Raw genomic sequence first — 144,179 nt, 5'->3', positions numbered from 1 at the left:
CTATTTTGGAATTGGAAAAAAGAGTGCTTGGATCTGCTTGGACTTTCTTGCTAGGGGCAGATTAAGAAAATAGTCTAGATACGGCCTATCTAATCAATTATAGAAACTAGAAAGAGTTTAGGTTGATACTCCCCTAGTTTAATCCAAAAACCAAACATTCCTTTACAGATCCACCTCAGAAGCCTCGACCTTATCTTCATCTAACAATATCAAATTCTTGTTTTATCCCAACACACCAATTTAATAACTACTACTCGTCTACCAGTGCTGGAATGAAATCTGTTCTTGCTATTTAGATAAGGATGTATCCTGCATATAGAATCATCCGCCTCAGTTTGCCCAGATATTTGACGCAGATCTGAACCTGAGAATCTAGGTAGTGAACTGGTAATCTGCCTTGAGCCATAAACTTGCCGGAACTAGAAAGTAACAGCAAGAAATCACAGAAACTGGACTGTTGGAACAGTTATGATTTAACAAAATGGGAAATACACACAGTAGACCAAGTTAAAATAACCACTTATATCACACTGTTACATTGAAAAACCCATCACCCCAACCTCAAGGAGAAAATGAAGACCAGAAAGACAGAAATAAAAGAATGAAGAAAAGTCTTCCTACACCACCTAGCTAAAACATCAACAAGGAGTTGATCACAAGAACCCCCAGTTCATCGAATCGGGGCCGTCAGGAAATCTCCGACGGAGCATCTGAGGAGTACCCGCTCTGGGGTTCAGCTGGAATTTGGGGTCCATCTTCTCTCTGCTTGCGAGTGAACCCAGCCACCAGAGAAGCAACTGATTTGAAGATCTTGATCTTGATTTGCCCTCTTCTTGGAGGAGGGAGGCGCCTGGCGCTGAGGTTGGAGTTGAATTCCTGGTTCTCCATCTTGAAGCGGTTAGTGAGTCGGCAGATGAAGTAGGCGGTGACTCCGGTGAGAATGAGAGTATCAGAGAGAGAGAGAGAGAGAGAGAGAGAGAGTGAGTTGGTGTGAGAGAGGACCCTCGTCCTTGGTTTTTATAGACATTGATTCTAATTAATCGAAAAACAATTATGCAAAATTGTTTTGCTTGGTCTCCACGCCAAAATATGTTGATAGTGAGTGCAAACTAAATCTGTCGTACTCTAGTGAGTAGGAGTGGGCATATATAAGTTCGGTTCTATTTTTGGCCTAAATCGAAATCAAACCATCTTAATTGGTTTTATATAAATTTAAACTATTTACTGAATTAAATTAGTGTGAACTGAAATAATCAGTTTAATCGAAATTCGGTTCGGTTTCGGTTCACAATCCCATATACAATATTTTTTAATTTTTTAAGAGGTGAGACTAGAACTTCTACCTAAATGATGTCACACATCACTACATTACACACTTCTTAGTAATAACTATATAAAGATTATATTTATTCCCATTTTGATAGATATTTTCAATAAAACATCAAAATGTCAATGTTGGGATTCAAACTCTTGACCTTGAATATAACAATCATGCATTATACTAACTGCGCTAGACAACCTTATATGTTATGTTTTGTTATTTTTTGTACTAATATCCATTGTTTCTTATTTTTTTAATCATTAAATGAAATTCGGTCGGTTCGGTTTTAAATCGGTTAGTTTGATCACGTAAACCATTTTCTAACTGTTTAAACCGGTTTCAGTTCGGTTTTTTTCATTTTTCAAACTACATCTCTTCGGTTCGGTTATCCGGACCATATTTTCAGTTTCGTTCGGTCGTTTTTTTGTTTAATTCGGTTTATACCCACCCCTACTAGTGAGAGTAGCCACCAAAGTCAGATATGGAATATTTGCACTATATTTATCACATCATGTAAAACAAATAATGAAGATAATTTAAATCTCCATTACTATAAAGGGAACACTTAAAAAATTTACAAAATTATGAACTGTCAAATTTACTCATTATAAAGTTGTGAATAATATAGTAAAAATACAAATATTTCACCAATGTATTTTAACAAAATCATTATTATGAAAAAAATTACATAAAATAATGTTTTAATAATACAATTCAAATTTAAAGCCTTCATTGTTTGGCTCTTGTTGTTAATGCCAGTCGAACTGGGACCTGAATCACCTGATGGTCAGGACAAACCCAATAAGACCACCAACGACGAACATATGATTAGGTCTAGTCGTCTTTAGACTCGGATCAACCTACACACCTAGTCATGCTTTCAAGTCCAGGCAAATGACAAGAACCTAATCAACCTATACCGTTTAAGCACTTGATGAATTTATCTATTATTAGAGAAAAGTTAAATGCATAACGTTTGACAAATTCGTCAAGTTCTAGAATCTCTTTCGGAATTATCCAACGCGGTCTATGTCTCTTTATCAAAAAAAAAACGCGGTCTATGTTAAAGTATATCCAATAGAATATCTGCTAAGGTCGTTGTTCCCATAATTAATCACTAATTTGGCATCCATCGGTTAGATAATTAATTACTATAATTCCATCAGAAAATGAAATATGCATGATGGTTGTATAAAGAACAAATAGTCATTCATGGATCATATTTCATTATGAATTGCTTCGGTGATATAAGATTGATGGCTATAGAGTATATGACGAATCAAAATGACCCAACGAGACATATATAACAAATCAGCCAATGTCGTCACTTAGTTGATTTCTTTTTAATTCTTAATTACGTATTCAGAGTAAAATGGTGGAGAACAGGTTTGTTACATTCATATAACGAATCTTCATTATGACGACATTGAAGCGTGGAGAAGGTGCCACAAAACTAAGTAGAGTAAGTAGTTTATGTACGCTTTTTAAAAGTTAAAGAGACTAGAGAGCCTCTATTTAATTTGATTTAAAATTCGTCAGTAGCATCACGGGTTGTGAGCTAGCTAGGCTTCGATCAGTTGAAATTTATAAATTTTTATGCTTATTTTACTTCGATTCTTTACTAAGAACTTCTTAACCAAATCAAAGTATGACTGTATAGAAGATCGATGATGATGATAATAACACAAAAGATGCTTTTGTCTTTGTTCATTTTGTTGAATTGGTGTTCGGGGACCTCAATAAGGTGATGTTCTGCATTACGTCGGGAAACATCAGCTGTCACGTATAAGAAGTGGTGACTTACTACTAATAGTACCCCAGTCAAGCAAATAGATCCAAAACATGCATGATTAAGGCTAGGAAGATATCAATCATATTTCCCTAAAATAAAAAACATGCATACATGCTGCTCTGAACGTTTATTAGTAGAAGAACAACCGAACAAGTACGTAAATCCGATCGGACAAAACCAAATTGCTATAACAGCAACAAAGAAGGGCCCGGAGAAGCCGAAAAGCGCAAGAGAAACCCTAGATAATTAGGTTTTTCAGTTGTCCGCTAATCAAATTTGCCAACATAGACATTCCCGATGCTTTTTTCATATTTCACGTTAAACTATCAAGTATCAACAATACGCCTTAACTTATGAATGGAAAATGAACAACATAATGACTTGACAAGTGATTGAGTCTTAAAAACTCTTAATTAATTGATTCGATCTAATCGACTCTAGTCTTTAATTCTTGTGTTTATACAAATGAACTACTGAGATGGATTGAATTCATTTTTAAATGATCCAGCAGTAGGTGTTAATTTTAAGCTGCCGTATAACGTGGGTTATGTGGAAAATTTGAGATAGTAGAATTATACTCTGTACGCGGAGTTGGGAGTTAGTAAAGGAACATCCATTTTCTTCAATTACTATCACACTAATTGATCAACGTTTTAATTGGAAGTGACCAACTCAGTAGCACGTTCAGATTCTTGGCACCAACATTAGGGCAACTCCAACAATGGTGTCAAACTTTGATTTTTGTCCTAAAATAGAACTTTTCATCTCTTCAGCATGTTTTAGGGGGGGGTTTGGTCTTGGTTTTATAGAACTTGAACCTAAATTGAGTCTTATATTTAGTAATTTTCCAAGTCCAAGACTTCAACTGTGCATTAAGTCTGCATCAATTCAAATAGGCCATAACACCCCCATATAGCACTCAAAATCATATTTTATCTAATAATAACGTAAATGCACCCTCATATAGCACCTAATTATTAGAGATGGAGAAATGAGTCATTCAATAGTGTAATAAGCGGTGCTAAAATGGAGATAACACTCCTAAATAGAACTTATGGTTGGATTTACCCTTAGAATTATCAGACAATGATATATAACAAGGTTTGTTTACACGTTATTATTTAAGGAAATCCGACACCAAACTGAATACGTAACCTATATATAATGTACAAAAAGTAGATTGATTCATATATATGTGAGCCAATTATTGACGATGAAATGGTTAGTTCCAATAATTAGCCGGATCACCAATTCGTGTATGTACCATTCGTACTAACAGCTAGTTTGGTATTATTGCGACTTAAAAAAATATGTTTCTACTATACTGTAAAAAAACAACTTTGAATTAAAACAGGTTTATGTTTGATAAATCTTACTTTTACAAGTGTTGTCGATAAATAAATTGTTTGGTAAATTCTTAACAAAACTACTGTAGATATGGTCAACGACAAAAAAAAGACAGAATTTTGTTTTAACATATTGAGAAAGATTATAGATAAGGGTATAATTTGAGAATTCACATAAAATATAAACATTTATTGAGCTTTGAGTAAAATCACTTTTTTAAAAGCAACATTCGGGTTACTTCTAAAAGCCATTGTGAGTGACCTATAAATTCTATAAAAAACTGGTTTTTCTGAAGTTACTAAATACTAAAAATTTTAAAAGTCGACCTCGAAGCTGACTTTGTTTAAAGTGAAGCTATACCAAACTAGGCTTATATTTTCTCTATTGATTAATTAGATGAGTTGTGCTTATGAAAATTTAGTATATACTAGGGTACAAATAGTTAATTTTTTTAGAGTCTACAAATAGTTAATTAGATTATTGATATATCTCTACTACTATAAAACGACACCCAAAAGTTTCACAAAATTATGAAATGTCAAATCTACCTCTATAATTTTATCCTCACATATCGATAGAAAGACAATTATGTGAAAATGCGAATGTTTCACTAATGTGTTATAACAAATCTATCATTCGTCAGAAACATAATTACATAAAATGATTATTTTTCAAAAATATACTACAAATTAATAATATTTTGCAAACTCGTACAATAGTTATAATCAAAACACGTGCATCGCACATGTACGAAACTAGTATAAATTATTGTACGTACCGATTGGTTGTGTGGTACTTCATTAGTAATGCTGATACTGTTAATTACTAATTCCGATTTATTTGAATCGAGTTGTTCCTAATTTGCTATGCATATACATCAAGCCGACAAAACTGAAGTGGCTGGCTGGCTGCTCAACATCCAAAGATCAATAGGTAGACGACGATAGCCTCTTCGTGCATAGTTGGAGATACCGCGAGCTAGCACTAAAAACCGGTCACTAGGCGACGAACTTTCATTAGGCGGATCAGCGCTCGTCTATGAAGTAGCCCTAGGAGATGACAAAAATAGCCGGTATACGTACGGCGGTACTTATACGGTTATACCCTGTTTAATTGCAAATGCCAATAGTTACTTAAAAAAAGAAGAAGGGCTAATTATTAGCACAGGCTTTCTCTGCTGGTTACTTGCTTAGTATTTCCTTGGATTCTTCTAAATAACATGCACTTAAACTCAGTGATTAAACAAAAAGAACACAAAAAAATATATGTGCTTTTTGAATGATCAAATACTCAAAACTAGATTAACATTCTTTTAATTTGGTTATTAGGACACAATGATCATAAAGTCTCAGTAGAGACTAATCAAACCAGATAAATAAAGAACCATTGTCGTTGCTCGATCAGTTGCTGTCAAACACAGTCACATTGCACTCATTTTCGATATGTAACTTGCAGAAAAAGGCACCGACTATCTATATACAAATTCTTGTCAACCCCCTGCATTTATAGATCCAAGCATAAACATCGGCCGATGTGAGAAACCTGAAGAACTAAAATGGGATCAGCTAGCTAGAGAGGAGACCTGAAGAAACTCCACACTTTTATATCATTTCGATCCAAATATATTTCCAGCGTTGAAAAACAAGCCATCCTTGACATTGCCTGGTTTCGTAAAAGACGTTCACTTTAAACTTTTGTATATATATATATATAGGTGCCATAGCGGGATAGTCTTGATGCACAAATCATTCAAATAAAGAACTTTGCGCGCTGTCTTTCTCTCTGTTTTTTCTTTGGAGGGAATTATAATATTGTGCTGAGGATATATGGATAACGAATCAATTACAAGTAAAGGAAGAGGTCATAGTGATCAACTATAACATCATAGGCATACGTACTGTACATTAAACGCTTATATATATATATATATATATATATATATATATCTCCTATATCATATTAGGTTAATGAATTATGTGCCGAATGACTTTAAGAAAGGAAAATGATGTTGAACATCTTCTTTGATCGATAGAAAATAAGCCATGCAATTTAAAGCAATGCTATCGACCCCTAAAATTGATCGATCGAAAAGAAGGAACCCTCATGAAAGTATGAAACAACCACATGTACAACGTACCCTCATGGTAAGCCAGGCTTGCATGCATGATCCATGCCACCCTATCCAAAATACGACACTGATCGATGTAGTTTTGAGGATCAGCCAGGCATACACCCTACCCTCCCTGCTTCAGTAGTTTCGACTCTTACTTCTTGCTTCTTCTTTTTTACAAATGAGATTCATTTATATGATACTTTACTCTTTTTTTATTTTATTTTTGATTGATGATACTCTACTCTTTATAGTGCTTGTGCAAAATTATATATAATAATATACCTGCTTTACTGCTTAATCTTAGTTCAACTGGTCTTGGGTGGGGTTAATGATTTGAGGTTGGGATCTCGGGGAGCAGGATGCTCATTATGCAACCGACCATTGGAACTTCTGACTAGTCCGGCAATTGCCAGTGGAAAGCAACATGAATCCAAAGACCCAGTCTGGAGGCTTGACCATTTGCCTTCCTATTCTTCTTCTTCTTTTTTGAGAACAATAGTGTGTATATATATATATATATATATATACTAGTCAAAATGCAGCTGCAAAGAGTAACCCATCTATTTTTTAAGTAGCACTTTCCTCTTTACTTTTTATATAATTTATCATATAGTTCCGGATACTTGAAACACTAGAGGACGGCAGAGAAAAGGCAGCTACCCAGATATTACTATACGATTTCCTGGAAGTTGATTATGCTCTATTTGTCAAAAACATGTGTTTACAACTTTACCGTATACGAAGCTGTTTCCAGGCTGGTGGTGGTAGATAAACGAAGCTCCTATACTACATGGCCTTCGTTCTCATAATCAAAATTAGTAAAACAACCATAGTTCCAACTTTCAAGGTTCAAAGATACATTCTAAAAAAAAAAGAACAGTGGATGAAGTGGAGCAGAAGACTAGCAGCATGCGCAGAGACCATAAGAAGGATATTAGGTCAGCAGTGAGGTGTATGTTATTGGCATATGGTTTTTGGTGGTGGAGTCAAGCCCCTAGTTTGTTGTTGTTGAAAGCAGTCTTTACGTGCTATAAGCCTATTGGCCTTGTGTTAACATGAAGGTTTTTTATAAGTAAAATGCTAGCTGGAAGCCTGAAATGGCCAATCTGGGAAAAAAGAACTCAAGAAAGTGACTCAGCTATGATAAGATACTTTTTTTTTTTTGACAACTGCTATGATAAGATACTTGAACATCAAGCGAAAGTAAATATTCTAAATTCTCCAAGCATCGAGAACTCAAACAACCGTACTCAATAATTTGTCAATTTAACACAATAAACCGCTTGAATGAGGACAAACCCCAAACTGTATGAAATTATTCAACGCGGAATGTCATAATGTCAGTGAAAATAGATGAACAACAGTCCCCATTTTTAAAATTTCATTCGTATATATATTTCATTATTTTTCGTAGAATCTATGTGCTACAAACATATAATATCTGTTTCAGATTTATGTTTACCTGAAATATAATCATTGAGTTTAAACATATACTGTCATCTTTTCATATATAAATAAAATAAAGAGACCCGAAAAATAATACACTTAATTTAGAGAGACTGGCCTACCCCCCTCTCCACAAAAAAAAAAACCTAAGTTATTACTTTCTCTTCTCATCGGTCTCAACCTTATCTTACATAAATAAATATGCAAAACCCAAAGCATTTATCCTCTTTGAGCTAAATTTTGACAACAAAATAATGAAAAAGAGAATATTATTGTTCGTCTATATATATAAAGCTGCACCATGCTACCATCCTCACCTTCATTCTCTTTGCTTTTTTTGTTTCTTCTTCTTCTTCTTCACTTAGTTCCGAGTTTCCCTTTTCATACCCCCTTGTTGATGATCAACTTCACCTAGATTCTCTCATACTTCTCATTGCAATTTTCTTCTGCTTCTCATCCCTCTCCGGCTCTCCTCATCTTTTACGATCTAGAGTTTCCAAAACCCTCTCATACTCTGTTTCACTCCCTGTCTTCTTCTCTCACCTACCATGGCCGCTGCTCGTCCAAAACCCCAGAAGAACAAACCCACTGGCTTTCCAATGAACAAAACCGCTCGCCTTCCACCACCAAAGAGGGGCAAAATCAAGGCCCGAATCTTCGGAAACTTAGTCAAAGCTGTGGTCTCCATGGTCAAAGCTGGAGATCAGGGAAAGAAGATGGCCACTGAAGCTGGTGGCTCCAACTCCTCCGGCAGCCCCAGTGTTTGATAAGCATGGCTCACTACCGTGATATCAAAGATTGCAAGCCCGTTTCACTGAAATGGGTTTTGCAGCATATCCTGCTACTTTATACATATCGAAGCTCTTGAATTCTGCCATTTTGAGCCAGATCTTCAACTTCAGCTGTGTTTTTCAATAGGTGTCAGTGTGTTATTTGGTTTTTAGGTGTAAAAATCATATATGGGTGTTGATTATGTTCCTGCAAAACTCATTTTTTGGGTCGTTTTGCAGAGCAGTAGTCCAATGTAAGCTCATCCGATGTGTCAGTGTGTTATAGATATGTTTTCTTTCTCTTTTTTACGATTACAGTGTTATAGATATATGTTGGTCTTCCTATTATTCTCAGTTTATTCCAACAAAAAAAGGAACAAAAGAATCCTCTTCCATCGTTGTTCCTGGAGTTTTAGAGAGGAAACACATTTGGAAGAGGCAGTTTGTGTAAGAGTTTTATGGTTTATGGGTCTTGTATGGTTCGTTCACTTCCTTGTTTCATCATTTCATGTCTATCAGTGTAATATGAATATGATAAGCAGTGAGTATTTATTTATGATCGTCTCGTTTTACCTTTAATCTATGCTAATTTTTATTTATTGTTGTGGTTGTATGAAATATTGAGCACAAAGTTGGGATTTTATTAAATTTATATGGAATCCATTCACACTAGTATGAATAAATTTGCAACTTTTAGCATACTCTTTTGGCTTATGTCTAGAGTAAGACAGCTTCAAGAACAACCAAAAATTGCTTTCAGCCCTTTGACAATCTATACTGGTCATTATCTATCTTGCACTTTTTATCCGAAGGCTCTTCCCTCCGCCTAGTTAAGGATTAACTGACAGACTTGATCGGGTAAAAAAAACGGCAATAAATATTATATTTTTTTCCCAGTAATAATAACAGATTTGATTCAATCCCGACAAAATCAGTTTCGTCAATTCTAAAAAAAAAAAAACAAATACCTTTTCCCTCCCAGATTCAGATCCCTTCCCTTTCTCCTCTCTCAATTCATGATTCCAATTTCCAACTCCATATTTCTCTCTTGCGAGGTCGACGCCTTCCTTTTGCCGCCACCACCCTAGTTCTCATAACTCTCCTAGCTTCATCCTCAGCTTCCACTTCGGCCCCATCCCCGACCTCTCTTCACCCTCCAACCTCAGTTCTCTCTTCCTCTCCCTCACATTCGCCTTTGTAAAGCTATTGGGTGCTGGATTAAAATTCAGCAGAGACGTTGTCCATGTGAATTACGTGTAAGTTATATGTAGAGTTGAATCAAATTTTGTGGAGATTTGTATTTGAATATCTTTAATTATAGTTATGTGTGATTAATATTTTTGATGGGTGCATTGCATATTGTTGCGTGCTTTCAATTTGTATTGGGTCATGATACAAATAATAATTAAATCATGAAAGGATATGCCATAGTAATTGGATTGCCTTTTACTCCCTTGTTTCACGTTTATAAAAAAAATAGATTTATTGATCTTGAATGTATGGAGCATAAGAATTGTTGTAACTGTGAAAGATTTATTAGGAAAACAATGAAGATGCAGCTGAAGCGTAAACAGAGAATAGTTAAAGGCAGTGGTGAGCTTAAATCATTAATTTGGAAGATGACTTATACAATTGATTGTATGGAGTCCAAGTTGGAGAGAATAGGTGAATAATTGTGCCGTATTGAACAATCGTTGTCCCGAGTTTTGAATAAGGTAGCCATTGAAGAAATTATTTTAGAGGTTGTTCAAGTTGTGCAAGTGTCAGACAACACGGAAAGAAAACTCACAAGGAAAACTAAATGGGAATGCAGCCAACATTGCGGGTCACTTGTCATAGGGAGGGGGCAATCCAGAAGCACACAGAGTTGAGGAGGTATGTAAAAATGCACAACTTGGTGGATTGTTTATATATAATTCTTAATATTTTGATAAAGGTGGTTGTGTTTGATAATTTGAAAACATTTGTAAAACTAACAAGGTGTATGGCACTACAGCGTGTTAAATGTGTGGTGGCTGATATGGAGGTGAAGTAGTCAAAGAATAAAGGTTGTAAATCAGGGCAGTCAAAGAATTATAGTGGTTCACCAGGGCCTTCAATAAAGAAATTTGTTCTGTAAATCAACGATTGATTTCACCAACCAAATTAAATATAATTTCATCGCCATCAATTTTCTTATGATTGAAAGCAAATTATAAAGAGGATGTTGTAGGATGAAATAATTGTGTATTATTGAATGATATGGGGGCCTATATATAGGCATTACAAAACCACAATAAAGTAGGAATCAGAGTCCTAATCTATTACAGAGATGATAATCTATCTCCTAACAGGAAACCTATTAGGCTAAGACACACATAAGGGTAGAATAGTAATTCTCCCGGAACACTCCCCCTTGTGTCGCATGCCTAGGTTGCATGGTGCACACATCGTTGCCTCGGTAAAAACCTTGTCAAGCAAAATAAAAACCTCTTGGGTAAAAACAAAAGCTTGATCGAAGGGAAAAAGAGCACAACGCACCGTCTACATTTGATAGCATCATGTGAGCTAGACTCCCCCTGAAGTCTACGAAACAACTTCCCCTGATTAGTGTCATAATCATGGAGTACAAAGAACAACGTACACAACGTTCATTACATGCTTCTCAAACGTAGTCTTGGGCTAATGATTAATCATTAATCTAGCCACACATCCTTAGATCATCCATGTTATACTTAGCCAAACTTAGATCTTAGGAAACAAGATTGCGTAACAACTCAAAACAAGAGTTTGCAATGAAAATCAGATTCTTGGATAGAATGACTTTCACTCACTTAAATGGCCATAACTTCTTCGTCAAAATAGGTATCAGCGAACCGTAAAATGTTCTGAAAAGTAGACACCCGTGGCTTTCCAGTGAAATAAGGTTCACAACCTCATCCGATCGGAGCAGTTCACAATGCTCTATCAAAGTTGACTGACTTGCAAATTTCCGGACAGAACTGTCATACTTTGCTAAAACGGCCATAACTCACTCAATATGATAGCTATGAACGAAAGGTTGATGTCCCTGGAAAGTAGACACATAGACCTTTCCAACGGTACCAATTTCACCATATTTCATCAAGCGATCTGTCCTGTAGGTCTCGTTGAAGTTGACCTACGAAACTGGACAGATTCTGATTTGTCACATTTAATGTGTCTTTCACAAATGAATGGGGGAATGGACCAATGAAGGACTGATTTTGGTCCAAGACGGAACCGTACGCATCATCTACGCTACTAGTGTCGACTGCTACACCAAGACGTACGTTGATGTTGCTGGAGCTGCTGGCGGCATTGGTGTGGATAAGATTTGTATTGGTTCACTAAGTGTAGAACTAAACCCATGTCAAAGAAGCAATGCAAGTCCAATGACAATGCATAGGCGCATAGTTAATCACGTCATAATGAAATCAATAGTGTCCCAACAACACTAACATGTATGAATGTATAGCTCATTGAATCTCTTCATCATCTATACTTAGACGGAATAGAGAATCAAGAATTAGCTTCATATGAACACATATGGGTATGAGTTCTTGCAACCGATTGTACTACGTTCTCTCGAACGTCGCAATCTGATTACATAAGCTCTCCGTGGTCTGGAGGCATTTAAAGTCCCTCGGACACTCTCATATCTGCGTCAAGATCCCTTTACAGATATTCTATGACCACTATTATATGCTGCAAATCAGTTTTCATGGACACTACTACTGATCAAGTAGCGGAAATCAATTATGTCCATAACGAGAGAATATAACTCATCGTAGTCAATACTAGGATAATGAGACAATCTTTGCGCCATAAGTCCTGAATATATCGCATGACTTCATCTTTCTCATTACACTTATGAACAACGACCAACATAACAAGTCTAGTTCAGCCTGTATTGATTCTTTCCACTTTGGTCAAGTTGCTCATCGTTGATACTTTACAATGGAATAAGGGCATAAGCGAATACATCATCAATCATGGGAAATCAATCCATTAAACACACGCGCGCGCTGTATACGATCAATTCGTGAGATTTCTATTCTTCTCTAACATCAACAAAATGAGTCTGTAGCGTCCCACCGAACTTAGTTGATACACATGTTTAGAGAATATCTCTTGATGATGGGCGAAATACTTGTGCCTACGCACTTTGCTTCTTTCTGGTTTTGATTCCAGAGAATAATGGTCTCCCCCTCATCTAGGCAGGAGCCAAGACCGAAGCTATGACCCTTACTAGTCCATCTTTGCGTTTACCGCCCTTGTTTTGTGGTACAATACCACGGGCGCCGACAACACCACAGCGTACGATGGTGCCATCGCCAGCTTCCTTCCCACTATCAGGGATGGTGCCAACGGTGCTAGGACCAGGTCATATGAAATTCTCCCATATTCTGAGAGTTCCAACCTTACCGGCACATCACAGCATTTATGTGCGATCTCGTCACTTTCGCAATATCGGTAAAGTCATTGAGCATCGAATCTTTGACTTTCTGGAGGTCGATAATGCGTTGCACATTTACTCACTTTGAGTAGTGCGGGATCTTAATGAGACATAGTGCCACACCACGTCAATTCCTGGCGTTAAAACCAGAATGGGAGCATTCCATATCTCCCCCTAACAACGGGAAGTATGTCTCATCAAAGTGACCGTCTGCTAATATCGCAAAATAGAGATCAACGGTTGTAGATTGGAAATAGCGGACAAGTGTTGGTGATTCATAAATCATAACCAATCAGAATACGTAATCGTTTCAAGTAGACCCATTGAGGTAACTACAATAGAGGCACATAAATAACTTTAACCAAATAGGCGTTAGTAAAAGAACGTTGGGACCGTATCCAGTGACCATCTGGTACGCACTAAACGCTTGGCAAGTTATGGGTCTAAAATGAATAAGTGTCGCTGCATGCAACATCATTACATATCCCCAGGCAAAAATCGGCAGGTTAGTATCCATAACCAAGTCCGAGCTCTACTAGATCGTGCAGTGAATGAACATGAGGAATAATATGTTCAACGACGATCCGAGTAGACATGTAAAATGAAATCATCAAAGTCGTGGAGGTGAACTCTCCAACGGTATCCATTCAAATAGATTTGAGAGGATAGGAAGGGTGGTGGGCCCTTAGGATTATGATCATAGCTAAAAACTTTAGCGAATGCAGCGTTTTTTGTGGAAAGCAAAGCGACGTGTGACCAACGCGTCGATGCTCTTAACCTATACCATAAAAATACCGAAAAATGTCCGCATTCGGTTGGATATGGTCCACTAATGTCACCTTAAATACTTTGTAAGAATGAAATGTTCTCGGTTGGAGCCTTAGCAAATAAGGACACCCTTGAAATCTAGCAAAAGAACAAGCTTTGCAAAATGAGCGATGGGCATCAGAGATTACCATGGAGGCATTAGAAAACACGGGAGGCATCACAAGCTCCTGTGAAGGAAAAGATGCTGCCACCGACGGCCTTAATGCCATGGAGTCGCCGAAATAGGCAGGCTCGGCCTCACCGTGTAGAGCATGGGTGACGTGGTCTTCCAATCGCTTCGTGAACATGAAAAATAGATGATAATGTGAATTTCAAAGAACTCGAATCATCATATCTTGTTCAAAATGACCAACAAACGATCATGTCAAAACCGAGAAGACAGTAAAACCGAACCCATGATTCAAAGAATCTTGAGTTACATAAAGCTACTGCTGCAGGCAAGCAAAACGATGTCTGCAGGCTAACAAAGCTACTGTCGAAGCTTGAAAAAGATACTGTCAATGAAATTTGACAGATTTATTCCTCTCCATTCTTAATACAAATATCAAGATGAAAATCCATCATTGGCATGTATGGCCTTTAAAACTTAGCAAGGCACGAAGATATACAACACAATCTCCGCATGAGATCCGTAAAACAACTACCTGCGCCGTAGGACAGTGTGGGTGGTTACGCAATTAGCAAGACACTCGATTTCACGGCGGGACATTCTCAAAATGAAGATTAAGAGAGTCAACGATGCGGTAAACTTCTCTACACAATACGCCGTAAGATATTGTAAGAGAGGGGATTGAAACAAATGGCAATCCCATCGAATGTATCACATGGCAATAGAACTACATTCTTCAACTCAAGAGTTGGAAAAACATGGTATTGGAGTAGTTGAATACCAAACAATTTGGGTGGTAAAAAATATCCAATTGGTGCTGGTGGTCACCAATAATAAAATCATTTGAGCTATAAAACGACTTGGAGAAAACAGGAAAATTAACCGGAAAACCATGTCAAATTAACTCAAAACTGGGTGAAATTTGGACTAGGAAAACATGGCAGCATTAACTGCTGAGATATGCCGGAAAAATGACGAGAAACGACAAAAAAAACGTCGGAAAAACTCGTCGGAAACCGGCGGCACCGATTGCCGGAAATCCGGCCGGCGGTGGCCGGACCTGGCCGGTATGGAGGCCGTAACTTCAGGTCCGACAAGGAACGCCGTCCGGAACCGGATGGCGGTGCCGGAAATGCCGGAAAATGGCCGGAAGGCGGCAAATACGCCGGTAAAACGCCAAAAAAACGTTCCGGAAACGCCGAAACAGTAACCGGGAAAAATGACGTCAATTTTGACGTTCCGAGGTCCGTTGTCCAAATTTCAAAGTCCAAAATCACAATGTAGTGCTATTGGGGTCCAAAATCACAAGCGGCCAATTTAAAAACCACGTGAGTTGCAAACGTTGACCATGCATGCTAAGCCAAGGCAAATAAAATTCTCACGAGTCTAAGAAAGACGAGAAATTTTATAGAATATGCCAATATTTAATACAACACAAACAAGCTTCCAATTCCAATAGACGACTTAGGATAAAGTCGAGCAATAATCATGGCAATGCCAACGTCATACTTGAAAAATAGTAAGCAGAAGACATAGTCAAAATAGAGTGACTAATCAAAAGTCCGTAGCAACAAAATCTTGCATATCGGATTGGGCGGAGCCTTAGCCTGAGGCTCAAAAATGTGCTTATTTGAGAATGGAAGAATGTTACGTTTTCATCTCTAAAATGCCCTCAAGAAATAGATACAGGTGCCAAGAATGACATGTGTTTCTCGGATGTGGAGCATGTTTCAAGGTCAACTCTGGTAATACGTCATAGACGTTTATTGAATCACTTTAAGTGTGTCCCATAGAATGTGTTATTTTTGGGATATTTTGTCAACTAATAGTGCTGCATCAGAGTAATGAATCAACTCAAATAAATGAGTACGTAGACCTTGGGATTATCGTTTATGAGTTTAAGAAAACTCAAACATTCAAACAACAGTCGCGATGGCGACACATCCATAAGAAACGAGGGTTATATAGGTTTCGAATAATCGAAACTATTCAAGTATGTAACCGGAATTAGAAGGGTTGTGATGTATATGGTCACAAAATAATCGATGCATATCGGCGATACTCATGATCGCACCCAAAACAGCGGTGCACTCAGGCGACCACACAAAATCGATATCTTCCTTTTTAAATAATAACGTGACTCCACCAGGACTGTCACACGAAAAACGTCGACAAAGAGGTGAATCATATCCCTCTTTGGTCTCATCGGCGTTATAAGAAAGGCCGGAAAAGAAGACATGAAAAAAGGCTAATAGCGCCCGATAATTTATATATATATATCTTCAAAAGCTGCAACTTTAAGAAAAACATACTTGTTGGTCTGCCAAATAGACCGCATATAAGTAAATTGCTCTGCAAATCGATCGTCATGCATGAAGTTGCTTGTTGAATTCCTTTTCGATCTTCGTCCGATGACATAAAAATCTTGGGAGGATACGATCAAAATCATATGTATATGACAAAATTATCGTCCATCTCGGCATGAATGTCATCACCATAGTACGACGAGTGATCACTTTTCCTATGGAAGCACATGAAACATAGTTAGAAAACGAAAACGTGCAAATAAACAATTTAATAAGCAATAGGAAAAGAAAAAGGGAAAAAAGAGAAATAGTTTAAAGACCTAAAAGGGTAGAGAAGACGGGAGTAGCTTCTTTTCAGCGAATAGTTTGCTTGTGCAGTTCGCGCTCCTTGCGTATATATGCGGGAGGAGCAATTTTGAATCCTCTGATGCGGGGTCTTGCGGGGCAAAAAGATGTTTTTGCGGAGCGAATGCGGAGGAGACCCTGCGGGCCTGCGGGGGCTGCAGGACAGCGGGCCAGGATGCAAGGGTCGCGAGCGGGGGCTGCGTGCGTGCAGGGGGGTCGCAGGGGCTGCAGGGCAGGATCTGCATGCGGGGCTGCATGGGGGTCGCAGGGGCTGCGTGCGGGGCTGCAGGGCTGTTTGTAGGCATGGCTGCGCGCGGGGCTGCAGGGGCAGCATGCAGGGGCTGTGACAACGGCGAGTAAGGGCTGCGCCGACGAGGAGATGCCGGAGGCCGGAGACGACGGCGGCCGGCGGTGGAGAAGAGAAAAAAAATTTTCTATGGCTCTAAAAATTCAGGGTTTTAGAGCAACGTGCTGATAACGTGTTGTATGATGAAATAATTGTGTATTATTGAATGATATGGGGGCCTATATATAGGCATTACAAAACCACAATCCCATAGGATTCAGAGTCCTAATCTATTACGGAGATGCTAATCTATCTCCTAACAGGAAACGTATTAGGCTAAGACACACATAAGGGTAGAATAGTAATTCTCCCGGAACAGAGGATTCTTTTTATGGGATAAATTTTGCTATCACTTTTAGGATTGTTCATGTACGCATATATGTCCCTAATTTCACACCGGTTTTGTGACAATTAACTTCTCACCTCATAATCTGTGATTCAACTTTTTACGATCACTAGTAAGAAATATGTCTTATTTCATTTAAAAACTCATTGACTCTCACTTTGAATTTTATTCATTTGGTACACCAAAAGTATTAAACTTTTTTTTTCTGTTATTGTATCATTTGGAGAACAAATGAGTGAGATATGAGAATAAACTAAATATATATAACCTTATAGTAACATATAAAGATGAGATAAAAAGGGAAAAATATTTCATTCACATGGTGAACTTTCACCTTGCCTCACATGGCACAATTAGAGCCACATCTCATTTAAACACCGTAATGTTTGTTAGTCTGTTAACTTCTTTTTTTTACCTTCCACTTGTATTCAAAAAAGTTAACAGACTAACAAACGTGTTTTCATGAGATGTGGCTCTAATTGTGCCATGTGAGACAAGGTGAAAGTTCACCATGTGAATGGAATAATTTTCCCTTTTTATCTCATCTTTATATGTTACTATAAGGTTATATATATTTAGTTTATTCTCATATCTCACTCATTTGTTCTCCAAATGATACAATAACAGAAAAAAAAGTTTAATACTTTTGGTGTACCAAATGAATAATTTTCAAAGTGAGACTCAATGAGTTTTTAAATGAAATAAGACATATTTCTTACTAGTGATTGTAAAAAGTTGAATCACAGATTATGAGGCGAGAAGTTAATTGTCACAAAACCGCTGTGAAATTAGAGACATATATGCGTACACGCACAATCCTAAAGTGATAGCAAAATTTATCCCATAAAAAGAATCCTCTTTATAATTTGCTTTCAATCATAAGAAAATTGATGGCGATGAAATTATATCACGAGTCAAGTCAAGTCAATGCCTTAAGCTTTAGGAGCAAATGGATAGATGGAGCAAAGCACCGACTATTGACGATTCATAGTTTCATACGAATAAATTCATTTTCTAAAGCCGCGTGCAGCCACAAAGTGATAAACTAATTCTAATTTTTTCATTCATACCATGATAAGAGAAAGCTCGACCGCATCTAACCCAAATCATCAATCAGGTTAATCCGTTAATGTGAGCCACCTTGAGTAAAATGATGTGAAGACGTGCGCAGAATGCTTAACCAAATAAAATGACCTCAGTAATGACCTCAGTTATATGGATTTGGCTTACATGAGCAAGCATAATGAATCAAATACATTGTATTAACTTATTGCTAAAGTCTTGCACTCCCACATCAATATATGGCTTCATATTTGTAATCTGGTGCGAGGAAAAAGTGACTCAGAAATGATTACAACTCATAATCTACTTCCACATGTTTCGTTCTTGCAGGGAAGAAGACCGGATTTGAAGCAACGACAATAGCAGAGAGATTTGGCTAATTCTTAGATTTTCTTGTTTATTGAGGTTTGCAGCCATGTTTTTTTTCATCCTCCTAGTTATAATAAGGGAAGCTCACCCTCGTTCACTTTTTTCCTTCGGTAATCAATTTTTTTAACAAGGTTTGTGCTCATATGGTTAGTTTTTTTAAAACTATTTATAAACGTTCTTAAAGAAATTTACTATATATTAATTTGGTTTTTTCCTATGTAAAGCAGGAAAATAGTTCTACTATTACATGTTCAGTTGAGGTAGCCTTTATTAGCTGATTAAATTTGTGTTTATATTATGTAAATATATGAGTAAAACTAAACGATCAAGCCTTGTAGTATTATATCTAAATGTTCTAATTATGCAAACACTCATGTTTTTGTATAACTTTGTTGTGATTAATACCGACACAACAGTAGCACCAATTAATGTAAAATCAAACATGGATTTTCAATTGCAATAATTTGACTCTCAATTTTTTATATTAATCAGTTTTTTTTGCTTTTACTTCCTCTTTCTCTTTATTTTTTTTATATTAAGTACTCTGATGCATAATATGACATCTTCATAAGCTATTGAAAACTAATTGGTGTTAAAGCCAGGGGAGTGGGATCGATCTAGGCATAGTTAGGGATATATAGCAGGACTATTGTTTCTTTTTGTATATTGCTTCTATGGCAGATTCACTTCTATATACTAAAATACATGAATGACTGTGCAACAATTAGAAGTAGACATGTTGATATGTAATTGAAATTCCTGTCAAGATTTAGCATTTGTGATTTTTACTCATCACAATTCACAAGTTCACAACAACCTAATTACTGAACACAACTACAACTAACTTAATCAATCAGAAAAACCCGCAGCAATGCGCGGATGCATTACCTAGTGCAAAGAAGATGACATACCCTCCCTTCAAAAAAAAAAAAGATGACATACCCACTGTACAAATAATAAGTCTTGTAATTGACACCCGTCCTCTTATTTTTCCTTTGACTTAACTTACCAAATGTATCAAAGAGCCTTTGCCTTAACATGGTTGAAGAATTGGTGCAGTTAAGTTCTTCATTAGCATCGTTTTAGTTGAGAGAGAGAGAGAGAGAGAGAGAGCGCTTATTTAAGAGGATTTGGTTAACTAATTTTTGTTTTGTTTTTCCACCTGGGTGCGTTCTCTAAAAAGATGAAAATTGTGTCGGCGTCTTGTGGGTTTTAGAGCAACAACCCTATTTAGAATTTCTTTAGATATCTAGATTAAATTAATCTCTATGTACTATTATAAATTATAATTTTTGGATTTGCCCCTCTATCACAATCTCTCACAAAAAAAAAATCAAGGTTATGATGGTAAAAAAAATAAAAATATAAAAAGAAATTGTATTATGTAAATGCAGAGAAAAATAAGAAAAGCACAAATTCACTAACTCAATAACCACTCACTTTCTCACTCTCACACTCATAGGAAGTGTGCAGTTTGTAATATAATAAAGAAGAAATTATTGAAAATGGTTGTTTCAAGATCAAAATGTTAATTAAAGACCTTAATTTATGAGTTATTAAAAATAGCCCTATTAAAGAGTATGAATGATAAAAAAATTATTTTTTTTCTTTTACCAAATAATAAAAGGGGGATTTTTCTATTTTCACTATGACCTTTATACCATGTCCTTCTTCTTTTTACCTAATTTTACTCTAACATATCTGATATTCTCCTTCTCTCTCTCAATCGAAGCTCTCTCTCTCTCAATTGAAGCTCTCTCTCTCTCTCTCATCGAAACTCTCTCTCTCTCTCTCTCCTTCCCTCTCTCTCTTAATTCTCCGAGCACCAAAATCTGACGTCGCTTCCTTCACCCGGTGACATGGCCGGAGGCTTCTCGACCGCCGCAGCCGGCGACCGTGAGTTCACGGTGAAGATCACTCCCATCGTCATCATCTAATGTTGTGTTTGTTGTTTAGATAGGTTTTTAGCGTTGTTAGATTACATTTTGCCCTCTGATTTCGTACATTGCTTGAAATCCTACAGTTTTTTAATGTTTTTTTCGTTTTGTCTCACAGTTATGTTATTAGTTACTTTGTCAGTTACTTGAGCTTTATGTGATTTTAGCTAGTTTGTCAACTTTGATAGTTGCATCTGTCGTTTTCCAAGTTGATGAAGTTACACACAAGGTGTTCGACGAAATGCCCTAGAAGAAGGTGAGATGAGGTGTTGAAGGTTTTCTTGAGAATTGGAGGGGGAGTGTTGCTGGATTGGTTTTTGTTCCCAAAAGTGTTGCCGACATGTGAAAATGTGGCCATTGAGGCTGGAAAGATTGTGCTATTTCATGTATATATTTTGCGCATTATAAGTCTTACATTGACATTTAGTTACTCGCACAGTTACTTAATACCAATATGAATACAAGATAGTTACCAACACAGTTAACGGGACAGTTACTCAATATTGATACAGTTACAGACACATATCATTGTAACTATCATGTTCATTATTTGAGTATCATTGTAACTATTTGGTTGTGTAACTATCAAATTTGACTTTTCTCTTGCTTAGTTAGCTTTTAGTTTTATGTTTCATCTCATCAGTTCACTCATTTGATAGTGTATATTTAGTTGCAATAAAAAAACCAACTTTTAGTTACTTGAGTAGTTACATGTTTCTTAAGCAGCTACATTGCTAGTTACTTGAATAGTTTTCAGCTTTATGATCAGTTACTTTAGTAGTTACATCATAAATTTTTAGAAGATGCACGCAAGGTGTTCGACAAAATGCGCAATACAGTTACTGAGAAAGTTACATGGTATCAATGAAGTTACTAATACAGTTACATAAATAGTTACCAAGATAGTTACTCAAGCTAATATAATGAATGCGACGGTACCTAAAAAAGTATATTAAACTACTCAAACAAGAGGTTATGAAGAAGATGGAGAATTGTGGGATCACAACCAATATGAATAAATGAGAGATTTATACATGTGGTCGATCGATCAAGATATGAGCGTGGCGTGTATGAAAGGCTAGAGGTGAGAGCAAGTGGTAGCGGTTTTTGTGATAAATTGATAATGTGAGAGGGACAAGTTGTTACTGGATCGGTTTATATATGTTCATGAACGTGCTGTAGGTGTGTGAGAACTGTGAGTTACCGAGACAATTACTCAAAACCAAAGCAGTTATTTGATAATTACCCACACAGTTACCAAGAAAGTTACCCATTTTCAATACAGTTATTAAGACAGATATGTAGTACCAACAAAGTTACTAATTCAATTACTAATATGGTCACATAAACAGTTACCAAGACAGTTACTTAATGTCAATATAGTTATTCAGAAAGTTGCTGAAGAAACTATATTAAACTGTTCAAATAGAGGTTATGAAGAAGATGGAGAACTATGGCATCACAACCAATGTGTATACTAGATGCATGCTAGTTAATGGTGAGTTGAGCAAGTCAATTGAAGAGAAAAACCACTATAACTTCGATTTTTTTGCCATTTGGGCTGTAAATTGTTGCGCTAAATAGAGGTTATGAAGAAGATGGAGAATTATGGCATCACAACCAATGTGTACACTAGATGCATGCTAGTTAATGGTGAGTTGAGCAAGTCAATTGAAGAGAAAAACCACTATAACTTCGATTTTTTTGCCATTTGGGCTGTAAATTGTTGCCCTCGTTCATCTAGATTTTTTGTACTTTGTAATTTTACAAAGATAGTTAGTTACCAAGACAGTTACAAATACTAACTCGGGTACATTAAGATTTTTACATCAACAATCTTGGAGATACTTACATCAACAATCTCACAATCATTGTAACTATCATATTTCATTATGTGATCATCATTAATTTGTAGCTATGCCTATACAATTACCGAGACAATTCCATCAAAAATTACTTTGAATGTTATATTAACAGTTACTAAGACATTTACTAAACACCAGAAAAGTTACTCACACACTTATCAAACATTTACTTAATAGAACAAAGTTACCAATACAATTACGGAGACAATTTCTCAATGTCAATACAATCACTCAGATAGTTATCAAGGTACTACCACGTATCTACTCAGGTAACTGGTTATGTAACTACTCAAAACTATCTTTTAACTACCATTAATACTCTCATCATCTTAGGCTTATACTTCATAGTCGCTTCAACCATTCATTAACCGGCGATGTCCTCCAATTCACCTCATCACCTCCATTATCTTGTCCATGTTTATCCTGACATTACTAGACAATTAACAACATAGTTACCGAGACAGTTACTCAATTCCAACAAAGTTACTAATATAGTTACCAATACAGTTACTCATTTCCGTCAGATTTACTAATAGTTACTCAATTCCAATATAGTTACTAATATATATAGTTACCACGATAATTATCAATATAGTTACCCAGACAGTTACACAATATCAATACAGTTACTCAATATTATCAGTATGTATCTGCTCATGTATAACTATTTAAGTCAGTTACTCAATTCCAACTGAGTTACCAATATAATTACTTAGACAGTTACACAATATCTAAATAGTTACTCAATATTATCAGTATATGTTCATGTAACTATTTAAGTAACTGATCATGTAACTAATTGTTTGGATAAACAATCAAACAACATTAACACATTGTTATACATATTGTCGCTTGCAATGTCAATATAGTTTACAGGACATATAGTCATTACTAACATAGTTACTAACACGGTTATCAAATAGTTACTAATACAGTCACATAGAGAGTTGCAATACAGTTATGCGGCTAGTTACATGATTAGTTAATTAAATAGTTACATGATAATAACAAATATGTAACACAGTTACATCAAGTTACTTTACTACTTCCAATTGAATGAGTATAAATAAAGGACCCATGGATAAAGATAAAAAGTTTATTTCTAATCGTAACTAAATCTTCAATATTCATACATACATATCCAGTTACTCACACAGTTACATATCCAGCTCGAGGTGTATGAGCCTTCGGTTGAGGTTTCATCGCGTGAGCCATCAGAGCTTTTCACCAATTACATCCATCAACTGTCACAAGTAACTATATAAATTCATAGTTAGCCATATGATCATATACTCAATCGATTGAATATATATAAATGAAAACATTCTCGTTATATATTCACCTCATCACCTCTATTATCATGTCTCTGCTTTATTCTGACTTTACTAGATAGTTACCAACATAGTTACCAACATAGTTACCAAGGCAATTACTCAATTCCAACAAAGTTACCAATATAATTACCAAGATAATTTCTCAATTCAAACAGATTTACTAATAGTTACTCAATTTCAGTTGAGTTATTACTATAGTTATCAAGATAGTTACACCATGTCAATATAGTTACTCGTTATATATTCACCTCATCACATTCATTATCTTATCTATGCTTTATCCTTACATTACTAGACAATTAGCAACATAGTTACTGAGACATTTATTCAGTTCCAATAAAGTTACCAATATAGTTACCAAGACAGTTACTCAATTCCAACAGATTTACTAATAGTTACTCAATTCCAATAGAGTTACTAATATAATTACCAAAACAGTTACACAATTCCAACAGAGTTACTAATAGTTAATCAATTTTAATTGAGTTACTAATATAGTTACCAAGACAGTTACCAATATAGTAACACCATGTCAATATAATTACTCGTTATATATTCACCTCATCACCTCCATTATACTGTCTCTTTTTTATTTTGACATCACTAGACAATTAACAATATAGTTACCGAGACAGTTACTCAATTCTAACAAAGTTACCAATATAGTTACCAAGACAGTTACTCAATTCCAACAGATTTACTAATAGTTACTTAATTCCAATATAGTTACCAATATAGTTATCAAGACGCTCAATTCCAACGGAGTTACTAATAGTTACTCAATTTCAATAGAGTTACTAATATAGTTATCAAGACAGTTACCAATATAGTTACACCATGTCAATATGGTTACTCAATATTATTAGTATATGTTCATGTAAGACCATATTTCCTTTCATAGTTACATACACAATTACTTTACACTCACACAATTACCTATCTTGTTACTCACATAGTTACTTATCCAGCTCGAGGCGTGTGAGCCTTTAGTGGAGGTTTCACCGAGTGAGCCATTAAAACTTTTCGCCATTTTTGGATTCTTACTACACAAAGCAAGGTCATAGTCATATCACAGTTCCCGACACAGTTACTTACATAGTTACGTGTATGAACAATCATGAAATCAAATAATATTGTATAGTACATAATTTTAGTTTCTGAAACAGTTACTTACGTAGTTACAAAAGTGGTTACAAACATAGTTACTCAATACTTTGAGTTTGAAAAGCCCAAATTAAAAACACAAACAACTTTAACTCATAGGATTTCTAACCAAATAACTATTGAAAGTTCATGCTCCATATAGATACATGCCTGCAGATCTCTCAACCTTAATAACCTAGCACTTGACTAGAAGGCAAACACAACCAACCTACATGAATGAAATCCATAAATTGGATTCAGAACTCTAGAAATTGATATGTCCAATCTTAAATCTCATAGATCTTAGCTTACATAACAAAATCAATTTGAAATTTTACATGTAGAGTGAGAGTCCTTTTCAGGCTAGATTTTATGAATGAGTTGATGTTGTCAGGGTCGTGCACGACTGCAGAGGATGACGACGACGACGAGTTTGCAGAGTACACTAGGGGTGGGCATAAAAAACGGAAATCCCGATCCCGTCCCGAAATTCAAAGGGACGGGACGGGACGGAGGTCTAAAAATATTCGTCCCGTCCCGATCCCGTCCCGTTTCATAATAGTGGTACGGGACGTGGGACGAATAATTTTTATCTCACTTCGTCTCGTCCCGTCCCACCTTTAATAAAAACTTTAAAATTCTTATATATTTGTATTAAAATGAAACTAATTTATGTTCTTAATAACTCCAAAATTATATCAACTCAAATAGTAATGGTAAATTATAATTTTTTGAACATAATATGTATTTTTTTGGTTAAAATTTCATTATTAAATGTTACTTTGTTAATGAAAAAGTAAAAATATAGGTTTTTATTTAATTTCATAGGAATGTGGGATTTGTCCCGACCCGTCCCGATCTCGTCCCGTCCCAACTGGGATTAATCCCGAGTGGGATGCATTATTAAAAACCCTCGTCCCGTCCTGATTCAAAATAGTGTGATGGGACGTGAGATATGCCCCATCACGTCTCATCTCGTCCCGTACCCACCCCTAGAGGACACAATAAGGGTGACGTTGGGTGAGAGAGAGAGAGAGAGAGAGTTGGAAAAAGATGTAAAATTTATGAGAGATAAGTTAGCTAGAGTTAGTAGCACACTCGTAATAACTTAAAATTTAAAGGGTACAGATTTTACTCATGTTCTTATTTATCAAAAGCTCAATCTAAGGGCTTTAATTAACATTTTGGGTCTTTCAATCCCCTTAATTATCAAAACTCCTATAAAAAAATCTCATGATTTAGTTCAATTAGGATATACGAGTTCAATTAGGATTTGTAAACCAAGTTCAAATGTAACACACATTTATGTTGTATCCATATTAATACCATGCGCGCAAGTAAAGTCATCCAATGTACTTAAATAAGAGCTAGCATCAGACATGGCTGAAGATCATGCCTCCTGTCATGGCATGTCCAATCTCTCTTCAATCTCCAGCGCCTCAACTCATGCCAATCCAACTTAGCGAGAATAATTACATACTCTGGAGCGAAGTCCTTGTTCATCCCAGTTTTGAAGGCCTATGTTGAATAATGCCGAAGGAAGAGAGCAGTGCCCGCCACAATTCCTGACTACCGATGAAGAAGAGAAAGAAAACAATCGCGAAAACCCTGCATATACTAGTTGGATACAGAGGGACCAAGTCTTCCTGACTTGGATCAATGCAAACTTATCTCCCTAGCTACTCCAATACACTAGAGGATGCAAAAGTGGACTAGCTCTGTGGGTGCACTTGGAAGACGTTCTGGCCAAATCTGCAGAAGCTCATGTGATGAAGCTCAAGGCTCGCCTCTAAAACCTCGAGTATTTTAGTTCGGAAGACTACCGCAGAAAGGCTCGAGAAATAGCTGATGAACTTGAAGCAGCAGGGTCTCCTATCAACAATGATGAGGTAACTTCTCGCATTCTATTAAGAATCAAAAACCTCAACCTGTAGCTCCACAACAAGTACTGCAACCAAAATTGCAAATAGGCGGAAGGGTGAGAAATCGCTTGCCATATATAATCGGGTTGGTCATCATGTTGGTTGTTATTACTGGCTTGGCCATTTGGTTTTCTATTAGGTGTTTAATCAGATACTCTAGATATTAGATAGTTTGTCATCGATCTGATGCGAAAAAAAGTGGCTCAGGAATGATTAAAAGACTAGGAAAGCTTATATCTACACAAAAAAAGGCATATCGACAACAAACTAACACCGTGTCCATGATGTTCATCACATTGATGGTTTGTTCATTGAATATGAGTTTGCATCCTAATAATCTTTGGTGATGTGATGTGTAATCTAATCCTAAACAAGCAAACGTTCTGATTTCGTCTTCTTAGAGCATCTGCACTGGGAAGCAGAACACCCCGCGGTGCTCAAGCGGAGGTAGGACCGCTAGGTTTGCTCGAGCAAACCCAGATTTGAGCTTGCACCGGCGACAATGGTGCTTACCCAGTCAACCCAGGAGGTTTGCTCGCGCGATCGCTCGAGCAAACTTTGCTCCGGCGTTTGTTTGCCTGGCTAGCGGAGCCCACAGAACGTGGGTGACGTAAGGCACGTTCTTTTTTTCTTCTGTTAGGCGCGTGCTATCCAAGCGTGAATAAAAGAGTTTTAAAAAAGAAAAAGGACCAATCAATGGGTGACACGTGACTTAACGGCTGGGCAATTAAACTCCAACGGTTTAATAAATTGGGGCCTTCAATTTTAAATCAGAAATTCGATCAAATAATCAGGATTCATAGGCAACGGTTACTATGTGATCAGAACGGAAATAAACTAATGAAATAGTAAAAGAATCCAAAAAATTTCTCATCTCTCCAAAAAAATTGCCTAAAAATACTACTTTAATTTTGAGAAAAATCCTCAAATGGTACCTGAATTATGCCTCAATGCACATTTTGGTACCTGAACTTTTAAAACTACCTAAATGGTACCTAAACTAATGCTCTGTTAGCCATTATAGTACTTCCGTCTGATTTACCGTTAAAAATGAGGGTAAAATTGTCAAACATACTTTTTTAATTGATTTAATCTATAAAGCCTTTTTTTTAATTTCTTTAATTAAAAAATGAAAATTTAGATAACAATAACCTTTTTGGATTTTTGGCGAAGGCTCAATTACTGTTGTTTATACTTTTTGAGGAACTAACGATGATGCATTATTATTATTTCAAGCATAAAAAAATTATGTTTGACGAATAAAGTCTTTTTAAAAAAAAATTCTTAAATAAAAAAAAAGAAAAATTAGAAAACAACAACCTTTTTGGGTTTTTGGCGAATACTCAATTACTGTTATTTATACTCTCTGAGGAACTAGTGATGGTGCATTATTATTATTTCAAGCATAAAAAAATTATATTTGACGAATAAAGCTTTATTTTTCAAAACTTTCTTAAATAAAAAAAATGAAAAATTAGAAAACAACAACCTTTTTGGGTTTTTGGTGAAGACTCAATTACTGTTGTTTATACTATCTGAGAAACTAGCGATGATACATTATTATTATTTCAAGCACAAAAAATTTATGTATGACGAATAAAGCCTTATTTTTTTAAAAAAAATAAATTAAAAAATAAAAAATTAGAGAACAACAACTTTTTTGGGTTTTTGGCGAAAGCTCAATTACTGTTGTTTATACTCTATGAGGAACTAGCGATGATGTATTATTATTATTATTATTATTATTATTATTTCAAGCATAAAACAAATATATTTGACGATTTTACCCCTATTTTAACGGTAAATCTGACGGAGGTACTATAATGGCTAACAAAGCATTAGTTTAGGTACCATTTGGGTAGTTTTGAAAGTTCAGGTACCAAAATGTGCATTGAGTCATAATTCAGGTACCATTTGAGGATTTTTCCCCTTTAATTTTTGATCAACTCACACCAATTTGTGCACAACAAATTTCACATCTTCCTCCATCTCCTCTCTCATTTCATTTAGCATTTCTTTTCCAAAACATAGGCTCCCATTGGCTTCTTTCCGATGATTTACAAATGTGCATCTCTTTTGTTTGTCATAGCGTTGATGAATATGACGGTAATAAACAAAAGAGGGACAAATTGTGGGAGACAATTCATGTCGATTATATGCAAAATTAGGTGCTAGGACTGTGTGAGAAACCTCTGAAGGAACCGAGGACCCAAATCAAGCTTGCTTCTCACTAAAACAAGTTCAATCTACTCTTGCAAAAATGAGGCGATTGTTTGGTGGTGGCACAGTAACGTGTAGCTAGCGGCACTTCGTTAATGGACGAAGTAAGTTTACATTGTTTTATCATATATTATAATTTTTATTCGATTATATATCTAATTAAATTGTGTAATTTATATATCTAATTTGTTTAAATATGTAACATTGTTTACATTATTTATTTTAATATATATAATTTGGTTACATTATTTGTTTTATCCAATTTGTCTAAATTATGTAATTAAATATGTACCTAATATAAGTTTTTCATTAGGAACGACAAGCTCAATCATGTTACTGTAATGCCAAGAAGAAAAAGTTTATACACTTTGAATGTTGGGAAGTGGTTAAGGATCATCTAACTTTTGTTGTGGTGCTACCTACTACTTCATCTCCATATGCAAGTAGTTACCATGTTACTCCTTCCGCAACTGAATCATCTCCAACCATCAATTTGGATGACGACTAAGTGAATGAGACATCTCAAAACAACACGGCAGCTTCCTCGAGTCCGCCTAGACCAATGGGAACCAAGGTAGAAAAGGAAGCTAGGCGCCAAAAAAAACATGGTAAGACTCTTATTGAGCAACGAGTTAAGGTTTTGCATACCATTGTAAGTGACCAAGTATCATGACACGCCAAGAGGTTAGCACAAAATGAAAGTGAGCTTAAAAATTACGGGGAGTAATAGCAATCCTTAATGATGGATGAGCTAGTTAAAATCAACCTAGCGATGAAATAATTCGGATTGTTATCACCCAAGTGCCCCAAGTCGTGTGCTATTTCCATGATAGTATTGTACTAAATTTTAATTTTATACAATTTACATTTTATGTAATTTAACTTTTCAAGAAATAAAAATGTAATTTATTTATTAAGATGAAATTGAAATACACATTAAATTAAAATACATACTTAAATTAAACACAAGCTTAATAATTAAACACAAACGCAAATGTGCTTCACCAAATATGTCTGGAGCTCTCTATGGATGTAAACGGATTCGAGATCGGCAACACGGTCGTGAAACCGTTGTATATTGGCTTCATCTCTATTGATTGGCTCAAAATGAATTTGATTCCCTCGTACATCCACCGACCCATCATAAACCTGGAAAGTCCTCAATGAGTTTTGCAAGTCTTTTGTTCTTCATATTCTTCCGGATCCTCCTCATCCTCTACGTACTCTTCCCCAACAATCATGTTATGCAATATAATGCAAGCTACCATGATGGTAGTCATTACCGATTTGTGGTGCATTGTACAACTGTGTCGTATAATTTCCTATCGAGATTGCAAGATGCCAAAGGCCCTTTCCATATCTTTCCGGTATATCTCTTATTTCTTTGCAAAGAGCTTATCTTGTGGTGTATGGGGATTGAAAATTGTTTTGACAAATGTAGAGTACCTTGGATATATTCTGTCAGCTAGATAATAAGCTATCGAGTACCTCTGTCTGTGGACTTCGTAGATGGCAGTTGGACCGGTAAGGATCTCTGAGAACACATTTGATAGGTAGAGCATGTTAATGTCAATTTTAGCTCTAGGACACCCAAAGAAACTGTGTCATATCCACGTATCATAGGAGGCCACGGCCTCCAGGTTAACTGTTAGGCGACTCTTTCGACCTGAATATGCCCCTTGATACGCGGTTTGGCAGTTCTTCCACTCCCAGTGTATGCAGTCGATGCTTCAAATCAAACCTAGAAAACCTCAGCATTCACCTTTAGCTAGTAGCGTGAGGTCTGTCGGTGTTGGATTATGGAGGTATCTTGGACCATATAGGTGAACCACTTGCCTGCAAAACTCCTTCATACAATGGAGGGTAGTCGATTCCTCCATCCTTGTAATTTTAGTACATTGATTTGCAGTTCACCTGTACGCCAACATTCGTAGAGTCTAGGTTATATTTTGTTAGGGAAGTAGCCCTAGCAAACCAGTGGCGTCTTCTCTTTGGTGCCAAGATTGGTGTGGTTGTAGAGGTTTGTCATGATAATGTTGAATCGGTCTCTGCTCATCCTGTACCTCCGGCGAAAGTCTTGCGCGTCGAAGATTGAACGTTCGATGAAGTAATTTTCCATTTGATTGTGTCCCATAGATAGCCTCTGACCTGGCTTATTTGGTTTTTGGCCGTGTTAGTTCATCGTCGTGTTGTGCTTCCGCCATGATCACCTGATTAACGAATAATTACTCCATATGGTCATCATCTTCTTGTTGAAATTGTCTCTGCCTGAAAAAATTGTGGAAGCTGAAATGATTTATTGGTGCATGAACAAGGAAATGTTGCTAAATATTTAAATAGAAAGATCATAAATCTGTTATGATTCTTCACAATAGTGTGAGTATATAATGAGTGATATTAGACCATATATAGTCAATTGGTCGAAAATCTCACAAGAAATCTGGTCCAATTATTTTACCGACAATGACCCGTGACTGTGACACGTGTCAATTATTTATTAGTCGAAAATATATCGGAAATCTTGTATAATATCGAGTCAATAACGACACGTGATACATTATTATTGGTTGTAAATATATCTGGTAAATTTTTTTAATCATTTCACAACAAGACAAAATTGAATTGCTTAAGCAAATTATGAATAAGTGTGTTGAAAAATCGATTTACTTAAGTAAATTTTGAAATCGATAAGTAAATCCGGACCCACTATTTACTTGAGCAAACTCATTTTATGAGTGCGGCTGGTCTTATGCTCAATCAGTCTCCCTAGCTCATTCTCAATTTCGATATCCTCAAAATACTAACTTTTACCTAATGATGCAATTATAATTCATCCAAAAGAACACATTCAATTCTCTGTTCGAGAATCATAATAGTGTACCAATTACTACTGACCGCATCTTTCTGAGCGGTACTTACTTATACCTGCACAATATTGGTGCAACGATATAGGTGTACACCATTGGACTCATTAATAAATACTTTTTATCTCGTCCCATTCAGAAATTTTTGATCCCATCATAGGTCTCACCGAATCGCCAATTATTGGACACAATGTTATCAAACTCTACCATCTTCCCATCACTAGTGGTAACTAGGAACGACAAGCTTCGGCCTTGTAACTCGTTTGCGATCTGCCACGTTTGGCCTTGAATTCTTGTCATCTGAAGCCAACCGGAACTATCAGAACCCTTGATATTGACATCAGAAACATCACCGGCACCGGCGACATTGTACAGTAACACACACATCATACTAGAATCGCCCTTCACCAGTTGGAACTTTACTCCTCCAGCTTTAGCACACGGGACTCTGCGATACATAACTGGTACCATCGGAGTTTTTCTGTCTGCGATTTTGGTGTACATCGGTAGTGACAATCTGAAGTGTTTCGATGGTGGGTTGCACCAGTTGTTGGTGCCCTCTGGAGGCTTACTATAATTTGAGAGGCAAAAATTGGTTGCTGTAACTAAGACAGCACCAGCATTGGGTAAGCACCCTTTTGGATCATCGACACACATTAGCGCGTAACAACCGCCACAAGCAAGGCCGTCGTTAAAGAGTGCTGCGCTGAGAGCTGTAGTCTTTAAGCCATAGCCTTGTTTCTTCAGATCACCGTAGCCACAGGTCCCATCTATCAAATCATAATGACATGTACTTCAATTTACCAGGTTATAATTTGGAGTTTCTAATCTGCTAAATAGAATGAAATTAACCAAGTGCAGTACGTACGGTTGGTTCCTCTGCCACGCATGTCGCCGTAAAACGACGCAGTCGCACCAGTAAACCAAGTAGTCATGTTATCACCGGCCACGCCGTGAACCAAAAGAGAGATGAACACCGAAGCTGCTGCAAGCAAACACTTCAACATAGCCATAGTCTGTTTGATAATGAGAGAAACTGAAATGGTGTTTTTCTCTTACAGATGCTTGTTTTTATAGGCATAATTGAAATCATATAAGGAAAATGAGTCAATGAGGCAAGTACTGCAATTATTCTCAACTGGAAACATGAAGACATAAAAAAGGTTAGCGGTCCAGAAACGTTATCCACTTTTAGCTAGTTTCTTATCACATTTTTGATGCGAGAGTAGTGTTTCTACCTCATACGCATGTTCTACAAGTGTTTGAGTTAGAGGCCATTGCCATTAATGGTGTATGGAAACTCGATCACATGTTTGTTCATTGTTGAGAGCAATTAAATTTTTGTCACTATAATTATGGCATGTATATTTGTAGGTTTTAGTAGAAGTACATGCTGATCGAGTTCTAAATGAGGGTCAATATGTCATAAATTGTGATGTGTTCTCGCGTCTTTGTTGTGAGAAGCTATGCAGAGTTTTGTAGGCCCGATCAGTAAATAAGTACGTTGTGTTATCAAGGTAGTGAACGATAGGTTTCCTACATCAAGCTGCTTAGGCACTAAATTAAGGGTGATTCATGCTATTAACACACCATTTTTTTGCTATCACAACTTTCCTTCACATAGCTTTTGTACTTAAATTCATTCCATTCTCTTTCATGGGTGTGCTAATAGCAAAAAATGGTGTAACCTAATCTACCCTTTCTTTAAAACAAAGAAAAAAGAGTGCAACTTAATCTACTTATACCCTTTCTTTAAAAAAAAAAAGAAAAAAAAAGAGAATCTGATTATTTTAATAGTTTGTCTTAATACATTGTGTTACAGGAAAGAGTGAGCCTCAAGCAACTATTTATATATTTCACGTTCTCAACCCTAAAGTACTGTAGTGATCAGTGTTTTAAAACGCTAAGGCGTACCTCAAGGCGTTTTTCCGAGAGTATAGAGTCTTAAGGCGTAAAGCGTAAAAGGCGTAAGCCTTGCAACATAAAAAAAATAAATAAACTTATTTAAGTGTAACTATTATTCTTATACATATTACTTGAAGAATAGCTTATAAAACACAACAATTGTCATGCATACATATATTAAGTAAAGTAGCAAAAGTCTAGAACCATACAATTCAAAAAGTTTACCAGCATAACTTGATCTACTGTAAGCCCCGAAATTATTGACGAGCTAAGTTGAGATCGTATGGTGATTATTTTATAATCTCGGTGATTAATTCAGTAAATGCTTGAAAATATTATTTGTGAGTTTCGATTAAGTGAATCTGTTGATCGAAGAGCTTGATATTAAAGTATACCTTACGACGAGAACGTAGAAATTTTTGGAGAATTTTATAGGTTCCAGAGTTAATATATTAAAGTTTGGAAATATAAGGAATGTATTTGGAAAATGGGAATTAGTTACGGTGCGATCTTAGCCGTAGAAATTGATCAATTAAATCCTAGCCATTGGATCAGTAAATTGGCTATGATTAATATTGGAAAGAAAAACAAGAAGCTTCATTTTATCCCAAAAACAGATTGAGCTCCCGAGTCCCGACCTTATTCCTTTGCAACCCAACGACCGCGCGACTTCCCGACATGATTCCGCCGCCGTCAGGCCATCTCCGGCCAGCGCACCAGTCCGTTGTGACCTCGTCCTCTCTGTCGTCCTCCCCATGTCATGCCTCGACCTACCGCCGCCGGAGAAGGGAGAATCGAATAGGGGAAGCACCGACTGTTCTGGGTTTTCTTCCGGCAAATTTGCAGCGTTTTCCGACGTCTCTGACCACCGATTGGGTTGTTCATGGTAAAGATTCTCATCTCCACTTCGTGATCTACGTGTTTGTGTTCTTAGTTTATTGAATTGATGAAGTTTTGATCTCTTTGGGTTTTGTGATGCGGCTCCTCTCCTGTTTTTTGCGCATTGGTGCGCGTTTTTTGCGCTTTCTGTGCCTTAGTGGAATGCTTTTTGCGCATGTACACCTTTTTCAGAAAGGCGAGGCGTTTTCGACTAAGTGTTGAGCTTTTTAAGCCTCAGGCGAGCCTTGAGGCGAGTTTTTTAAAACATTGGTAGTGATCGACGGTCTGTTGAAAATTAGAAACTGCTGTTTGAGTGATCGATCGCAGAAGTAGAAGGGTTTAAGGTTTTCATTCAGGCCACCAGTTTTTGACGGTTGTGAGAAAGCTTGAGGGGACGGAAGTCGAGCCCTAGGTCTACAGCGTACGTACGTGAAAGATGATGATGTCCACGACGACTAAGCGTTCTGAAAATGGATCATGTTGCTGAGGACGTCGAACAGTTTCTTTGCTCCATGTTCGGAAACGAGTCGGAGATAAGTTTGGGTGTGATTAAAGAAGTCCTTGGTCGGTGTGGGTACGAGGTTGAAAAGGCCTTGGATGCGTTGCTCGATCTATCTTCTTCCTCAAGGAAGAAACAGTGCGCTTCAGAACATTCCCGCAAGAACTATGCCGAGGTTCTTGTTGGTCCTCCTAAAGCTCACAGTGAAAATCTTTCCCAGATGGTGATGGCATCTTTGTTTAACAACTCCAAGAGAAATCATCAAGATCAAAAACCAAGAACTATGGATTCTTGCAAGCACAGTGTCAAGAAATCGCAAGAATCTTTGGTGCCCAAGTTTGGTGTTGCTAAGGGAGCTGAATATGATGCATGTAGAAGTACTGCAAAGCAGCACTGGGATTCAGCGAAGTCCTACAATGAGAAAGCTGCCACGGGGTATTCAAATGGATCTCGGGCATACGTAAGTTATCTATCGGAGCAGGCCAAGGCAAAAATGGCAACAGAAGCGGACGAAAAAGCAAGCTAGGAGATCTTTAAAAACAGGGATAAGGGTATAAAAGATGGTGTGATGACAGTTGACCTGCATGGGCAACATGTCAACCAAGCCATGAAACTTTTAAAGATGCACATTCAGTACGGAACAGAGACACAATCGGTTCGATTCATAAGGGTTATTACAGGACATGGTGCAGGGAAGTCACTCAAGCCAGTTGTGAAGCAATCTGTCATCAAATATTTCCAGAGAGAAGGTATTAAATGGAGTGAAGAGAATCCAGGAGCTATGTTAATCAAGCTTAGTTCACAAAGAGACTACTTCAGATTTATGGACAGCAATGTACGACGTTTTACATGTTCTGTCAGTTGAATGAAGGAAAACAAGTATGATCTTAATAATTAGGGTTGTAAAGCTTTTGCTGAATTCAGTTTGACAGTATATATGGAAACTGGAATTTCTTCTAGGTTCATCATGCCTATGCGTAACACTGGCCACGCACAAAGTTGGGTTATCTGCACTTTTATAAGTATACAAACCCTAGATTTGAGAAGGTTCAGTTTAATTTAGCTCTACCATCTCTATTTTGTGAGGCTCGCAGTGTTTTGTACATACATACTACATACTGTAGCTAGCTAGCCAGTTAATTACTTGTTTATTTGTTTCTCACTTGACTGACCATAATACATTATAAAATTTAGTTCTTCAGTTGAGTTATCATGTAGATCAAGGGTGTATTTCTCTACATGTTTCTATGTACTAGTAGTGCTATACCTAATATAACTTCTACAAATTTCATAAGTTTTCACTTCTACAACCACTGGTTACTGATCTTTCCATCTTTGGCTCCAGTTCACCCAATGTTAATTCGGGGTGATTGAGAAGTCCATATCCAATGTATCCCAGAGATCCAGATTACCAAGTCAACCTCCATAACTATGCTTATCTTCGACTTCGTTGACAGAGCTATTCGAAAGGAGAACCTGAGTCCGAGACCTATGACGCCGCGGCTTAGCCTAGCCGAAGTTGGCCTTGAGGAGAGTGAAATGGAGAAAGCTTGGGTGTGGAGAGGCCATGGACTTGGGTAAGTCGAGTTGGGTAGGGAAGTTGAGATCACTTTTGCGTCTAATTTGAACAAGGATCCTATTGTTCTACTTATCCATTTCAGCTCGAATCTTGTTCCGAACACATGAAAATAGATCACTAAATCAAATATGACCCTAATTTAATCTTATTAATATCCTAAATAATAGCTATCTTGAATGACAAACGTGGCCTAAGACCTGTTCTCTTATCGAACTTTGATACAACGGGCAGTACATTCCTGATTTGAGATCGTGCTTCAACTTCCAGATCATTACGATTCCTTTATACAAAACCTTGGTGGAAGGGCACAAGAATTGAATTAACACATTTTTCTGGCAACAAGCCTGAGATAATCAATATAAACTGAGATAAGTAATGCAAATTTTAACACTACAACGAACGTCATGAGACCTCAATTTGTCCTTCAATCAAAATATCAACAAAAAAGCATCAACCCCTTCCCATTTCTTTGCTGACAAATTTACAACAATATTGGAGTCAAGTACAAGCCTCCTCGCACTACTCTGAAGTCGCAAGAGCTGAATGCAACACATCTTCGAGATACTTCTCAGCAGCAGCATACTGTCTTTTCTTCTCCTCAATTGCTAAAGCAGCCAAAGCTTTATCCTGCAGATACACGTACCTTACAATTTGCAATCTTTCTGGAACAAAATAAAATTTGACCATATAATAAAGTTAGAAAAGTACCGGGGGCAAGTCTTGGTAGCTTCGCAAAGTATCAAGAACAGGTTTTGTCTTCTTTTCTAATTCCTTACGGTGCTCAGCTAATTCAACCAACAGCCCATGGCTAATCTCGGGGGTATAGCCCACACGAGTAAGAGTAGTCTGTCCAAGCAGTTCAAATCACACTTATTCAAAACTGATAAACAAGGATTTACTTACAAATTGACAGATCAAGATTCAACAATCATTAATAAACTTTAACATCTACCAGAATTTCTCTGATATATGACAAACGTGTGGATTTCTATCACCTAGTTTGATAGCAAACGAACAATGATAACCCCGTAAAACTAAGATACTCTAGCAGACAAGGTTTCCAAACAATAATACTGATCAAGGACCAAAGACATTTTTGATGCGCACATGTTTCAGTTTCACTTTTATTTTCCTTATTTCCTCCAATAGATAGGAATGCCCAGTTAAACTGTGACATTGATACCCCTAGTTTCCAAACATCAAACATCACCATTCACAACAATCCAATGTAGATAATGAATGTCAAGTTCCCATAATGTCCTTGAAATCTTTGGCCATAGACAGAAATATCAGTGATTAATTATTCCACTACCCACACTACTGAAGATCAAGGCCTTGCAAATGCAATTGCCCTCCAGAACTTCTCAATGGGGTTGCAATCCTATGACAATCAATCTAATTTTTTTTTCTCTAGCTTCATAAGATAATATCTCAGAAAATTTACCAAAAGATTCAAGAATATTTTTCAGCTGTCAATAGTGATAACTCAAGATAACAGAAGCATACTATGATACATGTAGTGAAAAACTGTAGTTCATACAGTACCTATATTTTGTTTAAATGTGTGAACCTTAGTTGCATAGTGGAGCTACATAGAGTACACATATTTCTTCCTTGAGCTAAGCACTTATTCAGACCAAAAAAAGAAAAAAAAAGCTAAGCACTTAACACACTAATGCCTAGCTGGCAACCAACAGGGCATGGCAAAGCCACACATGATGATTTTCAAAACAGAAAACATGTTTGTTGTCAACCACGGAGCCAAACCATCACGCCCAGGTTGCCCTAATATAGAAGCTAATCCTCTGTTTTGAACATTTGTAATATATTCCCACTTAAATTTATGATAAGCCACAGATGCCAACAGCCATCCTATGTTCTTGTCTTCATATCAATATATGTAATGATATATCTTTATGGACATTTTACATACTATATATGCAAACCTACTATTTAATATATATACTTCGGAAGTTTTAAAAACTTGGGACGCTAATAAACATGATTGATTAAGAGCACAGTCAGTGAATATGAGTTCAGAGAAATACATAAGAACACAAGCCATGAACCAGATGACTAAACCAACTAGAAACCTCACCATAACCAGAATCCTATCAAATTCACTACAAAATCTGCTGCCCGCCAGCCAATTCAACAAGATAAAATTCCATAATTTCCCAAAACAGTCCTCCAAGAAAATCCATCTCCTTGCCTTCTACAACATCAAAGACCCTTCTACTATAGATTTTGCACTTTACCCATAAATCGACATCAACCAACATCTCCTTAAATCTACTCCACGTTTATGTCCTTCAGGAAATGTATACACAAATACAAATTGCGGCAAAATGGCCATTATGATGCCCATGCATAGTAAAATATAACATGTATATGCTAACTTCTTAAACCGACGTTCACATATCAGTTCTTCATTGTTATTTTTTAGAACACTGGGTCTGCTACCTGTTTCAAACTAAACTTCTGGCTTACAAGTTGCCCTTATGACTGCATCAATGCTTATGAAATAATATTCTTATTAAATGTTGATCAGACCAAATATAGGATCACTCTATACAGTACCTGATTCATAAAATTAGATGGTTCTAAGGTTTTTTTCCTTCATATCAATTAGTTTTGTACTCATAAGTGCTGATGCCCAAAGAATCAACCGACATGTTCGTATACAAGGCAAGGGGAACAGACAGACTTCAAAGATTCGGTTGGGTTTGGTGTGATCAGTCTGGTTGTATGATTCATAACATACTCCTATTGATTACCCCCATGGTTACATGACTGCAGTAACTCTACCATGTGGCCTTTTAGCATGCAATATTCTAGTTATCTGTTACTTCCACACATATAAACTTGATTTACAAGCAATAGTAACATTAAGAGCCAACACATAAACTAAGTTACTAACACTTGTTTGTAGATTTCAACTTCAGGTTTAATCCATTAGATGTTGCTTATTCATTCATATCATATATCCTTTTTCAAAACATGATATTAACAACAGCAGTAACATGAACAAAAGTTAAGTACCTTATAGTTGGCAGTTTGTAGATTGTATTGTTTCTCTTTACCCACCATCACCCCCAAATTGGTCTTCCAATAATCGATATGCGCTTCACATTGACCTACATCATCCTCTAGTTGGACAAGTGCTCTGCAACCATTGTTAAAACTGAATACATTGAGCGAAAACACTATATTCAAATTCACTCCAACAATTTAACATTCAGTGGCTGCAACATTACCTTTTCAAATACGTCAACCTGGCAATAGCCTTTCGAGTATAATCAAGAAGAATTTTGGACTCTTTTTGCGCCTTAGTCCTCTTCTCCTCCACACCAGTCTTCCTCAAGGATATATCCCCCATAGCCACAAGAAAACTAGAACCCAAAGAAGAAAATCTCCATTCAGCCAAGTATTCAATCAACACATTAGAATTATCTAGAATGATGCAAAGAAAAAGTAAAAGCAGACCTGCTAATCTCAGTGTCTCTTATATTCAATAGATTAGCAACATTGGCTAAAACCTGGGCAGAAGAAACAACATTGGAGGGCAAGCCCTCCTGTGCTAACCCCACACTCTCCAAAATCTCCCGAATCCTCGCAGCTGAAACCAATAATTTCACATTATTATTATTATTATTACATGAAGAAAAGATGAGAATGGTTTGAGAGGGGAGGGGGACCTTGGGACCGGTACTCAGAGGCTTTAAGGCGGAAATCAGAGGCGAGGATCTTGGAGGCTTGAGTCTGGGACTGGGAAAGAGTGGCAAGGTTGCGTAAAACTGCTACGGAGCGAGGGGTGTATTCGAAATCGGGTACTTCCCTTCCGGCTTGGGAGAATTCCTGAGCCAGCCATTGCTTTACATCTCCAATTCGAGACGCATCCGTCCCCTTCGACGATGCCGTTTCGCTTACCGGTGATTCACTCATCCCCCTGAGTCTTGTAATTTGATCAAAACTACAAAAGAGATAAGTGAGATCTGCTCTCCATTAAGGCATTTGAAAATATCTACAGAGCAGCAACCTATCTTGACTTGATATCAAAAACCACATAGAAGAATCAGAAACCCAACTCTAATGTACATTGAAATTATACGATGATGTTGAGAAATGGATTTGTAATACCTGCAAATTTGGAGTGGATGGTCTCTCTTTAGCTGCTTGGTGTCTTGAGTGGCTCTATTGGCTTCCTCAACGCCCAGGACACCTTAAATCTCCACGCTTCAGTCCTGCTTATAAGATTAATCATTTAGCATCAAATTCATACTAAGTAAAGAACCCAAACGTTTCTGCGTGGCAAAAGATTATAATAGTTTTCATTATTTCCTTAAAATAGGTTAGTTGAGTATGGCTTGGTCAATAGAAATTATCTAGCTATGCTGAGGAAAAAAATGAAACATACAAGTGAAATTGACGGAACCAAAATTGAAACACAGGAATGAAGTTTAGAGCAAACAAATTGGGGTTCATGGAGCCTAACCCCTGACGTAAGTGTAGTTAACGAAAGGCAAGGGAGCAATAGCAGAAGGGAGGGCACAGCCCTTACATATACAAAACCCATGGAAAACAAGAAGAAATAAAAAGACATGAATCGTGTATCTACAGTACCCACCGACCACTGTATATGCTAAATTTGTGTTCAACTATTTTATAAGCCAATGCTGAAGACAAAGTAAAGTGCAGCCCAATGCTTACGCATTGCATTACTATGTATGTGTGCCAATCTCAATGACGGTGTGGCGGTTTCTGTAATCTCACCTTTCCCATATTTCAATCAAATATGTACTCACTATTAATTGTTCAGAAAACAAACACTGATATTGACATGGTTTTTCATAGGTAGTGGGTCAGAGACAACCACATAATCTATGACTACTGCAAAGACACGAAACCATTCTACACAAACACCCCGACTGAATGTTCCAAACACAACTCTATTCCCAAGCCACCAAAAATCCAATCTCGACAAAGTTAAGGATCCTTCACAGTTTCCAATCTCAAAAAACAAACAAATATTCTTGTGTTCTCAAATTCTCATATGTTTCAAGTCTCAATCTTTCAAAAAAATTCCATTCATTTCCCATTTCTCTAATTTCTATAATTTCAATCTAATCAAAACAACATAATCTCCCTTTCGTTTCTGAGAGCCAAAGCTAGTACATTAATAGACGATGCAAAAGAAAAACCAACCCATTAGCAGCAGAAACCCTACAGATCCCAAATAGACTACAAATCTGAGTAACAGAAACCAACTCACAAATTCTTTAATCCAACCAAAATTTGACCAAAACCCAAATCAGAAACAGCGTGAAAACCCTGAAACTTACAGATAGAATTCACTCTTGGTTTCGAAGATAATACCTGAAAATCTGGACTGTGTAATTTCAATTTCAAAAAACACCGAGATCAATACAAGCACCTCCTTTTAAAGCTATTTCAAAGTTCAAACTGGGCCCCTTGTCTAAATTGGGATGTATTATTATAAAGGCTAAAATTCTTTGGGCCTGCATCAGTGACCGAATACCCGACCCGACCCGACCGAGCATAGGGGAGGTCACCTACCGAGTCGGCTCAAAGGGCTAGACCAGGCTTTGCGTGGTGGTATCCCATTTGGGGTTCTCACTGAGCTCGTTGGCCCTGCTGGGATTGGCAAAACACAGGTGCATTTCCTTCACCAATGTTATGAGGGTTGATTTTTTTTTTTGTCGAAATTAAGCATGTGCGTTTGTTAATGCATCGTTTGGTATCCGACTGAATTATGATCTTGAATTCTTGATTGTAGTTTTGCCTGAAGCTTGCGTTGTTGGCTTCATTGCCGGCATCTTGTGGAGGTTTTAGGTGGGAGTGTTATGTATATAGATGTAGGATCCAAATTCAGTTCAACAAGGTAATATTGTCTACTGCTTTGTGGCAAAGTTTCTTGTTTCCTGCTATGTTGTCAAAGCATAGGGAAAATTTTAGCGTTGTTTTCTCTTTCTTCCTAGGATGATAGAGATTTGAGCAAAGAGTTTCCCAGAAATATTTAACAACAAAAGACTAGCGCAAGAGGTGTGCTGATTGGAATAAGTCACTTGTCTTTTGAATAGAGTATATGTGCTTGGTTAAACGGAAGATATTCTCTAATCCCTAGAAGTTAACAGATCCTTCTATTTCCATTGCAGATGGCTGGTAGGCTCCTTGTTATGCGGCCAACATCACTTACTGAATTCACTGAGAGGTATGGTGACTATTGTCCACGTTATAATTTATTTTTCCTAGCTATTAAGTAAAGTAGTGTTGATTTGGAGGTTCATGAGCAATTTCGAAGGTGTTACTAAATGCTAATAATTCCCCAGGGAACGTGTGCTAGGATCCACTAGGCAACATTTATTGGGTTGGCATATCTCCTTCATTAAGTGAGATTCCTATATTAGTGGAACTTCTTTGGTGTTGGTGAATGTGCCTCTGCTCAAGATAAATTTCATTTTACTTGCTTATTGCATCTAGGTCACTTGCTGAATTTTCACGAATCCCTGTTGTTGTTACAAACCAAGTGAGATCTCAAAGTCATGATGAAGTCTGCCAGTATTCGTTTCAAGGTATGGAAGTACGATTTAGTTGTTACTTTCAACATGTGAGTTCTGAATGCGCTATATTTAATTTGTGGCAGCACATAGCAGGGAAAAGACTGGATGATCGTACTGGACATGACTTCCATCTTGTTCCTGCTTTGGGAATTCACTGGGCTCGTGCTGTCACCATACGCCTTGTGCTTGTTGCTAAATCTGGTTTGTACAATAGACATTTGACTTGAAAAGATTACGCTGTCATGAGGAAAACTCTTGCTCCTTGGTTATTTTAAAGTTTTGGTTCTTGGTTACTCTTTTCCTTTTGGTCAATTTCTCTTATGAAGTTTGGAAACAACAATCTTATACTTCATTTTGATTGTTTCATTGTAGCAATATATATGTAGCCTCTTTTAATCCAGGAATCTTCTGTTAAATGGACAATCTTCATAACAGTTCATGGCCTAGACATATAGAGGAAAAGAAAACTTGCTCAAAGACATCCTATTTGTATATATTGACCTTCTCATGAGATGATGATACTAGAACACCAGCCCCATCCCCCTATTTGTGGAATCAATTTTTCTGTTTTCTCTTGTAGGAAAGAGGTTCATCAAGCTGGACAAATCTCCAATATCACCACCTCTTGCCTTCCCTTTCAACATAACATCATCCGGAGTTTCATTGCTGACTGATGATGGAATAGAACTAACTGGACCAGAGATAAACACGATTCATTGTCAAGGTTTGTTTCTGTGAACTCTCAAGAGACCCTATTGAGTCAAATTATATATATTGTACAGAGAAACTTGATGAGTAATTCTATCATTCTATAACTTTTGCTCTGGAAATACCCCATTGAAAAAATTGTTTAACTACTATTAGAGAAACAGTAATTGACTTGCCCCTTAATCATAGAAATGCTCTCCTTGGACACTCGCAATTCCTTAACGCTCAAGCTTGCTCAGGGGTTTGCTTTCTTTCTCGGGTTAATATTCTCCTGTTATAATGACAAATTGGCAATTTCCAGGTCACAGTGGCATAATTAATTTCCAGGCAGAAAGATTTTAGTTTAAAGCTGCATAGTGTGCAGGCATGCTGCAAACAATAGGACTTTGTGGCCTTTTGACAATCCCTCCGTGATTGTACATGTCTGTCTATCTGTAGAAAATGGATGTTCGTCAAAGCTAACTGACATTGGATATCAACCCAGGTTATGAATTGTTGAAAGATGCTTTTGACTTTGCAGAATAAAGGTTTGTAGATGCTTTTCAGTTTGACAAGTTTGTAGTTCTGTTATCTAGTGTTTATGTACATCATAGTGGTTTGAATCTGAGAGTGATATTTAAACAACACTGATGCATGAGAATCATATACAGTTATGCTTTCCCAAATCTCTGCTTGCTCAAACTAGCATTGGCAATCAGGCTTATTGTGACTTTCAAAAACAACACATTCAGCAGTTGCTGCAGTTCTCGACATCTTTTATGTATCAAGGAGTCCATGTGATGCTGTATGGCTGGGTTTATTTGTAATATTGCCTAGAAGGCTATGTTTCTGGAATTGATAATAACAGCTTCATACATTCTACTCGGAAAAATGTGTTTAGTTTTTTTTTTCCGTTAATACTTGGTGGAGAAGGAATTAGATGGACCCTAATTGCTTCATGTGCATGTGTTTGAGACAAAGCTATTCATTCACACTATCGCTGTGAACGGTGAAACCTATTCGATGTGAGAAATTGCTTGCATACAACAGACATGTGCAACAAAACTGTTTGGTTTCTGCCATATAAGAGAAATGAGAAGGATGAGAGGATATAATCATCATAGGTTTTTGGTTGGATCATCAATTTTAGGAATTGTGTAGAGAAATATGATATACATGTATAATATCTTGATATGAGGTAATGAGGTATTGGACAAAACTGATAAATCTGAATAAAAACACTTTGACATGTAGTACTAAAACATACAATCGAGGGCATCAAGTTTCTATTAGGTTACATTTAGTAAATTATTTCCATTAATACAAGAAACTACTAATGGATTAGCAAATTCGTTGTTGCAAGTAATCAAATATTGGATCACATAAACTTGAAGATAATATCTACAACTAGCTGTGCTTTAGATTACATCAACTTAGAAATTTTCAGCAAACTGAACAATACTAGCAGCTTTTGTAAGATATAAGCAGTGTTAAGGGCTTGATTTGATATGTGCAGACTGCAGACTATATATTGTTGCCTCTATCACTACCAATATATATTTTTTATTTTGCTAGATAGTTTAGCTATTTTCACATAAAATAAAATTATTTGTGATGTTAAACACAAATAATCTGTTGAAAGTTTGATTCAACTATTGAATCCCAGCATTGGAGGGATCTGGGTGATCCATGACAAGTTGCAACAGTAATTCAATAAGAAATGATAGATCAGATGTTTTAACAAGAATTTCTTAGCATCTACTCCACCAAGAATCAAGTTGGAGACAATTTTTACTCTTCTTTTATTCTCCCTAGGAACCAAGGAACGGGTGCTTTCATAGTTTCATTTTATAATGAATACATACATGGAGCCATAAATTTGTATCCTTCTTAGTTCTGACCTGAAAGGACACAAGCTAGGTATTCCAAGTCTTCTGTATTATGTGACAATATAATACTGCAATGAAGCCTACCTTGGACTGGGGTTTAAGGTTTCTATTTTCATTGCTTGCTTAGCTATTATATGTCTCTATGTACACATTGGGTAAGTTTCTCGTCTCTACTATAATCTATGCACAACTTGTTTGTAATTGTATGCATTGTTAATATACAGCTGTTTATTTTAGGTAAATTTAGGAACTCTGTATAATCCATTGAACCAGATTTGGACCTGAATAGGTTGATATTACATTGAAACACAGCACAGATACAAGAAAACCTCATTAAAACAAATAAATCTGGATCATATTCTGATGCAGCTCTGAATAGGCATGATTTCTTGTTCCCTACATAAATTTATAGTTTCGGCATCTTAATCTCCTCGAAATTTTTTATACTCTATGTTTGCCCCAATTGGGCATACTATATCAGTTAGTGCATTGTATCTGATGTCCATATTTAATTCTACTAATCTGATTTTGTCGATGATTTTAAGCACTTGTTTAGTGCAACTTTTCTGTAGCTGCAAGTGGAAATCTGGGTACGCATCAAAAGTTGATGAATATAAATTCATATGATTGGCTGTGTTGCTCCACCATTGCTTGCATTTCAAGAGACCAACTAGTCTCTATTCCAGTATAATATTGGGAAACACTTGATTTTTAGGCTTCCTGTGATTGCCATTACTTTAATCCTCAATAGTACAATTCTAGTGTATTCTGTACTTGATGATAATTCTTTTTCTTGTTCTTGGTAATTCATACGTCTGTTTCTGGGGAAAGGGTACATGTAACTATTCATAATCAAAGAAAAAAAGCAGATATATTGTACACTTGATTCAGTTCTGAGTAGTATACATCAGTCTGAGTGCATAGTACATTTTCTGCATTAAAGCAATTTGACAAAATATATATATATATATATATATATATATATATATATATCAAATCTGTATTCCATTTTGCTCTTTCAAATGATCAAATCGACCATATGCATCTTGAGGGAATCCTCATTCAGTCATTTTGTTTGCCTTTGAAAATTATTCTGAGTTTTAAAACTACCTCTTCTCCAATGATCATTTTTTCCCTTTCTTTTATATCTGGGGCAAAGAAGTTCTGGAAAAGTATGATTTATAGTAATTTTCTTGATGCTCCATGTCTGGTGTGATTCATCATTCATGTTTGATGCCTTTTAATTTTATGAGAGCAGTTACTGTATAAACAATCCGAGACAAATTATTTATAAAATTTATGTGATGATTCGAGTTGCTGACTAAATGACAAATGCCCCTGTAAATATAGTATCGCTTAGTATATGAAATTCAATCTTGTTCTAACTATATGATGAAGTTATATAATTGTGGTTCGTCGGAATGAATGATATCTGATTTTATAACAAGTGACACCTCATGGGAAGAACTGATCGAAGAAGAGGATCAGTCGATCACATACTCATTCACTTACACGTCAAATAGAGATCTAGACCGGTATATTAGATTTGGTCCTTGAAACCCTGAAATTTATTATCGAATCGTTTCTAATGCTTAGTATTTATCACAGGTTCTCTACTTGCAGAATTTTGTCATTGTGGAACAACGAAGCAACAGACTCATCAACTCTAGAGCTATTCATTGTAACATACAATGGATTTTTTTTTAAAACTCTGTTCTTTTCAATTTGCGGTGTCTTATGAGTTATGACGATTAGATTTATATAAATAGTATTCTGTCATTTCTTAACGCATAAACTACTTAAAAAATTAAAAATTAATAGGCCATTTATGTACTTAAATATCTTTGTTCCGGGAGAATTACTATTCTACCCTTCTATGTGTCTTAGCCTAATAGGTTTCCTGTTAGGAGATAGATTAGCATCTCCGTAATAAATTAGGACTTCGAATCCTACGGGATTGTGGTTTTGTAATGCCTATATATAGGCCCCCATATCATTCAATAATACACAATTATTTCATCCTGAAACACGTTATCAGCACGTTGCTCTAAAACCCTGAACTTTTAGAGCCCTAGAAATTTTTTCTCTTCTCCACCGCCGGCCACCGTCGTCTCTGGCCTCCGACATCTTCCCGTCGACGTTCCTCGTCGGCGCAGCCCCTGCTCGCCGTCGCTGCAGCCCCCCCCCCCCCCCCCCCCCGCTGCTACCCCTACAGCCCCGTGCGCAGCCCCTGCATGCTGCCCCTGCAGCCCCACGCGCAGCCCCTGCATGCTAGCCCCGCAGCACCGCACGCAGCCATGCACGCACGCACGCAGCCCCGCACGCAGCCCCTGCACGCAGCCCCCGCACGCAGATTCTGCCCTGCAGCCCCTGCGACCCCCCCTGCTGCCCCTGCATGCAGCCCCTGCACGTAGCCTCTGCAGCCCCGCAGCCCCGCAGGGTCTCTTCCGCATTCGCTCCGCAAAAACATCTTTTTGCCCCGCAAGACCCCGCATCAGAGGATTCAAAATTGCTCCTCCCGCATATCTACGCAAGAAACGCGTACTGCACAAGCAAACTCTTCGCCTAAGAGAAGCTACTCCCGTCTTCTCTACCCTTTTGGGCCTATGCCCTGCCGAGCACAATAGCCATTTGGGCTTCATACTATATTTTCTTTTCCTTTTCCTTTTTCCTATTTCATTATTTAAATGTTCATTGGCACGTTTTTTTTATTTCTAACGATATTTCACGTGCTCGTATAGGAAAAATCATTGCTCGTCGTACTATGGTGATGACATTCATGCCGCGATGGACGATACTTTTTCCATCTACATACGATTTCGATCGTATCCTCCCAAGATTTTTATGTCATCGGACGAAGATCGAAAAAGGAATTCAACAAGCAACTTCATGCATGACGATCGATTTGCAGAGCAATTTACTTATATGCGGTCTATTTGGCAGACCAACAAGTATGTTTTTCTTAAAGTTGCTGCTTTTGAAGATATATATATATAAATTATCGGGCGCTATTAGCCTTTTTCATGTCTTCTTTTCCGGCCTTTCTTATAACGCCGATGAGACCAAAGAGGGATATGATTCCCCTCTTGGTCAACGTTTTTCGTGTGACGGTCCTGGGGGAGTCACGTTATTATTTAAAAAGGAAGATATCGATTTCGTGTGGTCGCCTGAGTGCACCGCTGTTTTGGGTGCGATCATGAGAATCGCCGATATGCATCGATTATTTTGTGACCATATACATCACAACCCTTCTAATTCCGGTTACATACTTGAATATTTCGATTATTCGAAACCAATACAACCCTTGTTTATTATGGATGCGTCGTCATCGCGACTGTTATTTGAATGTTTGAGTTTTCTTAAACTCATGTCTATAAACGATAATCCCAAGGTCTACATACTCATTTATTTGAGTTGATTCATTACTCTGATGCAGCACTATTTGTTGCCAAAAGATCCCAAAAATAAAGAATTCTATGGGACACACTTAAAGTGATTTAATGAACGTCTATGACGTTGTATTATCAGAGTTGACCTTGATGCATACTCCACATCCAAGAAACGCATGCCATTTTTGGCACCTGTATCTATTTCTCGAGGGAATTTTGGAGATGGAAACGTAACATTCTTCCATTCTCAAGTAAGCACATTTTTGAGCCTCGGGCTAAGGCTCCGCCCAATCCGATATGTAAGATTTTGTTGCTACGGACTTTTGATTAGTCACTCTATTTTGACTATGTCTTCTGCTTACTATTTTTCAAGTACGACGTTGGCATTGCCATGATTATTGCTCGACTTTATCCTAAGTCGTCTATTGGAATTAGAAGCTTGTTTGTGTTGTATTAAATATTGGCATATTCTATAAAATTTCTCGTCTTTCTTGGACTCGTGAGAATTTTATTTGTCTTGGCTTAGCATGCATGGTCAACGTTTACAACTCACGTGGTTTTTAAATTGGCCGCTTTTGGGTTACATGGGACCCCAATAGCACTACATTGTGATTTTGGACTTTGAAATTTGGAAAACGGACCTCGGAACGTCAAAATTGACGTCGTTTTTTCCGGTTACTGTTCCGGCGTTTCCGGAACGTTTTCCGGCGTTTTACCGGCGTATTCGCCGCCTTCCGGCCATTTACCGGCGTTTCCGGCACCGCCATCCGGTTCCGGACGGCGTTCCCTGTCGGACCTGAAGTTACGACCTCCATACCGGCCAGGTCCGGCCACCGCCGGCCGGATTTCCGGCAATCGGTGCCGCCGGCTTCCGACGTTTTTTTTCGTCGTTTCTCGTCATTTTTCCGGCATATCTCAGCAGTTCTTGCTGCCATGTTTTCCTAGTCCAAAATTCACCCGGTTTTGAGTTAATTTGACATGGTTTTCCGGTCAATTTTCCGGTTTTCTCCAAGTCGTTTCATAGCTCAAATGATTTTATTATTATTGGTGACCACCCGCACCAATTGGATGGTTTTTACCACCCAAATTGTTTGGTATTCAACTGCTCCAATACCATGTTTTTCCAACTCTTGAGTTGAAGAATGTAGTTCTATTGCCATGTGATACATTCGATGGGATTGCCATTTGTTTCAATCCCCTCTCTTACAATATCCTACGACGTATTGTGTAGAGAAGTTCACCGCGTCGTTGACTCTCTTAATCTTCATTTTGAGAATGTCCCGCCGTGAAATCGAGTGTCTTGCTAATTGCGTAACCACCCACACTGTCCTACGGCGCAGGTAGTTGTTTTACGGATCTCGTGCGGAGATTGTGTTCTATATCTTCGTGCCTTGCTAAGTTTTAAAGGCCATACATGTCAATGATGGATTTTCATCTTGATATTTGTGTTAAGAATGGAGAGGAATAAATCTGTCAGATGTCATTGAGAGTATCTTTTTCAAGCTTCGACAGTAGCTTTGTTAGCATGCAGACATCGTTTTGCTTGCCTGCAACAGTAGCTTTATGTAACTCAAGATTCTTTGAATCATGGGTTCGGTTTTACTGTCTTCTCGGTTTTGACATGATCATTTTTGGTCATTTTGAACAAGATATGATGATTCGAGTTCTTTGAAATTCACATTATCATCTATTTTTCATGTTCACGAAGCGATTGGAGGACCACCTCACCCATGCTCCACACGGTGAGGCCGAGCCTTCCTATTTCGGCGGCTCCATGACATTAAGGCCATCGGTGGCGGCATCCCCTCCTTCACAGGAGCTTGTGATGCCTCATGTGTCTTCTAATGCCTCCATGACAATCTCTGATGTCAATTGCTCATTTTGCAAAGCTTGTTCTTTTGCTAGATATCAAGGAAGTCCTTATTTGCTAAGGCTCCAACCGAGAACATTCCATTCTTACAAAGTATTTAAGGTGACATTAGTGGACCATATCCAACCGAATACGGACATTTTTGGGTTTTTTTATGGTATAGGTTAAGAGCATCGACGCGTTGGTCACACGTCGCTTTGCTTTCCACAAGAAACGCTGCATTCGCTAAAGTTTTTAGCTATGATCATCATCCTAAGGGCTCACCACCCTTCCTATCCTCTCAAATCTATTTGAATGGATACCGTTGGAAAGTTCACCCCCACGACTTTGATGATTTCGTTTTGCATGTCTACTGGGATCGTCGTTGAACATATTATTCCTCATGTTCATTCACTGCACGATCTCGCACAGCTCAGACTTGGTTATGGGTACTAACCTGCCGATTTTTGCATGAGGATATGTAATGATGTTGCATGCAGCGACACTTATTCGTTTCAGACCCACAACTTGCCAAGAGTTTAGTGCGTACCAGATGGTCACTGGATACGGTCCCAACGTTCTTTTCACTAACGCCTATTTGGTTAAAGTTGTTTATGGTGCCTCTATTGTAGTTATCTCAATGGGTCTACTTCAAACGATTAAGTATTCTGGTTGGTTATGATTTATTAATCACCAACACTTGTCCGCTATTTTCCAATCTACAACCGTTGATCTCTATCCTGCGATATTAGCAGACGGTCACTTTGATGAGACATACTTCCCGTCGTTAGGGGGAGATATGGAATGCTCCCATTCTGGTTTTAACGCCAGGAATTGACGTAGTGTGGCACTATGTCTCATTAACATCCCGCACTACTCAAAGTGAGTAAATGTGCAACGCATTATCGACCTCCAGAAAGTCAAAAATTCGATGCTCAATGACTTTACCGATATTGCGAAAGTGACGAGATCGCACATAAATGCTGTGATGTGCCGGTAAGGTTGGGACTCTCAGAATATGAGAGAATTTCATATGACCTGGTCCTAGCACCGTTGGCACCATCCCTGACAGTGGGAAGGAAGCCGGCGATGGCACCATCGTACGCTGTGGTGTTGTCGGCGCCCGTGGTATTGTACCACAAAACAAGGGCGGCAAACGCAAAGATGGACTAGTAAGGGTCATAGCTTCGGTCTTGGCTCCTGCCTAGATGAGGGGGAGACCATTATTCTCTGGTATCAAAACCAGAAAGAAGCGAAGTGCGTAGGCACAAGTATTTCGCCCATCATCAAGAGATATTCTCTAAACATGTGTATCAACTAAGTTTCTGTGGGACGCTACAGCTCCTTTTGTTGATGTTAGAGAAGAATAGAAATCCCACAAATTGATCGTATACAGCGCGCGCGCGTGTTTAATGGATTGATCTCCCATGATTGATGATGTATTCGCTTATGCTCTTATTCCGTTGTAAAGCATCAACGATGAGCAACTTGACCGAAGTGGAAAGAATCAATACAGGTTGAACTAGACTTGTTATGTTGGTCGTTGTTCGTAAGTGTAATGAGAAAGATGAAGTCATGCGATATATGCAAGACTTATGGCGCAAAGATTGTCTCATTATCCTAGTATTGACTACGATGAGTTATATTCTCTCGTTATGGACATAATTGCTTTCCGCTACTTGATCAGTCGTAGTGTCCATGAAAACTGATTTGCAGCATATGATAGTGGTCATAGAACATCTGTAAAGGGATCTTGACGCATATATGAGAGTGCCTGAGGGACTTTAAATGCCTCTAGACCACAGAGAGCTTATGTAATCAGATTGCGACGTTCGAGAGAACGTAGTACAATCGGTTGCAAGAACTCATACCCATATGTGTTCATATGAAGCTAATTCTTGATTCTCTATTCCGTCTAATTATAGATGATGAAGAGATTCAATGAGCTATACATTCATACATGTTAGTGTTGTTGGGACACTATTGCTTTCATTATGACGTGATTAACTATGCGCCTATGCATTGTCATTGGACTTGCATTGCTTCTTTGACATGGGTTTAGTTCTACACTTAGTGAACCAACACAAATCCTATCCACACCAACGCCGCCAGCAGCTCCAGCAACATCAACGTACGCCTTGGTGTAGCAGTCGACACTGGTAGCGTAGAGGATGCGTACGGTTCCGTCTTGGACCAAAATCAGTCCTTCATTGGTCTATTCCCCCATTCTATTCGCGAAAAACACATTAAATGTGACAAATCAGAATCTGTCCAGTTTCGTAGGTCAACTTCAACGAGACCTACAGGACAGCTCGCTCAATGAAATATGGTGAAATTGGTACCGTTGGAAAGGTCTATGTGTCAAATTTCCAGGGACACCAACCATTCGTTCATAGCTATTATATTGAGTGAGTTATGGCCGTTTTAGCAAAGTAGGACAGTCCTGTCCGGAAATTTGCAAGTCAGTCAACTTCGACAGAGCATTGTGAACTGCTCCGATCGGATGAGGTTGTGAACCTTATGTCACTGGAAAGACACGGGTGTCTACTTTTCAAAACATTTTACGGTTCGCTGATACCTATTTTGGCGAAGAAGTTATGACCGTTTAAGTGAGTGAAGGTCATTCTACCCGAGAATCTGATTTTCATTGCAAACTCTTGTTTTGAGTTGTTATGCAATCTTGTTTCCTAAGATCTAAGTTTGGCTAAGTATAGCATTGATGATCTAAGGATGTGTGGCTAGATTAATGGTTAATCATTAGCCCAAGACTACGTTTGAGAAGCATGTAATGAACGTTGTGTACGTTGTTCTTTGTACTCCATGATTATGGCACTAATCAGGGGGAGTTGTTTCGTAGACTTCAGGGGGAGTCTAGCTCACATGATGCTATCAAATGTAGACGGTGCGTTGTGCTCTTTTTCCCTTCGATCAAGCTTTTGTTTTTACCCAAGAGGTTTTTATTTTGCTTGACAAGGTTTTTACCGAGGCAACGATGTGTGCACCATGCAACCTAGGCATGCGACACAAGGGGGAGTGTTCCGGTAGAATTACTATTCTACCCTTGTATGTGTCTTAGCCTAATAGGTTTCCTGTTAGGAGATAGATTAGCATCTCCGTAATAAATTAGGACTCCGAATCCTACGAGATTGTAGTTTTGTAATGCCTATATATAGGCCCCCATATCATTCAATAATACACAATTATTTCATCCTGAAACAATCTTTGATATTTTCCAAATTTTTTATTTATTAGGTATGGTCTTCCCCATCACCTCCAACGCTCAAAACTAAACAATTTTTTCGACTAAAACAATAATGGAGGTTGAAAACAGTGAGAAAATAATACTAGAAAATTGAGTAAAATTTTGATTTTAGGAATGTGGGGGCTACTTTGTATGAATGGAGAAGGAAAGTCTACTCATAAAGTTAAATGAGCCGAGATTGAACTCAATATTAAACTCGACCTTAAAAATGAGCCGAGCTTGAACAACAAGTATTCTGCTCGTTAGACTCGTTTAGTTTGCGAGCTAGTTCGTCTCGTTTATTAATTAAGTTTGACTTATTAAATTTTATAGTATTTTTCTCATATAATTTTTATATTAGAAATAATATTAAAGTTAGAATAATTAGTGAAAGATTTTAAGTTCAATAACGAGTTTGATTTGTTATTTTTAGTTTATTACAAATAAAAAGGATTTTGTGTGATACTATGACATCAGATTTTAAATTTTCTTCTAAATTTCTTCATTTAAAAAATTTAATCTCATATGATCAAGCCGGCTCGATTCGAGTTCGAGTTTGTCTAATAAAATGAGCTGACCCGAGCCCAGCTCGAACTTGAACATAAAAGACAAAAATCATATTTTAGCCCGACTTGAGTTCGATCGAATGAAAACGAGTCAAACATGGGCAACCAAATATTCAGCTCAGCTTGACTCAGCTCGGCTCATTTACACCCCTACGTCCACGTCTCCCAAACCGGAAAAACAAATACCTCGTATCCTCCTTTGCCATTTCCATTTGCAAACGCTTCGGCCACCAAAAAGGAAATCACAAAATCCCCTAATTTGTACGCTGCTCAATATATCAGATTCTCTCCAATATATTGACTGAAGGCTTGTATTGCCGGGAAAAAAATCGAAGTCCCTCTTCAAGGAAAAACTACGTAATTTTTATAATTGAGGACCAAGAAAAAAAACTATATAATTTTCTCAATGTTAGAACGCGAAATGTTAGAAGTCTGATGCTACTTGTGATAAGTTTACAAGCTGCATGTATGGTAGCTAGTTTACATCAAACATGGAAAATGTGTGTATATGAATGTCGGCCCTTTCGTTAAGTGGCTAATTTCATGAAGGAATAGCTACCACAGAAACAACAGCGGGCTCCCACATACACATTTTTGAGGAGGGGTGGCCATCTCTAGTCACAATCTCATATCTCCAATAATTTCGATTACACTTTCTAATTAACATGCGTACTTACGAATTTAGTCTTCTTCTTTTTTTCTTTCATCAAATACTAGTGTTAAGAATTTAGTGGAAACAAGCAATTGACGCTTGTTATTAGCATAGGTTAGTTTTAGGTAAATAACTATAGATTACGTAAGTAATAACACGGCCTGCGGCACTGAGGATTGCAACTTGAGGTAATTTTTCTTCCAATCACTATCCAGGTAATTTTTGTGATGTCTGATCCATAGTACAGCTTCATTCTGTACTACAAATGTTTCCCCCTCTATCAAACAAAATGAATAAAGTACTCGAGAATATATAAAGATCAGATCATTCGCGAAAAATATCCCATGTTTCAGACCAACACCAGCCGTCAGATATGCACCAAACTTAGTGGACGGTAATGGAGGCAGCCACATAGAGCAACACGCGGCAGATGGTGAGTGGTGAAACGACTGCTCTAGGGAACCGGCTATGTCCGGTGGGAGTCACAAGTGGTGGTTGAAGTTCGTTAGCATAAGTGGAAAATAAGTTATCCGAAGTTTTTTTACAATTTAAGGTAAAGAGAATTCCCTCAATGGGAAGGTACTAGTTTGAGATGACTCTTTTTCTTCTTTCTCTTCAAGTAATATTAATTGCTATTACATTCATCATTTTCCACTGTCGCGTTTTTGTTTGGTTTCATTGCTTTTCTTGTTAATTATAACCCAATCTAATGTAGACAAACTTTACCTTTTTTTGTTTTAATTCTTTAATGAAACATTCATTTTACGGTGGAATTCTTCACTGTTTTAATAATTAATTGAAAAAAAAAGATGAAAGTTTTCCGGTTATTATCTAACTGAATAATGACACGATAGGTGAATTTTACCATTCTTAGTGAGATGATTCTAGAAAAGGGCCGGTCTGTGACATCTTACTAGTCATGAGATGGTACGGTCATCTCCTACGTTTTCGATTAAATACAATCATATAGACATTCAATAAAACCTGAATAGAATGAACAAAGTCACAAGTAGGCAAAACTAACGCCCAAAACTTGAACTTGGTTGAAGGGAAAGAAACCAAGTCAAGTCCTACATCTCTAAACACTAACTAGCAGACGGCATGCATCTCAACCCGGACCAGAGTGTCAACCATCAGTAAATATGAGGTACATTTTTAGTGACGGTCGTATCGAAACAAATTAACTTAAAATCTTGGTCATCTTCAAGACTTCAACACGCAGTTACGAGAGATGCTTTTGTCATAATTAGTGATGTTCATCTATGCGGTGGCCATGTCAATCAAAATTCACACTTATAATCAAAATAACTTCTTACAATATATGCAACCTAACATAATTCATCGGCCCCATGATTATTAAAGCTCTATGGAGTGGCATGGAAAACATGTTACTGGAAAATAAAGAATGCCCGACGAGATTTGTTGGTTGAAGTTAATTAGTCAGCTACCTGAAAATGTTCACATCTACTTAGAATCTTGATTTTGTTAACGTATAAATCAGTGGATCATATATAGTCTGATATTATAAATTGAATCAAATCAATGAGCACAGACAAGTTTGAAATTTCCTAGATATCTTGTTTCCTAGGTTAACAGCTATGGCAGCCATTTCTATTAAGTTCTACAATTTGAAGATCAATATAGTCAATTTTTGCGACGACTTATACCATATCCTAAGCAAAAGTGGTTATTCCCTGTCCTAGGAAACTTTGCAATTTTTTATGATCTCTTCGATTTATATATTGAACACTAGCATCCATTCTTTGCGATGTCGGTAACGCATGAATCACATCGAGGTAGGATCTTCAACTTCACATTTCACAAGATGAATAATTCATATATATACACATACACACACGCTAAGTACTAAAATTGTTGAATTTAATTTTCGTTTTACTATAGATAAATACATTTGATAATTCATCTTTTTTTCTAGAAGACACGACAACCAATTTATTAAAACATATCAAGTACAAGATAATAGTTACTTATAAGAAATTGAATTAAAAATAAACTCCTATCTAATAACCAAATAAACTATCTCCCAAACATTTCTATAAAAAAAAATTATCTCCAAAACCCATGAGTATATAACACAAACAATGAAAAATTGATCAGGGCCATACTAAGAAGCTTCAAGCCACATTGACTCATTGTTATAAACTTATAATTGCATACAAAAGCTTAAAAATAAAGAAGAGCAAATCTAAACTCAACCGACCAAACTGAGTCCCACCTAAACACATCAACAGAGCCAAAGAGGAAAAAACCTATGCAGGACGCTAAACAAAACAAAAGAAAAACAACCAGGCTCCAGCTATAAGCAACAAAACAGCAATAGAGCCCAATAACCTGCTAATAACCAATTAACCCAGAATTTGCTAATTTACCCTTGCATCAAATATATGCAACGCTACAAAAGTGAGCTCTTTGATTTGAAACAGAGGCTGCATCATAAGGGATTAAGGGGGAATTAGATATAGGCTATTCTTATAAATATATATATATATATATAATTCACTATAATACAGGTTAAGATCGATCACTGGATGATTTGAAAAACGTTGGGTGAGCTGGCATGCAAATGCTGCAGCTTCTTCCTGTACTTAATTAAGCGAGTTATTTAATGTCAAGTTTACCATCTTCCTAATAATTGGACACTTGCTCATCTGGGATGTCAAGTCAATGGCTCACTCATGTCTTAATGTCCCCAAATGACCTAGAAGAGGTTTATTTTTACATTTTGTAGTCTTTTAAACTTTAAATAAAATTACAAGAAAATCCTACAGGTGTCGTATACCTTTACTTAATAACCCTTAAACAGCTAAACGAAGTAAGTACCATGCATGGCATCTGTTTTAGAGACTTATTTTTTGGTTAAGAGAAATGTCCAACTTAGATGAAATTGGACTCAAATTTCAGCTCATGATCGAGCTGCTTAAGAAAACATGAACGAAACAGAATTAGAGATTAGGAACCATGGCCGAGTTGGTGAAATGGTCATTTTCCCCATCATAATGGTTTAGGTACAAACTTGATCCCTCCTAAAAAAAAGGGAAATATAAAACTTAAAAACTGCCTAAAGTACTATTAGGATCCCCGGCCTACCAGTTGATGCCTTGATGGACCATTTCACAAAAGCTCTAATAGCTTGGTTATCTGTAACCTCCAACTCTGCTAGTTAAATAAATTAATAATACCCAACTTCTACCGACTTGTCAAAATACCAAACGACCGTATATACATAACACGTGATTTTTAAGGGTAAATTCCTCATATGGTACCTGATGTTTGGCTGTTTGGACAATTTGGTACCTGATGTATGAAAACGGACAATTTGATACCTAATGTTCTCAAATTTAGGTCATTTTGATACTTATGTTAATTTTGGCCATATTTTCAGGGTTATTTCTGTCATCTTATCTTTACTTTACTTCATTTTTTCATACTACCTCGAAATTGCCTATAAATTATCACTAAAAATTTGATAACTCATCCACTTAGTTTATTGTGATATTTACGTATATAAGTTTTCATAATGTAACTATCAACTAAATTAATTTTAATTATAAGTAATTAAAAAAATATTTTAATAAAAAATTACAATTGCATAAAGACAATTTATTTCCTTTACATAAAATAATTAGGATACAATAAGTATATTAAGAAAAAAAATTATTTTTGATATATGCGAAGTAGATGCTAAGTGGAGTAGATATATCAATTTAATTATCTCCAAAGAGAGGCAATTATAGGAAGAAATCCAAAATGGCTTACAAATGAGAACTTCATGTACCAAATTGTCTGTTTTCATCCACATGTACCAAATTGTCCAAGTAGCCATACTTTAGGTACCATAAGAGGAATTAACCCGATTTTTAAATGGTAGAGTCGTAGAGAATGATAATCTTACGAGGGATGGTTTTGCAGGTTGGAAATGATGTGGAGAAAAATCTCATTTCTAGAGAAAATATACAAGAAATATAAAGAAGACAAGACAGACTATAAATTAGTTTGAAATGATGCGTGAATTATTTTGAGATAAAACCTCAATATATATAATCTTTTGCCTTAGAGCAAAAGGAAAAAAAAATAGTATTATGCGATACCATTACTCCATCTGTACGTGTTAGGCTGCACATGAACTCAGTCACAGACTCGCACAATTGGTATCAAAACCGAGTTTCGCTAGTATGGCTCGTTGTACGTCAAGTTAAATTAATAAACCTAGTTTCAACAATGACTAAACGATCCAAAAAAAACAAAATTCAATGGAATGAAACACCATCAGGAGTGTCCTTAGTGATTCCCAGCTTTTCCACTCCAACTTTTTTTGTGTAAAATGTTGATATGAATTAGGAAAAAGGAAATAACACAATAAGAAAGAATTTAGTTTCTGAGATTCATTACTTATCAAAGGTAAGTGTGAAAAATGGTAAAACATTAAATGAGAGTTTTAACTGTTAAAACTTCAACTTTTGGCAATGGGTGGGTCAGAGAAGTACTGTTCCCATCTATGAGACCGGCAAAGAAAGAAAGTAAAAAACTCATTCTTTGGACAAACAACCGGAAACCGGGTCGGCCGGTGGAAAAAGAAAGAGAAAATGTAGCCAAGAAAATAATATTCCATGCGCTTAAAAAAATGTTCCCTCACACGTCCTGTCATCACTTCTCTCCTTCTTCTTCTTCTTCTTCTTCTCTCTGTCTCTCCCTGTGACTCCACGACTCGAATCGCACAAAGCTATTAATACTCGCCGGCCATTTTACTCCGTCTAACCCAATCGCATCACTAAATGTGAGCCAACTCCTCGCCTTAATTCAGCTCCCTCTTTCCTCTTTTGTTATTTCTCCGGCGATCGCCAAAACGCCACCGTTTTCGTGTTTCGTGCTGTTGTTTGTTTTTTCTTCGTGGATTGTGATTTGAGCTCGTCGGTTGTTTTTACCGTTAGTAGTGTGTGATCGTGGCCGAATACCGGCGAGATAGGTGCAAATTGAGCTTATCATCTGAGTCATGCTGGATCTTAATCTCACCGCGGCGGGGTCGTCGGAGCAAGACTTCGTCGTCGGAGCGTTGTTCACGGAAGCCTCCGGCAGCGCCACGCAGATGGACGAGTCCGGGACCTCGAACTCGTCCGTCGTCAATGCCGACGCCTCCAGCACCAACGACGACTCGTGCGGAGCCATGACGACGCTGAACTTCGATATTCTCAAGGTGGGCGGCGGAGGAGAGGAGGAGGACGACGGCGTTTTTGTGACCAAGGAGCTTTTTCCGGTGAACAGTTGGCCGGTGGCGGGGCAGGGGCAGCAGTGCTCGCCGGCGAGGCAGAGCTTGATCGAGCTTGGTTTCGAACACGGTGGGCTGAAACAGCCACAACCACAACCGCCGCCGCCGCTGCAACAGCCGCAGGTGAAGAAGAGCAGGAGAGGGCCGAGGTCTAGGAGTTCACAGTATAGAGGGGTCACTTTTTATAGAAGAACAGGGAGATGGGAATCGCATATTTGGTTAGTCAGATTTTCTTTACTCCAATTGGTTCAAATTCAAGGTTTGATTTTTCATCTTCAATGCAAATCGTTAATCCCAAATAATTTAATTTATATGGGTACAGGGATTGTGGCAAGCAAGTGTATTTGGGTATGGACATTTTTGACCTTGTCTATATGATTGACTTGTATTAGTGAGTCTGATGACTATGCCTAAATGCTTTTTCTGTTTTGGGAAATTTTGATTGAAATATATGATTTTTGGTACAGGTGGATTTGACACTGCTCATGCTGCTGCTAGGTAATTGTTTTCATACTCTGTTGATTATTATGGGCACCATTTGTTTTGTTGGAGAGGAGTAATCTACTCATTTTGATTTGGATTTGCTGGATTTAGAGCCTACGATCGAGCTGCTATTAAGTTCAGGGGAGTTGATGCTGATATCAATTACAATCTGAGTGATTATGAGGAGGATATGAAACAGGTAGGATGATTCACATGTCTCTTGATGAAACCAATATCTGGTTAATTTCAATAGAAATGAGGCTTTTATGTATATGTTAAAAAATACGCAGATGAAAGATTTGAGTAAGGAAGAATTTGTGCACATACTTCGTCGGCAGAGCACTGGTTTCTCTCGGGGGAGCTCAAGGTATAGAGGGGTTACACTGCACAAATGTGGTCGTTGGGAAGCTCGAATGGGACAATTCCTTGGCAAAAAGTGAGGACTCTCTTATAAGATTGTACTTGTTTTTAATAATAATTGTTTTGATATAAGGTGTTGGTGTGAACTGTGAATTTATTACTGTAAGTTCTCAATATTGGTCTGAGTGCCTATTTCAAAGAAAAAGAATTGTGGGCATGGTGGTTTATCGTGGAGGTAACAATGCTTGCATGCAGGTATATATATCTTGGACTATTCGACAGTGAAGTAGAAGCTGCAAGGTCCTAATGATCATGAATTACACTCTATCTGAATTTATTACCTTAAATTCTCAACCTCATTGGGTTCCATCCAACACTTCTCTCCCTTTTAATTTTCTGGAATTAGGGCTTATGACAAGGCAGCTATCAAATGTAATGGAAGGGAAGCTGTCACCAACTTTGAGGCAAGTACTTATCAAGGGGAGATGCTATCAGACGCTGGAAAAGAAGGTATAATAGATATGTTTTGGTACAAGTATATTGCACATATGCTGCTGTTTTTTAAACATGTTGTCATAGTTATGTTGAGTTATTTGTCCTTAATCCTGATAGATGTGCTTGGTTTTTTTAATGCAGATGGAAACCACAATCTTGATCTCAATTTGGGAATATCTCCCCCTTCATTTGGTAATGGCCAAAAGCAAGTCGAGGGGCAGCTTCAGTTCCATTCTGGCGCTTATGTGGGGCAAAATGGAAAGAATATGAGGGTAACTTAATTTTATTATATACGTACTGTATATCACTTCTGTTATGTTCGTATAGAGAACTATCTTTTCATTGTTTTTTTTCTTTTTTTGAAGATATTCTGGTTTGAAATGGGTTAGAACACTAATATAATCCGCATTCATTACTTTGACAACTCTTATAGAGTTAAAAGGAAATCTATTTTAAAAAAAAACTGAAAGTGGTCCTATCATAGTAGGTGACATCGTTTTTATGGTTTCTGGTTGGTTTAGATCCTTTCTCTTTCTCCCTTCTTGATCACAGTTGATTAACGTAGGACCATGTTTTTCTGCTACAAATGAACAGTATTCTGACTTTGCAGATGGAGCACAATGCAAACGCAACAATGAATGCTCCACCTTACAATGGTGTAATGATACCATCAGAGCACCCTCCTTTATGGAATGGTGTATGTCCTAGTTTATTTCCAAATCAGGTCCGTTTTCCCATTATTGAAATCAGTAGGTTAACATAATGGTGAATGAGCGGTTCATAGGATTCTAGAACTGAATAGGTTTGGTGCGTGCATAATTGGTTGAAATTTTGTCTTCCGTGTTATACATACTCACTATGAGTAGTGGGACTAAGAAAATAACAAGATAGACCAGTCCTTCTCGTGTTGGGATGACTTTATCGAGGCCTGAAGAGCAAGTTCTATTTCCTACTACTAAGGAATCGGTAAAAAATGGCAAAAGAACAAGTATAATCTTCTGAATGCTATTTTTATCTGTCTCTGGATACTGATCCACTCCTGATCCATTTACAGGAAAGAGCAACAGGGAAGTCAATTGCATTAAGATATCAAGGGCCTCCCAATTGGGCTTGGCAAATGCATGGCCAGGTCAGTGCCTCCCCAATGCCACTGTTCTCTACTGCAGCATCATCAGGATTCTCATATACAGCTACCACTCCGCCCGCTGCTGTTCTCCCCTTAGTCCCCTCAAGCCCAGCCGCCCGCAATCTCTGGTTTACATCTTCAGCTACTGCCAGTCACCATACCTCCCAATAAAACCACTACCACATTGAAGCCATCGTAGCCGATTGTCTCCATCTATTTGAAGTGCATCCACAACAAACCGACTGGCAGTCCTTTCGATTCTTTGTATGATTCAAATAGAGATTGATACATAAACAAACACCACACCACGCCACACCACACCACAACTCGACTCTGACTCCATGTTTATCACAACCTCACTCTGAACTCTTTGTATTTTTCAATGAACTTTGTTATAGCTGACCTGAGCTCAAATGTAAAGTTATTATGGTGGCGCTCATATTCTAGCCAGCCTTATAGGACTGGCACATTTGGAATGTTTGTTTGATTGTGTGGCCGTATAATATCGTCCAGCATATGGGACAGAAGTGTTTGTAACTTTGTACTTGTCCCAAATTTTAGACCCCATAATTGGATAGCCATTCTACATGATTCTAGTTGCTAAGATACTCTGCTCCAAAACAAAAGGGTGCACAAGTACTCTGCTGGGTCTGCTGGATAATGCAGTGGGACAATTTTCAGTGATGGGTGCTGTAGATATTGCCGCTTTAATAGTGGAGGAACAAAGGTCTGGTTTACCAGTTGCTCCACACTGAAAAGCCAATTTCTAATTTCTAAGGAAGATCAAAACCAAATCTCTGCAGGAAAGATCGACATAAAAACTCATTGGTTGCTTTGACTCCTTTCTATCCTGGAGGATCTTTTTTCTAAAGGCCACCCACAAGCGGGCTCAACTGCTCAAGTTCCCAATTGTATAAAGTCTATTCTATTGTTCCAAAGGGCATAACTTCCTTTCCATACCATTTACATATACTATGTCAAAAATATAAGAATTGTACTAGGTGAATCATAAAGTTTGGGTGCTATTTGCAATTGTTAAAAAATAAAAAGTTAACAACACAGTAAATAGTCATCACCAAGTCAATAATCCCTCACCAATACTAGCTTCTGTCACCAAAATAATGATTTTTTTTTGTTATTTATACAATTTCAATAACCCATTGATTCATTCTCAAAAAAAAAAACCCATTGATTATCTAAACATCTGGTCTGGTTATTTTCATAAGAAAAAGATAATATCTTGAGAGTATTATTAAAGTAATCTCATATTTGAAAGGTTCATAGTATAAACCCTTTTTAGAGCAGACGTGAGTTAAGGCATATGATGATGTAGTCATGATACAGTATTTGCAATTATCAAAGTCCTTGCCAATTCGTTTAAACCACTTGGTGTTTAGGTAGCTGCTACAAAAGAAATGGAAGAAATTCTTGGGGAATCTAGTGTAAAATCATCCAATCCATTCACAATTAGGAATTCAGTGAAAAGTCTGCATGTATCATCTTGTCAAGAATAATTGTGAACATGGAAGAATTGTATCCTATTCTTGTCAAACTCCTACATCCCTTAAGTTCATTTCACATCGTTGAAACTACAGTTAATCAAACGTTTGTACATTTTTGACACGAAAAATAAATGGGGGCATTACTACCATTAGATGATCAACATCCCAAACAATTTTGTAACAACAATTTGTACGAAAGTTATAAAACGTAATTCAAAGTGTTATGTAAACAGACAACATTGAATAGACTCTTCCGTGGTATAATTGGAAAGGGAAGGGCCAGATAGGCGCTCATTCTCAACCAGGTTGATGCTCCAATTGCATATTTTGGTGCTACATCATTGTATTGTCAAATCTCTCTGTCGAAGTTGAAACCTGCCCTTCTACAGTTCTATCCTTTTTAAGTGCTTCTGTTTTTCTTTTGGCAACTTCACTGTTCATCTGCCCTCCCAGTGAATAATACTTAGATGCTTGTCTTCTCCTCAGAATCTGAGATTGAGCTGTGCTTGTTCTTTGGAAGAGCAAGGTCAAACTAATAACATAATTAGCGGGCAGATCATGAAGATTTAACCAGGAAATGAGGATATAGTAGGACAAAACTCGGGAAGACTGCTGAATTTTTACATTCATAGTTTGAGTGGGAAAGTTTTATGTTTTCTTAGATCGGTGAAACGATTTTCGTCGGCTCCATGAGATAGTGATTAGAAGCTCTAGTGTCAACTCCGATCCAAATTCTCTATTAACTATACATCTAAAACGAGTCTTACAGAGTTACAGGATCGTGTTATTCACTCCCAAAGTGATTCTGAAAAGCCAGCTCACATTTCTGTACGTGAATGGTGAATCCTTGAACTATTTCTGTGTTCCCTCTTGCCCTCTTGGTATGGTTTATGAATTCTTTCACCACATTATCGTCATCAAATTCATGACCATAGATAATGAGAAACAAAAATCACAACTGTGAATGAGAAAAACTGATATGCCATTACAATCATACTGGATCTTTCTTTGTGGCATTAAGGTTCCAAGGACTTGTTTGTCCTACAATTAATTAAGAACACGTATTGATAATACATTTTCTGTGTATCTTTCGATGAAAGGTTGGGCCAAAGAGGATGGACCATAAATAATTAACAAAATCTCACTAAAAAAAGTAGGTAAAAAACACATGGTGGGCCAAAGCCCAAATTGGATTCTCATGACTTACTGTCCCACTTCTGATTTTGATTGGATTTTGGCTTTAGGGTTAGGTTTGATGCTATTGATTAGGGTCCTTCCAGTGTCATTTACAATATAAATAAATAAAAACATTTGATATGGGGGAGAGAATGAGACAGAGTGAGAGACACCATAAATGGTAGGGATTAAAAGATAATGTTATTCTGGGCCTACAGTTGGGAACAAAATCAAATAGGCCCACTTCCAAAAACCATAATGCATTTGCAGAGTAGTGGTGAAAATGTGTCGGGGATTTGTAATTTAAGGATGGAAAAAGGCGTTATGTAACAGTCGAGCACACACACCTGACCTTAAATTCTTAAAATGATTTCAAAACAAAAATATATTGTGTTGTTCATCAAAGATCAGGGAATCACAAATGGGGCGAATCGGTCTTCTGCCGGCACAAGAAAACTAGTACGCAGCCCTCCCACCTCCCCAAGTTAAATATGTGCATCGTTCACTTTACCGAGTTAATACAATTTGTGTACACTAAAACTCTAGGGGGCTGTTTAGTTAGGGGTAATAGGGAATCAAACCCAAGGAATTCATTCCCAATCTGTCATAAACCGGGCGTTTACTAACAACAAGAATCAAAAAATTGTGGGACCTACCGTTATATTCTTGGTGAATGGCCGTGTAATTCCACATTTATCCTTATAATATATATTGTCAAAGATTTCAAAAGCATCCAAATATTTTTATAGAAAGGTATATTTGTAAATGATTATGTAATGGTTGGAAACCAGAAAATGGTTATTTCTCATTCTGAATGGTTATGGTTAGTAAACAATAGAATGGAAATCATTCTTTCTCACACATTTCTTCTCATTCTCATTCCTTCATAATCTCATCAAAGTTTAGTAAACGCCCCCTAGGAAGTGCCCTGATCACAAGGCGGAATCAACATCTTCAGATTGCGATATTTCTCAATTTCAACCGGAAATAATCAACATCCAACCTCAACAACATTCACGAGATAAAGGCGAAACATTGGTCACCAAAGGAATTATAACATCGAGGACAATTAACTTCACGCCCGTATCCATGTATAATACTTCATTATCTTTGTAACATACACGACCAATACCACATTACACCCACAACTGCCTGCTGATAAAGACCGGGGCCTGACCAAACCCTGAATTTAACTCATAAACCCAAAGCTTTAACAAAACCACCAGGCCCCCCTGAACCAACAAATTGAAAATCGGTTTCTAATTCCAAATTCTCTGTGCCAACTCAGAACCAAATACAGGTATAATGTTTTATAGATCCCATTATTGTAAATCAATGAAATATGTCCTACTCATCATGTTGAAAAGTTAAACTCCCCCAAAAGGGTCAGACTTCATTCATTTTGTTGCATGAGCAACAATCAAAGTATCAGTACACACCAAGGAGCAGTCCCCTTCCCAGGAGCTAGAGGCAATGGATCGTAAAGCAATTAGAATACTCTCAAATTTTGATGATCAGCCTGTCAGTTTGCCCATATACAATGCAACCTTATATCAAGCACATCAGCACCTACAAAAAACATCAACGTAGAAGACAAACTCAATACACATAAGGTGCAATATCCCAACAATTTTAATGACCAACATGATCACAAAAATGCCCACATTTTAAGGAACAAGAAACCGCTGGAATGAAAAGGCGGCTTAACATACAAGTATAATACAAAACACGAGGTAGCTAGAATGACTATTATTTAGATACCAAGAAACCCTCCAAACCTACATCCCAAACCTGAGCTCCAATCTGGAGCCGCCTGAACTCTAGGAGGAAACCACGGACCTAACAAAAAGCTATTGATAGCCAACAACCACTAAATAGATAACAAAAACAGAAGAAAAAAAAAACAGAAGTATTGAAGTTCAAGAGAGAGAGATAAGAAAAGAAAAACATATGCTACCAAGGCAAACAAAGAGCACAATGAGCTGGAAATTAACATGCATAGATACAGATGAACATTAAAGTACGTAGCATATAAGTTATTTATCTTATTTTCTGTTCTTTTTTAAGTTAAGAGCACAAACCATGCAACCTCTTCATGACATAACCCCAACCCTTAACAGTACAACAGAAGTGATAAATCCTTACCTGCAGGATTTCAGACTCCAATAGTTACAGGAGTTTGACCCTACATTAGGCAGCTGAGAGCAAGACCAGTTATGAGTCGTCCCTTCCTGAGTACAAGGCCGATAAAACAAACAGCCCACAATTTCTCCATTCACCAACCATTCAAAGCTGTGTTTTAGCAATGTTACATTCCAAAGGTTCTGTTATACAGATCGCCAGAATTGGGCATCCGAAATTTTGATTCTTCATAACCAGAATAGAACTTATTGTATCCTAGTCTCTCATTTACTCTCTCATTTCTCAGGAGCTCTGCCATACCCATACTGTTACCACCCTGAACTTCATTCCATCCATCCCAATGGCCATTTGACATGGATCTGTTATTTCTGATTGGTTGAATAGACAGTTGAGCAAACGGCGATACATTGCTAGCCTGAGATTGATCCAAAAGCCTCGAAGACATTCCATAGGAATCATTGACATGAGAATAGCTGTCCCCAAAATCAGGATACCTGAGGTTTTGTTGTTGGGAAAAGGATCTTTGCATCAACAGCTGAAGCCTTGAATCATTTTCAAAGGCACTCAACTGCGAAGGGAAGTTTGATCTCATTTCTACGGGGTTGTTAAGCCCACCTTGCGGTCTCCCTTTTCCAACTGCCAATATAGCAGGATCCATAAACTCAATATCTCCAGAGCTACCAATATTCCCCGTGGGCTGAGGTTGATAGGCATTTCTCAGCAGAGAGGAGTTATCGTGCAAAAGATTCCCTGAGAAGCAGTTAAGGAAATTAATACCAAAACACATGAGATGGATGATGTAGTCAAAATAATAGGAGTTGCACAACTAACCAGACAGTGAGTCATAATCATGCTCCAATCTCTCATGAGAAGTAAAGCCTGGTGGTGGTGCCCTGCTTGGCACCGAGAATCCTGGAGGAGCAGAGATTTGAGCCCTTGACCCTGCTGAAAGAAATAGAGGTAAGAATAACTGTAGGCAGTAAAAATCATACGCTACATAAAACATCAAACAAGATTAACTTGTTACAGACAGCAATGAAAAGGCCCATCTATCTCAAAATCTTTTGACAATTATTTTTATCAAGATATAAAAACCATAGAAGAGCAGACTCCCATAGGCCCAAGAGTACTCACCAGAAAGCTTGTTTGAAGAGAATGCTAAAAGATTGTTGGTATGATTTTCAGAATCTTCAAAAGTACTAGAAGGAAAACCATTTCCAATTCCAAAATTATCCAAACATATATCTCGATTTTCAGAATAGCCATGCTGAAATCCTTGATTCTGTGCTTGCCGTCCAATGATATTCTGGGATGACTGTAGATCAAATGCCTGATTTCTAGAATCCTCCTGTCTTGCAAAAGAGAATCTTGACTGATTATTATTTGGTACTTTCCAGGAACTGGAAAGTTTTTGAGCTCCAGGTTTTCTATCAGATTCACCCAAGAACTTGGAGAAATTCTGAGGTGAGGCTATTGGGTCATCCCATGTGTCAAAGTCCATTGACAATATATTTGAGATTATGCTGCTCTCTCCCTTGTCTACGGCACTGAAATCTGGATTAGATGTATCACCCAAGAATCTTCGACCTTGCTGCCCCAGGCCTTCATTTCGATGAAGAAATGAATGCTCCAAGGGCCTCTCTAAACCAGAAGCGCTGCTTATAAAATTCTCATGGTAACCATTGGATTGTACAGGAACATTGGTCGAAGATAGAAATGAACTGTCCCTAAATTTATTATCTACAAAAAGGTGATCAGCACTTGAATAAACTGCACCATAAACCTCACTAGGTAGCAATGAAGACCTAGAGTGATTTGGAACATGAACTGCATTAGGCAAACCAGGCAAATATGAGGCACGATTCACTTCTGGGTCCTTCAGTCTTTGATTATCAAAAGATAGTACATCTTCCTCCACCTCAGAAGATATACTAGGTAATGATTGTGACTCTGATAACCAGTTGGATTGTTCCCTTGTTACAGCTCTCTCAGCTGTTAATAGAGATTCTCTAGGCTGTTCAGCACAATACTGTTGTAACCCTTGGTCCTGAGGCGATGTTATATACGAATGATCTGAAGCTGAAATATTAGATCTGACTACACCAGAATGATCAGGAATAGAATTTCTATCAATGCTCATTTGAGATATATCAGAGCATACGCTTTGGGTGGCTTCTTCATTAAAAACAATACTTTCACTTTCATGCAAGGAACTAGAAGGCTGCCGATCATGGTTGGTGGCAGTGCTAGTTGGCTGCATACTACTGCCTCTATTATTGTCCTTGGATGCAGGTGGACAAGATAACTGGCTGCTAATATTAAGAGAAGCAGGAGCTTCATCGGGTGCAACAGGTTTGTCTGACATCATACTTTGACTATCCTCGCTAAGTTGTCTCGCAATTTTCGGTGACTCTGGTTTACCTTTAACTTGAATAGTCTGACCGTCTTCATTCGAAGTTGACCTCTTTCCTGCTTGACTATGCACTATAGAAGCCTGGCCAGTAGAAACAGCAGCAGAAGAAAATGGCACTGTGCAACTGACTGTATCAGGTTTCTGTTTAGTATCTCCATTCGAATATATTGGTGTAGCTGGTGGCTGAGAATTTGAACCACGTGTACCCCTGCCATATGCATACAATACTTTTAGAATTCAAAACAACCATGAACCCACCAGTGTAATAAACAAGAGATAGACAACTACCATGAGGCTGCAGCTGGAAGAGCAATAGATCTAACAGAGCTTCCATTTGGAGGAGAATCTTTAACGAGGATTCCAGTATTCTGCCAAATAAAAGAAAGAAATAGAATTAATATAAATGCCATGTCTAAACCAGAATATCAAAGCAAAACAATGCCTTCATAAAATAGAAGGTACAATTCCAAACTAATGGCAACCAGCTCGTTTGTCTGGCTCCATATGTTTCAAAGTAAAATATGCAACTTACATTTGAACCAGTTTTATTAACTGGCCCTCCACAAGAAGCAGAACTGCTATTACAATAATCATCTAGTGGTGGAGGCAACACACTCCCTGACCGCCGCTGCATAGGGTATAGAGTACCGGTAATTTGTTGTACTCTACTCCTTTAAAACCATTATCAGTTAGTTGATCATTCAATAATAACACCACTAAAGTTTACAGAAAACAAATGCATATTGCACTAAAATATTCAGAGCTTCAAAAGTTGTGACTTGGGTGAAGAAGAACAAAAGGCAATAGCTTAAAAACTTTTTTTTCTGAGAAAAACAAATCTTTTAAGTAATTTTATCAATAAGATCAAACTATATTCCCAATTTAATAACTCACTTACAATTCAAATAATGGATGTAGTATTTAGATTTGTTTGAACTAATGCACATTGTGCCCCAACAACCATACTTTCTGAAGACAGAAAGTAATGGATTTTTTCAAAAAATTAGGATAGATGAATGTCTTAAGTAAATTAATATATAGTACACTGAGTACTGTGACAAAGAATTTAGATTATAGAGAACCATATACCTAGTGTATGCCGAAATTATTTCATCTTTAGTGAAACTATCCTCATGACATCCAACCTCGTGCAGATACAAACAATCAGGATTGGTGCAAGGCTGGGAAAAACAAAAAGTCAATCCTCAACGGGATGAATAAAGTACAATCTAGCATTTAAGTAAGAAATTACTGCAATAGAGCAGATAAGGGAGTGATAACTCATACCACATTTCTTAGCCATGCATGACAATACTTTGTGGTACCAAAGCAAGCCCTGAAACATATAACTAGACGATTATCATGATGATAACATGGTGCTGCAAAAAATCCTTGCAGAATATTACTGAGGCAACAGTCAAATAAACTAGAAACATGAATGTACCTCAAAGATCTGCCGTCCAGTAGAAACCCATGTACATTTTGAATACAGCGAACCGCTTCCTCCTCTTTTGAGTACGTAATATATCTGTAACAGTATGATGAAAACAACAGTAAATGGAGATATAACATAAGAATCTTTAAAAAAGAAAGACAATATATATATATATATATATATTTAGTGTGACGCATCAAAACATCTTGACTTACACACTACAAGTATTATTTGGAAATTGTTGAATGACACCAGCTGCTGTCCGAGACATAGAAACCTTTAAAACCTTCCCATACTGAGCAAAATATTCTTTACGCTGCAGAAGCTGCTTAATAATTCATAAAAAGTAATGAAGGGTCAGTGAGCCTCTAAGCCAAATATATATTTAATCCAACACCAATGCTCAGAAAGAGATGTGGAGGGAGAGGCTACATCTTCATCTGCTAGATTAAGAGGCAATCCAACTATGTAAACAAGGTTCCGTTGAATCACTCGCACACTGCTAAGCTGCTTTCTTCCTTCAGTGGTTGGCTTAACTTTAGTCTTCTGAGACTTCTTCCTCTCAGTATGGATCTCAGCAACCAATCTGTGGGATGGTTTATATTAGCAATTAATAATATCAATTATCTTATCCAAAAAGAGTTATGGTTTCCAGATTGACCTCTCACACTTGGCATCCCCTACAATCTTTTCCTTATCATAAGGGGTACGGCATGCAGGACACCGCCCCTCAGTGTCATCCTTCTCAGCCATGTCCATTATGTGGTGCCAACACCAAACACATATCTGTAATTTAGACAATAACAGAATACAATTTGTCAAACAATGATCAAGTTCAGTGATTAGAATGGTACACCATCTCACCACATTAACAGACGTTCTGAACTAACAAAACTGTAGGGAGGCAGGAAAAAGTCCTGATAGGCATAATTTTGCAATATGACTAAATGCTCATAAGCATATGGCACTACAACTCTTTTAAATTTGAATAGTTATTTTAATCTTGACACAATATGTTCTGCGACAAGGCTACTGAGTAGTTGCATAACAACAATAAAGTTCAAATATTGAATCAAAGGAACCGGGCAGGAAATAGCTGCAACTTTCCATCAAAGTAAAAGAGAGAGGTTAGTATCCCGCACCTCATAACCGCATTTGCATGGTTTCAATTGCTGATCTGTCAAATCCATCTCCTCCGCGCAAAGAGGGCAAGTCTTTTCTCCCTGATCACTCATGGTTTCCCTAGAAGGTACACAGTACACCAATAAGCAAGTCAGCATTGACCCGGCACCAATCATAGACATTGAAAAAAAAATCGCATTAACTTCACATTTGTCTCCTTTACTCATGAAACTAACAGTACATAATTCAAGTAGAGAGTAACTAACATCAAACACACAATTCAAAGTTTATATTGTCCAAAAACTAAGCTGAATGTCACCAATGTATAGTGGTGAACATGTCATTGAAGTTAGAGCACAACTTCGTTATTGCACATTCACAATACAGAACTCAATGAAACAAAAATTCAAAGGTAAAAGCACAATCAAAAACCAAACCCTAGACAAATCAGCCTACAGAATCCACCAAGCTGAAACCCTAACCAGCTCAACTAATTCACACAGACGCCAATTACACATTAACAAATTCAATATCCAGACTCAAATCAAAGTCTATACTCTAAAGTCTAAACAAAGCAGATCAAAATCAAACACAAAGCAGATCAAATTCAAATAAGAAAAACAAACGGACACACATAATCATCAAAACAGAAGCGAAATCGGCATTCGAAAACCTAAATCGGAACCGTTGACATGCAACACACAAAACCTAACCTAAATGGAGGTCAATCGGAGACTATCGCAATCCAACTAATTCAGAGACTAATCGAGAATCAAACTCTTAAAAATTAAAACCAATCGGTAAAAGAAAAATGAAGGAAACAAAAACGATCGGAGGTGAGGAATTAGGGATCGGGCGACGAAACAGACACGATCGGATGTGAGGAATTAGGGTTTGGAGAAGAAGAAAGAGCAGAGGAGACTTACAGTTGGGGATCGAGAAGAGGACAAATCTGTGAGAAGAAGAAGATGAGATTGTGTGAGAAGCGCAACGCAGAGAGAGAGCCACAATAAGAGGGGGTTTGCTTTTTAAGAGACGATGTGAGAAAGAAGGCCTTGTTTGGCTGCTGCTGCTTCTTCTTTCTTATTTTATAGGCCTCGCTGTCAATCAAATATGGTTGAGTTCCGGAAATACCCTTGGATTTTGGTGACACAACCGACATATGTCTTTGGTTTGGGACTTTGGGGGATGGATGTACTGTGGCAGGGTTGTCTTTTTGCCCCGGGAAGTCTTGTTTTTTTTTTTCCGGGTTTTGTCGACTTTGCAAACTCGCTTCGTTATTTGGCTCCTATTGTTCTACACTTTAATTTAATTTATTTTCTTGCTTTTATTGTTTTTGTGAATTTCTTTCTTCGGATGTGAGTTGGATGCTTGCCATGTACATTATGTATGTATTTGGTTTTTATTATGGTAGTTTGTGGGATTTAAGTCATTCAATTAGTTAAAAAATATTGTACACAACATTTTTCGGAAAATATGATTGATGAAAATCAGAACCTAAATAATTGTTTGCATTCAGATTCGGATAAAAGTCGGTAACTAAATAATCGCACTGAATACAGTGGTTTTTATCACTCTTCAAGCATATCAATGCTCACTTACTATTCTAGATTATTTAAACGTAGCTTTATATAACAGTGTGGCTTTAAATAAATTCGAAAATAAAAGGGTAAATAGTCTCATATCTTGTGACTTGTGGCATCAATCTTATGAAGTCAGCACACCACGTAAACTGAGTCTCCCCACCCAAACACCGGTTGGACTTGAGAACTCAAGATGACCACATAAGATGTTTCTCATGAGTTTCCAAACTTAATGCATCAAACAAGTCAAGCAAAACCATGTGAGGATTGTGAGCCATTGGGTGTTACTGGTTGCATCAAAGCCTCAAAGGGATGTGTTTTCTTATGTTAAGAAATGCAATAATGCTATGCATGTTAGCCCCTAGACCTAAGTTTTTTTCTTCTTCAATTAATTGGTTTGTGACTATGTGCTTTGTGCTTGGCTTCATATTTGATGATATTACAAGATACACCAGTGCCACCCAGGAGTCTAAATTTGCGGAGACAATGCTTAAAGTTAAGAGTTCTAATCTTGCACTATCGCATGTGATCTCATTTCAACATGTGTGACATTGTTCTTCTCTAGCTACTTAATTGCTACCTTTTAAGGTTAAGAATGAACAGTAATATATATTGTTAGATAATTAAGGTAGTAATGAACCTATGGTAGTGTTTATGTATTTGAGCAAAGGAAACGAGCCTGTGTGTTTGACTCCAAAGGGGGTTTATGACTATGTTTTAAACCCTCAATTACATATATAGTCTAAACTTGCTATTAAACCCCTAATTACATAGCGCTCTATAGTTTGGTCAAATGGTATATTTGTCTGTGATGCATTGTAAATTCAAATGCATGTCCCTATTCCAGTTATTGAGAATGTGAGGATTGTTCATTGTTCATCTTTATATCAAATATTGAAAAACTCCACCCTCTCCTCAACTTCCTTTTACACAAGGATTTTTTTTTTTTTTGGAAATCAACAATTTAGTTTGTAAGTCAGGTTATTGAGTGCAATATGCAATGTACTAGTCAAACCAAATATGGCAAGCAAACAAATTTGTGGCGGATGAAATGATCCCTAAAGAAGAAACTTAAGCTGTGGACAACTTGAATAAAACCTTGGATTTCACTATAAAACCCCAAGTCCATATATATGTAATTTACTTGTATATGTATAATAAATGAAACCCCAACTCCAGATCAAATTGCTTAACGTGCATTTGGAAATCGAAACAATGTCTCAATCGTACGACTTTCCACAAGAAATCATACAAGAAATCCTTCTGAAGATGCCCATCAAATCGGTCATCCAGTGTAGTGTCGTCTGCAAGTCCTGGAACTCACTCATCAAAAGTCGCAGCTTCCTTCACACCCTCTGCCGCCACAAAAGACGCTCTAGCAACCCAAAAGAGGTTCTCCAACTCCGGGATATATTATACTACTTGGTCCTAGAAAAATGATGGAGGGAGGTCATTGTAAAGGAATTCTGAAACTAAATGTTGGATGATGAAGATCATTGTTGATGTGGCAAATTAAGGCGGAGGACATGGCCGGCGCGAGATGGTCGTTTGTGATTAGAATGGGCTCTTTATTCTGGTAGCGCACCATGTTAGTATTGGAGTCACATCCGTATGTTTCGGCTACTTTGGTTTTTTATTGCCCTTCTTTATCTCATAATGAAATAATAAATAGCTTCTAAAAGATTTGAGTATAATTTGTAATGATATATGGTTGATGAATTTAGTTGATTTTATGCATATTGAGTCCCAAGGATATTTTATTTCAATACATAAATGTACCAAATCAAGATCAAAATTGTTTATGGAGGGCTAATTCATTAGTTATTAATCTAGCAAGCTAGCTACTTAGCTAGGTGGTAATTCTTTGTACATTAATCCAACAATCTAGAAATTTCTGCTTAGGTTGAGTTTGGTTTCGAGTTTGGCTAAGATTATGTGCTTAAATTCTCAAAAAATCTAACTAAAGTGTTTGGTGAATCAACTTATTTTCTAAGTTCACGAATTCCAATGTAACTTTTAGGCAAATTATGAAAACTGTAAAATTGAGCTTTTAAAAACTATTGTTGATTAAATATGCAAACACAGATTTATCTAATCTCACATCGGGGTCAAACTTGGCCTTACTATTTTTTGGACATTCAATCTCTTTACCTTTGCCAACAGAAGCTCCCACCGGAGTTATGTAGCATGTCTTTCACTCCCAACCAGATTCCAACTCACCTTGTTGGCGGAGAATTAAAAGCAAAAAGCGGTTGTCGACAACGACGAGAACAATACCTAAATTCTAGTTCTGGACTGCTATCTCTCTCTGGCATGGGCTGCTACCTTCAAAGCTTCACGTGCGAGTTGAATAAATTGTTGTACCGAAGGGTGGGGCGGGTGAGAAAACTCAACATAGAGGCAATACAGCTAGATGAAAATTGGAACATAAATTGACTGGTCAATCCATTTACGTGTCAATCAGGAAGACACAAGGCGCTCGAAATTGTGGGCATTTTCCAGCCTATTACTAGAAGGGAATTGAACCAACTACGACCTAGTTTGGCACAATTGTGCTGTTGGGAAAATTGATTTTAAAGCTGCTGTGAGCAAAATTACTTTTGAAATTGCTGCGAGAGAAATCAGTTTAAGTGTTTGGTAAACAAATTTTCAAAAGTGTTGTGGCTATTTAAAATTACCAAATCAGACATGAATCCTTAATATACAATTTATAAATATGTTTTTAGGATGTTTTATGATTGATTAGTTTAATTAATTACCGTATAGGATTACGTAAAATGTTTAAAGCAATTTGTTATTTAAATCTATGACCATAATTGTTTCTTATGCTCATATAAAATCTTTCATCTCCTTCTCTCAGACCAAATCCAGGAATAGCTTCTCTCAATCAATAATTTATAATAATAAAATTCAAATGAATTCATTGCTTCTCCTCATCTCCAACAAGACCTCATATATGTGTTGATATATAACATGGAGCCACAATCTGATAAGTGAAACTGTGAGAATCAAATCTAACAATAAATTTATTAGAGCAAACACCCAAAGTCTAGCAAATCTAGAAACCCAATAAACACTAGACAAATAAATAATCAGACTGTAGAGGATGATTGATGCTTGATAAGTTTAATGATTGTAGAGTTCAAGAGATAACAACCGAAAACACATCAAGCCCATTTGTTCCTGATAGAGCGTTTTGTTGGAACGTCTATAAAATACCCTGTAAAACATCATCGTTAGTATAGAATAAGCAGGGATCGTTCAGTCCGGGGAATCAAAAGGGCCTCAACACTTATCATGTTATGGGGGATTTGATTTGGATTCTAAAACTACAACTTAAAATAAATCCTAAATTACTTATATACAATTGATCAACCAATCATCACATAACCAAAACACGAATTTCACTAAAAAAAAACATGTATAACACGTATAGAATAACATATAGGCAACGACTTATTTCGATTATATCTAAGTCAATTTCAATTTCAATTCTAATTAGAGTCCGAAGCGGTTCATCTAATCGTTAAGACTTCTTAATTATTTAGAATCAACGAAGCGTTCAATCCTAAACATATGCTAAAGAGAGTTCAAAATAACGAACCGTACTAGTTAAACAACAAAGTAACACATAAGCACATTAAGTCGAATTGGAGACATGTAAGCAAGTATGGCGTCACTCATCTTGATTAAGCATGCAAATTCCTATAACTATTACAACCCTAAACAAGTATTAATAATTGAAACACGAAGCGCATATTCAATCAATGAACACTTTGGTGAATGAAATCGCACCCTTAGGAGAACCATGGCCTTGGCTTCCTCAAGCATTGATTTAGATGTACAAGTTCAAGGAATAAATCAAAATAAAACCTAAAAAGAATTCGAAAACCTACTGCTCATATTCATCTAGCACGACATACATACATATTTCAATGAATTCATACAATCAAAACATAAAACCAAAGAAGTCTGAATTTATGTTCTTCATATATAAAACCGAAAATCACATCCAAGAATTCATACAATGAAATCGAAAATTGCAGAAAACCTAAATAAAAATTACAAGCCATCGATGAATCACAATTTAGAAACCTTCTAGGATTCGGCAAGAATGAATTCGATTTGGAAGAGGAGGAAGATGAGCACGGTTTTGTGGTGATGGATGAAGGTTTTTGGCTTGAATTTCCTGGATGGATTTTGGATTATCTCTTTAATTTCTCATTTGGATTATCTCTTCAAATCTGAAAATAAAAACCGAAATTAATAAGAAGAGATAATCTATTTCGAAACTTATGTCTTAATGTAGACAATTGTTGTCTTAAAAAGACGCATGTAATAGATGAACTTAGCTAGATTAGGAAAGTTTCTAATTTGCAAAAAGGAAACTTACTAGAATAAGTAAGTTACTAGAACAAGAAAGTTCATTTAGGAAAGTTTCGTAATAAGAGTTTGAGTTCAAGTAGGACTTTCCAAAATGGTACGTTTCCTAGTCTAGCAAGGATTCCTAATGCAAACAGGACTCTCAAGATATCGCCAATGCGACCAAAACGTAGAAAGATGAAGACTCCTAATTCAACTAGGTTTCCTAGTCCTATAAGGATTCCTACTCAAACTAGGATTCTAGACCAATTCTTCGTTTTTAGCTCGTTTAAGCACAAATACACATCCATTACCGTCCTAGACTCCTATTGTGACTCAATGACTCGATATTACAACAATAAGGGTTAAGCAAAGTACAAATGGAGGTAAAAACATATTAAGAACGTAGCACAAAGTGCTCCTATCAGTTCCGAATTGTTCCCGATGAAAAAGACTAATTTGACGACGGATTGCAAGAGAACGATTTGATTTGATTTCCAAATCCCCGAGGTTTTCGGCTGGATCTATGCAAATTACGATGTGATTAACTGTATTAAATATGTGGATTGATTCACTGGCGTTGTGAATAAGCTTCAGGAGAGCATCAAGGGCCATGAAAGAAGAGATGGGGTCTAGGTTGATGTCTTTACGAAAATGAACGAGGGCAATTTAGGACTTACAAAACATTCATTAAAGCCTCCGTGTTTTTGTGAGTGGGTTCGCGCAAAAGCGGCTCTCAAAGCAATCTGAATGTTGTTTCTCCAAAAGCTGCGGTTGGGAGAATCAATTCCCTTAAAATCGGTTTTTTGGTTTTACCAAACACCTGATTTCAGACCTCAAAACGCTTATGCTCCCAAAAGCAGCTTCCAAAGCCCCGCCAAACTAAACCTACATGTTAGCAAATTAATGCTAATTGTAGGGGTTCGACTATGACACACTGTTGTGTAGTATACACACACATGGTGTGGGGTGAGGAGTGGAAAAAAAAAATTGTTACAGTCGTTTTCATAAGTCATCACCAGTTTTATTTTTCTTCAGACTTCAGACTTCAAACACTTTCCTTATTATTTTTGACTCGCATTTGTGTATGTTGTATAGTTAAGAATGCTTGAATTGGGCTTATTTATGGGAAAACAATTTCTTAAGTTCCATACTTGTGAAGTTGACTAACAATAAATCAGAGCATTAGGTATGAACGCCTTTTTAATTCTCGCTTGCAATTGGGTATGTGTTATATTAAAGACTAATGACAATAATTTCCCAAGTTTCGTACCATGATCTAACTACACGTAGAATTAAAGTAATTTTGTATGAAATAAATACTTAATTCTATCAGCAACTTGTTCAAATCATGAATTAATATGTCATTCGTTGTTAAAATGCAAATGCACGCCCTATTCCAGATTATGATAATTGTTCATGCCCATTAGCCATTGTTATATCAAAAAGGGAAAAGGCTGCCCTGGAAGTTTTATAGTTTAGGGGTTTTGAGTAAGCAATGCAATGTATTAGAGAAAATTAAAGATGGTAAAACAACACAATTGTGGTCAGGGGAAAGAGGCACACAAGAGCCTATTGGTTCCTGTGCACCAGTCAGTTTTTGAGTCATAAAAAATTACTTATATAGTATATGTATTATTATCGCAATATCTTGATATATAGGGATAATATTCTACTAATATTTACATTTGGATGAGACAACCCTGCAAAATTTTTGCATTTCACGTGCCTCTACTCACATTTTCTTTATTTTAATACTTTTGTGATATTAATGGGGACATGTGGTCCCATAATCATGGAAAATTCCTTTATTTCTTATTACTAAAAGAATTCCTAATAGTTTTCTACTTTGTGTGATTGTGTCCGATCCATATGAGACAATGCAAGTTTTCTGATCATTATATATATACACATATTTTCTCTAACATTATTATTGTAAGGGTTCAATCATTTAGATTATCAGACATGTTGAGGTTTTATAATTACATTGAGAAAACAAATGATGGTGTTGAGGGGGAACCAGTCGAACCATCACATACAAATACCGTAGTGGAGTCACAGCCCTTCCAGAAAAAACAAAAGAAAAATGTTATTGAGGGGGAGCCATTCGATACAAACAATTCAAATATGCCATGTTCTGAAGTTGCTAGCGAAAAATATGCTTATGATCCTGGAAATCACCCTCTAATTTCAACATATCATCCCAATGTTCAAGATGAAATACATAGATATTATCTACTAAACGATGCTTGTCAACCTGAAGCTCACGTGTTTCCTACCAGGTGAATGAGGCAAAAAAATAGAAAATTTGTTAAAGAGTGGTTTAAACAATTTCCTTGGTTGGAGTATAGCATAAAAGATGATGCAGCGTATTGTCTACCTCGTTATATTTTTAAACAAGGAGGTGAAAACACTTTTGTCACTACTGGATTTAGGAATTGGGGAAAGAAGAACATTATTGCTAATCATGTAGGGGGTCTGAATAGCGCCCACAACAAGGCTCAGAGAAATTGTGATGCGTTACAAAATCAAGAGCAACATATTGAAACCATATTATCAAATCAAACAAGTCAAGATCGACTTGACTATCAGACTCGCTTAAGTGCATCAATTGGTGTTGTTAGAATTCTTTTGAAGCAAGCACTTCCATTTCGTGGGCATGATAAATATGAAAGTTCAAATAATCTAGGAAATTTTCTCGAAATTTTGGAATGGTTATGCAGTTACAATGAAGATATACAAAAGGTCACATTGAAGAATGCTCCTGAAAATTTGAAGTTAACATCACCTGATATTCAGAATGATATTGTAAGTACTATTTCAATTGAAATTGTTAATAGAATTGCTCATGAACTTGGTGATTCCTTATTTGCTATTATAGTTGATGAATCTCGAGATATGTCATGTAAGGAACAAATGGCTATTGTATTACGCTATGTGGATGCTGGAAAAGTGATTGAGCATTTTGTGGGTGTTGAGCATGTTACAAATACCAATGATGTCACATTGAAGGCAACTATTGATGATTTTTTATGTAGAACTGGAAAAGTATGTCAAGGATACGAGGTCAAGGATATGATGGAGGAAGTAATATGCGATGTGAGCAGAATGGTTTAAAAACACTTATTTTGGAAGAAAACAACAATGTTTTTTATGTGCATTTTTTTGCTCATCAGTTACAATTAACTTTGGTAGCAGTGGCAAAAAATCACACTCTAGTTTCAGATTTCTTCACTTTGGTTTCTAATGTGGTAAATGTGGTTGGAGCATCAGCTAAAAGACGTGACATTCTTCGAGAGAAACATGGTGATAACATATTAGAAGCACTTGAAAACAATGAGCTTTCAAGTGGACAAGGCTTGAATCAAGAAACTAGTTTGAAGCGAACTAGTGACACACGATGAAGCTCGCATTATGATACTTTAATCAGCTTGACTAGAATGTTCAAATTTGTGGTAGCTGTACTCAAGGTTGTTAGAGAAGATGGAACGAGCTCTGAACAAAAGTTAGAAGTAAGGGTTTTGATTGGATTATATGGGATCATATGGGTTCATCTGTTGTCTACATTTCATGAAAAATGTGTTGGGAGTCACAATGATCTATCAAAAGCATTGCAAAAGAAAGATTAAGATATTGTGAATGCTATGAACTTGGTTACTGTGTGCAAGGAACGTCTGCAAGCAATGAGGGAGAGCCACTAGGATGCGTTACTCATACAAACTTATATATTTTGTGACAAGCATTTTATTCAAGTCGTTAACATGGATGAATGTTTTGGAGCTCAAGAGAAATCAAAGCATAATGTTTAGGCAATCACAAACTTGCATCATTATCGTGTTGAGTGATTTTATAATATCATAGACAATCAGCTTCGTGAGTTAAATGATCGTTTCAATGAGAAGAATACTAAGTTGCTTCTTTGCATGTCATGTTTGAACCCGAGCAATCTATTCTAAGCTTTTGACAAAGAAAGATTGATAAAGCTCGCCCAATATTATCCTCAAGATTTTTCAGCACATGATCTAGAGACACTTCATGATCAACTTGAAAAGTACATAGTAGACGTGCGGTCTAACATCGTGTTTTCTGAATTAAAGGGAATAACTGATCTTGCACAAAAGATAGTTCAAACCAAGAAAGACGTGATATATCCACTGGTGTACTTGCTTTTGACATTGGTTTTGATTTTACCAGTAGCGACTGCAAGTGTGGAAATAATATTTTCTGCTATAAATATTGTGAAGACACGTTTGCGCAGTCGAATGGGTGACGAGTTTATGAACGATTATTTGATTTCATATATCGAGAAAGACATATTTACTAGTATAGACGATGAGACTATTACCCAACGATTTTCAAAAGATGAAAAATTGAAAATTCGCCGAGGACAATTGCCATTGTAATAACTAGATAAACATTACATTCAATAAATTTATATGGTTTCAAATTAAAATATTTTTGTGCACCAGCAGACTAAAATTCCGGCTACATCACTGTTTGTGGTTGATGAAATGAGCCCAGAAAAGGGAAATTGTTGGTCAGCCTCTATAAAGACTCATTATCAAAAGAGGGTCTCACTGAAAACCCTAGAAACCAACCACATGAAAATCAAAGCATAGATTTAGCGCCAATTAAGAAGACAAAGAAAATGTCAAATTACATCCTAATAGATGTAGTGAACAAAATCCTTTTGAAGTTGCCTATCAAATCGTTAATGAGATGTGGAGTTGTCTGCCAGTCGTGGAACAACCTCATCAAAAGCTCAACCTTTGTAAACACTCACCTGCACATGGCACTAATGCAGCTTAACTCTGAAAAGGATGTTAATCTCCTCCTTCTACAAAGTTATCACACCAACGACGTAAACAATCTTGTTTACTCCATGCACTGGAATGACCCTGAATTAAGTGAGTATACCCAATTCGTAACTCCTACTTACACCATTTCGGTCGATCTGGTTGGAACTTGTAACGGGCTCGTATGCCTTGATAGTTGTTTTACTTCTTTTGGTTGCATAATTCTTTGGAACCCTTCCATTCGAAAAATATGTGTCTTCATCTATTCCATTGTGTTGTTTCAATGGTACCGAAAGCATGTTTCAGATTAGAATGACTATAAGGTGTTGTTATTAACGGAGAAACAACTTGATGATCGTGACCAAACTAAAGTGCATGTTGGTATGGTTTGGTCATTCGCCAGTGGAACTTGGACGAGCCTTGATCCTGAATCTCTTGACAAAATTGTTAACGTGATTAGAGGAGGAAATCACGGGCGTGATTTCCTCCATGATTTTGTGGAAGTGATAGTAATCAAAGTTGTTTATATATGTAGAACAAATCAAGTGTAAGAATTAATCAATATAGCATTTACTTTCTACTTGGCATCAGAGCCAATTTTTTTTTCTGGGTTTGGGTGTGTGTTCTTACCTTTTCAGAGAATCGGCAGTGTTCTTGTAGGAGCTCGGCGCCTTCTTCCATCCTCGTCGGAATCATTCGACGATGTCGGCAATCTGGGGTGCGTCCAGCAGTCCTCCGTTGGCAATCAGAGTAGTCTTCCTCGCCACTCTCTGCCTCCGCCTCCAAGCACCGCTTCGCCTCCTCTGCCTCCGCCTCAGCGCTCACCTCTTCGTCGCCTCCCAGCGACACCAAGTCACACTCTCTGCTCCACTTCGAACTCACGGCCCGCATCGGTGTCTCCATCGACACCGATTTCCAGCTCCACCGCGCCGCCCGAGATCAAATCTAACATGGGCAGCTTTCAGGAGCAGAGGAATTCCAATTTCTGGGGTGTTTCAGCCCTAAATACCACCAGGATCAATTCCAACCTGACCTGGCCCGTCCATATTTGACCCGGCCCGGAACCATTTCGACCCGACCCGGACATATTTGACCCAGACCCGGAGACCCGGATTCGACCCGACCCGAGACCCTGATCCGACCCGACCCGGAGACCCGAATCCGACCCGATCTGACCCGAATTCTATTATTTTAGTTGTCAGTGTAGGTTCACCGACAGTGTAGGTGCACCCAAGACATGTTCAACTCCACTTTTTATTCTATTGTGTTTCCGCTGCATCAATCATGTTTTTTCTTTTTCAATGAGTTTTGGAGACGACACAAAGAGTTCTCAGTTCTATTGTGTTCCTTGCTCTTATTGTCATGATACTAGCCATGCTCGGGCAACATGTTGAAAGATGTATCCACACCTTAGGCCTAAGTGGTCTAATTATCATCCCAAGGCGAAAGCAGCCATTCAATTCGTCCATGAACCAGATATCTATGGTCTGGTTGGACATGATCATCACACAGCAAGAGGAGCTATACCTACCGTATCTAAAACTGTTCGTAGTAAAATTGGTATGGCTTTAAATATTTATCACTTTGTTGGTTTTGATACATGGATTATTAATTCTGGTGCATCTGATCATATGACTTATGACAAATCTTATTTTTACCGTATTGTCTCCTCCACCAGTACCATATGTTACTAATGCTAATGGTGAGGCCTTCCCCGCATTAGGGAAATGGTCAGTTCGTATTACTCCCATAATATAGCTTCACAATGTGCTTTATGTACCTGCTTTATCTCATCATTTGATATTTGTTCCCCAATTGAATACTGACGCTAAGTGTTATGTGACATTTTTTCCTATGTATGTGATATTTCAGGATCTTCTCACCGGGGAGTTAATTGGTTGGGGGTATCTGAGGGGCTGGTTGTTTCATCTGGATCAAACATATGCGGGGGAGAAACCAGGGGAACAGTCTCGAACCGCTTTAATCTCCATTTCTGACAAGTTAAGTGAAGTTTGGTTATGACATCGTCGCTTAGGGCATCCATATTTTAGTGTTATGAAAAAATCTATGCCTACTTTGTTTATTAATGTGGATGAGTCACTTTTACGTTGTGAGACATGTGTTTTGGGCAAGAGTCATCGATCTACCTATTCCCCTAGTAATTCTAATAAACATCTTCTTCCTTTTGAATTAATTCATTCTGATGTTTGGGGACCCTCCAAAGAGTCTACTGTGTCAGGGATGCAGTATTATGTGTCATTTATTGATGATTGCACCCGTCTTTCATGGGTTGTTCTGCTCAAAACTAAAGATAAGGTTTTTTCGGCTTTTGAAGCCTTATATACCACTGTTCAAACACAATATAATGCCACAATTAAAGTTCTTCGGTTTGATAATGGAGGGAATATGTGAATCATGTATTTCAAGATTTCTTTAACACGCACAAAATTATTCATCAAACAACATGTCCTTACACACCTGAGCAGAACAGAGTTTCTGAAAGGAAAAATCGTCATTTACTTGATATGGTTTGGTGTATTCTTTTTAGTGCCCATATGCCTAAGTTCCTTTGGGGTGATACTGTCATTACTTCCACCCACCTCATTAATCGTCTTCCATCTTGTGTCCTTCAGGATAATGTTCCCTATGAGGTGCTTGCATCTCATGTCTCATTACCCTCTTTTCATAATCTTCATTCCCGTGTTTTCGGTTGTGTTGCTTTTGTCCATCTTTCAAAACATCAGCGGTCTAAGTTAGATGCCCAGACAGTTAAATGTGTGTTTGTTGGGTATGGAGGACATCAGATTGGGTACCGATGCTATCATCCACCTACCAGGAAGTACTATGTCACTATGGATGTTACTTTCTTTGAGGACATGAGCTATTTTACCTCTTCCGATGCTGCTCTTCAGAGGGAAAATTCATATTTTGAACAGCTGTATCATAGAGAGGAGGAGACAAGTAAACCAGTAGATATGGTGACAAGTTCTATTGAGATTACCAATGTGTCAGCTACACATGCACCACCGAATGATTTTGGCAGTGAAGTCACTCCAGAAAATCAGGTACCAGCAGATGACAACACAACTGCCCCTCATGTCTCTCGTACTACTGTTTCTACACCTGACCAATGCTCCCTTGGTACGGAAGATCACTCATCTGAGGTTAGTTATCCTATTAGGGCTAATACTAGTGAGGCTAATAGTAGACCATATGTCTTGCCAAATAGGTCTACTCGGGGTCAACCCACAAAAAATTATGAACCTACCTTTCATGCTAAAGCTAATTATCTGGTGGCAAATTTTATGTATACCAAAAGGTTGTCTAAGTCATATGAATCATTTGTGAATCAAATATCTACTGTATCAGTACCTAACAAAGTGCATGATGTATTGAGAGATCCAAAATGGAGGAAAGCAATAGAGGAAGAGATGGAAGCGTTACAAAAGAACAATACTTGAGAGCTTATATCTCCACCACATGGCAAGAAGACTATGTGATGTCGTTGGGTATTTACAGTGAAGCATAATCCAGATGGGTTAGTGAGCCGGTATAACGCACGTCTAGTAGCAAAATGGTTCACCCAAACATATGGCATAGACTATGATAAGACATTTGCACATGTTGCAAAGATAAACACTATTCGGGTATTGCTCTCTTTTGCTGCTAGCTTAAACTGGCAACTCAGACAGTTTGATGTTAAGAATGCATTCCTTCATGGAGAACTTACAGAGGAAGTGTACATGGATCTTCCACTTGGATATGTGGCCGCTTCTTCAAGTAACTTTGTATGCAAATTGAGAAAGTATTTGTATGGTCTTAAACAGTCACATCGTGCTTAGTTTGGAAGATTCTCACAATTCATGAGGAAAATTGGCTACAAACAGAGTAATTCATACCACATATTATTTCTCAGACATCAACAAAAGAAGGTAACGGCTCTAATTATATATGTTGATGATATGGTAGTTACTGGAAATGATACTGTTGAGGTGGATAGGTTACAGAAACAGCTAGCCACATAGTTTGAGATGAAGGACCTAGGTACACTCAAGTACTTCTTAGGCATTGAGGTAGCCCGAGGAAGTGATGATATCTATCTGTGTCAGAGGAAGTACATCATTGATCTACTAACAGAGACATGTATGTTGGATTGCACTCTCATTGATACTCATATTGAGCAGAATCATCGGTTAGCAGAGTATCCAGATCAATTGCATGCTGACAAACCTCGTTATCAAAAGCTAGTTGGACGCTTGATTTATTTATCACATACCAGATCAGATGTTGCATATCCAGTAAGTGTAGTAAGTCAATTCATGCATAATCCCAGTGTGGACCACATGGATGCTGTTGTAATGATTTTAAGGTAGTTGAAGTCAGCTCCAGGGAGAGGAATAATGTTCTCTAATCACAATAATATCTTTGCGGTTTGTGGCTTCACAGATGCAGACTGGACTAGAAATATTACAGATCAGAGATCCACATCAGGGTACTTTACCTTTGTTTGGGGTAATCTTGTTACATGGAAGAGTAAGAAACAAAAAGTGGTAGCTCGATCTAGTGCTGATGCAGAATACAGAGGTATGGCTCATGGAGTGTGCGAATTATTGTGGCTTAGAAATTTGCTACAAGATTTGGGCATTAAGCCTGAGTATGCTATGCAGCTGTACTGTGACAATAAAATGGCCATTGATATTTCACATAATCCTATGCAACATGATCGTACAAAACATGTGGAGGTTAATCGTCACTTTATAAAAGAGAAGATAGATGCGAAGATCATCAGTTTTTCTTTTGTTCCTACAGAAGAGCAACTTGCCGATATGCTCACAAAAAGAGTGTCTAAGAAGGCTTTTTATGACTCACTTATCAAGTTGGGCATGGTTGATGTGTATGCACCAACTTGAGAAGAAGTGTTAGCGTGATTTCCTTTGTGATTTGTGGAAGTGATAGTAATCAAAGTTGTTTATATATGTAGAACAAATCAAGTGTAAGAATCAATCAATATAGCATTTACTTTCTACTAAAATTGATCTCTTTAATCCCTTTGCAGATGGACTAGCGTCTGTCAATAGTACTTTGCATTGGCTTCAATATGATCAATCGTCAGAAGATGAAATTAACTATAACATCTCCATGGCTTCGTTCGACTTGGCCACTGAAATGTTTAAGATAGATGATACTTTGATGGTGAAAGACGCTTTCTCCACTCTCCATATAAGAAGGTATAAGCAAACCCTTGCTTTGTTTGAGTTTAGATCTGATGAGAATGCAGGATTTTGTGACTTGTGGGTGATGAAAGAATATGGTAAAGACCTTTGGACAAAAATCGTAACTGTAAGGCATGGCTTTGTTCTTGATCCATTTGGTTTTAAGAACAGTCGTGAAATTGTGATCGGACTGGAGAACGAAGCCGGTCATTTACAGCTGCAGTCGATGAACATTGACAGCAAAGAAATTAAGCAATTTGGTCGTAATGGACATGTATACCACTTCATGGATTCTTTTGTAGAGAGCCTTGTTTTGCTCGACCATCCTAATGCTATGTCTTATTTTTTCTGAAGGAATGCTATTTCTTATTAATAAGCAACTAATGGAAAGACAAAATCAGTTTGTGTTGTAGTTTTATTTTGTTACTTTTATTTAAGCATTGTAACAGTATGTTAGATTTGAATCAGTACTTCAAATAAAACATGACCTACCATGAGTCCGATTATCAATGACTTTGCTCTCTTGATTGAATCAAATTATTTGATTTGATGTGTTGCTATCTTTTTGTCATGTCGGATAATAATGCATACATGTTAACTGATCAAAAACAAAACCTGAACTACTGTATATGGTTAATAATCGCGCCTGGGAATTTCAATCCATGTGATAAATTAGTGATGCATGTCAACATTTTATTGATGTAATGCACACAGCAAGTAAATGAAAACTTTTGTGTTTGATAGCAATACATCTTCCACCTCCATTCGATGGTTAAAAGAATTGTTGAAGTAAATGTAACCTATTCATATGGTCGTTTAAATCTGACTCTCTACAAATGTCATATTGATAACTAGCTCGCTAGTAGCTTTCGAGTTTGATCTCTTTACTTCAAATTTCTAATTACGTCTATAACATAATCATAGGACTTCGAGTCATTAAAAACCTAAAACTGAGTTCTTTCTACAAAATGAAATCTTTATCACTTCTTTAAATAATTGTAGGAGATAAAGAAAGTATGCTCAGTAGTTATTAATAGTACATCCCACTTATAAATTCATTAAATTGGTTGCATTATCTCGGGTTATATAATAGTTTCTCTAACCTGTTTTTCTAAAACTCAAATAATCTCTATTATAAAAATATATATATCAATTTTTAGCTCTAACAGATAATGTAAATTATCCTCTATAATTTTAAACATATGTATAATTTTGAAAACAATCTCTAAACTTTATTTATTATCTAAAAACATTCACTTTTTATCATAAAAATAACAAAAAAAGAATAATTTATCTCCCCTATTATAGTTTGATTTTCATTTAAAAAAAATAGAACAATCGAGTCGTCAATATGTTAAAATGTATGAGGTCAACATGAACATAGAACACACATATGGTGGACACGAAGTTAGAACCAAGCGAAACAAATTAAGCCTAATGAACTAACCCTAATTGTTCCAATGTCAACAACCATAGTATGATCCACATAAGTAATCATGTAACCAAATGCACTGAATGCAAGACTACACTCACTTATTTGGGAAAACCAGAACCACCTTACGCAGAGGATGTCTCCCCAGGTTCAAACGAAAAAAGTAACAACCTAATAAAAGTCCAAGGCTTGTAACTAGCAAGCCCAAGACCTAAACACTTCAAGCCCTGGCTCAATAACAGAGACCCTAGATCCACACCTAGAGAACTGGGCATCAACTTATCGAAGTTGTCGGCCTCTTGATTCACCAATAGAAGTCAACCCTTGCTACCATCGTCGGCCGCTAGTAGTGCCCCACCGCCATTAGGGAATCCAACCTTGACCCCCAAATCCGCTCTATGACGAAGGTCATGAGCACCACCGGATTGGAGAACCCGATCCCATATAGTGGCACATAAGATATTGAAAGGGGATATAAAAATTAGAGATACCAGAAGATCGCCGAAGCCAACTTCACCCAAACAGCCGCCGCGAGCCTTGAACCCATCGCCACCAAAGAGACAGAGGAGGGTGAGGAGGGAGGAAACGCAATACCGAGCCAAACCAACCCAAGGAGGAAAAAGGATTGACCATGACCCATTTGATGCTTGAACGCAACTAACGTTGCCTTCACAAAATCCACCACCACCATCCCAAAACCCACTGGCGCCAACACCAAGGATGAAAGCTAGGGTAGAGGCAAGAGAGAGGAGGAGAGCCATATTTATTTAATTATATAGATTTCACATTTAATTTTATACAATAGAATAGAAGAACTGTTGAAGTTGAAGTTTATTTTTTAAGAGATTTAGTGTTTTAATCATTTATAATAGATAATTTTTAGTGAACTTGTCGGAGATGCTCTAATAAATTTGTGGGTTGTTTTGTACAGTAGTTGAACCGAACGAGACTAAATGCTTGCATACAAGACAACGTGCTTATAAATGTCATAACACAACATAGTACAGTAGTAAACTATTCAAGTTTCAATTTATTTTCTTGCTCCTTCATTGGAGTCTATACAGGAGGTGTCTAAGGTTAGGGACCTAATGCAGGGTTCTGGTTCTTGGAATGAGCTCCTAATCAACTGACTCTTTTCCCATGATGAGGTTGTTCAGATTCTTCAGATTCCTCTTAGTTCAAGGCTTGTGGCTGATAGACTTGTGTGGAAATTAGAAAGAGATGGGAAGTATTTAGTTAAGTCTGCATACCGGTAAGCTTTCTATTATTCACCTAGCTACTCTCCTATTTTACCGTTGGTTGGTGTGGATTTTTGGAAGAAGTTGTGTGCTGCAAAAATTCCTCACAAAGCAAAGATCCATGCTTGGCGGGTTTGTGTGGATATTTTGCCATCATTGGGCTGTTTAGCGACAGAGCATGTTCCCATTGAAACTATTGCTTGTGTGTTGTGTGTTGGCCACAATGAATCTACACTATACTTGAGTAGAGATTTTAGAGAAACTAAGCAAGTAATCTAGATAAGTCATATTCTTAAAAGTACTTGTTATCGCTGGGGATCTATCCATAATTCTACTCTAGATTTGTTGATTCAATGTGCCTCTGAATTATCTTTGGATTGTTTTGGGGAACTGCTATTTACCATTTGGGGTTTATGGACAGAGAAAAACAATAGGGTGTGTTATGGCTGTTGGGTTTAATTTAGGGACTCGACCCTAGGAACACCGCTTCCATAATTCCAAACCCAAACAGAAACCTAGCAGGGGTGATTTGGTTAGATAGAAGGCTCCTCTATTTGGTATTTACAAGATCAATGTGGATGGGGCTTTTAATCATGTTTACCGTTGTGGAAGTAGTGGATTTGTTATCAGAGATGAGCATGGGTTGGTGGTAGTTGGAGGGGCATGTCCCTGCCTTGCTTTACTTTCGGATGAACATTCTGAATTGTTAGCTTGTAGTTTGGTCATTGATTTTGCAATTGACCAGAGTTTTTAATCCAGTGATTTTGGAGATGGATGCTTAAGTAGTTCACGCTCAACTGGATCCTTCGGCTACTACTAACACCAGTATGCTAGGAAGAAGTTATGATGATGTTAGAGCAAAAATGGAGCAACATGGATGTTGGCATCTCACTTTTGTTCGTCGTAGAGGTAATATGGTAGCACATCTTGTGGCTGCTCATGCTACTACTCTAGCCCAAGATTTTTTTTTCTTTTCTCCTCCCTTTTTTATTTAAGTTGTAGTTAAAGCTGAAAGTTTATCGTTTGATTTTTGTTTCATCTAATAAAATTTTTGTCGCCTTACTAAAAAATAAAAGTGTATAATATGTCTTTTCTTTGGCTAAATATTGAAAATACAAGATAGAACAACAACGAGTAATATCAGCGGAATATATAGAAGAAATTTTACTTTTCTATTGAACAATTCATATTACAATGATTACACATTAATCAATGATAATATTATTCTCAAAAGTAAAAATACTTCTTACTTGATAGTCACAATCAAGCATGAAACAACCTCACTAAGATCGTTGCTTCAAGTGTCGATACAACCTCACTAAGATCGTTGTAATCACACATACTTCGACTTCACTAAGCTTGTCGATGATGCCACTAAGGTCTTCAATGGAGTCACTAAGATCTCCTATAACAAATCTCCTTGTTGATGTGAAATTCTTCTCACTTCTCTCCTCTTTTCTCCTTTTTCTCTCTTTCTCTCCTTCTCTCTATTTTCTTCTTCTTTTCTCACGTATCTTTCTTTTTGTCTCTAGTATGTATATAAGGCATCAATCACCACAGCCTCTGTACCACCCCACTGCATATATATATATATATATATATATATATATATATATATATATATATCTCCTTTTGATAACTCACGGCCAGCCACCAAACCCTAGCACTAATTAAATCCAATTCCCTTCCTAAAACACATTTTGATAGAAAAGGAAAAAATCCATATAAATATGGAATACACCTTATACCATAAACCTCTTTTCTATAACAATTTCTAAATTCCCAAATATAGATAATTCTACCCATAATTGAAATCAATCACACCCTATTGCCTTGAGGTACATACCGGCCCGTCTAGGTAATTTCCTAGTCCAACTAGGAAAGAACTTCAATTCTCGCCCCTAACTTGATCTTCATTCCTTTTGTGTCTTCATCACCTTATGGAGGCCAATATGTGTACCTTCAATCTCCCCCTTTGGCCTTCCATGCACCTTTCACCATCAAGTACCTACACACTCACAAAGAACATCATAAGTACAAGTTTAATCAAAAAATCTTAAAAACAACATGTTGAACCTCCCACTATTTTCAAACATGAAAATAGGTCACTTGACATCAAGAATCAATTATCATCCTTTTCAAGAGATCAAGTGAGAAGATCATAGGTTCTAGTAAACAAAAACCAATAACAACTTTTAGAATTCAAGTAAATATGAATAATCAAACATAGTTTGTGCATAGCACTTAGGTTACAAATCAAAACCAAAATAAAAGGGTTACTACTTAGTCTCACATGGAAAATAATTCTTAGCAAAATAAAACACCAAGCTTAAAACAAGGAAAAACAAATAGGGACTTGATGTCTCCCCCTAAGGTGATGAAGCCAAAGGAGGAGAAAAGAACGGCAAGTGATGAGCTTCAGCCACCACGGCCACCTCGATGTCCCCGACCGCCTCGACGAGCACTCCTTCTAAGACCACCATTCTGATAAGGATGAACATCAATCATATGGTGAGGAGGAGAAGGAGGAGCGTTAGCCACCATAGGAATTGAAGCATTTTGTGGAGCAAGCGAAGTCCTCAAAGCCCGATGCTCCCGTTCTTGATAAATAGCATCCCAAAACGGACTCCCCTCTGTTGGACGAGGAGGAGGAGGAGGGAAGAATCCATCCGAGCTTGATGAAGACAGGGAGCTGTGAGAAGCATTCGGTCCGGCAGGAAAAGCTTGAGGAGGAGAAGTCCGCATCATGGACTGTGTTTCCGACCCGAGATCAATGAGTAGTTGTATTGCTGCCTCAATCCGATGGAGATGCCTTGTGACGTTGTCATGTCCAGTTTCGTGCAATAGCTGCACACGGTTGATCTGCGTTTGGAACTGCACGCCTATCCGGCCAAAAGCATGGTTGATCTCAGCAAGGGTCACTGGACGATCAGCTGCCTCATGGTAGGGAGCGTCCTCTTGTTGTTGACGAAGCTCAGCAGCACCTCTTGCCACTGCAGATACTCGCTGGTTACGTCTTGCTCCACTCATGATGCTATCCTGCGCACTTGGAACAACACAGTGAGGGAAAAATAAAGAGAGGAGGTAGAGAGCTTATGTGAAGAAAACCCTAGCCTCGTAAAGATTATATATATATAGAGGAATAGCATCCAAACGGAATGGACCTTGAGGAACACGAAATATGCATTAGATTTTATTTCCTTTTGAACAAAAGATATACAAAACCATGCAGAGGTTGAATGATCGATCAAAAGATATACAAGTAGAGTCAGGAAATAAGTGGGAAATATAATTCAAAAGGAAATAAACCATGCAGAGATTGAATGATTGATCAAACAAAGGAAGCACAGTGCAAGAAGGAAACAACTTTTATGACAAAACCATGCAGAGAAAACCTACCGTAACAATACTTCTCTTGCAATCTGTGGCAGCCAACAAAGGTAATAAAATAAGAGATAAATTTTCATTCCATAAAGGATGATATGAACTGGACGAAACCATGAAGAGAAGGTCCAAGAAAAAGTCAAACAAATAACTCAAGCACACGGCAAGAATCTCACAAGGAAAATGCTTGATATGCTTCATATAATCAACTAACAGGAAGACTCAATTCTAGAAGCATATTAGCAAATAATCACTGCATGCAATACTAGTATAGAGCCACTGTTTAGTGACCTAGAGAATATAATCCATGCATGTGGCCATTCAACAAGCACTCAAAAAGAACTTCTATGACATGAGAAATGCATACCGTTCATGATTTTCAAACAATGCCCAGAGAGAATGGGAAACTACAGAACATCACGAAGCAGACCACTTAAGGATAGAGATTATTTTAAGACCGTTCGCACACTGAGCTTGCAACAAGAGTTGTTAAAGAAATGATACAACCTTTTGCACGGAAGCTACTAACACCGTGACCAAAACCGTGAACAAAATAAAAGATGACTTGTACATGGAACTGGAATCTTTCTAAAAAGAACACACATACCAAACTTTGGAACTAGAACATCTTAGACCATACTCTCATTGAGCTCGCAAGGAAGGAGACCACAATGTTAAGGAAACACTAGACAAGTCCAAGCATATCATACCACTATAGTAAGAGTTAGTACAATGACCTGAGAATTCTTGTTGCGCAAGACAATACACTTTATCAACCACACAAACAAACATCCTCGAGTAATATGTATGATCATTAGCCAATAGTAAGATGAGGTGTGCAATAAGTATACTTCATAATAGGAATGAAAATGAGGAGTGATTAAATGCGCAAGCCAACTTAACCGACACTCCCCCCTATCTCTCCAGAAAAACACCTTATAACACCATAAGTTGTATTATATATTTTTTTTCTTTGAAAAAGATAATATATGCTCAGAACATTGCTGAGACAATTTTTCATCCACCGTGGAGACCAAGCCAGCCCATTCCAACAGGTATCGAGTAGTTAGTCAATCCCTGGAGAGGAGAGCTAGCCTGGCCTAAACATATCATATCCTCCGGGGAGACCAAACCAGTCCATTCCTCTAGGAGTCGAGTAGTTAGTCAACTCCTGGAGATGTAGAACTAGCCTGGCCTAAGACTGCATGCACAAATTCATTACACAAATTTTTTTTTTTAGCAGTCATAATCTATAACATGTATTCAACTACACCGGCTCCTGATTAGGTGACTCAACTCAAATATGTCCACCACTATGAAGTATGTGTACGTGAGAATCAAACATAAAGGCTAATGATCATAAATAATATCCGAGAACACTGGATGAGAGATCCAAAGTAACAATGTCAAGAGCCCTAAAGAACTAACAGGTAAAATGCAGTAACGCATCTATAGTAAGATAAGATCAAGGACAAGGAACGATTACCTTGACATAGGTACTCACATAGGCAGTTATTTGTCAATATTGAGAGCAAATGCCAATGGCATTACGTAAGGTCAGAAAGCGTTCTGTATCCAGTGGTTTGGTGAACAAATCTGCCCATTGATAATTGGTAGAAACAAATTCTAATGAGAGAATATTCTTATCAACAAGTTCACGAATGAAATGATAACGTATATCTATGTGTTTAGTCCTAGTATGTTGAACAGGATTTTTGGAAATATTAATTGCACTTGTATTATCACAGAAAATCACAAGTTTTCCCTGTGGAATACCATAATCATTAAGCATATTCTTCATCCAAAGCATTTGAGTACAACAACTACCTGCGGCAACATATTCAGCTTCTGCAGTAGACAATGAAGTACAATTTTGTTTCTTACTATGCCATGCAACTAAATTCTTACCAACAAAGAAACAACCGCCACTTGTGCTCTTTCGATCTTGCAAATTACCTCCCCAATCTGCATCAGAATAACCTGCAATTTCAGCATTAGTGTCATACGTATAAAATACACCACATGTTATACTTCCGGAAACATAACGAATAATTCGTTTAACAGCTTCCAAATGCGACTCTTTTGGATTGGCCTGAAACCTGGCACAAACACCTACACTGTAAGATATATCAGGACGACTAGCAGTAAGGTAAAGCAAACTACCAATCATACTACGATATTTAGTTTGGTCAATATACTTACCATCAAGATCATGACATAACTTTATGGTGGTACTCATAGGTGTACTAACAGATTTCTTCTCAGTCATACCAAATTTCTTAATGAGGTTTTCCGCATATTTTGATTGGGATAGAAAAATGCCATTATGATTTTGTTTAATTTGCAGACCCAAAAAGTAAGTAAGTTCACCACACATACTCATCTCAAACTCATTAGTCATGATTCTAGTGAATTCTTTTACTAAAACATCAGAAGTAGATCCAAAAACAATATCATCAACATAAACTTGTGCAACTATGAGATGACTTTCAACATGTTTAACAAATAGAGTTTTGTCTACAGTTCCTCGGAAATAACCTTGAGAAACAAGATAAGTAGAGAGTTTATCATACCAGGCACGAGGGGCCTGTTTAAGACCATAAACAGCCTTTTTAAGTTTCCAAACGTAATCAGGATGATGAATATCTTTGAATCCCGGAGGTTGTTCAACAAACACTTCATCCTGCACTTCACCATTTAAAAAAGCAGTTTTTACATCTATTTGAAATAACTTAAACTTACGTTGACATGCAATGGCTAACAAAAGTCTGATGGATTCAAGTCGAGCCACTGGGGCAAAAGTTTCATCAAAGTCCAGGCCTTCGACCTGTGAATATCCTTGAGCAACTAATCTTGCTTTATTTCTTGTGATTGTGCCATATTCATCCATTTTATTCCTGAAAATCCACTTAGTACCAACAACATTAGTGTTCCCAGGACGAGGAACAAGAATCCATACCTCATTATTTTCAAATTGATTTAGTTCCTCTTGCATTGCATTGATCCAATCATCATCTAACAAAGCTTCCTTGATATTTTTAGGTTCTATCAAAGAAACAAATCCAAAACATTTTAATTTGTTAGTTTCTTTAACTCTTTCTTTGAGAAAACTTACTAGAGCTTTATTGATGTCTACAATTTCTGTGTTGGAGCATTCAGAGTCGTCTTTTGTGGCTGAAGTAATCTCAACAGTCTTCCTTCTTGTACGCATGCCTTCACCAGTATCTCCAATGATATCATTGAATGAATGATCTTTTCTAACCTGCTTGAATCCAGTTCGATATTTTACTGCAGGTTGTAGATTTTTATCCACTTCTGTGACTGCTTCCTGTGAGTGCACATTCTCATCTTTCGAACTAGTTAGACTTTCTTCAGATAAATTGGACTCATTAAAATTATCATCAACAGAAACATTTATGGAATCCATGACAGTTCGAGTTTCTTTATTATACACTCTATAAGCACGACTGTCTAGAGAATAGCCAAGAAAAATACCTGAGTCTGATCTTGGAGCAAATTTAGCTAGATGTTCACGGTCTTTTAAAATATAACAAGGATTTCTAAAAACATGAAAGTAACTTACATCAGGTTTCTTACCTTTCCATAATTCATATGGAGTGTTCTTTGTACCTGAACGAAGAAGAACTCGATTCCCAACGTAGCATGCAGTATTTACAGCTTCAGCCCAAAAATTTTCACTCAAACCAGTTGAATGCAACATTACCCTTGCCATGTCTAATAAGGATCTGTTTTTGCGTTCTGCTATTCCATTCTGTTGAGGGGTTATGGGAGCTGAAAACTCATGAAACACACCATAATCTCGACAATATTTAAAAAATCTGGAATTTTTAAATTCAGTTCCATTGTCAGATCTAATTCTAGCGATTTGAAGATTAGCTTGTTGTTTTTCCACTGTAAGTTGTTTACTCATTTTTTCGAAAGAATCAAAAGTCTCACTTTTATCCTTTAAAAAATCAACCCATGTAAATCGAGAATAGTCATCAACCACAACAAAAATATATTCCTTACCAGCCATACTTACAGTAGCAGAAGGTCCCATTAAGTCCATATGTAACAATTCCAAAGGTTGAGATGATGAGGAAGCATTCACCACTTTATGATTTGCACGAGTTTGTTTACCTGTTTTACATCCTCCACAAACAACATCAGTACGACCACTTAATGTAGGTAAGCCTCTTACTAATTTTTGACTAGATAGTCTAAGCAAATCTTGAAAGTTTAGATGACCAAGACGCTTATGCCAAAGCTCCATGGTTTCCTCAACTGAGCTAGTCCTGAAACACGATTCCGAGTTATCAGATTTTAAATTAGATGCAACATGATAACAATTATCTCCTGATCTAACCCCTCCCATCACAACTGTACCATCTTTGTCAAAAACCACACAACGACGTTTGTTAAACCAGACATCTTCATACTCATCAGCTAATTGACTAACACTAATAAGGTTATTAGATAAACCTTCAACATAAAGAACATTATTTAAGCAGTTAAGATCCTGAGATCTGATTGAGCCTTTCCCTCTAATTTTTGCTTTCTTCCCATCTCCAAAAGTAACCGCACCTGTCACACCTGATTCTTCTAAGTCAGAAAACCAATGTTTATTACCACACATGTGTCTAGAACAACCACTATCAATATACCAAGTGTCCTCCTGTCTAGCAGATAACGCAGTAATAGCAACATTATACGTAGCCTTAATATCATTCGATTCATAATCTATATCAATATGGCACAAATTACAAAAAGCTTCTATGGAATCATGATTATACTTTTTCCTCAAAACCTTCTTACCTGAATGTCTCCTAACCATGTCTGCATCCTGTTTAGTTTTTTTATAAGATTTAGACAAACCAACAAAACGAGAGATATCAAGTAAAAGCTGACTATGCTCTTTCAACTTACTTCGAATATCTTGAATATCTTCCTCATACCTATCATTCGAGTTGACAATATTTGATTTGAATGAGGTCTGAAGTTTTTTCGATTCTACATGTTCTTCAATGTATTTATCACATTCCTTTGAACCTGATTGTTCACAGACAAAATTAGTGTAAAAATTCGGATTTCTAGTTGAGCTACTCTTACCAGTATATCCAAGGCCAGTTCGATCGTTGTAGCTTTTTCCTGAACTCAGAATATCAGATAGTGATTTCGAACTATGTTGAAACTTTTCAACCTTGGTATTCGTTCCATCAAGCAAAACCTGCAACTTGCCAAGTTTAGAGTTTAATAAGTCAATTAAATTATCCTTTTCTGTTACCTCATTTTGTAGCATTTGAATTTTGGCTAAAAGATGTTTGCGTTCAATCACTTGATCACCATAGTTATTTTTCTTTCGCATGTGCAGTTTCTCCTCTTCCCATTTCACTTTTTCGTTTTCCAGCATCTCTACTTGTTGTTTTAATAGAAGATTTTTTTCAGAAATTTTCTCTGCAGCTTTTATAACTCTTGCTTGATATTCAAACATCTCATTATCTTCATAGCTGTTGTCTTCATCTTCTTCTTGATCCTCATTTTCAGAACCTGCATAATCTAACGAGAAAGAAGATACAAGAGCAAATGTTTTGTCCCTTTTTGTGGTTCTTGATCCTCATTTTCAGAACCTGCATAATCTAACGAGAAAGAAGATACAAGAGCAAATGTTTTGTCCCTTTTTGTGGAGCTATCATCATCATCACTCCAAGATGTCTTGTAAGCCTTGTTACCTGAATCAGTCTTTTTATTCCCACAATCAGTAGCAATGTGGCCAATGCCACCACAAGTATAACATTTCTTATTGTTGTTACTACTACTTCCATACTCATACTTCCTTTGAGAGAAATTATCACTACGTTTTTCAAAATTTTTATTATTAAAATTTCTCCTAGAATTAAGATTATTTTGTTTATTCCTATTGTTTTTCTGATTCAAAAATTTCTTAAACTCTTTAGTCAGCAGTAATATTTCATTATGTTCAGAATCCTCAGACTTTGATTTTGAGGGTTCAGTAACCTTTAAGGCAATATTTTTTGAATTCTTACCTTTTGGTCTTTCATCCTCATCCAGCTCCATCTCCCAAGCCTTTAGATTTCCAATCAACAAGTCCACAGAATATTCATTTAGATTATATTGCTCCTGGATTGTTGTCTTCTTCATCCTGTATGACTTTGGAAGAGATCGTAATATTTTCCTTACAATATCAGATTCTTGTAACGGTCTTCCAAGGCTTTCACATAAACTAGAGAGATCAGTAAAACGACTGTAAAAATCATCAATAGTTTCATCATCTCTCATTTTTAAAGCATCGATTTCAGAATAATATTGTTGTAATCTTTGTTCTTTTACAGTATTATTACCTTCATTTAAAACACAAAGTTTATCCCAAACCTGTTTGGCGGTAACGCAATTCTGAACTCTTTTCTTTTCATCTCTGCTCATCGATGCGTAAAGAACATTCAAAGCTTTGTGATTTCCTTCACTAGCTTTGATTTCCTTGTCAGTCCACTCATCTTCATCTTTTAATTCTTGCATAGACGATCCTTCAGGAGCTTTTGAATCAACCTCTTTCATTGGAGGATTCCATCCACGTTCGACACTTCTCCATGCATGAAAGTCAATACCATATATAAATGATCTCATTTGGAGTTTCCATTGAGCAAAATCCATGCTAGCGAGCAAAGGTGGCTGATTCAATCCTTGACGTTCCATCTTGAGCTAGATCTACCGGACACCTCCAGTACCTGCTCTGATGCCAATTGAAAATACAAGATTGAACAACAACGAGTAATAGCAGTGGAATATATAGAAGAAATTTTACTTTTCTATTGAACAATTCATATTACAATGATTACACCTTAATCAATGATAATATTATTCTCAAAAGTAAAAATACTTCTTACTTGATAGTCACAATCAAGCATGGAACAACCTCACTAAGATCGTTGCTTCAAGTGTCGATACAACCTCACTAAGATCGTTGTAATCACACGTACTTCGACTTCACTAAGCTTGTCGATGATGCCACTAAGGTCTTCAATGGAGTCACTAAGATCTCCTATAACAAATCTCCTTGTTGATGTGAAATTCTTCTCACTTCTCTCCTCTTTTCTCCTTTTTCTCTCTTTCTCTCCTTCTCTCTATTTTCTTCTTCTTTTCTCACGTATCTTTCTTTTTGTCTCTAGTATGTATATAAGGCATCAATCACCACAGCCTCTGTACCACCCCACTGCATATATATATATCTCCTTTTGATAACTCACGGCCAGCCACCAAACCCTAGCACTAATTAAATCCAATTCCCTTCCTAAAACACATTTTGATAGAAAAGGAAAAAAATCCATATAAATATGGAATACACCTTATACCATAAACCTCTTTTCTATAACAATTTCTAAATTCCCAAATATAGATAATTCTACCCATAATTGAAATCAATCACACCCTATTGCCTTGAGGTACATACCGGCCCGTCTAGGTAATTTCCTAGTCCAACTAGGAAAGAACTTCAATTCTCCCCCCTAACTTGATCTTCATTCCTTTTGTGTCTTCATCACCTTATGGAGGCCAATATGTGTACCTTCAAATATGTATTACTGTTCTGATAAAAAAAATTAAAAAATGTCATATTATGTCGTAGGAAAATGAAATTAGATCATGACCTTTAGGTGATGGCAAGTATGCATGTGATTGTGAAAACGGCACAACTTTTGACATAATGGTGGATTCAATTTCATACCAAAATTAGTTTTATTATTTAAAATTATTTAAAAAATGATATATCTCGATTATTTTCCATTCCAAATTTGAGGAGAATTTCTTATTTCATAAATGAAAATTGTTGTTCACATATTTGCAATTTTTTTTGTATTTTGGTTTTAGACTTTCGAGAAATTTTTATATGTTACCGTAGTACTACGTGACAATTTCTAATAATATTCCTTATCTGTTATATTTCTACATGTGAATTTATTATACTAATATTATAATTTAATATATTTTTATTATTCGTAAAATAATATTGAGATTTTAATGATTTTGAGTTTAGAATTTAGAGGATAGGAGGTTAGAATTTAGAATTTTAGAAGAAAATCTAAAATAATCTTTGACCAAATGGTTGAAATATGCAAATTATAATCGGAAGGGTAGACGTGGTGTTACGTTGGAAAATTTCTCCAGGCTTTCAGCCCGCCTTAGTTGAGATCCAGAAACCTGAGCAACGTGGCGCCGTCTAATTGGGTATAGAGAGCGACGCCAACCAATGGCGGTACAGCTTGCATAAATAAAAAATTAAAAAGAGAAAAGTGCACCAATGATTTGAGAGCAGTGAAATATGGGTACGCTGTTTTGCCAAGTGGTTTTGATCATAGCTCAATCAGAGAATCTTCCACCTGCATTTAGCGTTCACACACACAATGACCAAAATGACCTTACTGATGCATTTTTTTGTACTTGAATTTCCCCGGTATTAACTTTTTTTTCTCAGTATTAATTGTTTCCGGCTTTAGGTGGAAATTAGTGTCAAAGAAAATTGTGGTCGGCATTTACTTTATGACATATTTTATAAGGGTGTGTAACACTTCTATGTAAATTGAATGCTTCAGTATAAATTCAAAATTGGATGAGCATTTATAATTATAATCAGAATTTTTTTTTATAAGATAGTGATACATATTTTTCTGACTTTTTTGCAATATACTTCATTACATTGAAAAATCATTTGTGCATTAAAAAAATTTGAAAGATCGTTCTTGATCAAAGATTTTGGTATGAAGTTATGAGACAATGAATTCTGGCAAAAGTCCAACAATGACGACACGATCCTTGCAGCATGCAGTAGTGGAAAATATTTTTAATCATTTTCTTCATAAATATAATTTTTAAACTAATACGTATAACTTAACAATACATTTAGTTATAAATTTTAAGTTAGAAAACTATTTCATATTTCATTCTAACATTTCTCTTTCAAAATTACCAGATCCAGAAGCATAATCACAAATAATTAGTAACAGACGCGTTACATATAGTTGTCATCCTCATTTTTTTTGTTAAATCTATAGATTCATCCATAGAGAAAGTTAATAAAAATTCAGTAAGCACAGAAATTGAAGGAGGGCACTTTAGTCATTCACCCAAACCAATCCGTTTCACATCATTGGGAAATAACTTTAGCAGGTGGGCCCCAGATTTCCTTTTTCTCGTCGCACACGATCGAGAAAATTAGAAATTTTCTCCCAATCACAAAAACACAAAGGTCTTGACTGACAAAAATTGGCCCTGAACAGCCCCACCAAACCCCATTAAATCACAACCGTCCGACCCAATCGAAACCGTCCAAATCCCCCCACAAAATCAGACGGCCGAGATAAAAAACACTAGAACCTTCTCTTTCCTCACCGGCGCCCCTATATCATCCTCACTCCTCCCTCGACTCGTGCCTCTACTCGTGACAGTCCATCTCCGATCGCAAGGGTTTTGACCTCTCATTTCTCTCTTCATTCGCATCTGCTTTACAGGTAACGTGTGCCTACCACACTACCGATCTAAACGACCTCGTTTCGAAATCCGGATTCGATTCCAATGCCGGCGCCGGCGTTGCTCTGGAATCCCGATCTGACATTTTTGATCTGAAATTTGCAGGACCTATATCTGACCATGGGGAAGTGCTACCCAACCGTCAGCGAGGAGTACAAGAAGGCAGTCGACAAGGCCAAGAGGAAGCTCAGAGGCCTGATCGCCGAGAAGAACTGCGCCCCTCTCATGCTCCGTCTCGCGTACGCCTCCGATCTGTCTCACTCTCTACTATTTATTTGAATAATAAAAATTTTGTGTGAGTGAGGTTTTGATTGTGTGTGGTGGGGTGCAGATGGCACTCTGCTGGAACCTACGATGTGAAAACCAAGACCGGAGGCCCATTCGGAACCATGAAGAAACCGGCTGAGCTCGCTCACGGTGCTAACAATGGTCTTGACATTGCTGTCAGGCTCTTGGAGCCAATCAAGGAGCAGTTCCCTATTCTCTCTTATGCTGACTTCTACCAGGTCATTATAATTTAACACTTGTATGAATTTATGTATTTTCTGTGGTTTAAATTACCGGATTTATTTTTTAATTTTGGTTTTGGAACAGTTGGCTGGAGTTGTTGCTGTTGAGATCACTGGTGGACCTGATGTTCCATTCCACCCCGGAAGAGAGGTCAGTGTTTGCTTTGATTGTTAATTTTATATCGATGTATATATTATTGTTCTTATGTGTCTGATTGGAATTTAAGTATTTATTGAGGTTCACTAATTTGTTAGGATGTATTTCAGTTGTTGACATGATTGTGGTTTGAAAGTTGTTAGTGTAGGTTTTTGTTACTATTACCACATTATAGTGTTCATGTTTCGGAAATTAGATTGTTGTGTTAAAAAAAACTACCTTGATTTCGCTTTAATTACTTGTTATTAAGACCTTAGCAATGTTTTACATTCAAAGCGGATGCATTTGCATAGTCCTGGATTGTTCATTTTCTAGTGTCTGACGTTAATAAGCTTTTTTCTTCTTCCATTCCCCCCCCCCCCCAATTTTATAAGATATTTCTGTGGAACTAAAACAAGACAATGCTTGATTATCTGCTCAAACTCATGGTTCATGACACTTTTTACTTTTTTTTCTTTTTGAATTATTTGCTCAAGTCATGTTTCATGCTTCTTTTTTGGAACCGTCACTTTTATTGTTATCCCTTTTCTTTTTTGGGTTTATTAATTATATAATGTGTGCATTAGTAATTAAAACAAAACAATGTGTGATAGTCTGCTGAAGATTGAGTAAATAAAAAAAATGCGCTAATATTTTGACCTCTATGCTTAAGATATTGATAATGCTCTCTGTTTTCCCAGGACAAGCCTGAACCACCACCAGAAGGCCGTCTTCCCGATGCTGGCAAAGGTTAGTATTTTATTTTCAACAAACTGGGCTTGGTCATCCTGTTTATTATATGCAATGCTGAACTTAAGTGGTTGAACCCATATGTGCTCCTAAATTGTTGCAGGTTCTGACCATTTGAGGGATGTGTTTGGCAAAACCATGGGTTTGAGCGACCAGGACATTGTTGCTCTCTCTGGTGGTCACACCTTGGTACGTTAATAATATTGGGAATTTATTTTACCTGCATTTTGGTCATAAAGTATGCACATAGAGATTTCTTTTTGCCTAATGTTGCTGGTATGATTCAGGGAAGGGCACACAAGGAACGATCTGGATTTGAGGGACCCTGGACCCCCAACCCCCTTATCTTTGACAACTCCTATTTCACGTGAGTTTTGTTTCTCTGTTCAAGGCTTTTGCAATGCATGGTCTGCGGGCTATGCCTACTCATATACAGTTGGTTATGTGAACTGACTTATAAATTTCGTGGAATTATCAGTGTACTGTTGAGTGGAGAGAAGGAAGGTCTTCTACAGCTTCCAACTGACAAAGCTCTTCTCTCAGATCCCGTTTTCCGCCCTCTTGTCGAGAAATATGCTGCGGTATGTATTTTATTTTGTAGTGGAAAGCCAGCATTACCTATCTGTGTTCTGCTTAATATTTACTTATTTTACTGATTGCCAACCCTCCTTTCAGGATGAAGATGCTTTCTTTGCTGATTATGCTTCAGCTCACCAGAGGCTCTCTGAGCTTGGGTAGGTCTCCACTTTCTGTATCTGATATTGTAGTGTGCAGGTGTGAAAAATGGTCCTAAAATTATCTCTGTATCTATATTTCGCAGGTTTGCCGAAGCTTAAGCGGTGGAACTCTATTGAGGATTAAGGATGATGCCAATGCCTGCGTGCCTTTTGTATTTTTCCGTACCTCAGGTCTGACCGTTAGGCAGTTGGTGTTGTTTCTATGGGTTAGGAAAGTCGGATTTCAGTTTCAGTTTGATGAATGTGTTGAATTGGATAGAATGATTTGGTAATCATCATTTAGATTAAATAATACAACATCTTTTACTTTAAATACCGTTTTACCTCTGTACTTATGCTCTGAAACCCCCCATTTTTCGTTTGTTTAATGTGTTCATGGCTGGTTTGGATGTGTGGTGCATACACAGTATAGTTTATTTTTGCTTGCCTGGTCAACACTATAAACAAAGAGGCATGGGTGATCCGCCAAGGTCGACCCTTCTAATCATAAGGCACTGCATTCCGGTGGGTTAGTTTCATCTTTGAATATTGGATATAGTTAGCTAGTCTGGATCAGGCAATCCTGGTTTTCATTATTGCCGGTCTGTCCAGCCAACTCTGCGTTCATATCTGAAAATGAATTCGTTTCTTCTAGCAGCCTACATTACCGTAGCGTAGATTGGGCCAATACAACTGGGTTTTGCCGCCAGACAGGATTCATTTTACGTGTACAGCACATCGGGTTGGTCAATTTGCGTAGGGATTTTAAGCTGGCAAAGTCTCGTAGAAACGCAGCCAGTTGTAGGATTGAATGACCTTAGTGTAGATAAGATGGTACCTCTATTTCTCTGGTCGATTAGTCTTGATATTACAGAGTGCTGATTTCCAAAGAGAGTTGTTTTCACCGATGAGATGAGTTAAGTCTCCGGGAAAGGGGCATCGGTGGGCACCGGAATTATGAAAAGAGAGATGCTCGTGCCAACTTTTAAGCCCTTTCTCGTTTTATAATCATTTTACAAATGGTAGACCCATCGTCTGAACCGTAAAGAAAACACGTTTCTTTTGATAGGATCTCCACTTCTCAAGTGGCAGGGACCAAATGAAGGGCAAGACTAGAGTTCTTCACATCCACGTTGCAAACTTGCAATCGATATCGTGCAATAATTTGACTCCTCCTTTGTTTGGACTTTAGACCATTCATATCCACATTGCAATAATGTAGTACCGTGATCGTATCCTTCTTTGTTTGGAATATTCTTAGGATTATACAAATACTTAGGATAAAGAAATCGTATGAATACTAATGGAGTAATGGTCATAGTTTCACAATGTCCACATAAATCACAAAGTGCTTATTGGAGTTCTAAGTGTGCTCCAATCTAAATTGAGCAAAGAGTTTGCAACACTTTAACTTTTCTTTTCTCCCTTCCAAAATTCTGTGCATGATGTGATTATGCTAAATGGAAATCTATGCCAGGCTCCCTGAGGCATAATATTTCTTGATCTAGCTGCATCTTTTTAGGAGTGACATTTCCTAGTTTGACCAGGTCACTCAAAATGTAGATAAATCAATCCAGTCTAAAGGGGTGACGACAAAAACCTCAAAATAAATAAAACAATAAAACCTAACTTCGAGTATTGGGACCCAAAATGTTTCCTCGCACGGTTGAGATAGATTTGAGACTTGGACATTATAGGAGTGGAGGCAGGGCCGGTCCTGTGAGTATGCTTAACAGGCGGCCGCCTAAGCCCCTAAACCAAGTAAGTCCATGAAAAATAAAATAAGCCGTGTATATTTTTTAGTTAAATATATATATATATATATATATCTAAGGTTAAGGTGAAGTAGATTTAGGTATTTTAAATTTTCCTTCGTGGTTATGACTCCACAAGTTCTAATTAATTATTCTCAGTTTCATAAAATAATACTTCGATTTTCTTATTTTGTTGGCTATATCTATAATTATTTTTATTTTATTGTAATTGTTCGTCATTTCCTCTTTTATGAAATAATTTTTTTCTTTTTTAGTTTCTAGCATATTTGGGAATTGGGCAATAGTTTCTAGCAAATTTTTCTAGGGGGCTCATTTGTAGTTTTTCTTTCTTTTTTGTTAACAAAAATTCAATTTGTGGGTGAGTCTTGTCTGCAAATTACAATTCGCAAACTCTTTTTAATTAGCAAACTATGTTGCGTTTGCAAAAAAACAAATTGTGATTACATTAAAATGTAAGGAGCTATATCTTTTCGTTCCGCCTATAGCCCCGAAAATCACTGGCCCGGCTTTGAGTGGAGGCAAGGAGACCATAGCTGATTGGGCAGGACGGGGTTTTTCCATTTATTAAGACACCAATGGAAACAGGGGGAAGCGAGTAACTAAATGAGGAAAACGAACAGAGTCCTGATAAAAAGAGCATATATTATATAAGTTTACAGTTTCGCATAAAGAATGGGATCCATGATGAAATCCGGACCAGTATAGAAGAACTAAGGACACGCATCTATATTGGCATCAAACTATGAGATCTTTGCATATATGGTCAATTGTTGAAGACCTTACCTAACAGTAGTACCTACTTATTGTCTGGCTTAACATAGTTTAGATATTAAGAGCCGGCCGTCACTTTATAATACTAGATGAACACGACCTTTTTCTAGTTATATGACATATTAGACTATGATCAATCTTAGAAAGAAGCTACATAATTAGGCATTTGGCCGAAAATGGAGTGGATCCATCGTATCTGTCATATATGCCGAGAGGAAGAAAGAAATCCTCTTCTTCTTCTCCTTCTATTTAGTTAGGACCAGATGATGTATAAGATACTCATTTTGTCATTCACTTGCGGCCAAAGATAGACTAGACTTCAATCCCTTTTTATACGAGAACAATACCTAGAAGACCTATGACTACATGAAATACGTACAGTACATGTTAATTTTTGTTGCAGTTCCTCATAGTCTCTGTATGTTTCCACGTCATGAATGGTCAAGCTAGAGATGCACATTTTATCCCCCAATGGATAAATAGAAAATGGGATAAATGTTTCAACAAACCAAGAATAAGAATATGTTAAGAATATACATTTTATATTGAGAATTGAGACATACCTTGTGGGTTTATAAGGATTTGTGTCACTTCATCTATTACCAATTAGTTTTTGATATAAACTCCATGTCGCTTTATGATGGTATCAGAGTGGATTGCCTACGTCTATGTGTGAAGCTCAAATGACCATATAGACTTTACGTCACTCAAAATGTTATCCACTTTTTGAAAATTTACTACACGTGCATGAGCGTGTTGGGAATATATATCTTATATTGAAAATTAAGATCTAACTTATAGATTTATAAAAGTATTTGTCGAGGTTTATGTTGATGTATTAGATAATACACATTTTTACATAAATCATTGAGTGTGCACGTTTATACACTACAATTTTACTATCAGATTCCTAACTTTGGAAAATCAAACTTAAGTTAAACGAAACCGTTTGAAACCCAAAGTAGAAGCCAGCCTTGTCCTTTAGGACATTCTTTAGAATCGGGTGATAAACGTGCCGGAAAATATTGACTTATAAAACTCTTGGTGATGCACAGATGTACGGGACACGCGAATAAAAAACACCCAATAATGTATCGGAATCTAGTATCTGCGTACAAGTCGTGGCTTAATTAAACCCACTTAATCTTGTCTTATCCAACCTAAATTATCCAATTACAGATTTACATTGTTTCTTTCCAAGTTTCTTCTCTTTAATATTCTTTTGTCAATAGAGCATATTATTATCAAATTTTATAGAAGATTTCTATCTACTGATAATAATAATGATAAGATTTGAAGTACATTCACTGCTCAAATCCATATCTTCCTCATTTCTAATTTTTCTTGCGTATGGATATTTGCCTTGTTAGTCAAATAGAGTATGCGATTGTGGAGTTTTTTCTCTTTACAATCTTCATGCTTTCTCTCCGTACTGCAGTGCATTTAAATAGTAATGCTTCAAGACTTTTGGTTATCCTGTCAAAAGACTATTTTTATGCATGTATTTCTCTGTTTGACATTTATCTTAGAATAGGTAACTTGTGCAATGTCCATAAGCTGCATTGACACTTCTCTCTCACTCAATGTGTACATATAACCCAAGAGTTTGGGTTTTCTTTCTTGCGCTATAATCAACATCTTTTTTCTATAAATTTTCTATTCCGAAATGTTTGATAAACTCTCAAAAGTCAAAACCGAGCACTTATCTCACTAGTGTTAATTGTTCAATATCTCTTGTAATTTTGACGTCTGAAAATTAAATTAAATTAAATTAATAGAACCCAAAAACATAAATAAAGTCCTTTACTGACCACCTACACGCAAACCTCCGTCTCCCCGTCATCATCCTCATAAAATAAATGAAACTTCAGAAAATCGCACAACGACGGGCGTTGAAAACTCCTTTGAACGAATCTCACCCGTCCATCTGAGGCGGCCCAATTCTCAGCCCTCCGATCTGCTCCCCTCAAACGCGTCCCCACCGGTTTTAGTCTGTGGCGCGCTTTCGCAGCACCACCCTTCTCCCTCGGGTATAAAAGCCCCCCCCCTCTCACATGTCTTCTCCGTCAACCTTCACCAACTCCAAAACACTCAAAGCTCATTTCTAGAGAGAGAAGAAAGAAGAATAAGTGTCACTGTAGAAGAAGAAGAAGAAGAAGAAGAGAGAGAAAGTCAACTCCCACTAAGAAATGGCCGACCTCCCCTCCGGCAACGGCGACTTCCCGGCGGTCTCCTCCCACGGCGGCCAGTACATTCAGTACAACATTTTTGGCAACACTTTCGAGATCACCAACAAGTACCGCCCTCCTATCATGCCGATCGGCCGCGGCGCATACGGCATCGTCTGGTTCGTCGTTTTTTTTCTCTCCGCAGGATCGCTCTGGCTTTTTTCGTTTTTTGATTTGGTTTTTTCTGATGATCGGAATATTCGGTTGTTTTTGCAGCTCGGTGTTGAATTCGGAGACGAACGAGATGGTCGCGATCAAGAAAATCGCCAACGCTTTCGATAATCACATGGACGCCAAGCGCACGCTCCGTGAGATTAAGCTGCTTCGTCATTTGGATCATGAAAATGTGAGTGTTTGTTTTGCTGCTTTTATTGAAAGTGCTTTTGAATTCAGCTTTAACTGCTTATAAGCCTTGTATGCATGTGTTATGTGAAAGTTGACATCTAATTTCATGAAATGGATTTTTGCTATTTTTAATAACTTAACTAGCTGAAGTAGAAGCTTTTGGGAAAGACAGTTAAAGACTTAAAGTAGTGAAGTAGATATAACTGTTTTTGGTATGGAATCTTTTGCTAAAATCCTAAAAATAGAATTTTGATATGGTTAAAACAGGTCATAGCTATAAGGGATGTGATTCCTCCACCTGTTAGGAGAGAGTTTTCGGACGTATACATGGCCGCAGAGCTCATGGATACTGATCTGCATCAAATTATTCGCTCCAATCAAGGTCTATCTGAGGAGCATTGTCAGGTACCGGTCTTGGCTCTTATAGTTCTCTAACCAGCCCCCATTGTTAGTTTTGTCACTTTGTGTTGGTGAAATGGTTTGGATGATTGAAAGACTGATTGGTGTATGTTGCAATGCTTTGCAGTACTTCTTGTATCAGATTCTTCGAGGGCTGAAGTATATACATTCGGCGAATGTTATTCATAGGGACTTGAAGCCCAGCAACCTCTTGTTGAATGCTAATTGTGATCTTAAGATATGTGACTTTGGCCTTGCCCGGCCGACTGCGGAGAATGAGTTATTGACCGAGTATGTTGTCACCAGATGGTACAGGGCACCTGAGCTACTGTTGAACTCTTCTGATTATACTGCAGCAATAGATGTTTGGTCTGTGGGTTGTATCTTTATGGAGCTTATGAATAGAAAGCCTCTGTTTCCTGGCAAAGATCATGTCCATCAGATGCGTCTATTGACAGAGGTAAGATAAATTATAGACAGGTGAAATTAAAAGTTAAATTTGAGTTGATTTGGGATTGCAAGAATCATAGTTTACAGGAAATGAAAGTGCCATTGTAATGCTCATCCTCCGTGATCTGTAATATGGTTTTTGTGATTTTGTGCTTGAATTAAAAGGCCTTTGGCACATGCACCAAATACATAACAAATGGAAAGTATAATACTTTCCAACTTACAGTTCCAGGGATGATTTTTGCGTATTAGAATGGTGGACACTTCATGATGCATTCTCAAGTTTTTGATGCTTCACCAAAATTACTTTATTTTTTATTTTTTACTTTTGAAATTACTTAATATATCTTGTTGTTAAGCTCTACCACCCCACTTTCCTGAGTTTCCTCCACGACTTTGGACGACCGAGTTATCAGCCTTTAGAAATATCTGTTAGCAACATACTAAACACATGCTTCTTATGTTTAATTATAGCTTCTTGGGACACCAACTGAGTCTGATCTTGGATTTGTTCGGAATGAAGATGCCAGAAGGTACATTCGACAGCTTCCCCAGCATCCTCGTCAACAAATGGTGAAGCTTTTCCCACACGTGCATCCGTTGGCCATTGATCTAGTGGATAGAATGTTGACATTTGATCCCACAAAAAGGATCACTGGTAATTTCTCATCCCATATCATTCTTTTGGTGCCTTATGAAACATCAATATATTTTATACTCATATATACCTAAATACTGAACGGTTATGATGAGAAAACGTGATCAGAAAGTTGGTCTGCTAAAAAGAAATCCCTTCCATTGAATAAATACAGATGTCCTTAGCATAGAAAGCCTGACGCCCGTGCACACACACAATTTTGTCTAATTTTTCTATTGCATGGTCTTAATGGTTTATACTGGTTATGGTAATTACTAAACTTGCGTCACCATGTTTTAATTTTGTTACTTGTGCTTTGCAGTTGAAGAAGCATTAGCTCATCCTTACCTTGAAAGACTGCATGACGTAGCTGATGAACCAGTCTGCACTGTTCCATTCTCTTTTGATTTTGAGCAACAACCGTTGGGGGAAGAGCAAATGAAAGATATGATATACAGAGAGGCTATATCATTCAATCCTGAGTATGCTTGATGTGATAAGCAGAATTCCTGCTCAGTTCTTTTATCTATTATAAAGATTTGGACTCCACGCTCTTTGATCAAAAATATTATGGTGATCAAACTGCTCAAAGTATCTGTGTGCATTGTGTTGAAGAGAAGGCTGCCAAACAGGTCACTGTGATCATCATGTTTCAATGTTTCATCTATATCATTACTCAGATAGTTTGCTGATTTTACGGCTATGACCTCCCATCAATATTTCTGCATTTTTCATATTAGTTTTGAGGTCAGTTCCTCTTCTCTGGCAGTAGAACTTGTATTGGATTTATCTTGTTTGTATCTTCTGTTTTTTTTTTTTGCTTCTGTAACAAACTTGCACCCTGTATATCATGATTGGATTGATGACCTAACTGAGATTCAATAATATCTTATATTTATTCCTTCTGAAGCCAATCTGGGATTTCATTTTCATAAGTTGTGAAGCTGTTGTGCTTGTGTTATCTCACTTTTCTGCCTCCCTTCGATGGACAAACTTACCGTTGTGCGATTTGTTCTTGTAGTGTTCTGTTGACCAGTCATAGTTTTCTTCATCATAATCTAAATCTTGTAGTGAATGCGATCTATGAGTGTTGGTTGACAGTTCTTATTAGTTGGTAGCAAATCTAGATCAGCTTGGTGACAAATAAACCCAGAAGGTAATTCACGGAATTCCCTGCTCTGTTGTTTAGCTTGGTGGAACCTATACATTGTGCTAACTTGTGTTTCCAAATTAATCCGTAAATCTCGGCTGCCATCCAAGAAAAATTACCTTTTGAATTCCTCAAATGATCATGAGATTGTGAATTTGGTTAGCTTTGAGGTTTTCCCAAAATTATGACATTGTAAGACTCCACAAACGTAGCATCTATAGATATATGGAGTTTGGAAGTTGTTGTTTCTTAATATTTAAGCCTATCTTGGTTCAACCAGTTGGGGACAGTCGGTATATGAAAGAGGAGTATATCTTGATCTAGACCAGGTTGGAGACAAAAGAAAAGCCATAGACAATTAGGTGGCTACTTGAGGTTAATCCAAGCTTTGGTGTTGTCAAAATATGAGTATTATGAAGCTCATGCATATTATGAGTCAACTCTGACTAGAATAGTCCAAAAGTAGTATCAATCCTTCAAGAAGAGCACTCAGTGGCCTGATTTGGCTACCAAATTAGCTCAAACCAATAATCCTCTAGACTTTGCATGCCCAATATATGCACAATTTTGCGGAAATATAATGGACATAGCGAGCAATCGAAGGAGAGAGCCAAGGCAATTATCTAGAAGTTGAGTATATGCAATATGAGCTATTTTGAGGAATGCACCAATAAATTCCAGAATTACTACTGCACCATTGGAGACATCGATAATGAAGATCTGGTAATAAACTATTATAGGAAACTACCAGAACCCTGGAACAATGCAGTAACACAGTTTCTAGAAGAAAATCCTTTAACATTCTTCACAGTAGGAGGGATTGCAGAGAGTCAAGGATCTCTAGAGAAAGCAATGCGTAGAGAATAGAAAGTCCAAAACTACAAAAAACAACTCAAAGGAGTTGAAAATATGTGTCTCAAAATATTGGTGACTCCTACGCAATGGGGGTGTCACACGGAAAGAAAATACAAGAAGTTCTCTAGCAACAAAGCCGGAAAGAATAATTTATCTTCTAAAAAGAAGTACAATTTTCGGAAAAGATTCAAAAGAGGACCTGGAGGCGTAAAAGGAAAATCTATTCCTAGGAAAAGATTTTTCAAGAAAAGAAAACCAATCCTAGTTCTATAAGAGAAGTAAAGAAATGCAGATGTTGGTTGTGCAAAGCAGAAGGACATTATGCGAATGAGTGTCCAAAAAGGACAAAAGATCATCAAGAGCCCTAATTGAAAAGTATGAATAAACAATTGAGTATGCAAACTTGAAAGGGTTCGAAATAACATATTCAGATGAAGAGAATGATTCAGTCTATTCTCTTAAGTACTCATCAGAAGATGATTTTGAGAAAGCCTCTTCAGAAAGTTCAGAAGAAGACATCGATGAAGGATATTGTTCTATCTTTGTATTGCAGTTTCTCAATTGGAAACATGATACTCCTGATATTATCAACAATTTCTGTCCTAATCCAGGAAAATTCACATGCAATTTATGTAAATTTGTAGAAAATGAGTTAATCCTAATGTACTATGAAAGTACAGACGAAACTTATTATCAATAGTGCTTCATAGCAGAATTTAGACGTAGAATAGGAGAAATGGATGCCCATATTCTTGTAGAACAAGAATATAAAGAGTTCCATGATTCAATGGAACAAGAAGAGGAGTTGAAAAATGTCAAGTTAGAAGAAGACTTAAAAAAGATGAAGTTGGTAACTTCATTAGGTTAGAAAAAAGGATTAACAGAGTTTGTTAATACTATTGGAGGTACATCAGATCTCATCAAAAATCCTATCATTGAAAGAGTAAATCCTTTCATGGAATGACAAACTGCACAAATCAAAGAACAAGTCAAGCAAGTTTAGACTAGCAGATTCACCAACCACATCACTATAGAATTGAAGTTCCCCAAATACAAGAAATACCACCTGCATGCATTCGTGGATATTGGCTCCGGGTACACACTCGAAAAAAGATATGCCATCCCAGACGAATGTTGGGAAAAATCTCCAAGACCAGTCACTGTTGTTGCTATGGGAGAACATGAAATAACCATGAACACTATGGCTCGCAATGCTAACATTTCCTTAGGCGGAGGAAGCTTTATCTACACGGTCATCTGGCAATGTGAAGGCCAAGGAGCTGATGTGTTGTTCGGAAATATTTTCATTCTCGAACAAACTGTGATTCAAAATCCACAAATGATTGGATTTGAAAAGAACCATAAGTGCTTATGAGAATCTTGCCTTACAGAACAGTAAGTGTTACTAGAAAAGGATTTATGGATCAATATAAGAGATTGTCAACGAAGAGTGTTGATTACAAACCAATTTTAGAGCCCGTTTTACTACTAAAAGTGGTGAATCAAAAAATTCTGAATCAGGAGAAGAAAATCTGATCAGATTCATTAGAAGAAAGCTGTGATGCAGAAGAAACTACAAGCCAATTTTGGAGCCGGTTTTGCTACTAAAAGACCATTTGAAAGATCACAGTGAGATAATATCAAACATGGAATCAAAAAATTCTGAATCAGGAGAAGAAAATCTGATCAGATTCATTAGAAGAAAGCTGTGATGCAGAAGAAAAATATATGAGAGAGCATAATCTGAAAGTATATGCGTACAAAGTAGAGCAAAAAAGGGTGTCAACCATTGCAGAAATAGAAAGGTTGCTGAAACCGGTACTTAGTGAAGATCCTCAATTATATTGGGACAAAGACTTGGTATATTGTCAGCTCAAAATGCATGATGCTAATGTCATCTGCCATGTCAAGGTCTTCCCTCATTATATGGAAGAAGACACTAAAGAAATGGAAAGTTAGATTCAAGAGCTACTTGAAAAAGGTTAATTAGATCTTCAAATAGCCCGCATCATGCTCCAATTATCCTAGTAAGAAATCATGCAGAACAAGTAAGGGCAAAAACTAGGATGGTGATTGACTACATAGACGTCAACAAAAAAACCGTTAAAGATGGTTATCAGATAACTTAAGTGAGAGTCTTCATAAATCGTCTCAAATAAGCTAAGATATTTTCCAAGTTTGATGCCAAATCGAGATTTTGGTAAGTAAAGATGCACCTAGATTCTATAGCCTTAATGGTTTTTGGAACACTGTAAGGGCATTACGAATGACTAGTTATGTTGTTTGGTCTCAAGCAGACTCCGTCTATTTTCCAAAGGAAGATGGACAACATTTTTAAGCCCTATTCAGATTTTTGCATAGTTTATATACATATCTTAGTCTTCTCAAGAACTATGAATGAACATATGAAGCATCTAGAGCAGGTTTGCAAGCCCATTATCCAGAAATGAATCATTTTAGGACAAAAGAAGATACACTTGGTCAAATGGAAAATCGACTTTTTGGGCATTCATGTTAAAGATGAAGAGATTCATCTCCAAGAACACATTGTTAAGAAGATCAGCCAATTCCCAAATTAGATCTCTAATGCAAAATCCTTACAAAGATTTTTAGAGTTGTCAACTTTGCCAAAGACTTTATCCCTCAAGTAAGCGGTCTTACTGCTTTACTCTCACCAAAAACCAGTTCCAAGAAAAAATGGTGTTTTACGAAAGACCTAAGAAGCACGGAAGCTTGCCTGCAGTCGCGTTTCGCGCTTCAGAAGTGGAAGCGAAGCGGAAGCGCGCTGAAAGCGGCCGGAAGCGCGATTCCGAGAAAAAGGTGGTTTGGAAGCGATATGGAAGCGCGAGCTTCCAAATTGGAAGCGTCAAATAGGACGGAAGGAAGCATGGGCAATTTTATAATATTGATTAAAACCTAATTTCTCTCTTACCTCCCTCCAGCCTCCCCGTCTCTTACCTGACCATCGAAGTTGTTCACTCGTTCGTCATCTCCAATGCGTCAATCAACTCTTGCCTGATCTCAACGGATAGAAAGAGCTCATCTCTCAAGTCTTAATCAGCCTCTCACAATTCGACCTCTCCACCAGGTTTGTGTTTTTCTTCTTTAGTTCTTCGATTTCTGAAAACAAAACGTAATTTCAATCAAACAAAAATGTCATATATTGTAGATTCGTAGTGGGTAGTCAGAACTCAGAAGTTTTTCTGTATAATCCGACGCTGAGTTTGTCACCAAAGGCTCCTCACCTAGATTCGCAGTTGCATACCAGAAAGTTAAGAAAAAGGCAAAGTGAAGGTACGTGCCTTTGCCCATAATCCGATCTCAAAATTTTCTTTTTAGTATGATGATCGACTTTGTGTGCTTGATTAAATTGAGTAGGAGAGTTTCTATTGCTTGCTTAGTTAACTTTAATGTTGAATGCATGAACATGCTATAGACTGGGGTTTGCTGCATTGAGTATTGTTTTGCTGCAATATAGTGTTGTTTGCGGGGTTTGAAGTAATGTAAACCCATTGGCCAATATGTAAATTAGCAGCAAAACAGTTTGAGAAATGAGAAATCACAAACCCACCACAGAAATTGCATAAAACTAAACTTAGTGCAAAAACCCAGCTCCCAAATTCTCATAAACCATGAAAAGACGCAATCTTTACATGCAGAATAGCATAAGAGATAAGAACTTGAGACTCACCAAGAACATGGTAATCTAGGAGCTCCCTGGAAACTTGAGAGTTGAGACTCATCAGTTGACTCAATCATTGTTCCGATCTTCATGTAATGTCATGTTATGCAAGTGATCTAGCAAATGTATTTGACTGCAAGATATAACCATTTCCAATGCTTACTTCAGTCGAAACATAGGTATCATGTAAGAACTAGCTCTACAACAAAGTGCTAGTTATCTAGATTATTCTTCCTTCTCACGAAGCATGACTAATTATCTAGAATAAAGTGCTAGCTCTACAAGGACCATAACAATTATTATGTAGTGATAATACCAAAGTATATGTACCCCCTTCACCAAAATCCAGAGCATGCCTTTCACTCTTTTCCCAATTCCCACTTAACATAATAATACACTGCTAGTTTATTCAAAAGTAGTATACTGCCAAACTGTGGCGCTAATAATATTCTTAGGTCTTAGATCTTCACTTTAATTGCATGCGTTTAAGAGATAAAAAGAGAACCCACTGCTCAATCAATTAATTAACTCAATCAAACGCAATCAAGTATTGGATCATCTCTGTAAACAATTAGATCTTTCATTGAGACGATAGCAGTATGTCTCTCATCAAAAGAAGATCCACCGCACTGCGCTAGCTAACTAGTTAAATTTCAAAAAATATCAACCTGTTGCGTTATAAAATGCTCGATTTCTCTGCGCATGCGGTTGGAATAACCGAATAAGGCTTGCCTGTATAAATGTATTTTTCTTATCCGGCACTACGTACGAATGGAAGACCTTTTACTATTGATTTCACTTGTTTAATTGCATGCGTTTAACACTTCTTTTAATGTATTTATACTTTTAACGATTTTGATATTAAAGAAAATGAATAACCATTTTATTCTGCTAATCCAACATTACATCCAAATAGCTGCTAAGAATCAGTCTTCTCTATCATGCCACAAGCACACGAGTTGTCTACCTCATGCATTTTATTATGTTACATGATGATTGCTTCTAACCACGAGTTGTCTACCTCATGCAATACAGTAAAGCAATAGCTTAAGCTATAAGCAATAGGTGATGCAGTGTCATCTTCGTGTTTTTGTTTCTTTTATGGAAGTGTCAATGAATCAGTCTTCTCTATCATGCCACAAGCACACGAGTTGTCTACCTCATGCAATACTCAAAAACATTATTGTGAAGCTTATATATATTGTTGTATGTTTTGAGAATTAATAATTTTACAAAGATGAAACAAAATGGTATGATGTGTGCAAGCCTAAATAAAATAATGAAAGACCACAGATTGTATGTTAGTATGTGATGATGTTGTTTTTTTTTTCTATAGAAATATGAGCCACCAACCTAGTAGCACTGGTTCTACATCTGCTGCAAGTATTAATGCCGAACAAGGCGATGTGGATGATAAAGCTCCTTTGTGGATTTATGCAAATAAGATTGAAAAGATGCCTGGGGGAGGATCTTGGAGGTTTCAGTGTAAGTTTTGCGAAAAATCATTTGTTGGATCTCACAATAGAGTGGCTACACATTTGCTAAAGGATGGTGGAAAAGGTATTAAACATTGCTTGAAGGTCACTCCTCAACAACATGCTAATATGAGCAAGTTACTAAATGATTGCAAATAGAGAGTCAAAAATGCAGCCCCTAGACCAGTTTCATTGCCTTCATCATCGAGGAATGCACAACTTCTTCACTTGATTATGATATGAGTTATCATTCTAGTATTCCAACATCAAGTGCAGCGGAGCCAAAGAAGAGGAGGGGAATGGGTACAGCTTTGGAGAAAGCATTTCAAAATAACTCTAGGGAGCAATGTGATGGTGAAGTAGCAAGAATGTTTTACACAAGTGGTTTGTCTTTCAACCTTGCAAGAAATCCTCATTATCGCTTGTCATATGTGCGTGCTTCTAGCCTTCCAGGATATGTTCCACCTGGTTACAATGCATTGAGGACTACACTTCTTCAAAAGGAAAGGAAGAACCTTGAGCTTCATTTACAACCGATCAAAGACTCATGGAATGCTAAAGGGGTGAGTATATGTAGTGATGGTTGGTCTGATCCGCAAAGAAGACCAATCATTAACTTGATTGCTGCAAATGCAAATGGTCCGATGATGTTGAGGGCAGTAAATACTCAAGGTGAAATAAAAACTGGGGATATGATTGCTGATTTGATTATAGAATGCATAAAGGAGGTTGGTCATGAAAATATTGTTCAAATAGTCACCGATAATGCTGTGAATTGTGTGAAAGCTGGTGCAATTATTTCATCCAAGTATCCTTCTATCTTCTGGACACCATGTGTAGTGCATACCTTGAACCTTGTTGTGAAGAATATATGTGCACATTCGCTGCAAACAAGAAACAATGACGATGTGTATGATGCTTGTAAATGGATAGGGCCTCTTGCAGATGATATTTCTTTCATCAAGAACTTCATAATGAACCATGGGATGAGGTTGGTGATGTTTACTGAGCATTGTGATCTTAAGCTCCTTACAATTGCTTCAACCAGGTTTGCCTCCACACTTGTGATGTTTAAGAGATTTAAGAAAATAAAGGCTGGTTTGCAACATATGGTAATCAGTAATAAATGGGATGATTACAAGGAAGATGATGTGAGGAAGGCTGCTGCAGTGAAACAGAAGATTCTAGATGAGATGTTTTGGGATGAGCTTGATTATGTTATATCTTTTACTGAGCCCATATATAGTATGATTAGACGTTCATACACCGATAAGCCGTCTCTTCATTTAGTGTATGAATGGTGGGAATATATGATTCAGAATGTGAAGAAAGCCATATATAGGAAAGAAGGGAAACAACTACATGATGATTCAAGCTTTTGGAATGTTGTGCATAAGGTGTTGATGTCTCGTTGGAGCAAGAGTAGCACACCTCTTCATTGTATGGCGCATTCATTAAATCCCAAGTAAGTTTTCCCATATGATTTGATTAGAGTTTTCTCATATAAATGTTATAATCTTTCTTAAGTCTTAATTGCTCATGCAAATGTGTTGATATGTGAATGTGAATGTGAATCGAGTTGTTGGACATGTGATAACTAGTTACTGCATTATGAAATGTCTCTTGATATGTGAATGTCTATAAATTCCAAATTACACTTTTAGTTGCTGGATATGTGAATTCATTACATATATATATGGTGTTGATAACTTGATATTTGAATTTACTATATTTTTGTTATTTTTCAATATGATATGGATTATGATTGACTTTGTCATGGTAATTAATTAGGTATTATAGTCCGGAATGGCTATTAGAAGATAGCACCCGAAAACCTCCTCATCAAGATATTGATATTACTAGAGAAAGAAAAAACTGCATCTTGAAGTATTTTGATGATGCAGATCATGCAGATCAGCGGAGAGAAGTTAATGTGGAGTACTCCAATTTTTCCTTGTGTATGGATGATTTTTGTAATGTTGATGCAATGCATGATCGGTCCATCTTACACCCTTTGAAATGGTGGGCTGTTCATGGAGCGTCTTCACCAAGGCTTTAAGCCTTAGCATTCAAGTTGCTTGGGCAACCATCTTCATCCTCTTGTTGCGAAAGGAACTTGAGTACTTACAAGTTCATACATTCGGCAACAAGAAACAAGATTACTCCACAAAGAGCAGAAGATTTGGTGTATGTACATACCAATCTTCGCCTTGTATCTAGATGTAGTGACTCTTACAAGGAAGGTCCGTTTCACATGTGGGATGTTGGAGGTGATCAATTTGATTCATTAGATGAAACTAATCTTGGAAGACTTGAGTTTGAGGATCTTTCTCTTGATGAACCGACTTTGGAGGCTGTTTTGTTTGATAATGTTCAGGAGAATGTTCATGAGGATGATGTCGTTGATGTATAAGTAGTATTGTCTTTATTTTTATTGAGTTTATTTGGTTGTGTAACAATAACATTGAATTTGCTATGAATCGGATAATGACTTTGAATTTGCTATTTTTGTGTTTTTATAATATTATATATACAGGTTGATATCTTTAATTATATATTATTTTTTTTCCGCGCTTCCGAAACGTCCCCGCTTCCAAGACATTTTGGAAAAAAACGCTTCCGCGCTTCCAAACGCTTCGCTTCCACGTCCCCGCTTCCGATTCCATGCAGCTTAGCGGAAGACGACAATAATACTATAAAAAAGATCAAAGAGTTAACCTAAAGTATACCCCTTTACATGTGTCAGAAGAATGAGACTTAATCATTTTACAAACAGATGCAAATGATTATTACTGGGCATAAGTAGTTCTAGCCATGACCCTAGATACCAATCAAGAAAAGATTTGCAAATTTCTATCAGGAAAGTTAAATGCGGCAGAATTAAACTATTTCATTGGGGATAAAGAGGTGCTAGTTCTGATCAAGAGCATCAAATGCGGTAAACCATTCCTAGGAAACAAATTTTTAGTTAGAACTAACAACAAAATAGTTAAAAAAAATTAAAACTACAAATTAACTAATGCAACAAATAGAGGGAAAGTATTGAGGTGACAAATATTTTTATCCCAATATGAACATGATGTGGAACTTCTTGCCTAACGCTCTTACGAGAGAAATAATGACATTTAGAAGAGAAGAGGGAGATGAAGATGAAAGGAAAAATCCTAGGAGCAGGAGATCAGAATCACAGTCTTTGGAAGAGATACAAAAAAGGAGACAAGACTGTTGAACCTCTACATGACGGACCAGGCTACCAATTCATTGTGTCTTATGAAGCAATTACATCAACTTCGGCTAAAACTCAAGACAAGATTCAAAAGGGGGTTGGGATCAAAAGTATGAGAGAGGTTTTAAAGGTTCTGAAGAAGAAGAAAAACTCGGTAAATAATATTTGTTATGTCCCAAGGATACAACCTCAACTGATCGGTCTCAACGTAAAAGACCGACTAGCCCGTCTCAGACGGGCTAGCCGGTAAAGACATACCAAGTTCGTTGAAGGCTACTGCTTTGCCAAAAAGTAGAATAGCCCATTTTAAAGGAAAAATGGTTGAAGTCACTAGAAAGAAAAATATCCATGACTATCCTTTAAAAATATTTAAAGAACCAGTATTCAAAACAGAGAAGCTATGGCTTTCAAGCATATAATCGTTATGGATAATGTTCTACATGCTTTCTATGAGGAAGACGAAAACATCCGTTGAGAAGCCTCAATGCCCTGACGGAAGAATTATATGGAATCCATGTAAAAGAAAAAGAAATGGAAAAAGAAAATTCGAAGGAATGCGGTAAAATGATCAAGTATTTGGAGGGTCCCAGAAACGCATAAGTTCCTAATTCAGCTCTAAATTAATTAGCTTGGTGGGAATTTCACTACAAAATCGGAGATGAGATTATCCTTCCTTCAACCTTAGCTATAGTTTTCGGCTCATATTATGAGAGATATCTTGTAGATGTTCAAGCCGAACACCCTCAGAAGCAGAACTTATGGCTCATTGAGAATGGATTTGTACACAATCTTTGGACTAAGTCAAACGAAGATCTAGAAGGTTTTCCAGAATTCTTAATTCAGGCAATAAAGAACATTCGTCCAAATGGATGCATCTTGAGATTGAAATTCATTTCTACCCCTCCGGAATGAAAAGTGTTGGACAAACGCAAAAATTACATTTCTCCATATCACTATGTGAGAATTATTCAGGATCTGATCAAGAGTTCAAGGAATTCAGAAAAAAATGGTAATCCCAACAATATCATTTCGTGGATGAAACCCATGTCCATTATGTGCATCAAAAACATGGTTCAAAGGGATTATGAGTCCAGTCTTTTAGCCAGCAGCGAAAAAATCATAGTCACATGCTACAATCATCCTCCATTGGATGCTTGTGATTTCTTCTCTGCTATCATGAGGAATTAAATAGATGGAATTCTAGAAACCGCTGCATGGCTAAAGAAAGTGGAGAAAGAGAAAGGATACATAATTCCTTATCATTTTCCCTATAACTTAGATCTAGATGGCGAAGAAAAAGAGGACACAGAGCAAGAAAACAACCATGAGGGCCAAAATTCTTTGGCAGATTATGATTGTGCAGATGAGGAATATTATAATGTCACGAACATGATGGAAAAGTAAGAGCTACCAACGCATCCAAACAAGAACAGTAAAAACTGCTGACGCATCCAAACAAAGAACAGTTTCTACCGACGCATCTAAACAAAAAATCTTTCTTTTTCGCTTTTAGGGTGCGGTTGCCGATGAGTGAATACAACTGACTTTACTGTACAAAAATAAATGTCTGCCGCTGTCATCTGTTGGTTTTAATTTATGCTTGGAGTTCGAATGCTATATAAGGAGGAAGAACTTTTTTGGGAAGGCAGAAGAAAGAGGTTAGAAGAGGGGAAAAAAATTGGAAGAACTTAAGCTTTTTAGGAAAAAGGAAAAACCAGTATATTAGTGTTATAGGATAGTGAATATATAATATAGTGTGAACTGTGAGTGTGTCTACTACTGTGTGAAGTGTCCTCTGCCCATTTTTCTAAAAGTTTGTATTTAAATTTTAATCATGTGTGGCTAAACAGTTTAGTTGTTTACCTAAGAGGAAGACTCTGAATTATGTATTTGTGTTGAATAAATAAAACTCTATCTGGTGCCATAAAACTCTGTCGCAAAAATATTTAAATTTGCTTGATTTTTTTATGTTTAGTCAAATTTGCATGTTTCATCTGTGTTTATTTTGCACTATTAAAACCCAGACTTATTGCTTCTAGGACAACATTGATTTCGCTAAAAGAAAAATAACTGTTTAGACAAAAAAATCGTTAGTTGAAAATTATTAGCATGTTGAAGGGTTCATAGGAAATTAAAACTAGGTTCATAATAAAACAGTAATAAATTTTTACTATCTAGATTTCACCTTTTTATCACTGTGCATGGCTACTATTCAGCACTGTTCACTACTGTTCATAGTCGTTGTTCACGCTGTATACAACCGCATAGAGCAGAATTTTCCGAAAATCTAGCCTACTTTATATTGTGCATTTGAGATGAAGCATTGTTGAATACGTGTAACAAAGAGAAGGTGAAAATTAATTATAGAAAGTCTTGAATCTCATTTTTTTATCTGTTATCCTTGAACATTCAATTACTTGATGGGTGGTTCCCTAGTTCCACTTATAATTAAATAGTGAGTTTAGTGCTGGTTTTGCCCTTCACCTAATGTGCAATGACACTAATCCCAGAGGAGTGTTGGAAATTTTGTTGAATTTATATGATTGCTGTTACCCATCTATGCATGTTGGTGTAACTGTAGGAAACACAATTTCATGCACAATGAACCGATGATAAATATTATTTTCTGATTTTGCTCCAGTTACCAAATTACCATGATAAAAGTTTTGCGTCCAATTGGTCGTGATCTGAAATAGAGCCAAGTTTCCCAAATTGACCGAGGCATGAGCTCTTCTTTTTGTTGTTGCAGGCTTGCAGCTATCTCAACAGTGTTGCACTGAAAACTGAAGGAGACTACAACCTCGATGGCTCATTGCAAATCCATGGAGGTGCTATGCAAGATCCAAAAAGTAGAAGGCCTCAAACCCTTTTGTGGTCATCATTAGGTGCTAATTTCTTGTTCATCTTTAGGAAGACAGGTCGAGAAAATATCAAAATATAATCCTAAATCTCACCAGCATTATCGAAAAGCTTGCAAACCAATGCGGTGTACCTTCCGGCCACAGCAGAAACATCTCTAATGACCTCCCGTTTTAAACAGCGATGGTGAACTCAATGATCTTGACACGGACCCAGAAGTGAAGGGCTGTGACTCTGTGCGAGCCACCTTCTGTGGTGCATGGTTGTAATGCTAGGATCTCTCTCCCACACTAGGCCTTGTTTCTATCTTGCCTGAGGTCAAAAGTGATCACAAAATTGGTTTTCCGCCCTCTTGCCTAAACGGAATTAGGGCTTTTGTTAAGATCTCTTGCAACCAGTATAGTTAGAGCGTTGCCAACCTATCTTGGCTAAATTGATACTATACGCAATTTCATGCATCACAACAAATGTCAGTCCGATCTAGCTAGAGCGTTGGTCACTGCAGAGTACTTATCTCTTGTTTGGTAACTATGGCAAGCACCGAAGGTCACCAAACAAAAGTTATGGCGAAGTGTCAGTGAAAGAAAAATGTCGGGCCGGGCATGCGTACGAACTAAGAAGCAGTTGATGCAAATTAATATTAGCTCATAGATGATATTAATGTATCAACTGCCTATTAAATTTGGCTACAGGGATGCCATATAAACTTGTGGAGTTAGAGTAGGATGCAAATTACTAAGTTATTAGGATTCTGCCTATATATACGTACAGAGTGGGTTCATGTTAAACAGCTAGCACACACAAACGATCCAGTATAAATAAGCAGCAACTTTGAGCTTTCATTTTATCCATAACCAGCTACAAAATGGAGGATGTTTCCCTCTCATACACTGGTGAAATGTCCCATATCATCTCATCCGACTCCGGTAGCAGACGTGGTGGCCACTTTTCCGTTCACCATCGGTCTCTCTCTCTCTCTCACACGGAAGAGCATACAATTTTTAACAACAAACATTCAACGTACATTACATAAATACAGATATATATATATATATACACACACACATATACATATATATACAGATATACAGAAAATTCAACCACTAATCTTGGACATTCATGAGCCTGAAAAGAACAAATATTAGAAACTTTACAAAGTATGGAATACAAATATAAGTAAATACAAACGGTTATTTCTTTCTTTTTCATTCTTTCTTTCTTTCAATTTCGTAACTCTTTTTTTTTTCTTTTGTTCTTCTTTTCTTTGTTTCGTCTTTACATAAGTGTGGAAGTATTACTTAGTCTAATTAATTTTATTCACACACAATCCTAAAATTTAAGGTACGTGGAGCATATGAGCTTATGTGTAATAGACTAAAACAACCCCAGGTAAGGGTCTTGTTTTATCCGATATACCTTAAAAGTTAGAATATAATTTTCTTTTGAAACTATATTCATCTATTTTGTAATAACCCCAATTTTTCAAAACGATATTTGATTTGAAATGAATTCTATAAAGTTTTGTAATTCATTTAAATTGAATTTGATTTGTTTGCAAACGATACGAAACGGAAACGGACACGTTCCGAGAACGTTTATTAAGAAAACGTTACGTTTCCGAACGAATTTATCGACTTTTATTTCGTTGTCCGGTTGCGGAAACTTTCTTCACGGAAGTTGTAGAGCTCGTCGATACGAGTTCGTGAGCATGTGACGCGTTCAAATCGGACGATGTATATGAAAGTTATTAACGATACAAGTTAGTGTCCGATTTTTTAAAGGGGTATATAAGGAAACTGAACAGAAGTAGGGTTTCCATTTTCGGAAACCCTCTTCTCTCTCTTATCCCGCGCCTCCACCTCTCTCTCTCTCTCTTCTCTCTCGCTCTCTCCCCGATTTCTCCCCTTTCCTTAGAAATTTCACCGCCGATCTGGCCGACCCGTGGTTCGTGTCACGCACCACCACTCCTAAAAGCTTCGCACTGCCCTCCTAGTCAGACCCTCAGAAGATCGAGCCCTCTCTCATCGCCGATTGTCACGCCGACTCACCTCGCCTCTGCTACGAATCGTCGTCGTTCTCCGAAAAAGCTAGGGTGCGGAGCAAGGGCGCCTCCATCATTCCCCAACCTCTGCAACACCTACAACCGAAGGTGGCGACGCGACGAACGTTTCTCGAGGGATCGACTCGATCGAAGCTCGACCGGTTGATTTAGGTAAAGCTTGATGAAATTTAATTGATGTGTGTGATTGTATGATGTGTGGGAGTGAATTGTGCGAATTTGGAATTGATTTGGAAGGTGTTTGGTGGAGATCGGAGGGAGAGATGGAAAAAGAGGTTACCGCCGCTTTAGGCGGCGCGTGAGGTTGGTAGGAGGGAGTGTGAGGCGGCGTGAGGCCGCGGGGAGGAGGAGGAAGAAGAAAAGGAGAGAAATGGGGCGGCGGTGGCATCACACGCGCCTTGGTTGGCGTCGGCGCGTGGGCCCCACGCGCGGCCGGCCGGAGGTGGCGCGTGCGCCACACGCGCCGCCGTGTGAGGCGGTGTGATTAGTTTTGACTGAAAGGGTATTTTGGTAATTTACTGTGTAACGGTAAATGTAAATGTAAATTTTATTTACTACGGTAAATGTAATTAATTTTTACCTTCGGTAAATGTAATTATAAATTACTTTCAGTAAATGTAAAAAGTAATTTGTAAAAGGGTAATTTAGTAAATTTTATTTACTGAATTTGTATTTACATTTAAATCGTATTTATACGTACAGAAATACGTATTAATATTTATACGTACAGAAATACGTATTAATATTTATACGTACAGAAATACGTATTAATATTTATACGTACAGAAATGCGTATTAATATTTATACGTACAGAAATACGTATATAATATTTATACGTACAGAAATACGTATATAATATTTATACGTACAGAAATACGTATTAATCGTATATTATTTTCTGATTTTGCTCCAGTTACCAAATTACCATGATAAAAGTTTTGCGTCCAATTGGTCGTGATCTGAAATAGAGCCAAGTTTCCCAAATTGACCGAGGCATGAGCTCTTCTTTTTGTTGTTGCAGGCTTGCAGCTATCTCAACAGTGTTGCACTGAAAACTGAAGGAGACTACAACCTCGATGGCTCATTGCAAATCCATGGAGGTGCTATGCAAGATCCAAAAAGTAGAAGGCCTCAAACCCTTTTGTGGTCATCATTAGGTGCTAATTTCTTGTTCATCTTTAGGAAGACAGGTCGAGAAAATATCAAAATATAATCCTAAATCTAACCAGCATTATCGAAAAGCTTGCAAACCAATGCGGTGTACCTTCCGGCCACAGCAGAAACATCTCTAATGACCTCCCGTTTTAAACAGCGATGGTGAACTCAATGATCTTGACACGGACCCAGAAGTGAAGGGCTGTGACTCTGTGAGAGCCACCTTCTGTGGTGCATGGTTGTAATGCTAGGATCTCTCTCCCACACTAGGCCTTGTTTCTATCTTGCCTGAGGTCAAAAGTGATCACAAAATTGGTTTTCCGCCCTCTTCCCTAAACGGAATTAGGGCTTTTGTTAAGATCTCTTGCAACCAGTATAGTTAGAGCGTTGCCAACCTATCTTGGCTAAATTGATACTATACGCAATTTCATGCATCACAACAAATGTCAGTCCGATCTAGCTAGAGCGTTGGTCACTGCAGAGTACTTATCTCTTGTTTGGTAACTATGGCAAGCACCGAAGGTCACCAAACAAAAGTTATGGCGAAGTGTCAGTGAAAGAAAAATGTCGGGCCGGGCATGCGTACGAACTAAGAAGCAGTTGATGCAAATTAATATTAGCTCATAGATGATATTAATGTATCAACTGCCTATTAAATTTGGCTACAGGGATGCCATATAAACTTGTGGAGTTAGAGTAGGATGCAAATTACTAAGTTATTAGGATTCTGCCTATATATACGTACAGAGTGGGTTCATGTTAAACAGCTAGCACACACAAACGATCCAGTATAAATAAGCAGCAACTTTGAGCTTTCATTTTATCCATAACCAGCTACAAAATGGAGGATGTTTCCCTCTCATACACTGGTGAAATGTCCCATATCATCTCATCCGACTCCGGTAGCAGACGTGGTGGCCACTTTTCCGTTCACCATCGGTCTCTCTCTCTCTCTCACACGGAAGAGCATACAATTTTTAACAACAAACATTCAACGTACATTACATAAATACAGATATATATATATATATACACACACACATATACATATATATACAGATATACAGAAAATTCAACCACTAATCTTGGACATTCATGAGCCTGAAAAGAACAAATATTAGAAACTTTACAAAGTATGGAATACAAATATAAGTAAATACAAACGGTTATTTCTTTCTTTTTCATTCTTTCTTTCTTTCAATTTCGTAACTCTTTTTTTTTTCTTTTGTTCTTCTTTTCTTTGTTTCGTCTTTACATAAGTGTGGAAGTATTACTTAGTCTAATTAATTTTATTCACACACAATCCTAAAATTTAAGGTACGTGGAGCATATGAGCTTATGTGTAATAGACTAAAACAACCCCAGGTAAGGGTCTTGTTTTATCCGATATACCTTAAAAGTTAGAATATAATTTTCTTTTGAAACTATATTCATCTATTTTGTAATAACCCCAATTTTTCAAAACGATATTTGATTTGAAATGAATTCTATAAAGTTTTGTAATTCATTTAAATTGAATTTGATTTGTTTGCAAACGATACGAAACGGAAACGGACACGTTCCGAGAACGTTTATTAAGAAAACGTTACGTTTCCGAACGAATTTATCGACTTTTATTTCGTTGTCCGGTTGCGGAAACTTTCTTCACGGAAGTTGTAGAGCTCGTCGATACGAGTTCGTGAGCATGTGACGCGTTCAAATCGGACGATGTATATGAAAGTTATTAACGATACAAGTTAGTGTCCGATTTTTTAAAGGGGTATATAAGGAAACTGAACAGAAGTAGGGTTTCCATTTTCGGAAACCCTCTTCTCTCTCTTATCCCGCGCCTCCACCTCTCTCTCTCTCTCTTCTCTCTCGCTCTCTCCCCGATTTCTCCCCTTTCCTTAGAAATTTCACCGCCGATCTGGCCGACCCGTGGTTCGTGTCACGCACCACCACTCCTAAAAGCTTCGCACTGCCCTCCTAGTCAGACCCTCAGAAGATCGAGCCCTCTCTCATCGCCGATTGTCACGCCGACTCACCTCGCCTCTGCTACGAATCGTCGTCGTTCTCCGAAAAAGCTAGGGTGCGGAGCAAGGGCGCCTCCATCATTCCCCAACCTCTGCAACACCTACAACCGAAGGTGGCGACGCGACGAACGTTTCTCGAGGGATCGACTCGATCGAAGCTCGACCGGTTGATTTAGGTAAAGCTTGATGAAATTTAATTGATGTGTGTGATTGTATGATGTGTGGGAGTGAATTGTGCGAATTTGGAATTGATTTGGAAGGTGTTTGGTGGAGATCGGAGGGAGAGATGGAAAAAGAGGTTACCGCCGCTTTAGGCGGCGCGTGAGGTTGGTAGGAGGGAGTGTGAGGCGGCGTGAGGCCGCGGGGAGGAGGAGGAAGAAGAAAAGGAGAGAAATGGGGCGGCGGTGGCATCACACGCGCCTTGGTTGGCGTCGGCGCGTGGGCCCCACGCGCGGCCGGCCGGAGGTGGCGCGTGCGCCACACGCGCCGCCGTGTGAGGCGGTGTGATTAGTTTTGACTGAAAGGGTATTTTGGTAATTTACTGTGTAACGGTAAATGTAAATGTAAATTTTATTTACTACGGTAAATGTAATTAATTTTTACCTTCGGTAAATGTAATTATAAATTACTTTCAGTAAATGTAAAAAGTAATTTGTAAAAGGGTAATTTAGTAAATTTTATTTACTGAATTTGTATTTACATTTAAATCGTATTTATACGTACAGAAATACGTATTAATATTTATACGTACAGAAATACGTATTAATATTTATACGTACAGAAATACGTATTAATATTTATACGTACAGAAATGCGTATTAATATTTATACGTACAGAAATACGTATATAATATTTATACGTACAGAAATACGTATATAATATTTATACGTACAGAAATACGTATATAATATTTATACGTACAGAAATACGTATTAATCGTATATTTGTACAGTAACCGTGAATAGTAACAGTGAACAGTAATACTGAACAGTAATTTCGTAAAACCGAAAATTGCTGAACAGTAACCGATTATTACTGTTTCGGCATTTAAAGGTTTACGAAACGATTCTAAATTCTTTTCTTATCTTTTCAAGGTGATCGTTAAATCGAGGAAATGATTTATCATCGGGAATTGTGGAATTACGCTCGAGTCGATAAGGTGAGTAAAATCTCACTAAATTACGAATCTACCCTCGTGGTGATTCAACATTTTTGCAAGTGTGTTTATTTAATGAATTACAACATGTATATAACTTAGTGGACTACGTATATATAGTATAATGGTAATAAATACATATATATATATATATAGTTCATTAAATTACATACTGTTATTAATTCATTAAAAATAGTCATTTCGGTGACAGAAAAATTGTGCATGTGTGATTTTAATTGTACGATATGATGTGAGATTATCGTACGTAATTTTTCAGGTGTTTATGAAATATGACATGTATATGATATAGTGGACTATGTATATATTGTATAAATGGTAAATAAATACGAATATATATAGTTTGCTATATAATATACTGTTATGATTTTTATTATGGATATATTGTGAAAGTTTTAAAACGTACAATATGATGAGTGATTATTGTACATGATTTTATCACGGAAAATGTGAAATATTGTGATTTGTCTTCGGACGTGATGTGTGGTACAATATGATGTGAGATTATTGTACATGTGATTTTATCCCGGAAAATGTGAAATATTGTGATTTGTCTTCGGACGTGATGTGTGGTACAATATGATGTGAGATTATTGTACATGTGAGGCAAGTCGGAACCTAGCCTTTGGCCGGGCGAAAGTTACGATACAGTTAGAGCTCTAGTCTGTCTGCCATAGTACTGCATGGGAGGTAACGGGTGGTTATCTGCTCATGGGTACTCAGCTTGTTTTGGATGTTGGGTGGCGGGTGGTTACCCAACATCAGCGGTATACTAAGTGAGGGGTAACAGATGTGTACCAGCGCTCATTAGTTACCATTTTGTGAAAGTATTAGAGTAACCAGATGGGTTGCTCGTTTTCTCATGATTTTCATTATACTGTGTTGATGTGGAGTTGTGTCTTTTATGAGACGAGAGTTATTTTAATATTTTACTCATACGAGCTGTAAAGCTTACCGGGTTTGTGTTGCAATCCCGGTGCACCAATTTCAATGGTGTAGGGGATACTTCCGCAGGTGCTGAGTAGTGGTAATTGAGTGACGACTCCGAAGACTCGAAGTCGATCGCATCCAGTCGTGGTGAGGTTCCAGCGTGGATTGTGTGTGAGATTTGGTGTGATTTTATTTGTGAGGTTGTTGTGAGGATTATACAATTTCATTTGTTATATGTTGAATTATCATTTGGGTTTGTAATAATCGGCTTGACTGAGTTATATTTTAAACTCAGATGTGATCCGCTGCGACATTAAAATGATTTCGATTTCATTGAGATTATTTTGTGTTTAACGATTTTAAGATTTTGAGTTTTTAAGCTCGAAATTTTAGGGTCGTTACAGTTGGTATCAGAGCCTAAGTGCGTATTTGGCGATTATCAATACCATCCAGGAGCGATGATCCGACTGCAGGCGGGCTCCCATCACATGCTCCTCGGTATAGATATGTTGTCGGGTACGCGAGAGTGTTAGGAGCCATACCTTATGGTTTGGTCATGTAGAGAGTATTGTGACGATACTCCGATGATTCACCTTCTTCTGAAATTTCATGATTGATATTGGTTGGATCTATTTTGTCGAATTCGAGACTTCACATGTATGACTGAGTGTTAATTGTTGAACGGTGATGAATTTGGAAATGGTCGTGGACAGGGTCGAGGCCGAGTTAGGGCTGCAGGCCGAGTCTGCAATGGGGAGAACCTTTATGAGGAGGCTGCTCCACTGGAAAGACAAGTTGATTTTGTTGCTATCGTTAGAAACGATAGTCGTGTGTTGAGGTGAATAAGGGCATGAGTGAGCTGCTAGTGCTGTCATTTCATGACGCTTGGATCATGTGGTAGCGGACTATTGGATCGACAGTATTGGGACTTACTTGGTAATGATTGAGTACTCTGAGTTAGAGAAGACGATGATAGCCACATTCATTTATTGATAGTTGACAGTGGAGGGGTTAGGAGTGATTCCTACGCCTATGGGAAACTCTTTATGTGTCACTTCACTTTTGGAGTGTCCCTCGAAATTGGAAACAATGAAAGGCTTATCCTATTGTGATTGGAAGTAGAGAGTTCTCTGCTTATTTGATAGTGATTCCGGACCACACCATGATGTGATCCGAGGAACCGATTGGTTGAGGCTGCAGTACGCGGTGATTGATTGTTTTGACATGGTGGGTTCTTTCGTAGACCCAGGAAACCAGAGTTTCGTATCTCTGAATCAAGTTGGATAATGCCATGAGAGTTTGAGTCATAGCATATGTTGGGTTTGGGGATCTGAAGTAGCTATCACAGACATCGTTGTGATGTCTGAGTAAAGTGAGACGTTTCCGGAGATACTGTGTTATAGCACCTATAACGAAGACGCCGTATGGATGGGACAAATGAATTCAAAGACTTAATGACTGGTGTGATTAGTTTAGAGAGGCTACAATACTCTCTGAGTTTGACATGCGATCAAGATACTGGGATGCTAACAGGTTTGAGTATATAGTTTCCTATCAGGGCAGAGAACTGTCCAGGAGACTTGATGGAGAGCGTTGACCCTATGTTGAGGGATGTTCAGTGTTTAAATGTTGAGGACTAGATTTTAGTTATGCAACTAATCTAGAGATGTGTAGACCATAGGTTGGAGGTGGTTAACTAAAATTTTCGTGACTAGCATCTCTAATGCTATTGGTAACAGAGTGGTAGGGTGTATGATACGTCTATAGAGTGGTACTACAATTATTGAATTGAGATTCACTTTTGTCGACGTGACATTCCAAACTTGTTTTGGTTCGACTATAGACAATTGAGGTTACGCATTGTTCTTGGCTGAGCGAGAAATATAAGGTGATGGAGAAATCTCAATGTGGCGATATGAATTAATTATTTGCTAGATGAGCATTTAAATGAGAACGCTGGTCTTCCAGGATTTAATTATTGTGGTGTTGGGGTTTGGAACTTCACAAGGCCACAAGTCCAAATTAGACGCAATGGCAGTGAAGTAACTCTATTGAAGGTAAGGTATGAGATGACCTTAGCTTAATGGCGTTTTGACGAATTTTTTGTGACAAGCACCTTCCAACCGGTAAAGAAATGGTTGAAAATCAAATTTTCTTTTCAAGTGCAAGTGGCGTTAGTATGGGAAGACTTAGATGCTCTTCTTCCCTCTATGCATCAGATTTTTATTGTTGGATAAGGCGAAGTTGACTGAAGTGTTCAACAAGGGATAATTCTACGATAAAGAGTAATCAATTATATTGCTGTTCGCAGAGAAGTTATGTTGGCCAAATGTGTCGGCCATGAGAGTTCTTAATGAAAGTAAAGAAACAACTGTTTAGAGTGGTGGTGTAGCAACCATTTTTGGGTTGATTTTGAGGAGACAATAGACCCAATAACCAGCTTCTGTTGTTGAATTAATTACTAAACTTATTAGTACTACAACGGTGGGAGGAACCAACATCTTAGATGATGCACTGGGGCATTTGTGGGTGACCGTATGTCATGCATTTGAGGCATGTATGAACCGGGGGGTAAAGTATATCCCAGTTGTGGTTGTGTTAGACTTTGCGCTGTAAAGTTCACCTAATTTACATGTTCCATCGTTGGGAGATAAATACCTTCTTGTCTGAACCTCAAATTGTGGCATACCACTCATGGAAGCAGGAAGCTGTAATTAATTTTCAACGGAAGTTTTGGTGAGTATGATGGGATGCGTGATGCGTCACTCTTGTGGTGGCGGTAGAGGTTCTCTACTGCCTTGTACGTATATTAGTCGATTTCCTGGTGAAATTTTTGAGAGTAATTCTTAATCCAAGGTGGTGTTCTGTGGTGGTTGTGAACTCAATGAGATAAGATTTCTTTATCATGTTGCCGATACAAATATGGTACTTGAGTGGGTATCATGCACGACAACTCTTTATGGTTATAATAAGATGATCATGAAAGGAGATTGTTCTGTAAATTGGAAAGAATGGTAGGTTCATGATTCTTCCGATGTATTGAGGTGAAGTCATGAATGTACTGTTGTGGATAAAGTATGATTTTCTTGAAAACCAATGTGTGTGATGCAAGTAGTAGGCATGTGTTAAACATTGATTTAAACTCGTGTTAGTTGTCGAGATTTTTGACCATGCTTAGCGGAGAGGGGCAAGCTCATGACGCGAGAATTATCGGATAACCGCAAGGGAGTGGTGAATTAGACAACGGGGTATGTTGACATCTCTACCGAGGACATCATTATATTTTGGTGACTCACATGTGGCAGTTAATGTTAAAACACGTGACAGACTGTCGGTTTGGAAGAAAGCTGAGGCAATAGAGGATATGCTGAGAGCTTATAGGCTGGATATGATAGGTAACTGGGAAGATCTTTTTGGGGATCGATTGAGTTGCTTACGACAACAGTTACTGTTCCAGCATCTGTATGGCATCTTTGAGACCCTGAAGGTAGACCATGCCGATCACCTATCTGTTGATGCTGAAGTTGGGTGTAATGAGATTTGGCAAGGAAGAAAAGTGGGCTCCTATGTATGATGGGCCTTTAAAATTCTCGAGGAAATGGGAAAACAAACATATCGACTAGCCTTGCCTACTAGCATGTCGGATGTTCACAACATCTTCTACATTTCCAAGTTGAGGAAGTATGAACCTGATGTGTTGCATGTGTGGGATCATGACACCATTTAGGTGAAGGAAAATGCCACGACCGTTATTAAGCCAGTTGTAATTTGGATAGATCTACGAGAAGCTTTGGAGGAATGAAGTAGAACTAGTCCAGGTGTGGTGGAGCTATCATGATGAATGTGATGAAACCTTGGAGCTAGAGTCGATTATGGAAACAAGATATTCACAGTTGTTGTTGAGTGAGCTTGAATTTCGGGACGAAATTCCTTTAAGGGGGGTAGATTGTAATAACCCCAATTTTTCAAAACGATATTTGATTTGAAATGAATTCTATAAAGTTTTGTAATTCATTTAAATTGAATTTGATTTGTTTGCAAACGATACGAAACGGAAACGGACACGTTCCGAGAACGTTTATTAAGAAAACGTTACGTTTCCGAACGAATTTATCGACTTTTATTTCGTTGTCCGGTTGCGGAAACTTTCTTCACGGAAGTTGTAGAGCTCGTCGATACGAGTTCGTGAGCATGTGACGCGTTCAAATCGGACGATGTATATGAAAGTTATTAACGATACAAGTTAGTGTCCGATTTTTTAAAGGGGTATATAAGGAAACTGAACAGAAGTAGGGTTTCCATTTTCGGGAACCCTCTTCTCTCTCTTATCCCGCGCCTCCACCTCTCTCTCTCTCTCTTCTCTCTCGCTCTCTCCCCGATTTCTCCTCTTTCCTTAGAAATTTCACCGCCGATCTGGCCGACCCGTGGTTCGTGTCACGCACCACCACTCCTAAAAGCTTCGCACTGCCCTCCTAGTCAGACCCTCAGAAGATCGAGCCCTCTCTCATCGCCGATTGTCACGCCGACTCACCTCGCCTCTGCTACGAATCGTCGTCGTTCTCCGAAAAAGCTAGGGTGCGGAGCAAGGGCGCCTCCATCATTCCCCAACCTCTGCAACACCTACAACCGAAGGTGGCGACGCGACGAACGTTTCTCGAGGGATCGACTCGATCGAAGCTCGACCGGTTGATTTAGGTAAAGCTTGATGAAATTTAATTGATGTGTGTGATTGTATGATGTGTGGGAGTGAATTGTGCGAATTTGGAATTGATTTGGAAGGTGTTTGGTGGAGATCGGAGGGAGAGATGGAAAAAGAGGTTACCGCCGCTTTAGGCGGCGCGTGAGGTTGGTAGGAGGGAGTGTGAGGCGGCGTGAGGCCGCGGGGAGGAGGAGGAAGAAGAAAAGGAGAGAAATGAGGCGGCGGTGGCATCACACGCGCCTTGGTTGGCGTCGGCGCGTGGGCCCCACGCGCGGCCGGCCGGAGGTGGCGCGTGCGCCACACGCGCCGCCGTGTGAGGCGGTGTGATTAGTTTTGACTGAAAGGGTATTTTGGTAATTTACTGTGTAACGGTAAATGTAAATGTAAATTTTATTTACTACGGTAAATGTAATTAATTTTTACCTTCGGTAAATGTAATTATAAATTACTTTCAGTAAATGTAAAAAGTAATTTGTAAAAGGGTAATTTAGTAAATTTTATTTACTGAATTTGTATTTACATTTAAATCGTATTTATACGTACAGAAATACGTATATAATATTTATACGTACAGAAATACGTATTAATATTTATACGTACAGAAATACGTATTAATATTTATACGTACAGAAATGCATATTAATATTTATACGTACAGAAATACGTATATAATATTTATACGTACAGAAATACGTATATAATATTTATACGTACAGAAATACGTATTAATCGTATATTTGTACATTAACCGTGAATAGTAACAGTGAACAGTAATACTGAACAGTAATTTCGTAAAACCAAAAATTGCTGAACAGTAACCGATTATTACTGTTTCGGCATTTAAAGGTTTACGAAACGATTCTAAATTCTTTTCTTATCTTTTCAAGGTGATCGTTAAATCGAGGAAATGATTTATCATCGGGAATTGTGGAATTACGCTCGAGTTGATAAGGTGAGTAAAATCTCACTAAATTACGAATCTACCCTCGTGGTGATTCAACATTTTTGCAAGTGTGTTTATTTAATGAATTACAACATGTATATAACTTAGTGGACTACGTATATATAGTATAATGGTAATAAATACATATATATATATATAGTTCATTAAATTACATACTGTTATTAATTCATTAAAAATAGTCATTTCGGTGACAGAAAAATTGTGCATGTGTGATTTTAATGGTACGATATGATGTGAGATTATCGTACGTAATTTTTCAGGTGTTTATGAAATATGACATGTATATGATATAGTGGACTATGTATATATTGTATAAATGGTAAATAAATACGAATATATATAGTTTGCTATATAATATACTGTTATGATTTTTATTATGGATATATTGTGAAAGTTTTAAAACGTACAATATGATGAGTGATTATTGTACATGATTTTATCACGGAAAATGTGAAATATTGTGATTTGTCTTCGGACGTGATGTGTGGTACACTATGAAGCACGGACACGCGGCCAAGGGTCCGTATTGCGTGTCCGACACGGACACGGACACGGACACGCTCGGACACGCGAACTCAATTTGGACACGGCCCGGACACGCGAGTGTCGGAATTGGACACGCGAGTGTCCGAATTGGACACGCGGACACGCACCAACTCATAATAAAAGTGAAAGTGCTTATGGTGAGAATCGAACCTTGGTCATCCAAGGCACCCAACAACTCCTCAACCATTCCAACAGATTCAGTTTTTGTTATATTTATGCACACTTTAATATATATATATAAGGAGAGAAACTCATGATAAAAATAAAAATGCTTGTGGTGGGATTCGAACCTTGGTCATCCAAATGATCCAACAAATCCTCAACCATTCCAACAGATTCAGTTTTTGTTATATTTATGCACACTTTAATATATATACACATCTAAATACTTTCAAAATTTTAAATTATTTTTTTAATAAATATATATATATTAAAATAATTTTAATTGACGTGTCCACCACGTGTCCGTGTCCAAAAAAAATTTTATATGCCGTGTCTACGTATCGAATCGTGTCCAATACGGATACTCGTGTCCGTGTCCGTGCTACATAGGTGGTACAATATGATGTGAGATTATTGTACATGTGATTTTATCACGGAAAATGTGAAATATTGTGATTTGTCTTCGGACGTGATGTGTGGTACAATATGATGTGAGATTATTGTACATGTGAGGCAAGTCGGAACCTAGCCTTTGGCCGGGCGAAAGTTACGATACAGTTAGAGCTCTAGTCTGTCTGCCATAGTACTGCATGGGAGGTAACGGGTGGTTATCTGCTCATGGGTACTCAGCTTGTTTTGGATGTTGGGTGGCGGGTGGTTACCCAACATCAGCGGTATACTAAGTGAGGGGTAACAGATGTGTACCAGCGCTCATTAGTTACCATTTTGTGAAAGTATTAGAGTAACCAGATGGGTTGCTCGTTTTCTCATGATTTTCATTATACTGTGTTGATGTGGAGTTGTGTCTTTTATGAGACGAGAGTTATTTTAATATTTTACTCATACGAGCTGTAAAGCTTACCGGGTTTGTGTTGCAATCCCGGTGCACCAATTTCAATGGTGTAGGGGATACTTCCGCAGGTGCTGAGTAGTGGTAATTGAGTGACGACTCCGAAGACTCGAAGTCGATCGCATCCAGTCGTGGTGAGGTTCCAGCGTGGATTGTGTGTGAGATTTGGTGTGATTTTATTTGTGAGGTTGTTGTGAGGATTATACAATTCCATTTGTTATATGTTGAATTATCATTTGGGTTTGTAATAATCGGCTTGACTGAGTTATATTTTAAACTCAGATGTGATCCGCTGCGACATTAAAATGATTTCGATTTCATTGAGATTATTTTGTGTTTAACGATTTTAAGATTTTGAGTTTTTAAGCTCGAAATTTTAGGGTCGTTACATATTTATACAAAGTTATCTTCTAAGTTATAAAGCGAGGTGGACGTGCGGCCTAAGTACGTTGTCTAGACACAAACTCATTCCTTTGTTTCAGAAGGTTGGATAGCTAGATTCAGAAATAGTCGCAAGACATGACTCATTTGTTGGACACCACGGGGGCCACATCCTCAAAAGGATGTTTTCCCAATCGACTCCATCACCGAGATGTATGTTAGTCTATGGGACTCTGAGATCTAATTTTGTAAACCTTAACCCAGGGTAATGAAAATAACATGCCCCTTACTCAGTTTGGAATAACCTTTTGTGTTAGATTGGCCCCAAAGTGTTAATAAAAGTCACCCTCAATCCCAAGTGACCTTAACAAGGTACAAATAGAGGGTTAAAGCTAATATTAAAAAATGGACTTTATATATTCCATTCACTTTATAACTTACAATAAAATAAGCATATTAGTTTCCTTAAAATTTTAATTAAGTGTAACAAGTATCGTATATGCATACTACTACAACATTGTAACAAATAACAACTTCTTAACAAACACAAACTCTATCACAATTACAATTTACGATTTCACTTTTTTTTTTCGAGTTACTGTGAGCAGAAGCACTATTCACAATTACTGTTCACAGAAACATTTTTACCAATAAACAATTACACAATTCATAATATAGCACAAAATTAACACTTCAAAGAATTGAGATTTCTCAATTTCCTGGCAACATCGCCAAAATGATAGACTGTTACTAAGAACGTCTATAATAAACCCTGTAAAACATCACCCTGTTAATTGGATTACAAGACCAAGAATTGAAATGGTCTTATTTTTCGATGCTTCATGAAAATACTTTATCACAAGAATATGTTTATCCTCTATTTTTTTTTGAATTATAAAATTCTCATGAAATTTCATTATCAAGGCAATGCTCATATAATATGCTAAATAACAGAATTATAAAAATTATATAAACATAGAATATGCAGCAAATATAGCATATCATTTAACATGGTTAAGTAATTTACAACACTTAGGCAATTATCGTATTCATGATACATGCCAATGACCATGTTTAAATGTATAATGCTTAAAAATTTAAATCATAGCATTACGATTTAATGACATGCTAAGTAATTAAATTGTAATAATAAGCATAACATGTAACATGGTTACATAATACACAAACCTAAGGCAATTATTGTACTCATGCCAAAAACTATGTATAAATATAATGCGTAAAACGTAAATCATAACATCACGATTCAATTACATGCTAAGCAATCAAATTAAAAAAATAAATTTAAATTTACATAGCATATAACATGTCACGATATTCAGAGACTACTTTACTTACGTAACATATATAATTTCATTTATATGAATGAAATTCAATAAAACTGGCAATACTAATTTAGATCTTACTTGTCAGTTTGCCAAATAAACTGCATATTAAGCGATTCTTGATCTCATGATTCCATATTACTCGTCATATTTTTGGTAATAAATTACAGACAAAAACAACGACATTTATGATTAGTATGCATAAATAGATTATAAATAGTGAATTAAGATTTCTATCGGTAATTTTAAGAATTACCGTCATAGTTTACCAGAAAATGGTTAAAAAAATTCGATTTAGGGTCGGGTATGCACCGAGCACTGTAGCAACACGAGTCCAGGTCGTGTTTTGTCGGGCTACAGTTGACGTTGCCAATCTAGGTGGAGCACGACGTTGGTCGATCTTGGGACGTCATCGGAGATTGGAACGAGGCGCACCGATCTGGGTTGTGGGATCTGCTGCAACATCGGGGAGTACTAAACTCGCCGATCTGGAGTGGCTCGTCGGAAATCACTAAGAAGACATGGAGGCTCACCGGATTTGGCGTTAGAACGCATATGCAGAGATCTGGCAAAGGAGCCCCCGACTTTGGGGCGACGTCGTGTCGTGGCACGGCTGTCTGGTCGATCTCCTACGCAAGATGCCGTTGTCGGTGAGTTGTACCAGAAGGTTTGATCTCTGGAGAATAGCGCTGTCGTGGGTCCGACATGGGTACATGAGCGACCGTCGATTCTTTTAGACGCAGGTCACCGACCAGTGGGATGAAGCTAGGTCGCTGGGTAGATCTGCAGATCGGAGATCAAGAAAGGGGGTGCCCATAGTAAGTTTCTGGGTGCCCATTGAATTTCGATTTTTCCTATCTTTTTCGAAATTTTTTCTATCGTTTTTCTCTTTGCCTGAA

The 144,179-nt window shown here is 37.4% G+C and overlaps 10 protein-coding genes across 15 annotated transcripts; 7 read left to right on the top strand and 3 right to left on the bottom strand.

The window, feature by feature from the left end:
* Nucleotides 1–32,376: 32,376 nt before the first annotated feature.
* LOC126787374 (expansin-A23-like) lies at nt 32,377–33,254 on the bottom strand. The gene is made up of 2 exons (XM_050513271.1): nt 33,110–33,254; nt 32,377–33,011 (listed from the first exon to the last, which is right to left on the bottom strand). The coding sequence occupies exons 1-2, from the start codon at nt 33,252–33,254 to the stop codon at nt 32,377–32,379; spliced, it is 780 nt and encodes a 259-aa protein (XP_050369228.1).
* Nucleotides 33,255–35,495: 2,241 nt separating this feature from the next.
* Nucleotides 35,496–36,050, top strand: LOC126787373 (SMR domain-containing protein At5g58720-like). The gene has a single exon (XM_050513270.1). It carries the CDS (start codon nt 35,496–35,498, stop codon nt 36,048–36,050), a length of 555 nt encoding a protein of 184 aa, XP_050369227.1.
* A 1,489-nt stretch (nt 36,051–37,539) lies between these two features.
* Nucleotides 37,540–42,498, bottom strand: LOC126786497 (AUGMIN subunit 1). 3 transcript variants are annotated; one of them, XM_050512338.1, is made up of 8 exons: nt 42,480–42,498; nt 41,244–41,347; nt 40,802–41,076; nt 40,590–40,722; nt 40,361–40,495; nt 40,146–40,269; nt 37,812–37,949; nt 37,540–37,730 (listed from the first exon to the last, which is right to left on the bottom strand). In XM_050512338.1, the coding sequence occupies exons 3-8, from the start codon at nt 41,046–41,048 to the stop codon at nt 37,623–37,625; spliced, it is 885 nt and encodes a 294-aa protein (XP_050368295.1). In that variant the 5' UTR covers nt 41,049–41,076; nt 41,244–41,347; nt 42,480–42,498; the 3' UTR covers nt 37,540–37,622. The 3 variants fall into 3 exon arrangements, with proteins under 3 accessions (XP_050368295.1, XP_050368294.1, XP_050368296.1); XM_050512337.1 differs by lacking the exon at nt 42,480–42,498 and adding an exon at nt 42,446–42,464; XM_050512339.1 differs by lacking the exon at nt 42,480–42,498 and having other exon boundaries at nt 40,802–41,058.
* On the top strand, nt 41,216–44,654 carry LOC126787372 (DNA repair protein RAD51 homolog 2). Its single transcript, XM_050513269.1, is given in 11 exon segments — nt 41,216–41,263; nt 42,662–42,778; nt 42,901–42,951; nt 42,953–43,005; nt 43,103–43,166; nt 43,280–43,335; nt 43,454–43,513; nt 43,605–43,696; nt 43,768–43,786; nt 43,788–43,885; nt 44,265–44,654. Coding segments are annotated over 11 exon segments (816 nt in total). The 3' UTR covers nt 44,423–44,654.
* A 15,974-nt stretch (nt 44,655–60,628) lies between these two features.
* LOC126786494 (ethylene-responsive transcription factor RAP2-7) lies at nt 60,629–64,177 on the top strand. Of its 2 annotated transcripts, XM_050512333.1 has the most exons (10): nt 60,629–61,459; nt 61,564–61,589; nt 61,709–61,739; nt 61,836–61,923; nt 62,015–62,160; nt 62,340–62,384; nt 62,491–62,594; nt 62,721–62,851; nt 63,190–63,303; nt 63,634–64,177. In XM_050512333.1, the coding sequence occupies exons 1-10, from the start codon at nt 60,969–60,971 to the stop codon at nt 63,874–63,876; spliced, it is 1,419 nt and encodes a 472-aa protein (XP_050368290.1). In that variant the 5' UTR covers nt 60,629–60,968; the 3' UTR covers nt 63,877–64,177. The 2 variants fall into 2 exon arrangements, with proteins under 2 accessions (XP_050368290.1, XP_050368291.1); XM_050512334.1 differs by lacking the exon at nt 62,340–62,384.
* A 3,292-nt stretch (nt 64,178–67,469) lies between these two features.
* Nucleotides 67,470–74,539, bottom strand: LOC126786489 (uncharacterized). Of its 3 annotated transcripts, none has more exons than XM_050512326.1 (14): nt 74,422–74,539; nt 73,516–73,615; nt 73,035–73,159; nt 72,806–72,959; nt 72,589–72,701; nt 72,383–72,466; nt 72,226–72,274; nt 72,028–72,119; nt 71,471–71,609; nt 71,227–71,306; nt 69,660–71,146; nt 69,357–69,470; nt 68,529–69,275; nt 67,470–67,952 (listed from the first exon to the last, which is right to left on the bottom strand). In XM_050512326.1, the coding sequence occupies exons 2-13, from the start codon at nt 73,606–73,608 to the stop codon at nt 68,692–68,694; spliced, it is 3,114 nt and encodes a 1,037-aa protein (XP_050368283.1). In that variant the 5' UTR covers nt 73,609–73,615; nt 74,422–74,539; the 3' UTR covers nt 67,470–67,952; nt 68,529–68,691. The 3 variants fall into 3 exon arrangements, with proteins under 3 accessions (XP_050368283.1, XP_050368285.1, XP_050368284.1); XM_050512328.1 differs by having other exon boundaries at nt 69,357–69,467; XM_050512327.1 differs by having other exon boundaries at nt 72,589–72,698.
* Nucleotides 74,540–81,405: 6,866 nt separating this feature from the next.
* Nucleotides 81,406–83,069, top strand: LOC126787371 (uncharacterized). The gene is made up of 4 exons (XM_050513268.1): nt 81,406–81,722; nt 81,792–82,527; nt 82,617–82,788; nt 82,900–83,069. Exons 1-4 carry the CDS (start codon nt 81,406–81,408, stop codon nt 83,067–83,069), a joined length of 1,395 nt encoding a protein of 464 aa, XP_050369225.1.
* Nucleotides 83,070–104,909: 21,840 nt separating this feature from the next.
* On the top strand, nt 104,910–107,485 carry LOC126786499 (L-ascorbate peroxidase, cytosolic). Its single transcript, XM_050512340.1, has 10 exons — nt 104,910–105,021; nt 105,146–105,279; nt 105,372–105,546; nt 105,635–105,700; nt 106,387–106,435; nt 106,539–106,624; nt 106,723–106,802; nt 106,914–107,016; nt 107,111–107,169; nt 107,256–107,485. Exons 2-10 carry the CDS (start codon nt 105,161–105,163, stop codon nt 107,269–107,271), a joined length of 753 nt encoding a protein of 250 aa, XP_050368297.1. The 5' UTR covers nt 104,910–105,021; nt 105,146–105,160; the 3' UTR covers nt 107,272–107,485.
* A 4,283-nt stretch (nt 107,486–111,768) lies between these two features.
* LOC126786495 (mitogen-activated protein kinase 3-like) lies at nt 111,769–114,564 on the top strand. The gene is made up of 6 exons (XM_050512335.1): nt 111,769–112,044; nt 112,142–112,271; nt 112,538–112,675; nt 112,797–113,129; nt 113,594–113,777; nt 114,079–114,564. The coding sequence occupies exons 1-6, from the start codon at nt 111,887–111,889 to the stop codon at nt 114,246–114,248; spliced, it is 1,113 nt and encodes a 370-aa protein (XP_050368292.1). The 5' UTR covers nt 111,769–111,886; the 3' UTR covers nt 114,249–114,564.
* Nucleotides 114,565–121,157: 6,593 nt separating this feature from the next.
* LOC126787369 (uncharacterized) lies at nt 121,158–123,331 on the top strand. The gene is made up of 3 exons (XM_050513267.1): nt 121,158–122,383; nt 122,710–122,940; nt 123,031–123,331. The coding sequence occupies exons 1-3, from the start codon at nt 121,158–121,160 to the stop codon at nt 123,329–123,331; spliced, it is 1,758 nt and encodes a 585-aa protein (XP_050369224.1).
* Nucleotides 123,332–144,179: the final 20,848 nt, after the last annotated feature.

The sequence above is a fragment of the Argentina anserina genome, chromosome 3 (assembly GCF_933775445.1).
Source record: "Argentina anserina chromosome 3, drPotAnse1.1, whole genome shotgun sequence".
Lineage (NCBI taxonomy): Eukaryota > Viridiplantae > Streptophyta > Magnoliopsida > Rosales > Rosaceae > Argentina > Argentina anserina.
The sequence above is the reverse complement of the archived record's forward strand: the minus strand, read 5'-3'. Positions and strand labels throughout refer to the sequence as shown.

Coding starts and splice junctions, on each gene's coding strand:
- LOC126786494 (XM_050512333.1), top strand. CDS start 60,969: ATGCTGGATCTTAATCTCACCGCGGCGGGGTCGTCGGAGCAAGACTTC. Junction 61,460..61,563: donor AGATGGGAATCGCATATTTG/GTTAGTCAGATT, acceptor ATATGGGTACAG/GGATTGTGGCAAGCAAGTGT. Junction 62,595..62,720: donor ATCAGACGCTGGAAAAGAAG/GTATAATAGATA, acceptor TTTTTAATGCAG/ATGGAAACCACAATCTTGAT.
- LOC126786497 (XM_050512338.1), bottom strand. CDS start 41,048: ATGAGTGAATCACCGGTAAGCGAAACGGCATCGTCGAAGGGGACGGAT. Junction 40,723..40,801: donor CTCTGAGTACCGGTCCCAAG/GTCCCCCTCCCC, acceptor TATTGGTTTCAG/CTGCGAGGATTCGGGAGATT. Junction 37,731..37,811: donor GCTACCAAGACTTGCCCCCG/GTACTTTTCTAA, acceptor GTGTATCTGCAG/GATAAAGCTTTGGCTGCTTT.
- LOC126786495 (XM_050512335.1), top strand. CDS start 111,887: ATGGCCGACCTCCCCTCCGGCAACGGCGACTTCCCGGCGGTCTCCTCC. Junction 113,130..113,593: donor AGATGCGTCTATTGACAGAG/GTAAGATAAATT, acceptor GTTTAATTATAG/CTTCTTGGGACACCAACTGA. Junction 113,778..114,078: donor TCCCACAAAAAGGATCACTG/GTAATTTCTCAT, acceptor TGTGCTTTGCAG/TTGAAGAAGCATTAGCTCAT.
- LOC126787373 (XM_050513270.1), top strand. CDS start 35,496: ATGGATCATGTTGCTGAGGACGTCGAACAGTTTCTTTGCTCCATGTTC.
- LOC126787369 (XM_050513267.1), top strand. CDS start 121,158: ATGAGTTATCATTCTAGTATTCCAACATCAAGTGCAGCGGAGCCAAAG. Junction 122,384..122,709: donor GCGCATTCATTAAATCCCAA/GTAAGTTTTCCC, acceptor GTAATTAATTAG/GTATTATAGTCCGGAATGGC. Junction 122,941..123,030: donor ATCTTACACCCTTTGAAATG/GTGGGCTGTTCA, acceptor TTGTTGCGAAAG/GAACTTGAGTACTTACAAGT.
- LOC126786499 (XM_050512340.1), top strand. CDS start 105,161: ATGGGGAAGTGCTACCCAACCGTCAGCGAGGAGTACAAGAAGGCAGTC. Junction 105,701..106,386: donor CATTCCACCCCGGAAGAGAG/GTCAGTGTTTGC, acceptor CTGTTTTCCCAG/GACAAGCCTGAACCACCACC. Junction 106,803..106,913: donor TTTGACAACTCCTATTTCAC/GTGAGTTTTGTT, acceptor TGGAATTATCAG/TGTACTGTTGAGTGGAGAGA.
- LOC126786489 (XM_050512326.1), bottom strand. CDS start 73,608: ATGAGTGATCAGGGAGAAAAGACTTGCCCTCTTTGCGCGGAGGAGATG. Junction 72,467..72,588: donor CCAAATAATACTTGTAGTGT/GTAAGTCAAGAT, acceptor ATACTGTTACAG/ATATATTACGTACTCAAAAG. Junction 71,610..72,027: donor ATAATTTCGGCATACACTAG/GTATATGGTTCT, acceptor ATGGTTTTAAAG/GAGTAGAGTACAACAAATTA.
- LOC126787374 (XM_050513271.1), bottom strand. CDS start 33,254: ATGGCTATGTTGAAGTGTTTGCTTGCAGCAGCTTCGGTGTTCATCTCT. Junction 33,012..33,109: donor GCGTGGCAGAGGAACCAACC/GTACGTACTGCA, acceptor ATGATTTGATAG/ATGGGACCTGTGGCTACGGT.
- LOC126787371 (XM_050513268.1), top strand. CDS start 81,406: ATGTTGAGGTTTTATAATTACATTGAGAAAACAAATGATGGTGTTGAG. Junction 81,723..81,791: donor GCTCACGTGTTTCCTACCAG/GTGAATGAGGCA, acceptor GTTGGAGTATAG/CATAAAAGATGATGCAGCGT. Junction 82,789..82,899: donor TGAAAACAATGAGCTTTCAA/GTGGACAAGGCT, acceptor AATTTGTGGTAG/CTGTACTCAAGGTTGTTAGA.